Source organism: Tamandua tetradactyla, chromosome 2, assembly GCF_023851605.1.
Source record: "Tamandua tetradactyla isolate mTamTet1 chromosome 2, mTamTet1.pri, whole genome shotgun sequence".
NCBI classification, from domain to species: Eukaryota; Metazoa; Chordata; class Mammalia; order Pilosa; family Myrmecophagidae; genus Tamandua; species Tamandua tetradactyla.
Window position 1 is genome coordinate 111,536,841 of NC_135328.1, and position 144,179 is coordinate 111,681,019.

General features: G+C 37.4%; 1 long non-coding RNA gene and 2 pseudogenes across 1 annotated transcript; all 3 read right to left on the reverse strand.

The window, feature by feature from the left end:
• Positions 1 to 16,057: 16,057 nt before the first annotated feature.
• LOC143657119 (5'-AMP-activated protein kinase subunit gamma-2 pseudogene) lies at positions 16,058 to 21,750 on the reverse strand (annotated as a pseudogene).
• A 12,862-nt stretch (positions 21,751 to 34,612) lies between these two features.
• LOC143661450 (uncharacterized) lies at positions 34,613 to 112,140 on the reverse strand. The gene is made up of 5 exons (XR_013164608.1): positions 112,027 to 112,140; positions 86,417 to 86,531; positions 45,085 to 45,358; positions 44,789 to 44,865; positions 34,613 to 34,755 (listed from the first exon to the last, which is right to left on the reverse strand). It is a non-coding gene; the product is annotated as an uncharacterized LOC143661450 (long non-coding RNA).
• LOC143675113 (kelch-like protein 5 pseudogene) lies at positions 80,666 to 82,586 on the reverse strand (annotated as a pseudogene).
• Positions 112,141 to 144,179: the final 32,039 nt, after the last annotated feature.

The following is a 144,179-nucleotide window of genomic DNA, read 5'->3' on the forward strand; positions in this document are numbered from 1 at the left end:
TGAGACTAGCCAAAAACTAAAGGACAAATACTGTATTGTCCCACTGATGTGAGCCGACATTAGAGAATAAACTTGGAATATGTCATTGGTAACAGAGACCATCAGGAGATAGAAATAGGGTAAGATAATGGGTAATTGGAGCTGAAGGGACACAGACTGTGCAACAAGACTGGATACAAAAACTCAGAAATGGACAGCACAATACTACCTAATTGTAATGTAATTAGGTTAAAACACTGAATGAAGCTGCATCTGAGCTATAGGTGTTTTTCGTTTTTTTTTTATTTTATATATTTTTTATTTTTATTTTTTCTCTATATTTCTCTATATCATTTTATTTCTTTTTCTTTTGTCTTGCTATTTCTTTTTCTAAATTGATGCAAATGTACTAAGAAATGATGATCATACATCTATGTGATGATATTAAGAATTACTGATTGTATATGTAGAATGGAATGATTTCTAAATGTTGTTAGTTAATTTTTTTTAATTAATAAAAAAATGATCATGGTGATGAATATACTACTATGTGATGATATTGTGAGCCATTGATTGTACATCATGTATAGAATGTTTGTATGTTAAGAATGTTCATGTTTGCATGTTGGTTTGGCTTGTCAATTAAAAAATAAATAATAATAAATAAAACTTTTAAAAAATCATAGAATAATCTTAAATATTTTAAGGTACAAAATGTTCCCTTGGTGCTTCTGCTAACACTACATTCTCCGTGACATGATAGAATATTATGTTAAAATATTTGTGTTTGTTTCCTTATCAAAAGGAAAAAGGTAACTTAATTTACATGCATATTTATATATGTAGAGAGAGAGCCTATATCTAAATAAAATATAGCCTGATTAAGCCATATACAATTGAGGCTTCAAGGCAAGACTTGTAAAAGCTCCCGTAGAAAAGTTCTGCCTGTCTGAAAGTAGCTCTTCTTGAAATAGGGTGTTCAAATCTCATGAATCTTTCCTCTTCTCACTAGTTGAAAACCCCAAATTTAATTAAAGACCCCCATACTGAATTAAGAGGGCCTACGTTTCATCAAGGCAAGAATAAAATAGCATACATGCTAGGTTTAACATTTACCAGAGTTTCGAAGACCAGATCGTTTTATCCTTGGCGGACTGATACATTCACGTGCAGAATTCTACTGAGATAGGGTGGGGACAATGGAATCAGGTACTCGGGCTCATTGAGCTTTTAGTCTAGTGGATTAGACAAGACAACTTTCAGTGTGATGGGTCGATGAGGGTCTCAAAAGAGAAGTGCTAGTGCTATAATGCGTACCAACTATGGAAGAGAATTAGAGTACAGATTTGGAAAGAGAGAATCCCAATTATGTGAGGGAAATAGGGCATTCATCAAATTCAAAGTAATCTGTCATGTATACATTTATTTTGAAATATTTTAAATATATTATTTAAAAGAAAGATATTTTATAATTATTTCCTTTAGCTAAAAGTGACCTATACAAATATTAATCGTATTGCTTTTTATAATTTCTTTCAAGATATATTTTATTTCTACATTTATCCAATATTTAGTGTCTATTTTTCAGTGTATTATTATTATTTTGTATGTTGCATCGTGGAAGTCACATTTCATTCTTTTTCATCCCATGATTGCAGCACCATTTGTTGGATTTTTTTTGGGGGGGGTGTGGCACATGGGCTGGGACTTGCATAGTATTATTTTGACTTACTAATATCTCTTAAGAAAAGTATGACTATGACTGTGAAATATTGCAAATAGACTATTGTACCAGCTATTAATTTTCCTTTAAATAAGATATATCACATAAAGTATTTCAATCACTAATAAAATTAGTGTATATTCTTATGAAATTAATAGTACAAAGCTACTCACTGAAACAAATCAATATTGCAGCCTCTTTGAAAACTAGGTTTTCAATTTTCTTAGAATTACTACACAAGGTCACTATAAATAAAATAAAATAAAATAAAATAAAATAAAAACTTTCCCCTGTCCGTTCCTGTCCTTCTATATTTAAACATTTTTTATGTATGTATTCATTAATCCCACATGCAGTTATCAAGAGCCTACTAGAAATTCTGAAAAATTCTCTGTGACAGTACTATACAAAATCATGCAAAAGAATACCCTCAGATTCTCATATGTAATGATGCGGAGAGATGTAATGGATATTCACTATTTTAATGACTTTCCTATCATGCTGTTTTAACACTGCTCTAAGCTGTTTTTTCAAGCATTTTAATTTATTGTATTTTTTACTTATTATGTTTGCACCCTTAGGCTAGCTAATGAAGGATATCGTTTTGAAAATCTATGAAATAAATAGAATTTAAAGTGCCAACACGCTTGTCTTGTTTCTAGACTTCTTGGAAAGAAATAATCACAAGGGATCTAAAGAAACACTATTATCAGGGAGTATCTGATTCAGCATTCCACAGGTAACACTTTTTTTTTGTTTGTTTAGAGAAGTTGTGTGTTTACAGAACAATTATGCTTAAAATACAGAATTCAAAGATAACACTTTAATGTGCCAAACTGGCAAGGAATAAAAACAGTAAAACATTCTCAAGGCTGTCTCAGATCAAGTGGAAGTGGTAGAGAGTAAACAACAGTGGTAACCACTGTTCTTAAGTTCTTTAGAGATTAAATTACTTGAGCATATTGAATTGGTGAAATAGTTAGATGGCAATGTTAAACCATTTCCCACAATTTTCAATAAAGAATTTACTCCAGCTTCTTAGAGAAGATCATTTTGAGAACTCTGTTAAGTGTCACTCACACTGGTTAATAATTCATATTGACAATTAAAGAATAAATACATGACCTACAAGTATTATAAGTGACCTTTTGGTCAATGAATTTCTGGAAGCAATATAGTCTCCCTTAAAGTTTTCCAAGATTATTAATAATCTAAGAGATCAAATGAGTTTATTAAACACCATAGCTCCACATCTTAGCACTTATATATATATTAATATAGTTCTTTTTTCATAGAGAAATCTATGTAGGCCCACAAAGAAACAGAGCAAATAAATCCACAGAGATCCTATCAGTTGGTTCCTATTAGCTTACAATGATGTTTGATTTTTGAGTTTGAGGCAAAAAATCCCAAATTGTGATTAACATCACTTATTGTATTTGACCCTTCGAACTACGCTACTTATTAAGGGTATCATCTGTGTCACAGTTTCTAAGGAAGCACTAGTTTATGTTCTGGCATAATTATTAACAATGCCTTCTTTCATTATCAAAAAGTTTCCAACTTGGGAAATATATTATCATGTTCACTGTATTAACAGTATAACACAGACACAATGAATTGTTAATTCCTATAAGAAATAAATAACAGAATCATTGGGACGAATTCCAAATTATAGAGACCTTTAGGTTTATTCACTGTTCAGCCAGATACAAATTATGATCATTAAAACAAAATCCTACAAGGATTTTACCTAAATTTGGCCCTTTTGGGAAATAAAATCTTGATTCTAATCATCAACTAAGATACAATATGTTCTAGTTTGCTAGCTGCCGGAATGCAACACAACAGAGGTGGATTGGCTTTTAATAAAAGGGGATTTATTTCATTAGTTCTTCAGAGGAAAGGTAGCTAACTTTCAACTGAGGTTTTTTCCTACACGGGAAGGCACAGGATGGTCTCTGCTGGCCTTCTCTCCAGGCCTCTGGGTTCCAACAACTTTCCCTGGGGTGTTTTCTTTCTACATCTCCAAAGGCCTGGGCTGAGCTGTGATGCTGAGATGAGGTATGCTGAGCTGCTTGGGCTGTGCTACATTGAGCTCTCTCATTTAAGCACCAGCCAATTAAATCAAACATCATTCATCGCAGCAGGCACATCTCCTAGCTGACTGCAGATGTAATCAGCAACAGATGAGGTTTACATGCCACTGGCTCACGTCCACAGCAATAGATCTAGGCACCTTCACCTGGTCAAGTTGACAACTGAATTCTAACTACCACACAATGTTTTCAAGTGCCACGGAAGAGAATGAATCTTAATCATTTGTTCATTAATTAAAAATTAAAATTCATCTCTTTATAAATGTATGATCAAAGAGATTATTTCCTTTAATATATATTCATTTTTTAGGTTTTTTTTGGTGGGGGGGGCATGGGCAGGCACTGGGAATCAAACCCAGGTCTCTGGCATGGCAGGCGAGAACTCTGCCTGCTAATGGTGGCTAATGGCCCATCAAATATATATTTATTTTTAAAACCTGGATTTAGACTATCTTGTACCTATACGTGATTGTTTATACTTAGATAATTATGGAAGTTCTTATTTGATTGGGTATTTTCAAAATATCAGATGGACTCTGAGAACTTAAAGGCTTTGGGAAAGTCAGGCATATTTCAGGATGGAGGCAAGACTCTGAGAAAGATCTAGACTGATAATGATTACACAGCCCTACCAGTGTTTGGAAGATGTTCTAATGATGTCCCAGATACTGTTTTACTGATATCATTAAGACATAACCACTGCTTTACAGAGGATTGATAGCCATTGTCAATCACTCTGAGAGAGGTCAATCCAGGAACAAGGAATATAACTTGAGTGAACCTCAGAACTGAGTTAAAGAAAAAAAATTCTGCATCCTCTTGGCCTAGTTGAGGTGTTTATTTTAATGTTACAGGATACATGCACCTTGATTTTGGAGGGGAGCAATCTCTACAGTGACAGTAACTACATGGCAGAAAGCTTCTAAACTTAACCACTCAGTACTTAGCTTGCTAACTCTGAGGCCCTCTGAGAAATGGTTTAGGCTTCTTTAGTTATAACCTGCTTTATTTTGTACATTTTACTATACTGAGAACTTTTAAAAGGTTTTTCTAAAATGTAGTTTCTTATAATGTCTGAAATCAGAATGAGACTAACACCATTCTCCAGAAAGAATAGAAAAGAAGGGCACCTAACTACTTGAAAAAGCTGGACAAATTTCTTGCCAATGCTAGTCAACAAAAAAACTGCCTGACATACTGTAAGAAATAATATGGGTATGTCTGACAAGGCCTAACTTCTAAAAGCAGGCCAAAGTAGTTTCATGATATCATGATTTGGGCATTAAAAATTGAGCATGGGGACAATGCTGTTCTAGTTTGCTAGCTGCCAGAATGCAATATACCAGAAACGGAATGGCTTGTAAAGAGGGGAATTTAATAAGTTGCTAGTTTAAAGTTCTAAGGCTGAGAAAATGTCCCAATTAAAACAAGTCTATAGAAAATGTCCAATTTAAGACATCCAGGGAAAGATACCTTGGTTCAAGAAGGCTGATAAAGTTCAGGGTTTCTCTCTCAAGTGGAAGGGCACATAGTGAACACAATGAAGTTTCTCTCTCATTGGGAAGGGTACATGGCGAATTCAGCATCATCTGTTAGCTTTCTCTCCGGCTTCTGGTTTCATGATGTTCCCTGGGAGGTATTTTCCTTCTTCATTTCCAAAGGTCCCTGGCTCGTGGACTCTCTGCTTTGTGGTGCTGCAGGATTCTCTACCCTTTCTGAATCTCCTTCATTCTCCAAAATGTTTCCTCTTTTATAGGGCTCCAGAAACTTATCAAGACCCACCCAAATGGGTGGGGACATGTCGTCACCTAATCCATCTTAACAACCACTCTTGATTAAATCACATCTCTAGGGAGATGACCTGATTATAGTTTCAAACATACAATATTAATAGGGATTATTCTGCCTTTATGAAATGGGATTTTGATTAAAACATGGTTTTTCTAGAGGACATACATCCTTTAAAACCAGCACAGATGCTTCCAGGAAAGGTATATTAACAGAGATCACATTAACTCTCCTGCGTTGAAACAACTAAAAAACTACATAAACTAGAATATATAATGTTTTCCAAGATGTTGCACATAAGACAGCAAAGGACAATGATGGTTAAGAGGGAGGAAATGAATTAGATGAATCCTATATATACCTCATATTATTGTTTAGAGACTTCCGATGCCATAGACAGGGATGGTGAACCTCTCTGGTGAGGCCCAGAGGTTTCCCTAGGTGAATAAATAGAGCTGGGAATCCAAAGTGCCAAGACAACTGCAGTCTGTAGAACACAGTTCCAGAGAGAAAAGAGCTTCACAGAAAGAAAGCCCAGATCTGCCCAGAGTACTCTTGGAGTCTTCAGTTGAGGAGTGATCAGCATGTGCAAATGAGCAAACTATCTAGGGTCAAGGGTAAAAACAAAGCAAAAGTTGGGTAGGAAGAATCTCCAGAGCTCACAGAGGCTACTGGACAGACCATAATTTCAGTTCCTACAGCCAGGAGGTGGGAGGTGGGGTCAGGAGGGGGCAGGGATCTCATAAGTCACAGAGCACTGAAAAGTAATGGTGAAAAATAGTCCTAGACTAAAGGCTGCTCTGGTCCCACTTAAAGCTTAAAAGCAACACTGAAAAATATTGTCTGTTGCACCTCAGTGTTATGGAACAAATTCATGCTTTTATATTGATTATGCCATTTAGTCTTTTTTTTTAATTCGCTAAATATTTATTGAGGCTCCATTCATTATGCGACAGACATGAGAATAGGAGCTGGTAATACAATTTGGTGGAAATCGAGACAATTCAGACCATGAACTTTACACTTCAGTGTGCGAGTTGGATACATTACATACATATTTTGCTTGTTCAAAGCTTTTGTGGGCTGATGGAATCCTGGAACATGTCACTCTGCCATCTTGGTGAGCAAAATGAATTTAATTTTAATTTCTTACTTATTAGTTGGGAGTGTCCATGCCTACTGCAAATGTATGTTAGGTAAGCGGGCACTATAACCATTGTTTCAAACTAGTTAAGTTGGATTTGGTGGAGAGAGGTGCAACTCAATGGGAAAACTGAGGCCATAATGCATGAGAGAAGGATATTGTATTGCTCACAAGTCCCAGAAACTAGGGCACTATGCAGGATCAACAGGATGAGCAATCACGGGTGGCTCATCCAGCATGCGTGGGGCACAGAAGCCCAGAGGTGGGACCTGTGGGCTTGTGCTTTTATTGCAGTCCAGGGGAGGATGTTATTAGAGTCCCTGAAGGAGTCAAGGCTTGGTTAGCTTAAAGCAAACGTGTGAAAAAGCAACAGGAATGGGGTTGAAGGGTAGTGGGGTTGGTTAGCTTATTGCTAAGATTTGGGGGGAGGTGTGTGGGTCACATAGGTGGTAGCACTGATATGCGTTTGGCTCTGGGGGAGTTTATGCCCCAGGCCTGAAAAGCTCCTTATTAACCAGACCAAAGGTCATGTTGACACACATGGCTTAGTCAAAGTGAGACAGGTGCTCCAGCAGTGTACAAAACCTTTTGATAATTATGACAGCCATGGTGAATTTAGGAAAGGTATAGCTCCTATGATTACGACAGGCACACATATTTATTTGGGCTTAATTTTTTTTAACTTTTTTTATTGTATCATATAACATATATGCAAAGTGTTCTAGTTTGCGAGCTGCCGGAATGCAATATACCAGAATCAGAATGGCTTTTAAAAAGGGGAATTTAATAGGTTGCTAGTTTATAGTTCTAAGGCCAAGAAAATGTCCCAATTACAACAAGTCTGCAGAAATTTCTAATTACAGGCATCCAAGGAAAGATATCTTGGCTTAACAAGGCCGATGAAGTTCAGGGTTTCTCTCTCAAGTGAGAAGATACATGGTGAACACAGTCACAGTTTCTCTCTCAGCTGGAAAGGCACATGGTGAACACGGTCAGGGCTCCTCTCTCATCTGGAAAGGCACATGGCGAACATGGCATCATCTGCTAGCTTCTTCTCCTGGCTTCTTGTTTCCTGAAGCTCTCTGGGAGACATTTTCCTTCTTCATCTCCAAAGGTCGCTGGTTGGTGGACACTGCTTCTCATGGCTATGTTGTTCTGCTCTGCTCTCTCTGAATCTCCTTCATTCTCCAAAATGTTTCCTCTTTTACAGGACTCCAGAAACTTATCAAGATCCACCCAAATAGGTGGAAACATGTCTTTCCTAATCCAGTTTAACAACCACTCTTGATTAAATCACATTACCAGGGAGATTCTGATTACAGTTTCGAACATACAATATTGATATTGAATAGGGATTATTCTGCCTTTACGAGATGGGATTTTGATTAAAACATGGCTTTTCCAGGGTCCATACATTCTTTCAAACCAACACACAAAGAGGCCAGAAATACATTCCTATGCAATCTACAACCAGAGATATACTATTAAATAATCTACAACATGCAGAACAGTCTTTCAGAACAAAGAACTTTAACTCAAAACAACAATGGTGCCACTATTAAAAGACTTTGATCTATAGTATTTTTGAATATTTCTCTTTCTACCATTTTTAGTGATTGTTCTACTGATTACAGTATCTGATATGTACATGCACTATGTGATATATATAAGTGTGTGAAGTGTTTGTCGTATCAGAGGCCACTGGTCTCAACATTTTACCACCTCAAGTGGAATGTACAAAACTTATTACCTTTAGGTCCTTTTACATTTCCTACTTCCTGGTATATTTTTTTTTTCTTTTAACTTTTTTTATTGCATAGTATAACATATATACAAAGCAAAGAAATATAAAAGCAATAGTTTTTAAAGCACTCTTCAACAAGTAATTACAGGACAGATTCCAGAGTTTGTCATAGCCTACCATACGATCCTCTCATATTTTTCCTTCTAGCTGCTCCAGAATATAGGAGGCTAGAGGGCTTAAATACTTTTAATATTTAATTAAATATCAAATATTAAATATTAAATGAATGAATATTAGTGTTTTACTATTGATTATAGTCCATAGTTTACAATAGCTACATTTTCTCCCAAATTAAATTAAATCATTGTAATAGTGTCATGATTTGTTCTAGTTCTTAAGAGAACTTTTTATATTTGTACTGTTAATCACAGTTTTCATCCACCAGAAGATTCACTGTGTTATACATTCCCATTTTTCATCCATAGCTTTCTTTCAGGGGACATAGATGTCTCCAAACTACCCCTTTCTACCACATTCACTGCCAACTCAGCACTATTAATTATACTCACAATAATTTGCTAAGGGTTTCTTAACTTTATTGATCTTCTCAAAGAATCAACTTTTGGTATTATTGATTCTCTTGGGGTTTTTTGTTTGTTTGTTGTTGTTGTCCTCCATTTCATTTACTTCCACTCTAATCTTTGTTATTTCGTTCTTTCTGCTTGCTTTGGAATTAGCTTGCTGTTCTTTCTAATTTCTCTAGACGTTCAGTTAGGTCTTTGATTTTAGCTCATTTCTCCTTTTTAATGTAGGTATTTAGGGCTATAAATTTCCCTCTGAGCACTGCTTTCGCTGCATCCTATAAGTTTTGATATGTTTTGTTCTCGTTTTCATTCATCTCAAGATATTTACTGATTGTTTTTTTGAACTTTTTCTTTGACCCACTGATTGCTTAAGGGTGTATTGTTTAACCTCCATATATTGGTCAATTTTCCAATTATCCTGCTGTTATTGATTTCCAGTTTCATTCCGTTATGACCAGGAAAATACTTTGTATAATTTCTGCCTTTTACAGTGTATTAAGACTTGTTTTGTGCCCTAACATGTCATCTTTCCTGGCAAAGAATTTATATCCTACTATTTTGGTGTGCAATGTTCTATATATTTCTGCTAGTTCTACTTCATTCATCATATATTTAGGTCCTCTCTGTCCTTATTGATCCTCTGTTTAGGTGTTCTGGGTTTTGAAGAGAGTGGTGTGTTGAAGTTTCCAACTAATATTATAGGGGCTTTCTTACTCCTTTCAAATTTGCTGTTCGCCTCATGTAACTTGATTAGGTGCACAGATATTTATGATTGTTATTTCCTCTTGGTGAATTGCCCTTTTTATTAATATATAGTGTCCTTGTTTGTCTCTTATAACATTTTTGTATTTAAAGTCTATTTTGTCTGTTATTAGCATAACCCAGTTTGGTTTTTGTTTGTTTGTTTGTTTTTGGTATTATTTGAATAGAATATCTTTCTCCATCTTTTCACTTTCAACCTATTTGCATCTTTAGGTTTAAAATGAGTCATCTGTAAGCACCATATAGATGTCTTTTTATTAGAGAGTTTAATCCATTAACATTCAATATTATTAATGTTAAGAGTAGTCCTTAATTGAATCATTTGGCTTTTATTGATCAGATCTTTTTCTTTTCCTCTCTTTTTATCCTTTAATTTACTCTTACTGGTCATCTTCATTTCTATACCCTCCTCCAAGCCCTTTTCTCTTGTTTTGTTTTGTTTTTCCAGCCAGCAGAACTCCCTTTAGTACTTCTTGTTGGGCTGGACCCTTGTTAATGACCTCTCTCAATTTCTGTTTATCAGTGACTATTTCAAACTTTCCTTAATTTTTTAATGCTTTTTAAATTGTGAAATATAAAATATGTACCAAAATCAGTAAATTTCAAAGTACATTGTAAAAAGTAGTTGTAGAGCAGATTTCAGAACTTGGTATTGGTTACAGTGGACAATTTTAGATTTTCCCTTCTAGCTGCTCCAAGACAATGGAGACTAAAAGAAATATTGATAAAATGATTAAGCAGGCTAATTTGTTAAACCCAGTTTTCTCTGTTATAACTCCTCCTTTTCCTTTGATCTTTCTCCCAATCTTTAGGGGTATTTGGGCAATGCTCATTCTAATGTTTTTGCATTGGAAAGAGCTGTGGATAATATGGGATGGGGGATGGAATTAGTTGATGTTCTCGAGAGACTGGCCTATCTGGATTTCAGGACTTATCTGGCCAAGGAATCCATCTGGAGGTTGCAGTTTCTGGAAAGTAATCATAGTGCATGGAACTTTTTTAGAATTTCAGATAGAGCCCTAGATGTTCTTTAGGATTGGCAGGAATGGTTTGGGTTGAGGTTTGGAAAATCATGGTAAATAGTAATATCTAGCTGAAATTTTCATGACAGTGCTCTCCAGAATAGTCTCTCAACTCTATTTGAATTCTTGTAGACGCTGATACCTCATTTTTGTTATAATTCATTTCCCCCATTTGGTCAGGAAGGCATTGTTGATCCCTCAATGCCAGAGCCAGGCTCATCCCTGAGATTCATAACCCACATTACTAGGGAGACTTTCACCCCTGGATGTCAAGTTTCATGTAGGAGGAGAGGGCAATGATTCTACTTGCAGAGTTGTGATCAAAGAGAGAGAGGCCGCATCTGAACAACAAAAGAGGTCCTCTGGAAGTAACCCTTAGACATAACTGTAAGTAGGGTTAGCTTCTCCACTACATAAATAAGTTTTGCAAGAGCAAGACTCAATATCAAGGGGTTGGCCTATTCACTTGGGAGTCCACAATGTTTAGGACAGTAGCAGGGGTTTCCCCGGTGGTAAAGCATAACAATTTCATTTTTTCTTCTCCAGTCCCTAAAGGGATTTTGCCAATACTTTTTAATTATCTGCTCAACATACTCTGGAATGTCTCCAGGCATTAGATTAAGCTATTCAGAATTACAAGCCCTCATACCCATTCTGGGCTCCACATGTCTGGGTTGTTTAATTGACCTATCCACATAGATTGAGTTAGATTATGTGCTGCAGAAAATGTAGATTTGGGAAAAAATAAACCTTTGTTCCTTTGGTCTCATGGGGTAGTTGAAGTTCTAAAATACAGATAATGTCCTCTTTACGTGTTTATTCTGATTTACCTTAGGCCTGACCTGACTGGCTGTGTTCTTATCTGTAATTGAAGATTGACTGCTTTTTCAGTTTCTTTAACAATGTGGCAATTCTGACCTTCAGATTTGCAGAACTCCTGCTCTAAGTGTTAGATGTCATATAGGTACCCAAAGTTCCAGGGAAATATTAAGTTACATCTATATAGGACAGCCTCGCAAGATCTAGAAATAACAATTACAACTCCAGACTAAATGTGACTGCTATAGGAGCTCACAATCTAGGCTCCAATTTTCTTATAAGTATTTTCTAAAAGAGACCATATGATATTTGCTTTTTTGTTTCTGGCTTATTTTGTATCATATTATGTCACCCAGGTTCAGCCACCTTATTGCATGCCTCACGAATTTGTTCCTTTCTGTAGCAGCACAATGTTCAATCACATGCATACACCACAGTTTGCCATTCTACTTCTCAGTCAGTGTAACCTTCAGCCAACTCCACCCTTTGGGCATATGTCTAATGCCCAAAGTCAACAATCCATGCCTCATATTGTCCTCACTTAGTTATATAGTCAAAACACTTTCAATTTCAGACAATTTTCACTGCTCCCAAGAGAAAAATAACCCATAAACACACTCTCACTAAATAGAAAATCCACATTTCCCCTTAACTCTTGGCCTTCTCTCCCAATTACTTATCCCTAGTATTGCTGTGGTACAGTTGATGTCTTCCTATTAAACATAGACCACAGCATGCAATAGTAGTTTTACCCCTATGCCCCAGTGTTATTTATTCCTTGTACAAGATTCTACCTTTGAAGTAGTTCATGTCAGAACTTTTTTGTTTGTTTTTCTCTATTTCCTTGTTGATCTTCTTTCTGGTTGTTCTATTTATAGAAGAGAGTGATGTATTGAAATCTTCCACTATTATTGTTGAAATGTCTATAGTTCCCTTCAATTTTGCCAGTGAGTATCTCATGTATTTTGGAACTCCTTGATTGGAAGCATATGATTGTTATTTCTTCTTGGTGACTTGTCCATTTTATTAATATGTACTGTCCTTCTTTTTCTTTTATGATGACTTTACATTTAAAGTTATTTTTGTCCAATATTAGTATAGCTACTCCTGCTTTCTTTTGGTTACAACTTGCATGGAATATCTTTTTCCATCATTTCACTTTTAATGTATTTGTATCTTTGCACCAATGATGAGTCTCTTGTAAGCAGCATATAGCTGGATTATATTTTTTAATCCATTCTGCCAATCTGTATCTTTTAATTGGTAAATTTACTCTGTTAACATTCAAAATTATTACTGTAAAGGCATTTCTTGAATCTACCATGTTATCCTTTGGGTTTTCTTTGCCAGATCTATATATTCTTTTCCTTCTTTCTCTCTTTATCCATTAAGTTATTCTTGCTGTTACTCTTCAATTTTGTGCCCTCATCCAGACTTCCCTCTTCTGTCTTTTATTTTTTTCAGCTGATAGAATTCCCTTTAGTATTTCTTGTAGGGCTGGTCTCTTGTTGACAATTCTCTCAGCCTTTGTTTGTCAGTGAAAATTTTAATCTCTCTCTCACTTCTGAGGGACAATTTGGCTGGATACAGAATTCTTGGCTGGAAGTATTTCTCATTCCGGATTTTAAATATGTCCTATCACTGCCTTCTTGCTTCCATGGTGCTAGTTGAACAGTTCAAACTCAGTCTTATGTGGTTTCCCTTGTATGTTGTGAATTGCTTTTCAGTTGCTGTTTTCAGGATTTTCTGCTTATCTTCAGCATTTGACAGACTGATTTGTATGTGCCTTGGAGTAGGCCTGTTTGTATTTTCTCTATTTGTGGTTCCTTAGGCCTCTTTGATTTGCATACTTATATGTTTTATAAGGGTTGAAAAGATTTTTCCCCGTATGTCCTTATCTAATTTTCCTAGCCCTTTCTTTTTCTTTACTCCTTCTGGAACACTGATGATTCTTACATTTCCTTGAGATCCGATTCAATTTTTTCCATCTTTTTTGCCATCTGTTCTTTTGTGCATTCAGATTCAATTGTTGTGTTCTCTAGTTCACTTATTCTTTCTTCTCCTTCTTCAGATCTGCTGTTGTCTATCTGTAGTATATTTTTTATTTGTTCTACAGTATTTTTCATCTCTGTGATATCTGTTAGTTTTCTTCTTCTTTCAAATTCTTCATTATGCTATTTTAGTGTTCTCTCAATATCCTTTATGTTGTTGGCTAACCCATTGAATTTGTTTAGGAGAGTTTATGAACAACTTTGATAAGTTGTTCCAAAGTCTGTGTCTCCTCTGGTGTTTCCATTTGGTCGTTTGGCTGGGCTATATCTGTCTGCATCTTCATATGCTTTGTGGTTTTCTGCTGCTTTGACATATTTAACTATCTTGATAGGGTTATTTTGGAAGTTGATTTCCCTCAGTTGTTTAAGGTTTTATATTTGCAGGAAAGGTGTGGCCTGGTCGCAAGGCATGGAGTAGGGCAAGGCGTTAGATGGGGCACTGCACTGGTACCTAGGGCCATGGGGTACAGGGCCCAGGTACAGTGCATGTGACAGAGTGGGCAGGCTTTGGAGCACAAGGGGCAAGGTACAGCACAATGAGCACTAAGCAGGGCTGGCAGGCAGCGGTTTGTGTAGGCTGTGCAGGGTATAGAGTGTGAGTGCAAGGGGGTGGGTTAACAGGGAGCAAGAGCTCGGGGTATGTGGGTGTGGATGCCTAGGGGGACATCTTGGGGTTTGCAGGGACAGGGCTGGGGTCAGAGGGCAGTCTGAGCGTGTGTGCATGCACACTTCACTGGGTGCAGTTTTAAAGAAACTCACTTGCTCATAAGCCATTATACTTTTTTTTTTATATATTATTGGATTTGATATACTAAATTTCTAAATAAAATTTCTTATGTCTAGTTCATGTGGAATAGCAGTCTTTATTCATTTTTTACAATATCTTCTTCTGGTTTTGGTATTGGGGTAATAATGCTGATCTCATAGCATGAGTTAGGTACTTCTCATATTTTCCAGAAAAGATTGCATAGAAATTGTATTAAATCCTTCTCAAATGTTTGGTAGGAAGGTTTTCAATTATAAATTCATTTTCCTTAGCAGACAGAATGCTATTCATGTTATTGATTTCTTCATGAATGAGCTTCAGTAGTTTGAGTCATTTAAGAAATTAGTTCATTTCATCTAAGTTGCTAAATTTACTGGACTAGTTATTTATAATCTTATCCCTTTCACCTACATCCTTTATAAATTAACTTTTTGTTTTTGTGTAATTTTAGATTTACAGAAAAGTTGCAAATGTAGTAATAAAGAGCTCCCACAGTTCTTTCACCCAGTTTCCCTTAATGTTTACATCTTGCATAATAACTATGGTACATTTGTGAAAAGTAAGACATTAACATTGATACAGTTGAACTAACTACACTATAGACTTCCTTTGTATTTCACCAGTTCTTCCATGACTGTCTCTGTTCTAGAATCCCATACAAGATACCAGATTGCATTTAGTCATCCTATTTCCTTTATCTCCTTTTGAGTGTGATCATTTATCAGTCTTTCCATGGTTCCCATGAGCTTCACCACTTTGTGGGGAAAGGGGGCAAGCACTGGGAATTAAACCTAGGTCTCTGACATGGCAGGTGAGAATCCTACCAATGAGCCATCATTGCACCACCTGAGCTTCACACATTTAAATAATATTTTTCATGTATTTTGCAAAAAAATCCTTCAATTTCCATTTATATTCAGCCTTGAGAGAAGTCACATCCAATCAGTTAAAAGTCTTAAAGGAGAACTGATGAATTCAGCAGAACCTTCTTCAGAGTTCCCTCCTTGCAGTCTGTCCTATAGAATTTGGATTTGCCAATACCCATAGTCACAAAGCCAATTTCTATAACAAATCTCTAATATTTACATACATATATCCTGTTAGTTCTGTTTTTCTGGAGATACCTCATTAATGCATAGTGTTATTAGGTACATAAACACTTAGGGCTGTTATAAATTGAATCCTTTATCATAATGAAATGAGTGTTTTCATCCTGGGTAATATTTATTGGTCTAACATCTTTGTTTGATATCCATTTAAGCTTTCTTTTTATTATTGTTCTGACATAAGGCACTATGATATGAATATGCGATACACTTACCTTATGTCATATTACCTGTTACATACCAGTAAATTCTTTGAAATGAAAAATAATAAAAAATTCAGGACACGGTGCACTTTAATAACTTATAGCATTTGAAATCTTTCAGAAAAGGTCTGAAAACAGACTTAATGCAATCCTGACTGAAATTCAAGCACATAAAATCGCCTTTCTTTTTTTATATTTAGTTTCAACATCACTGGGAAAAAAACCATCACTAAATCCTCATATACATGCTTAACCATTTTACTCTCTTCTATTGTGGTTAGTACTCAGGAGGCAAAATGTGACCCAGAAACTTTGTTCAAATTTTCCTACAAAGGCTTCAACATTCACAACAGTCATTCGGCTTCAGTCTCCTTTTGTTTGGCACCTGCTGGTGTGAGTATCAGGGCTTGTAGAATATCTGACAGGGAAATACCCACAATACTGTCTACTTCATTTATTACCACAGTTGATGAATCTCAGCTCTTACTATTCTGTCCATGATGGTCTCCAGTATTTCTAACTTACTGCTCTTCACAACACCCTCAAAATACCGTGAACAGTGCTAAAGGGCTTGGGTTACTGTGATATCTAGGTTATTGCATGTTTTTTCAGCAGCAAGATCAATTACATCAAATTTGAAGTAAGTATCAGCGACTTTTCCTGACTCATCCACAACAGGCAAAGCTGATATTCATCTTTCTACAAATACATTCAAGGCTTTAGTGATAGGAGTGTCTGGATGTATAAAGGCAATGTTTGGTATGTTCCTATTCCAAGTTCATCCAAGTTCTGCTTCATGAAGGCAGGCTTTGACATATCAAACTTCTTGCATCTGGAGATATATTCACTAAAGGTTTAAATGTTTATTTACATAAAGCTCCCTCCATGTTTCAATCTTGTGTTCTTCTAATTCATAAACCTTTACCGAGGGTGATTTATAGTACCTACGTAGTATGTTTATGAAATTCTGTAATCGTTAGCATTCCTAAACAGAGGTGCTGCATGAACACCATTGGCTAACAAGGCAAAGAAGGCCTTTTAACTTGTAATGTAATATCAAAGACAACAAGCTTTGAACTGGTTGGAACAATATCATAACACTTGTGTAAGATCTCATAAATCGCATGTAAATGCCATTTTCAGAGCTTTCTTCTAATATCTCCAACATGTTGCCTTCAGCAGTTCTTAGAGCCACCACTGCTGCTTCTAAAGCCACCTGAGGAGGAGGTAGAGAAGGATCAGCATTCAGACCCCTTTTGATGATTGTTAATTTTTTATATCTTTTACTGTGCTTTTACTGTCCAACCTATCTCTTCATATGCAAAATAGGTTTTTGTTGCCATTCAACTGAAATGTAGGGTCATAAGTTTGTAAGAACATCAGGGGATTTAAGAATTACCCTCATACAAGGAACAAAATTAAAAGTTTTTGTCAACTTAGGCTTTCTCTTTAGTGGAATTAACAGAAGTGATGATTTTAGCCCTTCATAAGGAGTGTGTCCTCCCAGAAGCTTCTCCGGTCTCGACCTGGCTCTATTTCCTCAGATTTTCCTCTCTCACTTCATGCAGGACTCTCTTCCATTTTCTCAAGCTAATGAAGTATCATCACCTTAGTCAAAACTTCATCTATTCCATACATGGTCCTGTTCCATCATCCCTGGGTTATAATTTAAGTCATTTCTCAGTCCTTTTTATAAGGCTCCACAAGTATACTGGGTTTCAGGCCATAAGCAAGCTTGATAATAGGTTCTGATTCACTTTTTTTAGCAGTAGGGGCTGTAGATTTTCCAGTTCTTTAACTAGAGGATCTTATTTGAGTACACATGAATTCACTCATATTTGCAGAAATCCAATATATGCTAGTTCTAGAGATAAAATAATGAACAAAGTACAGCTTACGCCTTTAAAAATTTTATCTAATGTAAGAGAAAAACTACAAGGCAGATATTTTCAATATAGTATCTCCTTACCATAGCAAGAATAGTATAACAGAGGATGTTACAGGATTTCGTGGTCTCACATCACCTAGAACATCTGAGAGAAAGTACTACAACACTGCCATCTGAGGAACATGTCTAAGGTATCAATTGCAAATAAATTCCTAGGACAAATATATAACTAAGGAAAATAATGGAGGGGAAAGAAAAAATTTTGTTCTGTGATCTGCAACTACTTCAATATAGAGAAGTATCAAATGCTAAGTAAAGAGTTTCAAAACTTGAAATTAATGAGGTAAGCAGGGACCAGATTTTAATAAGCTTTGTATGTCGTACCAAGTAATAGAAACTTTATGCTGGAGGCAATGAAAATTAAGTCGGAGAATAGCATGATCAAATTTTTGCATCTGAAAGATCAACTTTTTATATTAAAAAATTAATAGGAGATCTAGAGATTTATTAACATAGACCTGCGTATCCTGAAGGGAGGGAGGTATAAGGGGCATAGGTGCAGTGGAGGCAGTGATGATTTCAGGAGTCACCTGAAATGGAAAGCTAGTAAGAATGAGGAGTCAACAGGAATTCTTTGGTGAATACCCATGATGGAAGGAAGGGAAAGATGAAGTCTGAGGTATTTCCTGGGCTTTTAACTTAAGCTTATGGGTATAGTGTGCTGACATTTACTGAAAAAATATAGGAACATAGGAACATAGGAAGAGAAACAAGCCAGGGATAGGTGGACAATTATTTGTTTTATTCATATTTTATTTAGAATTTATGTGGCATTGAAATGTGGTGACATCTTTAAAATGCTGAAAGAAAAAAGAGTCTGCTGAGAATTCTATACCCACCAAAACTAGATGTGAAAAATAAAGAAAGAGGGTGCATGGGTAGTTCCGTGGTAGAATGCTCACCTGCCATGCAGGAGACCTGGGTTTGATTCCCGACCATCCACTCCCCCCCCAAAAAAATATTTTTTTCAACAAAAGGTGCTGCAATAACTGGATAGTCACATGGAAAAAGAAAGAAATGTAACCCCCACCATACAGCATACAAAAAGTAAATAAGTAAAATAAAGGGAAAAGTTGAAAAAATAAAGACTGTTAGACATTGAAATAGAATGTCTAGTAAGTGGTGGCAGACAGACATGGAGACCAACTTTCAAAAGCCTAGAGAAAGGCAATCTTCTGTAGATGGGAGTCTCTGAAGTGTCTGGCCTTGACATTCCACTATACCTAGTCACGAGCTTTGTGTTGTAGCATAAGCAGTAACAGCAGCCATTTCCTGACCCCCACATCACATGAAGTAGATGTGCAAGGAACAGAGTAATCTGCTACGTAGATGGTCACCTGCAATATGTCATCTCTCTTAGTAGAACCCTTGTAACAGGAGAGGTGAGAGTAAGCTGAGGTGGAAAAATGGTTATATAGCGATCAGAGTGATAACATTTATCCAGCATTTTAACAGGGGGATAACTGTCAATTAGATTCCACTGGTTTTGGTTGGTGTTCAGTTCCTCTACATCCTTGCCAATTTTCTCTTCAGTGGTCTATCAATCACTGAAAGAGGCATGTTGAAGTTCCCAAATATAATTATTGATTTGTCTGTTTTTCCTTCCAGTTTTGTCACTTTTGCTTCATGTATTTTGAAACACTTTTGTTTGGTTCATACTCATTTAGGATTGTTATATCTTTTTGGTGAGTTGACCCTTATGTCCCTCTTTACCCCTGGTCATTTTCCTTAATATGCAGTTGATTTTATCTAACATTAATATAGCCATTCAAGCTTTCTTTTTAGTATTTGTATAGTATATCTTTCCAATACTTTTACTGTTTTTTAGTAACATATTTAATGAGATACACTTCACATACCACGTAACTCACTCATATAAAGTATCCAGTCCAGTGGATTTTAACAAATTCATAGATATATGCAACCATCAGCAAGACAATTTTCATTACTTCCGAAATAACTCCTGTACCAGGCAGTTATTGATCTCTATTCCCTTCATTCTCCCAAGCCTAAGTAACTACTAATCTGCCTCTGTCTCTACAGGTTTGCCTATTCTGGACATATCAAATAAATATAGTCATAATATATGGTCTTTTTTGATTATCTTCTTTTGACTAACATTTGTTTTTCAGGTGTTATAGCATATGTCAGAACTTCATTTCTTTTTATGGCCAAATAATATTTCAATATATGGTTATACCACTTGGTGTTTATCAATACTTCACATGATAGAATTTGGGTTGTTTCCTCCTTTGGGCTACTATGAATGATGCTGCTCTAGGTATCTAGATAAGATTTATGCCCAAATCTTATCTTTGTGTATATGATTTTGTGAAGACATTTGTTTTTGTTTTTCTTGGTACATACCTAGGAGTGAAATTGCTGGGTCATTTGGTACCTCTGTTTAACCTTTTGAGGAATTGACGACTGTTTTCCAAAGTGTTTGTACTTTTTTGACATACCCACCAGCAGCATATGTGGGTTCTGATTTCTCCACATCCTGGTCAACACTTGTCAATGTCTGACTTTTTTATGTAAACTATCCCAGTGGGTAGGAAATGTGTGTAATGGTTTTGATTTGCATTTCCTTGGTGACTAATGGTACCATCTTTTTTTGTGCTTAATGGCCATTTGCATATCTTCTTTGGTGAACTGTCTATTCAGATCCTTTACCCATTTAAAAAAATTGGATTTTTTTTTTTTATTATAGTGTTGTGAGAGTTCTATTTACTCCTATGTTTACTTCTAAGAGTTTTATAGGTTCTGGTCCTTGATCTATTTAGGTCCTTAATCCATTTCGGGTTAATTTTTTTTTTTTGGCATGAGCAGGCACCGGGAATAGAATCTGGGCCTCAGGCATGGCAGGAATTTCAGGTTAATTTTTGCCTATATAGAGAGATAAGATTCCAATGCATTATTTTTCATGTAGCTATCCAGTTGTCACACCATTTGTTGAAAAGATTATTCCTTCTCAGCTAATTCTCTTGGTATCCTTGTTGAAAATCACTTGGCCGTTAACATGTGGGTTTATTTCTGGACTCTCAGTTCTGTTCCTCTCAGTGCCACTCAGTCTTCATAACTGTTGTTTCATATTAAGTTTGCAATGAAGAAGTGTGAGACCTCCAGTTTGTTTTTTCAAGACTGTTTCAGGTATTCTAGATCTCTTGCAATTCTATGTGAATTATAGGATCAGATTGCCATCTTCTACAAAGAAGCCAGCTAGAACTCAGAAAGGGATTGTGTTGAATCTGTAGATAAATTGGAGGAGTATTTTCATGTTAACAATATCAAATCTTTCTCTATATGAACATGGATGTTTATCCATATATTTAGATCTTTAATTTCTTCTAACAATATTTTGTAGTTTTCACAGCATATATTTTTTATTTCCCTTGTTAAATTTATTGTTAATTATTTTATTCCTGTTGATATTATTATAAATGAAATTATTTTCTTAATTGTATTTTTGGATTGTTCATTGCAAATGGCAAGTAATACAATTTATTTTTTATATGGTGATCTTATATCCTGCAAACTTGCTGAGCTCATTTATTAGTTCTAATTCATTTTAATGAATTCCTTAGGAATTTCTATATATAATACATGTTGTCCATAAATAGAGGTAGTTTATTTCTTTGTTTCTAATATTGAGACCTTTTATTTTGTTTTCTTGCCTAATTGTCCAAGATGGTACAATGCCAATTACAAGTGCCAAGAGTAGACATCCTTGTATCGTTCTTGATCTTAGGGGAATTAATCCAGTCTGTTAACTTTACATATGATATTAGCTGTGAGCTTTTCACAGATACCCTTTATTAGAGTGAGGATGTTTCTTTCCATTTCTGCTATGTTGAGTGTTTTTATCATCAAGGGTATTGGATTTTGTCAAATGCTTTTTCTGCATCTATTGAGATGATTGCGCGGTTTCTGTCTTTATTTCTCTACACTTTATTACATTGCTTGGCTGTCAGTATTAACCTTGCATTCCTGGGATAAAATCTTACCTGAGCATGGTTCTATAAATCACTTTATGTGATTTTGTATTCAGCCTGTTCATACTTTGTTTGGACAGTTGCATGAATATTCATAAGAGATTTTGTTTTGCACTTGTTTTTTTTGTTTGTTTGTTTTTATTTTTGGCATGGTCAGGCTCCAGGACTTGAACCCAGGTCTCCGGCATGGCAGGCGAGAATTCTGCCATTAAGCCCCCATTGCACCACCCTGTAGTTGTTCGTTTGGTTTGTTTGTTTCGGATGTCTTTGTTTATTTTGGTATGAAGGTAATACCAGCCTCCTAGAATGAGTTGGGATGTATTCCCTCCTCTTCTCTGTTTTGGAAGAGTGTGTGAGGACTAGGTATCAATTCTATAAATGACTGGTAGACTTTAGTGATGAAGCCATCTGGGTATGGGCCTTTCTTTGTGGTAGTTTTATTAGTAGTAGAAGTACTAATTCAGTCTTCTCACTTGTTATAGGTCATTTTAGATTGTCTATTTCTTCTTATGTCAGTTTCTGTAGTTTCTGTTTTTATAGCAATTTGTTCATTTCACCTAGATTTTTAAATTTTTTGGTGTACAGTTGTTTATAGTATTCTCTAATAGTCCTTTTTATTTCTCCAAGGTCTGTAGTAACATATTCACTTTCCTTTATGATTTTAGTTTTTGAGTTCTCTTTCTTCTTTTTTTGGTTAAACTATATAAGTGTTTGTCAAATTTGTCAATCTTTTCAAAGAAACAGCTTTTGGCTTCGTTAATTTTCTTTATCTTTTTCTAAAACATTAATTTTCACAGTAACCTTTATTATTTCCATCCTTCTGCTTGCTTTAGGCTTAATTTGCTTTTCTTTCTTCCAGAGTCTTAAAGTATACTATTAGGTTCTTGATTTAAGAACTTTCTTAATTTTAATATAGGCACTTCAAGCTATCCATTTCTTTCTAAGCATTGGTTTAGCTGTATCCCATAGGTTTTGGTATATTTTGTCTTCATTTTAATCCATTACAAAGTATTTTTGAATTTCCCTTGTGATTTTTTTTTGACCCTTTGGTTATTTAGGAGTCTGATGTTTAATTTCCATATGTGAGATTTTTCCAAATGTCTTGTGTTATTTTTCATTTAATTTGATTGTTGTTGGAGAATATTCTTTGTATCATTTCTGTCCTTTCAAATTCATTAAAGTGTGCTTCCTGGCCTTGCATATGATCCATGCAGGAAAAATGTTCCGTGTGTGTACATTTGAGAAGACTGTATATTCTGCAGTTGGTGGATGGTGTCTCCTATAAATGTCTGTTAGATCTGCTTGGTTTATACTGTTGTTCCAAGTCCAACTGTTTACTAGTTGATCTTCTCCTTAGTTGTTTTTTCACTGAAAGTTGGTGTGCTGGTTTGAAAGGATGTATGGACCCTAAAAAAGCCATGTTTTAATCAAAATCCTGTTTCATAAAGGTAGAATAATCCTTATTCAATTCTGTATGTTTGAAACTGTAATCAATGTGATTTGGATGTGATTTAGTCAAGAGTGGTTGTTAAGCTGGATTAGGTGACGACATGTCTTCACCCATTTGGGTGGGTCTTGATTGGTTTACTGGAGTCCTATTAAAGAGGAAACATTTTAGAGAAAGGAGATTCGGGGAGAGCAGAGAATGCTGCAGCACCACGAAGCAGAGAGTCCACAAACCAGCAACCTTTGGAGATGAAGAAGGAAAACACCTCCCAGGAAGCTTCATGAAACCAGAAGCCAGGAAAGAAAGCTAGCAGATGATGCTGTGCCCACCATGTGCCCTTCCAGGTGAGGGAGAAACAGTGACTGTGTTCACAACATACCTTCTCGGATGAGAGAGAGACCCTGAATTTCATCGGCCTTCTTGAACCAAGGTATCTTTCCCTGGATACCTTTGATTGGACATTTCTATAGACTTGTTTTAATTGGGACATTTTCTCAGCCTTAGAACTGGAAACTAGCAACTCATTAAATTCCCATTTTTAAAAGTCATTCTGTTTCTGGTATATTGCATTCTGGCAGCTAGCAAATTAGAACAGTTGGGTATTCAAATTTCCAACTGTCATTATTGAATTGTCTGTTTCTCCCTTCGTTTCTTTCAGTTTTTGCTTCATGCTATTTGGTTCTCATTTATTAGATACATGCTTGTTTATAATTATTGTCTTTCTGATGGATTGACCTTTTTTATCATTATAAAATTGATGGGGAGGTATGAACATGCTCAACAGCCACCTCTCAGCCCTTGCTAGCCTCACCTTTACACTTTTGCTTGTTTGCCTGCAGATGTTTCAATATTTCCATTTTGCAGCTCAGTGAAAACATTAGGTCTCAACCATAAAAACTTAATACCCAGAAATAGAATGGTCTGACCACACTCTGAACCTGAAACCAGGAATAAGCAACCCCAACTGCTTGCCAGGGTGCAAACTCTGTATTGATATACTTTATACTAATATGTATTTATGTCTGCCATCTTGTTTTATTTTCCATATATCTTGTCTTTTTTATTACTGTATTCCCTGTTTACTGTTTGTTTTGCATCAAGTGAATATTTTCTAATGTAGCTTTTAAATTTATTTAATGATTTTTTTCACGCTTTTATTCAATTATTATGTAATTGGTGGTTTCTCTAGGCCTTACCATATACATCTTATTGTATCTGAAACACCTTCAGATTTATACTAACAATTCCAGAGAGATAGAGATATGTTCCCCCTCTATGTTCCTAACCCCCTTTCCCCCACATGTGGTTTATTGTCATACATATTGTACCTAAAAACTGTTACAAAGCCAACAATACATTCTTATAATTATTAATTTATATAATTTTATGTCTTTAAAGATGCTAATAAAAAAAAGAGAGCAAGTTTAGCTTTTGCTATATTAAACCTTCATATATATCACTTTCAGTTTTCTTCATTTACTCCTGTGAATTCAGGTTCCCATCTGGGTAATTTTGTTAGCTCAGCATAGCTTTGACCCTATTCACCTCCTTTGTGCTGCTATTGACAAATGGAAATTCTGAAGTTTCTATATGTTATAGTTCCAATAAGACATTAATACATATTCTATACAATTGCTTTTTAAATAAGTTACAAAAAAGATTGGAGAAGAAAAAATGCACTTTTATCACCTTCTGTAATTACATAATCACCTTTACTGGTGTTTTTCACATGCAGTGTGCTATTATTTGCTTTTAGCCTGATGAATGTCTTTCAGAATTTTTTATGAGACGAATCTGCAAGCAACAAATTTACTTAGTTTTTATTTATTTGTGAAACTTTCTATTTTGCCTTCAATTTGAAAATATATCTTTGGTGGACATAGGATTCTTGGTTGACAGTTATTTGCTTTCAGCTGTGTATATATGTTATCTCACTGCCTTCTGGCCACCATTTTTTCCTATGAAGTTAGCTGTCAGTCTTACTGCAGTTATCTTGTAAATGCTGAGTCATTTTCTCTAGCTTTTTTTAAGACTTTCTCTTAGGCTTTGGATTTTAGCACTTTTACTATGGTATGTCTATTTGTGGATTCATTTTCACTTATCCCACTTGGAGTTAATGGAGCTTCCTGGGTATGGAGATTGATGTTTTTCTTCCAATATATTTTTTTCCCACCAAGGTAATCTAATCAGTTGAAGACTTTCTAAGGAAGAAGAGAGGCTTTTTCACTGCTTCTTCAGCCAGTGAGCCTCTCTGTGGAATTTGTCCAGGCCCTTCATTGGAGCAGCCAGCTTCACAGCCTCCCCTGTGGGTTTTGGACATTTCTATTCCTATGCTTGATTGAGACACCTTTACAAATCTCATATTTACACATATCTTCTATTGGATCTGTTTCTCTAGAGAACACTGACTAATACAGCTTGGTACCAGGATTGGTTCTTAACAAACAAAATCTTAAAAATGTTTTTTTTTTTACAATTGATTTTCCACTATGATTAGACTTAGAGGCACTAATGACTCTGTTTCCAATAATCAAGATGGCATTGACAGTCCATCGGGTGAGTTGGCAAGAGAGATACATAAAATAGCACCATTAGATTCTGTTAATTGTATGCTTATAGGTGGCAAAGCTCTGGTTGAGAGTGTTTTTGACACTTTTACAGAGTACTGTGGAATTAAGTGGTATGATGATGCTGGCTGGTTGCTGTTAGATATGCTGGGTACAGTGATGAGGAAAAGGGATGAACTGAAGGCTTCAAATTTGCAACTCAAGCATCATATGAATGAAGTAAAAGTTTTCATGTTTGCCTGAAAGAACATCTTATTTCCTGTGGTCACAGACTTGAGAGCTCTGAAAACTAGATGCAAAGCCTTATTGTGTGAGTTGAAGATTTACAACATAAACTAAAATCTCAACCTTGCAGGGAGGATATCTGTTGTTACAGTAAGGACTTTGATTGGAAAAGAATGGGATCCTGAAAAGTGGGATGGTGACATATGGCTTGAAAATGATAGCAATGGGGAAATGGAATCCTTGGAATCTGCTGAGTTTTGGGTAAATAGACCTTTAATGAACTACCCTGTGGTAAGAGCATCCCAATCTCAGCCTGCCTGAACAGCTTCACACCCTCCAGTCTTCCCAGATGAGTGTGCCATCCAGCCTCCATCTAACAAGACTAACTCTTCAGTTCCTGCTAACCCTGTAACCACCTCTCCTGGAAAAACAGTCCAAATGCTCTGTCTAGAGTGAATAATCCTCTTTCCCCAAATGAAATTTCAATGGATTTGCTTTGTGTAAGTGGCTTTAAAGACACTTTTGTTTCTTTGCATGACCCACCCATCCCTACCACCCCTGTTATCTTCAAGTCCTATAACTAGACTAAAACCCCAAAAAACCCCAAAAGGTGAGGTACTAAGTGTGATCCATGAAGAGGTACACCATCCTTCAAAAGAACTGCATGAGTTTTCTAATCTATATAGACAGAAATCAGGGAAATATATGTGGGAATAGATATTAAGGATATAGGATAATGGTGGAAGGAATATAAATTTGGATCAAGCTGAATTTATTGTTATGGGCCCACTAAGCAGAGATTCTGCATTCCGTGTAGCTCAAAGGGTTATTAAGGGCATTAACAGTTTGTTTGGTTGGCTGGATGAAACATGGATCAAAAGGTGGCCAACATTACCTGAGGTTGAAATGCCAGAATGGCCCTGGTATAATGTAGATGATCCAGGGGTTTAGAGAGCTCTGAGTGTCAGAGTGGATTTAAAAAGGAAGACCTGCTCACACCAACCCAGGAATGTCCAGAGGACACATCTTTCACCAGAACTTTGAGAAATAAATTCTTGAGATTAACTGCATCATCCCTAAAGAATTCTGTAGTTGTCCTTCTCTGGAGGTCAAATATTATTGTGGGAACTGCTGTCACTGAGCTGGATCCTTAAATACAACGGGGATGATTGGATCCTGAATTAAATTACATAAACAGAGTCATGGCTCCTTAATCTAATTCCAGACTTGAGACAGTTCACAGACCTAGAGCCTCTTGAATGAGAGGAGAGCCAGGTACCTTTGGGGAAGGACCCTTTTATAATGCCCAAAATTGTCACTTCTGAGCCAGTGACCAATAACCCCCCAAATATCTGATAATTTCCTTTTCCCCAACGCACAGTCATCCTGTTAAAAGGCTGTGGGTGTCCTTGGGGAAGGCTGGGAGGAAGGTTAACAGTGTAAATTTTGGTGTTCTGACTCGTGGAGTAAAGGCTATTATGGTAGGAAAGGCCAAGTGGAAGCCACTAGAACTGCCTCTACCTAGCAAAAAATAGTGAATCAGAAGCATACCATATTCCTGGACAGATTGCAGAGACTAGTGTCACTCTTAAGGACTTGAAGGATGCAGGGGTGGTGATTCCCACCATGTCTCAATTCAACTCTCCTATTTGGTCTGTGAAGAAAACACATGGGACTTGAGGCATGTCAGTGGATTATCATAAACTTAACCAGGTGGTAACTCCAATTGTAGCTGCTATTTCAGATGTGGAATCATTGCTTGAGCAAATCAACACATCGCCTGTTACCTGATATGCAGCTACCGAGCGGGCAAATTCTTTTTTCTCAATAGCTGTCAGTAAGGATCACATGTTTGCATTCAGCTGGCAAGGCTAGCAGTGTACCTTCACTGTCCTGCCTCAGGGGTATATCAACTCCCAGTCCTATGTCACAACCTTGTCTGCAGTGACCTTGATCATTTCTCCCTCTTACAAGACATCACACTGGCCCATTATATTGACGACAGCCTGATATGACCTAGCGAGCAAGAAGCAGCCAGTACTTTAGACGTATTGGTAAGGCATTTGTGGGTCAGGGGATGGGAGATAAATCCAATAAAAATACAGGGTCCTTCCACCTCAGCAAAATTTCTAGGTGTCCAGAGGTGGGGGACCTGTCAAGATATCCCTTCTAAGGTCAAGGATAAGATGTTGTGCCTGACCCCTCCTATGACCAATAAAAAGAGATACAATGCTTAGATGGCATCTTTGGATTTTGGAGAAAACATATTTCTCATTTGGGTGTGCTACTCTGGTCCACTTACCAAGTGACCAGAAAAGCTGCTAGTTTTGAGTGGGGACCAGAACAAGAGGAGGCTCTGTGACATGTCCAGTCTGCTGTGCAAGATGCTCTGCCACTTGGGCCATATGATCAAGAGATCCAATGGTTCTGGAAGCATCAGTGACAAATAGGGATGCTGTCTGGAGACTTTGGCAGGTACCTATAAGAGAATTCCAACACAGACCCTTAGGATTTTGGAGCAAAGCCTTACTATCCACTGCAGATAACACTCCTTTTAGGAGAAACAGCTTTTTCTCCTACTACTGGGCCTTAGTAGAGACTGAACATTTAACCAAGGGCCACTTTGTTACTATGAGACCTCAGTTGCCTATCATGAGTTGGGTGTCATCTCACCCACCAAGCCATAAAGTTGGGCGTGCACAGCAGCATTCCATCATAAAATGGAAATGGTATATAAAAGATAGGGCTCAAGCAGATCCTGAAGGCACAAGTAAGTTATATGAGGAAGTGACCCAAATGCCCATGGCCCCCACTTCTGCCACATTACCTTCCCTTTCCCAGATCAGAGTTATGGCCTCTTGGAGGGTTCCTTTCAGTCAGTTGACTGAGGAATAGAATACTTAGACTTGGTTTACAAGTAGTTCTGCACAATATGCAGGGATCACCTGGAAGTGAACAGTTGCAGCCCTACAACCCCTTTCTGAGATGTCAGGAAAATGGTGAGGGGAAATCCTCCCAGTGGGTAGAACTTCAAGCCATGCACCTGATTGTTCATTTTGCTTGGAAGGAGAATTGAACAAAGGTGCATTTGTATATTGACTCATAGGTTGTTGCTAACAGTTTGCTGAACGGTCAGGAACTTGGAAGGAGCATGATTGGAAAATTAGTGACAAAGATGTCTGGAGAAGAGGTATGTGGAAAGACTTTTCTGAGTGGGCAAAGAACATGAATATTTGTTTCCTATGTGAATGTCCACCAGAACGTGACTTCAGCAGAGGAAGGTTTTAATAATCAAGTGGATAATATGATCCATCCTGTGGATACAAGTCATTCTCTTTCCTTAGCCACTCCTGCCATTGCCTAATGGGCTCATGAACAAAGGGCATGGTAGTAGGAATGGAGATTTTGTATGGGCTCAGCAACATAGACATCCACTCACCAAGGCTGTCCTGGCCTATAGCAACTTTTGAGTTTGCCCAGTCTGCCAGCAGAAGAGACCCACACTAAGTCTCTGACATGGCACCATTCCCCAAGTGATCAGCCTGCTATCTAGTGGCAGGTTGATTACATTGGATCACTTCCATCATGGAAGGGACAGTGATGTGTTCTAACTGGAATAGACGCATACTCCGGATATGGGTTTGCGTTCCCTGCATGCACTGCTTCTGCCAAAACTACCATCTATCAACTTAAGGAATGACTTATTCACCATCATGTTATTTCACACAGCATTGCTTCTAATCAGGGAACCCATTTCGTAGCAAATAAAGTGCAGGAATGGGCACATGCTCATGAAATTCTCTGGGCTTATCATGTTCCCCATCATCCAGAGACAGCTGGTTTGATAGAACGGTGGAATGGCCTTTTGCAGAACCAATTACGGTGCTAATTATGTGGCAGTACCTTGCAGGGCTGGGGCAGTGTTCTCCAGGAGGCTATGTATGCTCTGAATCAGCATCCACTCCATGATGCTGTCTCTCTAACAGCCAGGATTCATGGACCCAAGAATCAATGGGTGAAAATGGAAGTGGCACCACTCACTATTACCTCTAGTGATCCACTAGGAAAATTTTTGCTTCTTGTCCCTAAATCCTAAAACTCTGCTGGTCCACAGGTCTTAGTTCCAAAAGAAGGAGTGCTCCTACCAGGAGACACAGCTATGTTTCCATTGAACTGGAAGTTAAGACTGCCACCTGGTCACTTTGGGCTTCTCATGCCATTGAATCAACAGACACAAAAAGGGGTCACTGTTCCTTCTGGGTTGATTGATCCTATAAAGGGGAAATAGGACTGCAACTGCACAATGGAGGTAAAGAAGAGTTTTCCAGGAATACAGGAGATCATCTAGGGCATCTCTTAGTACTACCATGCCCTGTGATTAAAATCAATGGAAAACTGCAACAACCTAATCCAGGCAAGACTACCAATGGTCCAGAAACTTCAAGAATGATGGTTTGGGTCACCCCACCTGGCAAAGAACCATGGCCAGCTGAAGTGCTTAGTGAGGGTAAAGGGAACATGGAATGAGTAGTAGAAGAAGGTAATGATAAATATGATCTACAACCACATGACCAGTTACAGAAACAAAGATTGCGGTTGTATGACTATTTTCTCCCTGTTTTGTTATGAGTATGTTGCATTTGTACTTAAGCAAGTATGACATAAATTGTGTTGTTCATGTTATAGTATTTACGTCACAAGATATGAAGTTAAGAGTGAATGTTACCTAAGGACTTGCACCCTATTCTGGAGAGATGTAGTGCTTTTCTGGTTGTATGCAGGATAGTTGAGTATTCTTAGGTGAGACATATGTCTATTATTGTGTTCTATTTGAAAATTAAGTGTGCTTCAAAATGATGTGTATAGCTGTAAAGTTGACAAGGGGAGGACTTTTATTGTTAGGTTTTGTGTCAGCTTGGCCAAGTGGTGATGCCCAGGGGTCTGGTCAGGCAAGCATTGGCCTAACTGCTGCTACAAGGATATTTCGTGGCAGTCAATTGGTTGATTGCATCTGTGGTTGATCACATCTGTGATGGTATGTCTCCCACAATGAGATAATCCAGTAGGTGAGGGCTTTTAAAGAAGAAGAGAGACTTTTTCACTGCTTCTTCAGCCAGCAGTCAAATTTGTCCAGACACTTCATCAGAGCTGCCAGCTTCACAGACTGCCCTAGGGATTTTGAACTCTTCCATTCCCATGGCTGCCTGACACCTTTATAAATCTCATATTTACAGATATCTCCTGTAAGTTCTGTTTCTCTAGAGAACACTGACTAATACAGAAGTATTTGGAGCCCTGTGTTCTATGGTATGCTTCTCCCCAAGGCAAAATCTCCTAACCAAGATTTTGGTTCTGAGGGAGGGCAGGGACAGTGTCATGCCTCTGTCTGAGTTACACACCTGCATTAGTTTTAAGCTACGTATTTCATTACATTTGAACTGTATTTCTTATAGACAGCATATTGTTGTGTTGTAGTTTTTATCCATTAGGCCAATTTCTGTCTCTTCACAGTTGTGTCACACATTTTACATTTAATGCAAGCCTCCTATTTTTAGTATTTGATTTCTGTTTTTGCTCATTTTGTTTTTTATTCCTCCTTGCCTTTTTCTGCTTTCTTTATCTTACTTGAACATTTTTAATATTCCATTTTGATTTATCTGTATCAGTGATTCTCAGTCAGGGAATGAATTTGTCACTGGGGTATATTTGGCAATACCAGATACATTTATGGTTGTCACACCTGGAAGGATGCTACTGGAATCTAACGGGTAGAAACCAGAGATATACTACTAAACAATCTACAACCAGAGATATACTACTAAATTATCTACAACATGTAGAGCAGTCTTTCATAACAAAGAATTTTACAACTCAAAATATCAATGATGCCACTATTGAAAAACATTGATCTGTAATATTTTTGAGTCTTTCTCTTTTTACCATTTTTAGGGTTACTCTACTGATTGCAATATATAATATGTGTATACACTATGTAATATTTACAAGTGTGTGAAGTGTTTGTAACATCACAGTCCACTGGCCAACATTTTACCACCTCAAGTGGAATGTAGAAAACTTACCTTTAGGTCCCTTTGCATTTCTTACATCCTGGTATATTTTTCTTAAGTATTACCTCCACATTCATTAATAGCCACATTAGAGTGTGTTATAAGTTTTCTGAAATTGCAGATTTTGTTCCATCTTCATTTTCTTTCTGCATAAATTACTTCTTTTAGCTATTTTATTAAAGTAAGGCAAAAAATTCTTTCAGTTTTTCTTCTGAAAATATCATTATTTCACAATAATTCCTGAAGGACATTTGTACTGAACATCGTATCTTGAGTTGAAGCCAGACCTTTTCTTAGAGCACTTGAGAAACACTGTGTCACTTTCTCTTGGTCTCTCTGGTTCTGATGAAAGATCTGAAGTCCTTTAAATTGTTATTCTCCTGTAGACAATATGTCATTTCTGTCTAGCTTTCAAGACTTTTTCTTTGTTTTTAGTTTTCATAATTTGATTATGACGCATCTGTGTGTAGATATTCTTGGATGAACCCATTTATGGTTCACATAGTTTCTTGAATCTGTAGGTTTATGTCTTCCACCAAACTTGGAGGGTTTTCAGACACTGTGTATTGAAATATTTTTCATATTTGCTCTATTTCCCTTTTCCTCTGGTACTCAGATAACATAACAGTTCCTCTATTATTGTTACAAAAGTCTTTGAGGTTCTGTTCATTTTTGTTTAAATTAATTTTGCTCAGCTCAGATTGGGTACTTTGAATTGATCTGTCTTGATCAATTGTTATTGATTCTTTCTCTTAGCTCAATTTTAAGCTTGTTTGTTTTTTTAACATGGGCAGGCACAGGGAATTGAATCCAGGTCTCCAGCATGGCAGGCAAGAACTCTGCCTGCTAAGCTACTGTGGCCCACCCTCAATTTTGCTATTGAGCTCATTAACTAAGGTATTGTTTTGTTTTGATTTGGTTATTGTATTTTTCAAATTTAGAATCCTGATTTGATATTTCCTTACATCTTCAATTTCTTTGCTGACATTTTCTACTTTTTCATTTGTCTCAAGTGTTTGTGGTTTTTTATTGGGGCAATTTTATTTTAGTTCCTAAAAGCTTTGATAATTTAAGCATTAGTGTTTCCTCGGTGTTGGAGTTTGTTCTTTCTATTTTCTCATCTGTGTGGAGATTTTCCTGGTTCTTAGTATGAAGAGTCATTTTGGATTTTATCCTGGAGATTTTAAGAATTATGTGTTGATACTCCTTTTCCTATTTAAATCTTCTATTTTATCAGGTAGTCAACATGTTTAGATTCAGAACACATGTCCTGGTCCACTTCTGTGGGTTGAGATTCAAATGTTGATTTTGTTTTCCAAGCTTTTTCAGTGAAACTCTACCCCACTTGTAAGTTATCCAAAATGTAATCTAAAACTTGGGAAATATTCCACAATAAAATTCAGCTCTCCAAACATTTTGCTATACTGTTTTTGGTTGGTTTCACATCGGGTTACTCAGAATTCTCCCAGGACATCACACAGATATTTAGAAAATCCATTTCTCCAACTCCTCCTCTTGATCATTCTCCTCCCACAGTCTAGTCTAGTTAGAGGAGGACAGAGGAAGGAGACTGCCGTGTGTTAATGCTTGGATAGGATGATAGGCAGAACCCAACTACTGTCTCCACTGCCTTGTGCCTAATGGGGAGGGGACTGGGCATAGCTTTCTTTAGAATGTGCAGATATAACAAAAATATTTCTGTCTTGCTAGGATGAACTTTACCTTATCCTTTGTCCAGAGAAAGAGCAGACATTTCTTGGGACAATCTGGTGGTATTTCCAGATTGCAGGCCTCTTTAGAACCAGATTGAGATATATAGAGTTACAATATAACTCTACAATAACAAAAATAAACCTTAAAAAATTCACTGTAAACTCATTCCTAGACTCCTGCAGTCTCGAATTGGTTTGCCACCTTTTCTCCATCTTTCTCTTATTCCAGGAAGTTTCACAGTCATCAAAATAATTTATTTCAATATTTTTACATTACTATTAAAACTATATAAGCAAAATGCTGATGAAGAGCATCACCAAATTGTTAACCAATGATTAGCTCTGAAATGTGAGAAATGGGAAATTTTAATTACCATATTATAGTTTTTTATTTATCTTAATCTTTACAGTGAGCCGTAAAACATTTATATTTGACAAAACTAAATTTGAAAAGTAAATAAATATTTAAAATAGAATATAGTGACTCCTCAGGTCATGTAAAGGCTTTAACATTCTAAGACAATTATTTATATAGATATTTATTACTTCTTCTCAGGCCAACAATGGACTATATCTCTGTCTCAATTTCTTATTTCTCAGGAATATGTAGCTTTCTTTATACTTCGAACATCAAATATTAAGCTTTTAATTGCAAAAGGTACAGTGTTTTGCAATTAGTAGTTCAGCCAATTCAGAGATTTCACTCTAAGTTAAATACAGTGATGGTTGGGTTTATGTGTCAACTTGGCCAGGTAAAGGTGCCCAGTTGTCGAATCAAGCAAGCACTAACCTGACTGTTGCTGTGAGGACATTTCATGTGGACTTGAATCATCAGTGAGTTGATTGCCTCTATGGCTGATTGCATCTGCAGTCAACTAAGGGAGGTGTCTTCCACAGTGAAAGATACTTAATCCAATCAGCTGAAGTCTTTTAAGTGGGAGTTGATGAATTTAGCGGTTAGAAGAGGAAACTTTGGTCTCTACTTCAGCCAGCCAGCCAGCCTTTCCTGCGGAATTCATCAAAAAATCACTGGAGTTGCCAGCTTGCTGCCTCCCTTGTGGAATTTGGACTCATGCACCCCCACAGTTGCATGAGACAATTTTATGAAATCTCACATTTACAGATATTTCCTGTTGGTTCTGTTTCCCTAGAGAACCCTGTCTAATACACTAATCAAAATGGAACATTCAGTCGATAAATATATATGTATACATATAGATAGAATATGTGTGTATTATATTTCAGCCTAGTAAATATTTATTGAATTATCTTTATTGAATTTTAATGTAAATGCACATTCTAATATTTCAGATTTTCCCTTCTACCTGCCCCAAAATGATTTTTTGTCTTTTTTTATGTGAAAAATAACATATATACAAAAAAGCAATAAACTTTTTTCAAAACACCTCACAACAACTAATTGTAGAACAGATTTTACAGTTTGGTATGGGTTACAATGCCACAATTTTAGTTTTTTACTTCTAGCTGTTCTAAGATACTAGGGACTAAAAGACATATCAATATATTGATTCAGCAATCATACTCATTTGTTAAACCCTACCTTCTCTGTTTAACTTCCCATCACTTTGATCTTTTTCTCACTCTTTAGGGGTATTTGACTATGCCCATTCACACTTTTTTACAATGGAAGAGGCTGTCAAAAATATGGGATAGAGGGATGGAACTAGTTGATGTTCTGGAGAGGTTGGTCTCTGTGCATTTCAGAACTTATCTGGTCCAGGGACCCCTCTGGAGGTTTCTGGAAAGTTACTCTAATGCATGGAATCTTTGTAGAATCTTATATTACACCTAGGTGTTATTTAGGATTGGCTGGAATAGTTTTGATTGGGATTTGGCAAGTTATGATATGTAGCAGTGTCTAACTGAAGTTTCCGTAAGAGTGACCACAGAGTAGCCTCTCGATTCTATTTGAACTCTCTCAACCACTGATGCCTTATTTGTTCCACTTTTCCCTTTTGGTCAGGATGGCATTGTTGATCTCATGATGCCGGGGCCAAACTCATCCCTGGGAGTCATCTTCCATGCCGCCATGGTGACTTTCACCCCTGGATGTCATGCCCCATGTAGGGAGGACAGCAATGATTCACTTGCAGAGTTGGGCTTAGAGAGAGAGATTCCACATCTGAAAACAACAGAGGTCCTCTGGGGGTAACCCTTAGGCATACCTATAGGTAGGCTAAGCTTCTCTGCTATATACATGAGGTTTACAAGAGCAAGCCTCAAAGTCAAGGGCTTGGCCTATTGACTTGGAAGTTCATAATGTTGGAGACAGTATCAGGGGTGTCCCTGGAGGTAAAATATAATAGTTCCATATATTTTCTCCCATCCCTCAGGGAACTTTGCCAATACTGCTTGATTATGTACTCTGGGATGTATCCAGGCATTTCATTAAGCTATACATGATTTAGGGCCCTCATTCTTAGTCTAGTTTCCCTGTGTTTGGTTTGTTTAAGTGATCTATCCAGACATTTTGACATGATTATGTGCTACAGAAAATTTGGGTTCAGGACAAAATAAACCTTTCTTCCTTTAGTCTCAAAGAGCAGATGAGGTTCTAAAGTATAGAGAGTGCCTTCCTTACTCCTGTATTCTGAATTACCTTAATCCCAACCTAATCAGCTTCCTTCTTATCTCTAAATATCAGGTTTTATATATATATATAACAGCCTTTCAAAATCTAGAAATAATTACCACTCCAGACTAAATGTGACTGCTATAAGAGCTTATACTTTAGGCTCCTGTTTTCTTATAAGTGTTTTCTAAATGAGACCATACAATAGTTGCTGTTTTGTTTCTAGCTTATTTTGCCTCACCAAATGTCCCACAGGTTCGTTCACAATGTTGCGTGCCTCACATTTATTTATATTTTGAGTGTAAATGTGATCATTAACTATTTCCTATACCTTCCTTCCAAGTACATCTGTAAAAATATGCACATACAGACAAATCATATCCCTGAGCTCAAGCAAGGTCTGTCAATACTGCAATAAAGCAAATCAGATCATTTTGAGCACCTTATATTTTATTGAGATAAACAGAACACGGAAATACAATACTTAAAAATGCTGTATGGGGAGTGGTGTCATCAACATGGCAATGTAAACATCCCTTGGGAAATTCTTCTATCAGAAACAACTAATAAAAGGACATAACCCACTTGCTTGTAATTCTGAAGGATGATAAATACTAGAGAACTCTATACATGATATATCAAAGAAAGAAAAAAAACCACCAAAAAGTATAAGCCATCTGACCCAGGCCCACCAGTATGGACAATTTCCACTAATTCAGTCCTGCATAACTTAAGAATTGTACAGAGACAGTCTGGCCTGGGCTCTTCCTGTCATGGATGCTGACCTTAGAGTCACTCAAACCACTGAGTTAGAACCACACATATTTGCAGTCAAAGGACCCAAGTCCTAGAAACCCAGACTGGACCACAAGGGGCTGGCCATCATGCACATCAAAAAGACCTGGGGAAATAAAAGAGACTGTGGCATAACCTTTGGCATGACGTGCATGCACTCAGCCCTGTCTCTGATTACTAGATCACTTAAATGCAACAACTGACCTTTTTGGATTGATCCAATCTGGCTCCCCATGGTGAGATACACTAATGTGGAAGTAACCCTAATGTGGAAGTAACTGGAGGCAGAAAAGCCTCAAAGCAAAAAAAAAAAAAGGGGGGGGGGTAGAGGTAGAATGAGGGGCTGGGATGGATTGAACTGCTGTAAGGCACAATGGGTCTATAAGCTGGAAAGTGTAATAAAAAGGAGACACTGAGTGGGGGAGAGAAGTTAAATAAACCTTAAGGGAATGGGGAGAAAATTCTTCACAAAAACAAACGAGAGACTTCCAGGAAGATGGCAGAAAAGGATAGACTAAGTCCCCCCCTGCTCCAAAGAATAGAAAAGTGACAGAAAAACAGCCAGGACAGTAGTTCTAGGGTGCAAGAGGGTCTTCTATACTATATAAGGAGGTTCTGGTTGAAAAAGCTGAGAAATTTGGGGGCAGGGAACCAGGTGAGTAGGCTTCATTGGTGCGCCACTGGGGACAAAAGGCTGCACCGAGGAAAGCGCCTGCCTCCACAGCTGGTTTGGGACAGCAGCACCTTCTGCTCTGCAGCCCAGAATTCCCTTGGGGAACCTGGAAGCCAGTAAATGCACTTTTCCTACTAATACCTTGTAACTAGTGCACTGAGCCTACCATGCACCTTTCAAACGAAGGCCCAAAGCCCTCAAGAGTGCACATATAGGGAGTCAGGAATCAAGAAGCAAGCTAAGCCATGCCACTTGACTGTCCCATGCTCATGTATGCCACCCCCACCCCTGCCCCCCAGGGTCCCTGTTCCAGTTATTTAGCTGCAGGAATGCAATATACCAGAAACAGAATGGCTTTTAAGAAGTGGAATTTAATAAGTTGCTAGTTTATAGTTCTAAAGTCAAGAAAATGTCCAAGTAGAACAAGTCTATAGAAATGTCCAGTCAAAGGCATCCAGGGAAAGATACCTTGGTTCTAGAAGGCCGATGACATTCAGGGTTTCTTTCTCATCTGGAAAAAGAGTGTCTCTTACCCAAGAGAAAGGTAGGGTCCAGCTCAAGTGGAATCCCTCCTTCAAGGAATTCAGGCCCCAGGGACTGGAAAATTGAAGCCATTAAAGCCATCATATTTCCTCACCTCAGTCTCAACCATACCCCTGGCAGGGAGAGTCTGCTGAAGTTAAAAGCACCACACCACTTTACACTGATGGGAAACTGGGGGCAGATGAGTGCCACATGCTGTGCAGGATAGAAAAAGCAAAGAGTCTAGAGGTGTCATAGCAAAGTCTGTCAGCCTGCTGGGTTTCACCTTCAGGGAAAACTGATGCTTGCTACAATTTCCTCATGCCTAAAGGTCAGGGAAAATCGGACTGGAGTCTATGATATCTGAGGAGACCCTCCTCAAAAAACAATAACAACAACAACAACAAAAAAAAAACAGTCTCCAACAGGCAGGGCAAGAAATACAAAAACAAGAACTGAAAAATTTTGACCAGTTAAACAGAATGTATGCTAGAGGTCTAGAATAAGTTGAATTGAATATCAAATAATAGATAGAGAACAAAGTTATCCAGCAAGAAAATCCTAGGTAAAAAACTGAAAACTACCTTCATAATAAACTAATTAAGGAAATCAAATGCCTAGACACTGGCAAAAATAATGAGTCACACTAGGAAAATTGAAGACATGGCCCAGTCAAAGGAGCAAACCAGCACTTCAATGAGATACAGAAGTTGAAAAAACTAATTCTGGATGTTCAAACAGACATGGAAAATTGCATCATAAATCAAATCAATGAGTTGAGAGAGGATGAAAAGAAGACATTGGGAAAACAAAAAGAAAAACTCAAAAGTTTGAAAAAACAAATCACAGAACTTATGGGAAAAAAGGCACAAAAAAAGATATAAAAAAAACAATGGAAATCTACAATAGGTTTGAAGAGGCAGAAGAAAGGATTAGTGAATTAGAGGACTGAACATATGAAATTCAACACACAGAGGAAAATATAGGGAAAAGATGGAAAAATATGAGCAGGGTCTCAGGGGGTCAAATGACAACAAGAAATGCACAAATGTACATGTTGTAGCTATCCCAGGAGGAGAAGAGAAATGAAACGGAGGAGAAAGACTAATGGAGGAAATAATCACTGAAAATTTCTCATCTCTTAAGAAAGACATAAAATTACAGATCCAAGAAGTATAGCATACGCAAACAGAATAGATCCAAATAGACATACTCCGAGACATTACTAATCATATTATCAAATGTCAAAGAAAAAGAGAGAATTCTGAAAGCAGCAAGGGAAAAACAGTTCATTATATATAAGGGAAGCCCAATAAGACTAGGTGTAGATTTCTCAGCATAAACCATGGACATGAGAAGGCAGTGATATGATATAGTTAAGATTCTAAAAGAGAAAAACTGCCAACCAAGAATTGTATATCCAGCAAAATTGTCTTTTAAAAATCAGAGGGAAATTAAAATATTTTCAGACAAAAAATCACAGAATTTCTGACTAAGAGACTGGCTTTTTGCAAGAAATACTGAAGTGCACACTACAGGCAGATAGGAAAAGGCAGGAGAGAGAGAGAAGTCTGGAGAAGAGTGTAGAAATGAAGACTATCAGTAATGCTAAAAATAGAAAAAAAAATAGATGCTGCATATAAAAGCCAAAAGACAAAATGGTAAAAGAAAGTACTGCCATTGCAGTAATAATATTAAATGTTAATGGATTTAAACTCACCAATTAAAAGACTTAGACCAGCAGAATGGATTAAAAAACAGGACCTATCTATATACTGTCTACAGGAGACTCATTTTAGACCCACGGACAAAAATAGGTTGAAAGTGAAAGGTTGGGAAAAGATATTTCATGCAAACGACAATCAGAAAAGAGCAGGAGTAGCTATACTAATATCCAATAAATTAGACATCAAATGTAAAACAATTATAAGACAAAGAAGGACAATATGCATTAGTAAAGGGAACAATTCAAGAAGACATAACAATAAAAGATATTTATGCACTAAACCAGAGTTCTCCGAAGTGCATGAAGCAAATACTAACAGCACTGAAGGGAGAAAAAGACACCTCTACCATAATACCTCAAGACTTCAATTACCTGTTCTCATCAGTAGATCAAACATCTAGACAGAGGACCACTAAAGAAAGAGAATTTCAAGAATACAATAAATGAACTAGACTTAACAGATGTTTACAGAACATTACACCCCACAACAGCAGGATATGCATTTTTCTCAAGTGCTCATGGATCATACACAAGTATAGACCATTTGCTGCATCACAAAGCAAGTCTCAATGAATTTAAAAAGATTAAAATCATGCAAAACACTTTCTTGGATCATAATGCTCTTAAGTTGGAAATCAATAACAGTCAGAGGGCAGAAAATTCAAGAATATGTGGAGGCTAAACAACACACTCTTATACAACCAGTGTGTCAAAGAAGAAATTGTAAGAGAAATCAGTAAATATCTTGAGACAAATGAAAATGAAAACACAACATATCAAAATTTATGGGATGCAAAAAAGGCAGTGTTAAGAGGGAAATTCATTGTCTTAAATGCCTATATTTAAAAAAGAAGAAAGAGCAAAAATCGAGGAATTAACTCTTCACTTGGAAGAACTAGAGAAAGAACAGCAAACTAAACCCAAAGTAAACAAAAGGAAAGAAATAACAAAGAGTTTACAGCAAAAATAAATGAAATGGAGAACATGAAACCAGTTGAAAAAATCAGCAAAACCAGAAGTCAATTCTTTGTGAAAATTCATAAAATTGATGTTCCCTTAGGTAGATTGATAAAAATAAAAAGTAAAAAGACAGAGAAAGAGGATGCAAATAAAATAAAAAATCAAAGAGGAGCCATAACCACTGATCCTGCACAAATAAAGGAGATGATGAGTGGATACTGTGAGCAATTATATGCTAATAAACTAGGCAATGTGATGAAATGGACAAGGTCTGAGAAAGGCATGAACAAACAATACTGACTTGAGGAGAAATAGATGACCTCAACAAATCAATCATAAGTAAAGAGATTGAATCAGTCATCAAGAAGCTCCCCCAAAAGTCATTCAGATGGCCTTGCATGTGAATTCTACTGGCATAAAGACAGATATACTGACCAATGGACCGAATAGAGTGTTCAGAAATAAATCATCTATGGACAACTGATCTTTGATAAGTCGGTCAAGCCAATCCAACTTGGAAAGAACAGCCTCTTCAATAAATGGTGCTTGTAGAACTGGTTATCCATATGCAAAACAATGAAAAAGGATCCATATCTCACACCCTATACAAAAATTAACTCAAAATTAATCAAAGAACTAAACATGAGAGCTAAGACCATAAAACGTTTAGAAGAAAATGTAGGGAAATATCTAATAAAACTTGTAAGAGGTGGTTTCCTAGACTTTATACCTAAAGCATGAGCATTTGAGAAAAGAAATAGATAAATGGGAACTCCTCAAAATTAAACACTTTTGTGCATCAAAGAACTGTGTCAAGAAAGTAAAAAAGCAACCTATGCAAAAGGGGGCAATATTTGGTAACCACGTATCAGATAAGGGTTTAATATCCAGAATACAGAGAGAGATTCTTCAATCCAACAACTAAAAGACAAACAGCCCAATTTAAAAATGGGCAGAAGGTATGAACAGACACTTCTCAGAAGAGGGAATACAAATGGCTAAAAGGCACATTGAAAAGATGCTCAACTTCACTGGTTATTAGGGAAATCCAATCAAAACCACAATAAGGTATCATCTGATACCCACTAGAATGACCATTAAAAACAGAAAACGACCAGTGTTGGAGAGGAGGTGGAGAAAAAGGCACACTTATCCACTATTGGTGGGAATGTAAAATGGTACAACCCCTTCTGGAAGGCAGTTTGTCAGTTCCTCAGGAAACTACGTATAGAATCGCCATTTGATCCAGCAATCCCATTACTAGGTATATATTTAGAGGACCTCAGGACAAGGACACAAATGGGCATTTGCACACCATTGTTTATAGAAGCATTATTTACAATTGCCAAGAGTCGAGAATAGCCCAAATGCCCATCAACAGATAAGTGGCTAAACAATCTGTAACATATACATATGATTGCATATTACACAGCTGTAAGATAAGATAAAGTTATGAAGATGTAACAATGTGAATGAACCTTGAAGATATTATGCTGAGTGAAATTAGCCAAAAACAAAAGGGCAAATACTGTAGTTAGACCACTAATATGGAGTAACATTAATGGACGAACATTGGGAATTGAAGTTAAGAACACTGGCTATCAGGAGATAGAAGCAGGGTAGAGATTGGGCAATTGGTGCTGAAGAAATACAGACCGTACAACAGGACTGATTATAAAAATTTAGAAATTGATAGCACAACACTACCTGACTGTAGCATACTATAAGTATACTGAATGAGGCTGAATGTGAGTATGATTGAAAGAGAAGGACTGAGGGCACATATGAAACCAAAGGAAAGATAGAGGATAAAGACTGAGACAATATAATTTATGAATGCATAGAGTGGAATGATGATTAAATGGTGATTAAATGTACAAATTAAAAAAAAATTTTTTTTTTTGCAAGAGGGAGAACCAGTGTATGTCAAGGTTACAGGGTGCTGAAAATAGATGGTATAGGGGAAAAAGCACAATCAATAAAACTGGGGCCTATTGTTAACGGTAACATTGTAATATGCTTCCGCTGAATGTAACAAAGGCATTGCGCCCAAACTAAATGTCAGCAGGTGCAGGGCATAGGGTAGGGGTATGGATTCTTTGTAGAAGAAAAGGAAATGTCTTCATATAGGTTATGGTGGTGAAGGCATATCTATACACTTAGGTTGGATTGTACAATGTGTGAATAAAAGTGTTTAAAAATGAACAGGGTAAAACAAGTGTCAGAGAAAATGTGGAGAAAGAGATGTATCCATTCACTGTCAGAAGGCAAACTGGGAGGTGCAGTCCCACTGAAGGGCAGTGTGGTGGTTCCACAGGAGTGTAGGGGTGGGGTTGCCATATGATTCTGAAACCCATTGCTCAGTGTATACACGGAGGTGCTTTTGAGTGTGGGGACATGAATGGACATTTGCACACTGTTGATCTGGTGGCAGTGTTCACAATTCACAATGGATGGAGATGGCCTAAGAGTGCAACGACTGAGGAATGAAGGGGGAACTATGGTGTATACATACAGTGGATACTGAGCAGCTGCAAGAAGGAATGAAGTTGTGAGGCATGCAACTGGGTGCATGAATCGTAAGGACTACAGGTTGAATGACATGTCAGAAACAAAAGACAGATATTATCATACCTTAATCATTTGAGCTAACTATTAATATAAAAACTCAATGAACTGAAGTCAAGAACGTGGGTTATTAGGTTGGGGCCTTTTGTAAAAGGTCATGGATTATAAGCTCTTACAGCAGTCATATATATTCAGGTGTTGTAACTTTTATTTCTAAATTGTGAGATACTGAGCTGTTTGATTATAACCTGGTCATTCCTGAAAACATCGGGTATTTTACATGACACCTGAGACTCAGAGTTAGAGCTCTGAAGCTGTGAAAGTCAGCAATACCACATAGAGGAGCTTTTTAAAAAGCTGAAAAGGTGATCAGACTTCAAATAGAGATATGAATGAAGCTGATCTGGATAGGACTAAGGTAAATGAGAATACAGGGTAAAGGATGATATGGTCCATATTTTAAACTTCAACTTCTGTGTGAGACCAAACAGAGAGATGTTTATTTGGTACAAAATTTATATTTTGTGGAGTGTATTTCCTAATTTAACTTGGATGGCCAGTTTAGTTGGACACCATACGTACATGGAATCTTGAATAAGGTGTGAGATCTTTTTGGTTGTCCAAGTTAGTGTGATACCCTGATATATTTCAGAGTAATTTAGGCAGTGAATAAAGAAGTATTCACTTGGGGCACTGGGTAGAAAGGAGGAAATATTCAACTTCCCCATATGGAGAATTTCTGAAATTCTTACAAGCAGGGAGTATGACCAAATCAATACGCCGAGCCCTCGATCTTGGGGTTCGCATCTGTAAAACTTATTCCTGCAAAAGACAGGCTATCGCTGATAAGAACTAATTACAATAAGCAAACTCAGAGTCAGAATCTGGAGTATAGGTGACCAGGGGTCAGGTTGGGTGTAGGAATGGGGAATTAATACTTGAGTTGTACAGAGTCTCTGTTTAGGTTGATTGTAAAGTTTTGGTAGCAGATGGCAGTGATGGTATCCCTAGAATATTGTGAACGTCATTAACAGCTCTTAACTATCTACGTGAGTGTGGTTAAAGGGAGAAGTTTTAGGTTGCATGTATGTTACTAGAATAAAAAACTTATAAGAAATGCAGGGTGCATCTGAGCCACTCTCAACACTATAATGACTCCTTACGTATGAGAAGAATTAGAATGAGAGTCTCTATGTTTGTACCTCAGAAAAAGAACTATGTGAGCAATTGTGGACACAGTTCATGTAGCATCTGAGAAAAGGAATCTCATCCTTCCAATCTGTGGAAGAAAAAAATGTTAATCATAGTAATGACTGCAGTTGTCAACAGATTTAGCTAATCTTTAGCTTTCAGTTAAACAGTACATTAGCCAAAACACTTTCTGTTCTAGGTGAGAGAGTTCCAACAAGCTTAATTTTAGCTCATATAAATGAATATTCCAGATTGTTATTTGCTTCAGAGGGTCATGATATTTCACACAGTTCCACCAACTACCTACCTATCTAAACTCTGCCTTCCTTCATGTTGACTTCATTCTTAGGTTAGAGCTATACTCTTGAGGGGAGAGAGAGATCCTGGAAGCTGCATGCTTTCGTTGTCTTTTAAAACTTTGTTCTCATTGAGAGACTCCGTCCCTCTGAATCCATATGAATCATTGCAAGAAAACTTTGTTTCCATGTGGATCACATGCCCATGTTGAGAACAGCCACTCTTTTCAGAAAATGTGATAATCAAACCCAGTTTGGTTCAATGTGGTTCAGGAAGAACAGTTTCTGAAATCAAAGGATGCTGGTTAGACACAAAAGTAGAAATTCACTGAGATTAGTTATATATAATTACATTTAAATCATTTCCTAAAAAGAAAGCTTTTTTCCCTATCTTTATTTAGATCAAAGAAATAAATTTTGGTTTTATATTGATTGCCCCCAACAACTCCAGAAGATATGCCCTTTAACTGAATTAAGTGTCATTTTTGGAAGGCCATTTTAAACCAAAAGCAACATTTTTTATTTTGTTAACATTTGTTTTCACTTTTGAAAAATAAAACCACCCACAACATACATGCACATATGTGTTCAAAGGACTATAGGAAGAAATATTGTTCTAAGTAGGTAATAATGCATGGTATTTTTGTTATGCCTAATTAAAAAGTTATTAAAAAATAACTGTCATATTGATGATATATGATGCTGTAATGTTTTATTTAAATTATCTGATCCAATTCCCTTAAAAGCACTATGAGTAGATTACAAAGTTTAATTCAATATACAGGAATCAGACCAATTTTTAAAGAAATATGTTACTTATTAGGATGTAGAAATATCTTAAAAACTTATTGCATTTAAAAAAATCATCATTGGAATATATGGCTAATTTTGGCTAGAGTCAACGAGGATATAAGAATACCCATTACAGTCAATTAAGCAAATGTTGGAATAGCTGTTGTTTAGTTGGGCTACTAACCTCCATGCCTTAATGCCTCTTATACGTGCCTCTCAATCTTGAAGGCCTATAACTCAATATCTTCTGTGTAGGTCAGGTTGCCTTAGGGCCATATTCATGTTTATCTTTCATTCATCAAGTATTTATATCAACTTGTTAGGTTTCAAAAGCATTTGCTATTTGTTGCATTAGAGAAGGTTCTCGTAGATGGCCCTCAGTGGTTGGAGGCTTAGTCATTGTTTTTTTTCATTCACCTACTGATTTATTTTTCTACAATACATTGTAACAGCTTTACCTAGAGTTTAGGTATATTTGTTTTTCTTTTTTTTTTTTAACATGGGCAGGCACCGGGAATCGAACCTGGGTCTCCGGCATGTCAGGCAAGAACTCTGCCACTGAGCCACCATTGCCAGCCTTCGGTATGTTTTTGAAATACTGTTTTTCACTACAAATTGTAGGCAAGAAACATCTAAAATACAATATTATATATTACAGATATGACACTTACATAGTGCTAACTACATGACAGACACTGTTTGTCTTGGTTTCCTGACTGTTAAAACAAATACCATGCAATGGGTTGGTGTAACAGCAGGAATTTATTGGCTAGGAGGCTTGCTTCCTCCTGGGATTGGTGTCTTCTGGCTGGGCAGCAACCTTTGAGATTCCTTGGCTTTTTTGTTACATGGCAGTTCACATGGTGGTGTCTTCTACCTTCTCTTTTAGTTTCCTGTGGCTTCTCTGTCTCTGTCTAACGTCTTCTGCTTATGAAGATTTCATCTATGCTGGATTAAGGTCTGCCCTCATTTGGTTTGGGCACACCATAACTAAAGACATCTTCAAAAATCCTATTTACGAATAGGTTCATACCTACAGGACCAAGAGTTGGAACCTGAACATGCCTTTTGTGGGGGTGGGGGCATCATTCAATCCCCAAAAATGTTCCAAGAGCTTCATGTGTATATATTACTGTTTGCATTCCTTACAACAAACATGAAATGTAGATAATATTATCACATCCATTTTACAGAATCACAAGAAAAGATAAATAACTTGCCCAAATTTATAAAAACGTAAACGGTGAAGCAGGTTATTTGACCACAGGGAGTCTAGCTTGGGAGTCTGTGCTCTTAACCACTGTTATTTTACTTCTTAATGTGGTTGTAGGGAGAGATGGGGATGGTGGGGTCCAAATACAGGAGCTAACACTCCAGCCTTTGGGCATAATTTCATATGGCAAGAAATTATACTTACCTTATGAGTCAATCATTCCAAACAAGCAGCCGAAATGGAAATCTTTGTAAACCACTTCAAACAGAATTCCTTTGAGAGTATCCTCAGCATCCTCATAAATATATGGTCATGAATTCAGAAAATATTTTGGATCCACATTTTTAAGAATTCTAAGGTAGGTAACATTCTATAAAGATAAAAATAGATATCCTTTGCCCCTCCCTGCCTTTTTCTCATCCTCTCTCTCTCCCTTGACTCTATGTCTATCTCTGTCTCTTCCATCTCCCACCCTCTCTCTCAGTATGGCAATTTCTTTTGAAGAAGTACCTCTCAGTTTCTGTATTCTGCCAGCCCTGCTCAAAGGGATAGAGGTCACATTACTCAGAGAGACTCAACTAGAGGCTATTTCCAGTTTTATATAATTTCCCTTAAGACTGATGAAACCTGAGAAGGGGAGATTGGACACTGGTAGCAGCAACCTTCTTGACACATAAAGAGCCATTTTGGTAGAAAAAAGACTAGACGTGACAAAGAGAGGCTTGGAATTGAAAGCAACCTGATTAGTTTTTGAGTTCTTAGATCCAGACCTGTGGGAAGTAAGCTTTGTCTTGGACTCCCAATTATATTTGAAGCCATACATCCTCTTTTATATTTACGCAAGTTTAATTGGATTCCTCTCACTTGCAACTTTAGGATGCTAGGAAATAGAATCTACAGTATTGTGTGAATCAAATCCAAGGATCATGAGTCAGTGAAATTTCTAACATGAAATCCCTAGGATCCAAACATATTAGTTTGCTTTTAAGTGCGTAACAAGCAGGGACCTGTGGTTTTCAAAGTGGGCAGTTATCTCCAAGCCATAATTTTGTCAAAAGTTGTGAGTTAGTAAAGCAGTGCAGACTCCAGGAAAAAAAAATCTGCCCTGTACTTTTTTTTTCTTTATTATGCAGTTAATAGAGTTTTACTTCTTCCTTTCTAATTTAGATGCCTTTTATTTCTTTTTCTTGCCCAACTGCTCTATCTAGAATTTCTAGCATAATGTTAAACAACAGTGGTGTCAGTGGGCATCTTGCCTTGTTCCTGATCTCAGAAGGAAAGCTTTCAGCCTTTCCCCATTGAGTATGATGCTAACATATATTTGTTTATATATATCCTTTTATCATGTTGAGGAAGTTTCCTTCTATTCCTTTTATTTATATTTATTTTTTGTATCCTGTATGGTGGGGTCACATTTCATTATTTCTCCATGTGAGTATCCCCTTATTGCAGCACCATTTTTTAATGTGTTTGTTTTGTTGTTTTCTTTGTTTGGGACATGCATGGGCCTGGAATCAAACCCAGGTCTCCCACATGGCAGGTGAGCATTCTACCACTGAACTACCCTCATATCCCTCTCATTCCTATCTTTTGAAGCGCTCCACCAAGAAAGGATGCTGGATTTTGTCAAATTCCTTTTCTGCATCAATTGGTATGACCATGTGTTTTTTTTCCTTTTGATTTGTTCATATGATGCATTCCATTAATTGATTTTTTTGTGTTGATCAATCCTTGCATACCTGAAATAAAATGAATTTGGTCATGATGTATAATACTTTTAATGTGTTGTTGGATAAGATTTTCTAGAATTTTGTGGATGATTTTTGTATCTCTATTCATTATAGATAATTGGTTTGTAATTTTCTTGTTGCATCTTTTTCATGCTTTGGTTTTATGGTGATGCTTGGCTTCATAGAATTAATTAGGTAGGGTTCCCTCCCCTTCAGCGTTTTGGACAAGTTTGAGCAGGATTGGCATTAATTCTTCTTGGAATGCTTGGTAAAATTCCCCTGTAAAGACAACTGGTCCTGGGCTTTTCTCTGTTGTGAGGTTTTTGATTGTTAATTCACTCTCTTTACTTATCATTGGCTTGTTGAGGTCTTGTATTTCTTCTCAAGTCAGTATAGGCTTATAGGCTGTTTGTGTGTCTCTAGGAAATTGTCCATTTCATCCAGGTTGTCTAATTTGTTTCCATTAAATCATTCATAGTATATCATTGTGATATTTTTATATTTATGGGGTCCATGGTAATGACTCCCCCTCCATTTCTGATTTTATTTTTGCATCTTCTCTTTTTGATTTGTAAGTCTTGCTAAGAGTTTGTAGATTTTATTGATCTTCTCAAAGAGCTAACTTTTGGTTTATTGATTCTATTTTTTTTTTTTGTTCTCCATTTCATTTATTTCCACTCATCTTTGTTATTTCTTTTCTTCTGCTTGCTTTGGAGTTAATTTGCTATTCTTTCTCTATTTCTTCAGGTGTTCAATTAGGTCTTTCATTTTAGCCCTTTCTTCTTAGGGCTATACATTTCACTGTTAGCTCTGCCTTTGCTGCATCCCATAACTTTCGATATGTTGCAATGTTGGTTTTGTTTTGAGATATTTACTGATATCTCTTGCAATGTTTTCTTTGTCCCACTGATTATTTAAGTGTGTTTTTAACCTCCACATATTTGTGAATTTTCCAGTTCTTTGGCTGTTATTGATTTCCAGTTTCATTCCATTATAATCAAAGAAAGTGTTTTGTATAATTTCAGTCTTTTAAAATTAAGACCTGTTTTGTGCCCCAGCATGTGGTCTATCCTGTACACTATTCCATGAGTACTTGAGAAGAATGTATATTATGCTGTTTTGGTGTGCGGTGTTCTATATATTTCTGTTAGGTCTGTTCATTTATCATATTATTTAAACTCTCTCTTTCCTTATTGATCCTCTGTCTAAATATTATCTCTGTAGATGATAGTGGTATATTGACGTTTCTTATTATCGCAGAGACATATGTTTCTTCCTTCAGTTTTGTGAGTGTTTGGCTCATGTATTTTGGGGCACTCTTGTTAGGTACATAAATGTTTATGATTGCTATTTTAGTGAATTACCCCTTTTAGTAATATATTGTTTCCTCCTTTGTCTCTTTCAGAGTTTAAATTCTGTTTTGTCTTATATTTGTATAGCTATTCCAACTTTTTTTTTTCTTGGTTACTGCTTCCGTGGGATATCTCTTTCCATTCTTTCACTTTGTATCTTTGGGTCTAAAATAAGTCTCTGGTAAACAACATATAGATCAATCATATATTTTTAATCCATTCTACTAATTTTTATCTTTTGATTGGGGAGTTTAATACAGTAACATTCAATGTTATTATTGTAGAAGCATTCTTATTCCACTTGGCTTTTATTTGTCAGATCTATTTTTCTTCTTTTTTATCCATTTTTGTTACCCTTTACTGACAATCTTAATTTCTATACTGTCCTCCAAGCTTCCCTCTCCTGACTTTTCTTTTCAGCAGCAGAACTCATTTCAATATTTTCTGTAGAGTACGTCTCTTGTTAATGAACTGTTTTAGCTTTTGTTTATCTATGAATATTTTGAACTCTCCCTCATTTTTAAGGGCACTTGGATAAATAATTCAGACCTGGAAATTTTTATCTTTCAGTATCTTAAATATGTCATACCACACTGCCTTTTCGCCTACATGGTGTCTGATGAGATGCCAGCATTTAGCCTTATGTGGCTTCTCTCACTTTTCATTTGCTGATTTTATAATTCTCTCATTCTCTTTGGCATTTGGCAGTTTTATTACTGTATATCTTGGAGTGGTTCTATTCAGATTAATTCTATTTGGAGTATGATGGGCTTTTTGGATTTGTGTATTTATGTCTTTTATAGGAATTGGAAATTTTCAACCATTGTTTGATGAATATGTGTATAGGCTTCATTTTGTCAAACATTTCCCTGCTCAAAATTTTCTTTTTCCTCCATTATCTCTTTTATTTTGTTCAAATTCACTTGCTCTGCCTTCTAGCTTGCTAATCCTTTCTTCTGCCCCTTCAAATCTGCTGTTGTCTCAACTGTATTTTTTATTTTATCTATACATCTTTCATTTCGGTGAGTTCTATTATTTTTCTGCTTAATCTTTCAAATTTTTCTTTATGCTCATCCAGTGTCTTCTTAATATCCTTCATCTCTTTATCTGTCTTATAGAATTTGTTTAGGAGACATGTTTGGACGTCTTTGATTAGATCTTCCAAATTCTGTGTCTCCTTCCACTTCTTAAGCTGTTCCTTTGACTGGGCCATATTTTCCTATATTGTAATATGCCTTATGATTTTTTTTGGTGATATCTGGTCATCTGGTTTTCTTGATGGGTTTATTCTCAAGGTCAGTTTCTCTCTCTTCACTAGGATTTTGTAGTTGCCTGCATTTCTATTAAGGCTTTCCTTTGATGGCCAGGTAATAATGCAGGGGCTGTAGACCAGTTCCGGTGGGTCCTGGGATAGGATGTGGAAAGTCTCCAAAAAGCTCTCATTTCTTCTGCACTTTCTGGCTTGCTTAGCCAGATGCTAAGCAGTGATGCTCTTTGGCTACCTATTTCAACTTTGAAGCTGTTGAAACAGTGGTGCCTGTTGGCATCTGACTGGCAGGGGCTGAAACCATGGGGATCAATGTTTACACTTTACCGGCCAGTATCTGGCTAGTGTTAGGCTATGGCCCCCTCTGTACTTGGGGCAGAGGATTCCTACAGCCATCCTAACTACAGTTGCCCACCAGGCAAGAATCAGATCTCCTCCTGCTGCATCCTTTAAGGTTGGGGGGGTGGATGCCTGGAACCATGGAATGAATTCTAGTCTCTGACCATGGTTTCCTTGTCTCTTCATCCTGTATTCCCTGGGCATTGTACAGTCTTCCCCTGTTCCCCAGATCTCCAAATAGTTGATTTTGGCAGCTTCTGCCTTGCTTCTTACTGTTTTTGGGATAGAAGTTGGTGTTTTCATCCCCTCCCTAATACTCAATTTTGAAAGCTTCTCCTTGGGGTTCTTTTTTATTCAGCACTCCTCAGTGGCTTGTGTTTTGCCCTGGGTCTCTGTGGGCTTGGGTCCCTGTGTCTGCATATGCATGAGATTCTAACTCACTACTGTGAATGTCTTTCTAATTTGTGTTCCTGGTAGGAGGTGGGAGGAATTCGGGGTGATACCTCTGGACACTTCCCAAGCTGCATTGGAACAAAGTGAGAGGGAGGGAAGAAGACCAGTTGATCTGGAATGGACTTTTCCTCTCTGATATTTTATTCTTTGCTTGATTGAGCATTTGTGGAACTCTTCTCCAGTATCTTCCTTCTTCCAGAGTTCTAAGCAAGTGAAATTTGTCTTTGTATTTGCTTAATCTCAGGGACAGTTTGTTGCAGGAGATGTCTTACATTTCCATAGGAGTTGTCTTACATTGCCATTTTGATGATATCACTACTCTGTACTTTTCTCAAGGATGACAGTCTTTTCTCATTTAGAGGAACCAGGGATGGTTGAACTGGCTAAGAAATCTATGCTATGGCAGGAGCAAGATGCATTAATAACCTTGCCCAACAGTGTGATTTTTCACCATCTTCTTTTTTTTCCCCAAAGGTTGGAATTGCAAATTTCACCTTTCCTCTTTTCCACTGGATATTATGCATGTGTGGATGGTTAACTTTTTCATTACAGTTCTAGGTTCACGATCATGAAGAACATTCAGGACTAATGAGTACACATCCCAGAGATAAGAAATTTAGGTCTGGATGGAAAAATAGACATGATTTAGGTTATTTCATTTAGAGGAAGTAATAAGTTTTTGTATTATTTGGAATAGTTGTGTTATGTTTGGCAGGAACAGTCTTTAAAACACATACAAAGGAAGAAGGATGTGTGTGGTTTGGTAATGCTGCTGGAAGGCAATAGACCATAAATGGACTGGCTTTTATAAAGGGTATTTATTAGGTTTAAAATTTTCAGTACTAAGGTTGTGAAAATGCCTTAATTAAAGCACTCAGAGAAAAATACCTTGACTTTGAAGAAAGTCTGGTGACATCGAGAACACCTCTGTTAACTAGGAAGGCATATGGCTGGCATCTGCTGGTCCTTGCTCCTTGTTCATTGCTTTCAACTTCTGATTCCAGTGATTTTTTTCTTGAAGCATCTGTGAGTTTTCGATTAGCTTCTCTGGACTTTATCTCTTAGCTTGGCATCTCCAAATGCCTGTGTCTTGGTTTCATCTCTCTCCTCTCTGTGTCAGCTCTGAGTTGTTTCTCATAATGGGTTCCAGGAAAGAATTAAGACCCACCTTGAATGGGTGGGGGGTCACATCTCCATGAAAACAACCTAATCAAAAGAGCCCACCCACAATTGTGTGGGTCTTTTTCCATGGAAACAACCTAATTGAGAAGTTGCACCCAACAATAGGTCTGTCCCAACAAAGTTGGATTAAAAGAACATGGCTTTTTTGAGGTACATAACAGCTACAGACTAGCATACATGGTATAGGATTAATTTCCTTTGAAGAACTGTCCCAATTGCATTCCATTTGGTCCTTTTGGAACTTAAACTGTGTTCTCGTACACAATTAATAAATATTGGTAGTCACTTCTGGGTGTACTTGAGGTCAAGCCTATCATCTTGTAACAAAATTTCTGCAAGTAAAACTTTCACAAATGCATTGCTCAGGCTTTTATGCATGTGTTGTGTTTGCACAGTGCCTTACACACAGAAAGCTCTCAATAGTATTTGTTGAAGAATTAGTAAATCTGTCTTAAGATTGAAATCTAAATATATTTTAATAAATGTCCGTATCACAATTTTTCATTCATTCATCCAGCATCTGTCTTGTTTAACTCTGTAGGTACTGGACATAAAGAGATGTGTAATGTATTATGTCTGTTTTAAGGATATCTGGATATATGCAAGTCAAAGAGTAAGACCTTTAAAAACATATTGCAACACAGCATTCAGTGGATTGGTGCAAATACAGGCAGAGTGTAAGTAGGAACATGATCGTTTAGAGAGACCACCTGCTTTAGTTTCCTATTGCTGCTGTAACAAAACAATGCAAATTTATTTTCTTATAATTCTGGAGGTCAGAAGTCTAAAATAAAAGTGTTAGTAAGGCTGCATTCCTTCTGGAAGCTTCAGAAAATGGTTCTTGCCTTTTTCATATTCTGGAGGCTTATGTTCCTTGCCTTGTGGCCCTGTTCCTGTGTCACCTCAAACTCTTGCTTCCACTGTCACAACTTCTACTAACTGGGATTCTCCTACCTCCCTTTTATGACCTTTTGTGATTAGATTGTGCCTATCCAGATTACTCAAAGTAATCTCCTCATCACACCCACAAAGTCCCTTTACCATGTATGATATGTATAAAATATCTATCTATCTATCTATGCAGTTTCCAGAGATTAGACATGGACATTTTTGGTTGGTCATTATTCATCCTACCACCACACCTAACTGAATTTTAATCTAGATTCAGCTATCAATGACCTGTGAGAACTGGAGCATGACATATTATGTTATTAGACGTTAATTTTCTCAACAAAAAATGAGAGGCAGGTCAATATGATCTCCTAAGTGGAGTCCAATTCTAACATTTATGATTTACAAGTATGGCACAGAGGCCCATAGCATATGACGGGCCTCTGTGTCAACATATGACTTTCAAAATTCAAAATCTTGGTTCTTATGAATTAAGACTTCTTCAGTTTGGAAGCTTATTGGCATTCTACTGTGCTACATCAATATATTTTTCCCATTCATATATATATATGTGTGTATGTATATATCATTCTTCCCTTATAAAATAAACAAATAGAAACAAATAGGGGGTGCAAGGATAGTTCAGTGGTAGAATTCTCACTTGCCATGCCAGAGACCCAGGTTTGATTCCCGGTCCCTGCACTTCCCAAAAAGCAAATAAAAACAAAAAAAAATCAACAAATGTTGCTACAATAAAAGGATGTTCACGTGGAAAAATAATGAAATGTGACCCCACCATACAGCATAGGAATAAAAAAAGCAAATAAGAGTATGACTTCTAATCTCTCTGTTATTTTCCCCTGGTGACAGCTTTGATCATCAGTAACAACTAGAAATTTCTAAGGAATATTTTAAATAGGATCCATGAAGTTGTCTGTAACTGAAAAAGAAAACAGGCTGGATGTATTACTCTAGGTTAACTCTTATGACCAAGGACATATAATCCATTTTAGCTTATATGCTCCAATGGTTCAGTCCAGGGCAAGTCATCTAAGAATAATTAGTACAAATTCAATTTTCCCTTATTTTTTCTTTTTATCTTGTTTGATATGCTTTTAGAAATACTATATTTAGAAATGTAATAATAAAAATAGTTATTGTGTAATAATATTATTATTAATCATATTATTAAATATAATTATACAATAATATTATTGTTATCAATATATTATTAAATATAATTATTATGTAATAATAAGAATTATTATTATTATTGTGTGATAATCTTGAGGTCCAAATAGTGATGTATTATTTTCTCCCTATTACCAGAACGCGCATTGGTGTTGCATATAACACTCTTGTCAAACGAAAGCTTGCTGCCTGATGCACATGAAAGACCAACTCAGCAACTCCAGGTTTTCCAAGAGAGTAAGAAATTTATTATGGAACACTTCTCTAGTTTGCTAGCTGCTGGAATGCAATATACCAGAAACAGAATGGCTTTTTAAAAGGAGAATTTAGTAAGTTGCTAGTTTACAGTTCTAAGGCTGAGAAAATGTCCCAATTAAAGCAAGTCTATAACAATGCCCAAATTAAGGCACCAATAAGAGGTTACCTTCACTCAAGAAAGGCCGATGAAGTTCAGGGTTTCTCTCTCCACTGGAAAGGCTCATGGTGAACATGGTGTCATCTGCTAGCTTCCTCTCCAGGCCTCTTGCTTCATGAAGCTCCCCAAGGAGTTCTTCTTCTTCATCTCCAAAGGTTGCTTGCTGGTGAACTCCGTGGTTCACTCATCGTTCTGTTGTGGTTCTGCGGCTCTCTCCTTCTTCTCAAAAAGAACTCTCTCCAAAATGTCTCCTCTTTTATAGGATTCCAGTAAACTAAGCAAGACCCACATAGAATGGGTGGAGACACGTCTCCATCTAATCAAGTGTAATACCCGCAATTGATTGAGTCAGATCTCCATGGAGATAATCTAATCCAATCTATAGTGCCGAATAGGGATTAGAAGAAACCATTGCTCCCACAAGATTGATTAGGATTAAAACAAGACTCTTCTAGAGTACATAAACTCTTCAAAACCAGCACAAGCACCAAGTAAGGAGACAGGACCAGCCAGCTCAGATCTGCCTCCTGAGTTGAAGGGCAAGGGATTATTTTAGACTAATTTAGGGTAGGGTTCTGCTGAAAGACCCATCCTCAGCTGGGGTGTGTCTGCTGCTGACTGATTCCTTTTTCTGAGGAGTCGACTGTGATGGTGTCAGAACCTAGTCTTTTGGAACTCTTGCTTTTTCTTAGGATTTGATGTTTCTCCTTCCTGTTGTCTCTGCTTACCTTGGTTTTACTTATGGGGTGGTATTAGTTCTGAGATTACTTTTGGCCAGTATTTCTTTCCTCTGTGTGTGTCTCAGAGATTAGAGGTAGTTCTAACTGATTTCAACTAGCTCTACAGGGGAGAAGAAAAGAGGCAACTTATCTTTTATTAAAGTAAGTTCCTTAAAAAAGAAAGTGAACAAGCAAGGAAGGTTACATAACTGCAAATGTTAGGTACCCCAGAAAAGCCATGTTTTAATCCTGATCCACTTTGTGGGAGCAGCCATTTCTATTAATTCTGATTTAATACTGGAGGTTGGAAACCTTTGATTAGATTATCTCTTTGGAGATGTGGCACACCTAATGGTGGGTGTGATCTTTGATTAGATGTAGATTTGACTCCATTCCAGGTGGGTCTTGATTAGTGAACTGGAATCCTTTAAAAGAAGAAATGTTTTGGAGAGAGTCAGAAATGACAGAGCCAACAGAAACTTTAGAGCAGAAGCTACAGAAACAACAGAAGCCTGAGAGCTGAAAAAAACTTCACAGCAGAGCTAACAGACACGGACACGTTGAAAACAGAGACATGGATATTTGCAGATTCTCGGAGCCCAGCAGACATCATCATGAGATGTTAAGCCAGAGCCTGGAGAGAGCCAAGGGAAGCCAAGAGATAGAAGCCAGCCCCAGAGAAGCAGAGTGAGGAACCCCTACAGGAACAGAGGCTGAAAGCAATGGAACCCAGGAGCAAGGGACCAGCAGATGCCAGCCACATGACTTCGCAGCTGACAGAGGTGCTCCTGACCCATTGACCGTCTTTGGATTAAGGTATTCTTTTCTTGGATGCCTTAATTTGGACACTTTTGCTTCCTTATAACTGTAAATTTGTAATTTATTAAATTTCCATTTTTATAAGCCATTTCAGTTTGTATATTGCATTCCAGCAGCTTTCAAACTAACACAGAAGGCTTTTTTAAGAAACAAGGGCATCTGGAGGTGAAAGTAAGGGCACTGTGGGGAGGTTTCAACATTATTTTACAGATCTTTCCAGAGAATAGTTTGGAACTAAAATATTTCATATACTAATTTGACCAAAAATTCAAAATTTACATATTTGTTTCATTGCTACATTGCTGGACTGTTTTGCTTTTTTTTTTTTTAACTGGATAGAAGCTCAGAATTTCAGAGAAGATATAACAATTTAACAAAAAGTAAATTTCTGGATCCACCAAGGAACATAGTTACTGAATAATCTTAACAAAATATAATTGACCCATCAGTTAATAGGACAGGAACTCCAAAATTTCATCCCTCCTTCTCTATCCATGGTCTCTCTATTTTTCCAGTATATACACTTGATTGGGTGGAGAAACTGCTCCTTTCTCTTAGATGTTTCAGACATGATTTTCAAACAGGATAGCATTTGTGTACATCTAACTTCCTACATACATATTGTTAAGACGTTACCATCGTACAACATAAAGTTGCTTATATTAATATGTATCTCACAGTAATATTGAATCACCTGCTTGAAAAGTTACCTTTTGTAGAAGCAGAAAGATCTCACTTAAAATCCTGCTTCTTACAATTACCAGCTGTGTGACCCTGCTTCAAACACTTAACCTCTCTGGACATCAGTTTTCTTGTCTATACAATGAACAGATGGAATAGAGTAAATAAATGTAAAAGGCCTCCTAGTTTTGAAATTCAAGGACTCAATTTCCTATACTTTCAAGTTACCTACTTTGCAAGTTTAGTTATTTACAGACTCCACTTTTGTTCTCTAAGTTATCACTCTTTCCAATTTCATTCAGAAGACTATACCATTATTTCTGAAATAGCACAGTGCATTTACTTCTTCAAATTCAAATGAGAAAGAATGTGGATACATCCTTGTACCTTAGGGAGAAGACACCAAATCTTACACCTTAATCTGAAACTCAACATATTTTTTCTTTTTTTTAACACAGAGACAAGATAACTGATACAGCAGTAAAAATACCAATGATCAGTACCGTTTTGGCAGGAGAATCAGTAGACGAGTGGGGGAAAAAAAATCAAATCTCCTCTCTTTTATTTTAACAAGAAAAAGTATGTTTCACTAATCTTACATACAGTAGCACTAGACCTGTGTTTTAATTGCCACTATAACTCCAAAGTATTGGATCAAACAGGCGTTTAATGAATGTTGGGATAAAATAGATGTCAACGTATTTTCCAGGAAAAGAGCTAAAGAAAGCTACAAAATTATATAAATTGTATGAATACTATATGCATAATATATAACTTTTATGAATACTGTATGCATAAATTTAGAACTATGAAAGTCTTGAAGAGCATTCCACTCTAAATTCTTCCCTTTACCTAAGAGCAAACTGAAGCTCAAGGCAACACAAAGCAACACAAGGACACACAGATGGTTACCATCCAGCTCTCCTGTTAACCTCTTGAATCTTTTGTCTAGATTCATTATTTCCATGTCTTGCCTTTCTCAGAAATTAAAATGACATGGTAGTTAGAGAGGAAATATCTCAGCATACTGGTTTGTGTCTCTTGTGCTGTTTTCACCACATTGTTTGCTCCCCCTTATCTGCTTTTGCTCTTTCTTATCTGAGCAGTCTCACTCTCCTTATCAGAGGATTTGGAAACTGTTAGTTGACATGTAATTTACATCCACTAAAGCCTAGAGTTACATTGTATCAACCATTCCTCCCAAGCCTGCAGATAAGAACTACTAATCAGGATAAGGGTTTAGTTTATTAGCTTGTACTATTACATCTGATGACTAACTTCAAATACATTACTATACTTGCTGCTACAGATAAAAAGCAATGCTTCAATGAGGTATCTTTGGGCATCACAATTCCTTAGTCTATTTGAAACCTGGGTTAAAAATCTTTTGCCTCGCTCCTACATTAGAAATATACCCTGGAAATGATTTCTTACAGAAGCTTTCTTTTTTTTCTGATGGGAGAATAAAATGGAAAAAATTGCTTTCTCCATATCAAAATCACTTCTTTTTAATAGGGCCTTTTTTCTACTTCATTGCCATAATAATAGTGTTATTTTTCTTAAGTAAGTCTAAAATTAAACAAAGATTCTTGTAGTAAACATTATGGAACATGGTGGGATCAATTTCTAGCCTGACAGCCTGAGAAGCTCCACTAGCACACTTTTGTAGCAAAACTGGTGAAAATTATTAAACAATTATTCTAAAAGAACCAACCCTGGAAAACCTCTGGAGATGCTCCTAAGGGCAAATAGCAAATGAAGAAATACATACTCAAGAAAATTATGAAAATTCAGTAAAAAGATGAGCGTCTGCGATGTTTTACCCAAGATTGCATACTCCCTCCCCACTCCCAGTTCAGTGCATTCAGAAATTCCACTACAGACTGCTGCAGCTAAGAACAGGGCTTCCTATACTTTCAGCTGGAGGGTTACCCCAGAAGGAGCCGTACTTAAGTGTTTCTTGTCCCAGGTGCCTCAGCTGCCTGTTGCAGAGACTGTCTTAGGTAAATGCGATTGAGAAGTACGGGTTCCCTTCTTCCATCTAGCCTCCACTCACGGAACAGAAACTCTAACATGGGTATTGCATGCAGAAAATACAGATACTGGTACCGACAGTCCTTTTTCCAGCTTGTGAGACAGTGGTTCTGTTACTGACCCTCCTCAGGTCAGACTCTTGAAACAGGTCTCCTGCCTGGTGTTGTTCGCACCAACAGAATGAAACCAGATTCAAATGAAGGAAGACAGCTCTGTTCTTTACCTACAGAATGGAGGAGGGTAGACTCATGACCTAATGGCACCTTCTCCCCAAAGGGAGGTGAGCAGTCTTCTTTTATAGGGGGTTAGGGAATGCACAACCAGGTGGCTGATGCAAGCAAGTGGTAGAATTTCATCACTGGTTCTGAGCATGTGTACTGCTTGGTCATGCTACAACATACATCTGCATGTATCACATACTCAAAAAATGGCATCTAAACCCCATCCAGAGGTGGAGAATGGACTATTATAATGAACAAAGGTAATTTAAGGTCAGGGCTGGGAGATTGGTGTCCATACTCTAGAGATTTCCCACACTGTGGTGAGGCAGGAACTTGTGGCCAAAATCAAGATAGGTTCCTGCTATTTCATTGGCCGGAGGCTTTGCGGTTCACCACAAAGAGATGGGGTAGCAGCTGCTGTTCTCAACTGCTGCTTGCAGGTGTTTGATTGCTTTATCTTCCTGGAAATAAACGCAGCTTAAGCAAAGAGAGAAGTTAGATGCAAGTTTTAATTTGGGTCAGATTTCATCCTGGCCGTATTTTAGATCAGACTTCATCCTGGTGACAGTTCCTCCTCTGTCTATATCCTACTTCTCATTCTCGAGGTGCACTGAAGGGTAGCTGTAGCTACTTCCAGTTGAATGACAGTGTTGTCATGGGGCCAGCAGCAAAGCGGAGCCTTCCCCTGGCTACTTCAATGTATGTTTGGTTGTCATCAGGCTGAAGGCCAATTTGTTCATGAGCCTGAGTGATAACCATCTGCAACTTAATAGCCTTCAATCTCTTGCTGACAAAAGAAGTCAGACAGTGGAGTATGCAGGGCCTGAATATGGATAACAGCAAAATTGCTACTAGAGGTCCTAGTAATGGGAGAAAGCAGGTACCTTTGGGGAATGCTTATTTTAGTGTGTTCCAGATATTTGCTGCTGGCTTGTTCTTGACCTGACTTTTGAGCCATGTGGCATGCTCAAGGATGGTCTTAAGTCTAGTTTCAATCCAGCTTGTGGTGGTATTGCAGAAGCAAAGGCAGGTTTTAGCTAAGACACAACTCCCCTCCTTACTCTGCCAAGAGATATTCTAGGGCAATGCATTGATCTAACACCATTTTGACCAGTGAGTATAGAGATTTTTGAAGAAGCCTGAAGTCCTGTCCTGTTTCTTACGCTGTGTCAGCTATGACAATGATAATGTTCTGAGCCACTGCAGCATTATAAATGATACCTCCAGCCATGATGAGAGAGCCGATAGCTAGAGAGACCCCTAGGATAGTTAGTCCTAGTCCTCACTTGTTCCTGCGATGAGGCTCAATTTGGCCTTCTTTTATTGTAGACAGATTGGAGAATAGATGAAAAGTTTTTGGAGAGGGGATCACAGAGCCTACTGTCCACATGCTTAGGGTGATGTTAGTATCAGAGCCTAGTGTCCACTTGCTTAGGGTGATGTTAGTATCTAGACATTGAATAGCAATCCCTTGACCTTCTTTATCAAGGCTGAGAAATATAAGCCCCTTTGTGAGGCAGTTTCCTGGGGCATATACATATATTTTTGACCCTAAAGTGGGTGTGGTTTCATGGGATCCAGTGGTAGAGGTCAAGTGTAAGAGAGTTTCCCCAGAACTCATCGGTGCATCCATCTAGGTCAGACTCATCCTCACGGTCATATTTGTCAGGATCAGGTTCACAGCTGGGTAGTAGGAGGAATAATATATTTTCCCTCTCCTTAAAAAAGAGGTGAGTGCTAATATTTTATGTTGGAATGGGTTATACAGTCTGATATTTACTACATGTAGAGTTCAGTCGAAGGTCTAAGTTAGAAGTTCTAAGTAAGGAAGTAACTACTAGTCACTTTGTGTGTCGCCTCCTCCCTCCCCTTGCCCCCCCAAGCCAGCACCACATTCACCTTTGTCTTTGGGGATAGGGCAAATGTAGACAACTGGATTGGGAATAATTTATTGGCTCTAAATATGGGGTGTTTTAACCATCTAGAATCAGTAGCCAGAGATACTCTTGAAAATCTACAGTGACTTGGTCATGATGGCTCCAGCCATTGGAGAGATTATGTCCTTTAACAATATCTGATGTAATGTTAACCCATGTGTTACTGGCCCATGAGTTGATTGTCCCGAAGTTCCAGTCACTGAAAGAAGCCTAAGTAAGAAAGATTCATGGCTGAGTGTCTTGAATGCCTTTGCATTCAAACAAATCACCTGGAACGCAAACGCACAACACATACCCAAAAGAAATGAAAACAAATGTTCACAAAAAATCTTGTACTCAAATGTTTATAGCAAAATCATTTGTGATAGCCAAAAGGCTGACAGAATGCAGTGGTTAAGACCATGGATTCTGGGGCTAGGTTATCTAAGTTTGCACTCTGGGTCAGCTACAATTTACTTATCCTCTCTTACCTGGGGTTACTAATCTGTTAAATAAGGGTAATAGTACCTAAGCACAAAATGCTTAGACATATAAAGAAATTAAAAAGAGAAACAAACATAGCCTGATTCCTCATTCAATGTACCATGATGAGAGAATTTAGAAAAACATGGAGAGAAATCAGTATAATTTCAAATGTTATTTTTTCCAGTTTTTCACTTAGTCAGTATTTTCTCTGGCAATTTAGTTTGGCATAAGCAAATTTTCTAATACAGAATATATTATTATTTTCTAATAAAGAAAATTTGCAAACAGCTAATATTTTTTAAAGCATTAATTTTTATTATAACATGAATAGATGCATGTTAAAGCAGTCATAATAACTATATATAATAAGCAATCATATATCATTGTTTAATTTTTACATTGTAAGAGTGTATTTTAGTAATTACTAGATTGTAATATTTTTCTTAGTGCTGGCAATGAAGACTTTTCTCCAATTGCAGGTAGGAAATATAAATGAATAGAAATAAAAATCTTGGATACATACAGTCTCTGGGCTTAGAAGAGCCACTGCTTTTAAATAGTCATGAAAAGTCCCACAGATTTCATCTGGAATATATGTATAATAAAAAAATATAATTTTTCAACTGCTAGAAGTGCTGCAATCATTTCTTTTCTATCATCTTCCAATGGAAACAAATCTTAAAAACAACAACAAAATAATGCGAGGGACCCAGGTTCTATTCCCGGACCATGCAACACCCCCCCCAATAAATAAATAAAATAAAATAAAGGAGCTTGAAGGGAAACAATTAGAACATTTTAGGCATCTCATAGCATTTTGAGGAGCTAGAGCATCAAATGACTGTTCTATAATGGGCCTGTTAGCACAGTGTGTGTGTGTCCTATATTACTGCAGAGCCAATGCTGAACTTCTCCTAACCAAACTATTTCACTTAGAAAATAAAAGACAGTGAAACAACACACCATTCCATAACTCCAAGTTGAATTGCTCCTCAACTGATAGCTTCAATAACTTGTATTGACCCTGATCATGGTTAACATACTATAATTGTCCTCACGCACTGTCATCACAGGATAACTTATGGGTGCATCCTTGAAGGTCTTTTGTATAGTCTCTGCTCATTTTTAGCAAGAAAATATCCCCTTGATATTTACTAATCTGTTTCCTCTTTACCTGCCAAATGATTTCATGTGGGATAATCTCTCATGCAACTGTTCAAATTATGAATAATTACAGAATACATAGAGAACTTCCCTGTAGGAAACTAGAGATAGGCTGTATTAGTTAGGGTTCTCTGGAGAAACAGAATCAACAGGGAACACTTGCAAATATAAAATTTATAAAAGTGTCTCACGTGACCACAGGAACGCAGAGTCCAAAATCCACAGAGCAGGCTGTGAAGCCGAGGACTCTCCGATGGATGGTCTGGATGAACTCCACAGGAGAGGCTCACCAGCCGAAGCAGGAATGGAGCCTGTCTCCTCTGAATCCTCTTTAAAAGGCTTTGATTAGATTTAGCATCACTAATTGTAGAAGACACTCCCCTTTGGCTAATTACGAATGGAATCAGCTGTGGATGCAGCTGACGTGATCATGACCTAATCATATGAAATGTCCTCATTGCAACAGACAGGCCAGCACTTGCCCAATCAGATAAACAGGTACCACAACTTGGCTAAGTTGACACATGTCCCTGACCATGACATAGGCCAATCACTCATCCCAATTGCTTTGCTTTCCTTCAATGAATTTCCTCAGCATCTGGTTTAAAAGCTGATCACATTGCTGCATGAAACTGTCTGTCTCTGAATGATAAGAGGATAGTTAGCAAAGAAGAAATCCTCAGTCTCTATGTTTCTTCATTAAAATATGCTTGCTCTCTCTTTGTATATGGTTGCAGGGGAATAATCAGAAATTGCTATATGATCAAAAAGCAAAATCATTTTTAAAGGATTGTATTCTTCTCTCAGTAAAGGATGTCCCTGTCCCATTACAATATGACTTTATTTAGCAGGGAACCTTAGTTGGGTCTTAGCTAAAATGTTACTTTCTATGCCTTAATTTTAAAAGATTTTTAAAAAATTAACATGTTTGTAGGTGATAGTGTTAAAGATTTTAGGAGAGGACATTAAGAAGTTGGACCAAGGAGAAGTTCGGGTTTGTTGCGACTCTAAACTCTTTAAGAGAACATTACCATGGAAACAATACAACCATTCCAGAATGCTCTGCTTCAGAATACTGTAATCATGTCTCAGGTGGCATTATAATTCTGTTTTTTTCTTGGAAAGACCCTAGAATGTGGAAACCTACCAAGTTCTCTGTACCTCATCTTGACAGTGCTTGCAAATAGAAAATAAACATTTTATAGTCTTCCAGTATACTTAAAAACCTAGCAATGATGTTTTTCCCAAGTGGTTCCCTGAAGCTGCACTGTCATTCAGGGACATTTATTGTTTCCAGTGCTGTTGAGGCTGAACAGTCTGGCTTTGCAGCCTTCCATTCCCTGGATCTGCTCATGGCCTGAGTAGTTCTTCCTGCCAAATTTTAAATGAGGCTGTATCTTCTCTCCCTGGACTCCTGGCCTTTTCCCATTAGTTATGGTTTCCTGACCACACAGCTTATTCTTTGAAGTTTAAATCTTGATTTAAAAATATAATTAAGCTTTCCTTGTCTCAACATGCTAATTTGGGTCCTATCTTCCAGAGTGTACTTTCCAAGTTCTAATTCCCATGTGCTCTGTTTGTCAGTGAATTTGAATGCAAAGAAATAGTAAATATGCTGAAATTCTTGAAAATTTCAAAAGTGCAGATTTGTGTCTATTCTACTGAGAAATAAGATCAGTTAAGAAAGAAGTATTTTTTTAAGAAACATTTTTTTTTGTCAAGTTAAACTTAGATAGAACCCAATATATTAGAAAGTTAAAGTAGAGGTGAGGTTTCATGTGCTTACTCCCTCATGCAGTATGTTAGCAGATCCCTGAAGTTCCATTTAATACTACTGCAGCAAAAAAAGAAGGGATTTATGCTTGGATTTTACTGTCAGCTGTTCTGTATGTTCTAGGTGCTCTAGGAGTCACAAACTCAACTGTATATAGAGAATAAGAATTTAATATAAAGAAATGAGACCCTCTATATAGTTCCTTCCATCTTTAGTGGGCAACCTCTAGTGAGATTTAATAACTGTAGCCATGGTGAAAACTCTTGGAATTAAGTGAAAGGGCTGCTAAATATTCTGATTTTTCCAGAAAGAAACTGCAATCAGATTTATCATGTGAAATATTCTGATGTTTTAACGTTGGAAAATAATTAGTTAAAATATATTGTGCTCTTAACCAAATAGCTGTGAATTGTGAATGAGATCTAATGGCATCAATTTGTGAGTCTTCTACATTATTACAATTCATATGTCTAAAACCTTGCTTTCATTAACATCAACTTATCTTCAAATATTATTTCTAGTATATTCATAATGAACCTGAGAATATGACCACATCTTACCACTGTCATGGCCACCACCCTATTCTAACCACTACAACTCACCTGATTCCAGTTAATGCCTCCTAATTTGGTCCTGGGTTCTGCTTCTACTTTTTATCTCCCTAATCCATTCTCTACATAACAAAAAGAGAAATCTTCCAGAATGCAAATCAGATCATGTATCTTCTTTGTTCAAACTTACCCTTTACAATTAAAATAAAATCCTCATACCATTTAACCTGACAAACAGAACTCTATGAAACAGCCTCAAGTCATCTCTTAGAACTTACCTTCCTACCCAGTACCCTTTGCTCAGTTGCCACATTCTGACCTTCCTGCTGGACCTTTAATATATCTTCCTTATTGTGCTTTTGGGCTTTTGCTTTACCAGTTCCATCTCTGTGAATTCCTCATCCTATATCACAGCTCACTTCTTCATTTTATTAAGTCTCCGTGCTCTCAGTGAGATCTCCCCTTATTTCTGTATCTGAAATAAGTTGATCTTACCATTTTCCATCTCCTTGCCAGTTTTATTTTTTTTCTAACAATTATCACTGTCTGCTACTGTTTTAGGTGCATCAATTTATTTTCTATCTTCCTGAACAAATTTTAAGCTCAAAAGGACTTGAACTTTTTCCATCTTATTTATCCCTCTATAGTAGCTGTAAGATTGACAGTCACATAGTAAGCGCTCAGTCACCATTTTAGAAAATAATTAAGTGAAATAATGAGTATATCACCACTATTAACATAGCCTAGTGATATTCAAATATTCTCTGTGGCCTGGAGTTTTCACTGATCTTTCATTTTAGTCATTCTATACATGTTCCCTGATTAAACTTCCTAAAGCTATAGCCTACCATGCCATTTCTGTATTCTATTCTAATTCCTCAATAATTTTTAGGAGATCTTCCTCTGTATACTTATGAACACTTTGGGCCTATGTTAGTTGTGTTACCCAGATGAAGTGTCACCTTTGGATTAGCACTCATAAAAATTTCCACCCAATCTTTGTCTGAACTATTCTTGCTTTCAGAAATCAAACACAGGAAGCCAGTAACCATAACAGCCCAAACAACCACAGCAGAGTACTGCATGCGGAAGTAACCATAAGAACAGCCAAACAACCACAGCTGAGTACTGCAAGCAGAAGTGCTGAGTGCAGGTGGAAAGTACCAAAGTGCCAAGCACAGATATAAGGTACTAAGTGTGGAGTGCAGATGATGCCAAGTGCAGAGAGGGACCATCTGCACATGCCCAGGCCATGCCCCTGTAAAAGAATCTCAGTCACCTCACCTCCCTTCTGGGGCAAAGTGCCTTTAGGACACAAGTCTTACTTTCTCCATTCATTGGCCAAAGAATAAAGTTCTGCTTTGCTTCACTGAGTTTGATTTCATTCTGTTGATGCTGAATCACTTTCAGTTTAGCAGCAGAACTACAGCAATGTTTGAATTTGGAGAGGTTCAAAATAAACATGAGGATGCTCAGGTGTGGGTGTCAGTCAGGGATGCCTGGCCACACAACTCCTAGCCCCAAATGAGGGGACCCTGGGAAGGTAACATGCTTAAAGGTCCAGAAAACTGAAACACATAAAACTGAAAGAGCAAAAGATAAGTGGTCACAAGTACACTTTCCTTTTGCTTTGTTTAGTCTCTGGGAACCCCATAAAACTGAAAGAGCAAAAGATAAGTGGTCACAAGTACACTTTCCTTTTGCTTTGTTTAGTCTCTGGGAACCCCTGATCATTTATATTCTATACTGTTGGGGGTTGGCCTGGACCCCCCTCAATCATGGAGAACCTCACAGAGAGAGAGGGATGACTTTTCCCCTTGGCCCTTTAGCTTCTTAGACAAGTATCCAACGTCATCACTCAAGAACTCTTGTAGCTAAAAAGAAACAGTCTGAGCCCAATCTATTCCTTCTTTGGAGCTGGAGGATTCCCTGAGGGAGAAAAGATAAACTCTCCTGGTAAATAGAGTTGAGGAGGCACTTAAAAACTTGAGTCTTCCAAGACCTAGTGCCTCAGGAACCACTGGAAGCTGGCCACCCACTCCACCCCAGTTGGTCACAGGAACAACTAAAAATAATAATAATTAAGAAACCTTATCTGGGGCAAGTCATGCAGAGTTTGTGTCCCCATTAACCATCAGAGTTGTTCTCAGATAAAGACCACCTCCCCAGTATGGGGAACCAGGCATCAACCTGAAAACTAGAGGCGAGCCATTGAGTTGCATACTAAAACACTGGAAATCTTTTCAATACCATCTTTCAATTAGACTTGTTCTACAAAAGAACCAAAAATTGGAAAGAGATCCTGTATATTCAGTTCTTATGACTTTAGTACCAAAATAGAGGGTTACAAAAACAGTGTTACAGTAACCCATTTTCCTGTTTGGCACGGTGTTCAAACCTGAGAACTTCTAATAGTTAGCTTTCTCAAGGTCAAAGCCTAAAATATACCCTTGTATTTCAAACTATCTCAAAGGATTTGTTATTTCAGGTCATATAAAATTGAGGGGCTGAAAGTAGTTAGGTTAATTTAATATGTTATGAATTGCATGGAAAGTGTTTAGGAAATGTCATAAAACTAACAAGGGACTTTCCAACCAGTTGGTCAAATTTATATTAATAAAATATTGCTCACATAAATATTTGAGAACTATATGAAATTTCTAAAGACTTAATGTTCTCACTGTCCAAGCTATATCCTGATATTAATCTGCATATTAGAAAACAGTATAAAGTTTCCAGTTATATTTTTTAGTTATGTCAAAGATGGTATATGCCATACAAGCAACCTTCCTTATCAGTTACCTTATTTTACTCCAAGACTTCTCTGAAAGTGCTTATTATCAAAAGCCAGCCAACATAAAGAACTCGGAAGTTTGCCAAAAAACAAACAAACAACATGAAACAAAACAAAAACCAAAAAACCACAGAACTTGAGGGAATGAAAAGCACAACAGAAGAGATGAAAAATACAATAGAGACATACAAAAGAAGAATTGAAGAGGCAGAAGAAAGGACTAGTGAACTAGAGGACAAGACATATGAAATCTTACATGCGAAAGAACAGATAGGGAAAAGAATGGAAAAATTGGAGCAGAGTCTCAGGAAATTGAAAGGGAAAAGAATGGAAAAATTGGAGCAGAGTCTCAGGAAATTGAATTACAGCATGAAGCACATACATATACATATTATGGGTGACCCAGAAGGAGAAGAGAAAGGAAAAGAGGCAGAGAGAATAATTGAGGAAATAATCACTGTTTTGGTTTGCTAATGCCAGAATCCAGTCTACTAGAAATGGATTGGCTTTTACAAAGAGGTTTATTAAATTACAAATTTATAGTTCTAAGGCCATGAAAATGTTCAAATTAAAGCATCAACAAGAGGATACATTCATTCAAGAAGGGCCAATGGCACCCAGGATTTTTCTGTCACATGGGGAGGAACATGGTAAAGTCTCCTGGACCTTCTCTCCTGGTTTGGTTTAAAAAATGGCTCTCTCAACTTCTCTGGTGCATTTTCCTTTTCTAAGCATCTTTGGGTCCTCTCTCAGCTTCTCTAGGGGAAACTGTAGATTTCATCTATTAGCTTAGCATCTCCCAGGATACTTCCTGTCTCCAAGCATTTGTGCTTTCTCTAAAATAACTCCCCCTTAAAGGACTCCAGTGAGCAGGTTAAGACCCACCCTAAGTGAACCTAATCAAAAGGTCCCACCCAATGGCAGGTCTGCCCCCATAAGGCTGGTTTAAAAGAACATGGCTTTTCTGTGGTACATAGCATTTTATAACCAGCACTATTGCTAGAAATTTCCCTAGTTTATTTTTAATTACAGGTCCAAAAATTGCAACATACTCTAAACAGAGTAGATCCAAGTAGAGCTACTCCAAGACATGCACTAAACAGATGGTCAAATACTAAAGACTGAGAATTTTGAAAGCAGCAAGAGAAAAGTGAAGCGAAGCTTGATAAGATTAAGTTTGGGTTTCTCAGCAGGAACCCTGAAGGTGAGAGAGCAGTGGTATGATATATTTAAGATACCGAAAGAGAAAAAAATGCCAGTCAAGAATTCTATACCTGGGCAAACTGTCCTTCACAAATGAGGTAGAGTTTAAAATATTTACATAAAATATTTACAGATAAACATACACTGAAAGAGTTTGTAAACACAATTCTGCTGTGTGAGAAATACCAAAGTTAATGCTATAGGCTGCTAGGAAAGACAGCAGGTTTGGAGGAGAGTGTCTAAATTAAGATTATCAGTAGAGATAATTAAAAGGGTGGAAAAAAGAAAGAAAAAATAAAATATTGCATATAAAATTCAAAAGGCAAAATGATTGAAAAAATACAGCATTTAAAGTAATAAGATTGAATGTTACTATTACCATTAACATAACCATTAAACTCCCCAGTCAAAGGTATAGACTGGCAAAATGGATTTAAAAAAAAAAAAAAAAGCAGAATCCATCTATATGCTATTTACAAGAGACTTACTTTAGCCACAGGACAAAAACACATTGAAGGTAAAAGGTTGGGAAAAGATATTCTACACAATCTGCAACCAGAAAAGAGTGGGAACAACTATACTAATATCAGATAAATTAGATGTTTAAGTGTTTTACACTTAAAGTGAGAAAGAAGGACTCTATGTATTAATAAAAGGGACAGTTAAGATGAAATAACAATCACAAATATTTACACACCTAGCCAGAGTGCCCCCAAATATATGAGGCAAACACCATCAACACAGAAAAGAGAAACAGACACCTCTATTGTAATATTTGGAGACTTCAATACACCACTCTCATCAATGGATGGAACATCTAGACAATGGATCAATAAGGAAACAGAAATCTGGAATAATGATAAATAGACTAGACTTAACAGGCATTTATAGAACATTCCATCCCACAAGAACAGGATAGACATCCTTCTCAAGTGCTCATGGATCATTCTCCAGAACAGAACATATATTGGGTCACAAAGCCTGTCTCAAAAAATTTAAAAGATTGAAAGGATAGAAAATGTTTTCTCAGATAATAATGAATTGAAACTGAAAATCAATAACAGGCTGATCTGGAGGATAGAAAAATTCACAAATATATTCAGGCTAAACAACACACTCTTAAAACATCTAGTGGGGGCAGGCAGTGTTGCTGCAATGGCAAAGGTTCTTGCCTGCCATGCTGGAGACCTGGGTTTGATTCCTGGTGCATGCCCATGCAAAAAACAAACAAACAAACAAAAAAACCAACTAGTGAGTCAAGGAATAAATTACAAGAGAAATCAGTAAATATCTCAAGGGCAAATGAAAATGAGAACACAGCATATCAAAACTTATGGGAGCCAGTGAAGGCAGTGCTGAAAATGAAATTTATTGCACTAAATGTTGCTATTAAAGAAGAAAGAGCAAAATTGAGGAGTTAACTACTAATCCTACAGGAATGTCTCATTAAGGACTCCAACAAGGGAATTAAGACCTACCTTGAATGTGTTGGGTCCCAGTTCCATGGAAACAACCTAAACAATAGGTCCCACCCAAATTGATCTGTACCCACAGAATGGATTACAAGAATATAGTCTTTTCTGGGGCACATAAAGATTCAAGCCAGTACATTCCACCCTCTGGGTGCCCAAAAGACAAAGACGTGTTCCTTCCATATGCAAAATATACTCATTCCATCACATTATAACAAAAGCCAAAATCATTTCAGTAATAATAAATAAGTACAAAGTCTTATCAAAATCAGTTACAAGCATAGTTTTTCCTAAGGCAAAAGTGTCCTCTGACTGTGGACCTGTGAAACTCAGAGCAAGTTATCTGCTTCCAATATTCAAAGGAGGGACAGTCATAGGATAAACAGCTGACACTGGTGAGTGAGTTCCCATTACACAGGAAGAATGGAGGACCAGGAAGCCTAAGGCCCAAGTGCTAAATATGCAGATGTGAAGGGCACTGGAAAAGGGATGCTCTTTTCACCCCCAAAGGGGGTAAATGTGGATACCCCAAACCAGCCCCTCCTCCCAAAGGCTCCCAGATGATCAAGATAGATGAGGAATGCCAGGGTCAAGGGGTTCATTACCAGGCTCTTGGACATATCAACATAACCCTTGAGGAGCACCAACTTTAGAGGGTAAACCTGTCAAATTTTTAATGGAAACTGGAGCCAATTACTCAATGTTGAACACCAAACCTGGAAAACTGACCCAGTAAAAAATTTAATATAATGGAGGTATAAGGAAATGCCAATAGTAAATTATTTATAGAACCCCTAGAGTGAAAATTAAATGAACAAACTCTGTTCCATTCCCTGTTTTATGTCCCACTGTGCCCTAGCCCTGTTAAGAAGATATCTCTTACACAAACTAGGGATACAGACCCATCATGTTAATGACCAAAATGGAAAAGGAAAGAGGCTCAGTCAATCCACTCCTAACTATTCTGCTGGGAGTAAACCCTAGAGATTTGGCACAAGGGCTTGCAGAATGGGCCAAGGAAGCCAAACCAGTAATAATAAAGGTACACCTGTCCCAGTTGAAAAAAATACCTCCTAAGGCAATAAGCCTTAGCCCCTATAATCAAAAGAAAAAAAGAAAAACTCTTGCTAAGCCATGGACCCATTCAGCCCTTCACATGAGTCTGCAACATCTTGATCCTACCAGTCAAAAAAAAAAAAAAAATGGAGGGTATCAGACAGTAAGAGCATTCAATGAGGTCATTAAAGAGTTGTGGTCCAGGCAATTTGTTTCAATATAAAAGATGGCTTGCTCAGCAATGAGCCTTACTTTCCTACTTAAGCTTCTCTCTATAACTGGAACTGTGGATCAAATGTGTCCATGGGCCAATAACACATGGATTAAAATTACATCAGATATTATTGAAAGACATAGTCTCCAACTGCTGGGTGTGCCATGACCAACACTCTGGAGGTTCTCAAGAGCACCACTGAGTAGAAGGGCACCCAATAACAAGTCCACATGGCTATAACACCCCATATTTAAAGCCAAAAAACCATTCCCCAAACCTAGTTCTCTGCATCTAGCCTATCCCCATAGATAAAGGTAAATGTGGTACTGACATCCCTGGAGGGCCAAAGTATAAAGACTTTGAGAGTCACTGGGTCAAATGGTGTTAGGGCAAGAGGGAATTCTACTTTAGCTATACCTCCTTCTGTTTCTACATCAATACCAGCAGTCAGGTTGAAAGTAGCATTAAAACCATTCTTGAACATGCCAAATGGCTCAGAAGTCAAGCCAAGGGCCAGCCAGCAGCAGATAAATGGAAGATAGAGAAACATGCAATTCCCAAATTTAACTGGTTTCTCCCATCCCTAGGAATCCAAGTGGCAATTCTACTGTTACAAAAATTGGGCCCTGAATCCTCAACTGTGTATCATCCTTTGTAAGCAAGAGACTGGAGGCCATTAAGTTGAAGATGATTATGACCCAGGGTTGTGAACAATTGAGCCTTCAGTCTGGTGCCAACCAAACATATCTTAAGGTAGCCAAGGAAAGTTTCTGCTTCTCTATTGAACCCATAACACTGTTCACATTCAGCAGGAAGTAGCTATAGAACCCAGACCTCCTGCTCTCAACTCCCCTCAAGAATAAGGAGCAGTGGATAGTCAGAGGGGAAGATTGTTGCCAAGATAAAGTGTCACCCTTGGATTAGCACCCATAAAAATTTCTACCCAACTTTTGACTGACCCATGCTTGCTTTCAGAAATCAAGCACAGGGAGCCAGTAACCACAAAAGCAGTCAAAATAGCCACAGCTGAACACTGCATGCAGAAATGCAGTGGTGCCAAGTGCAGAAAGGGTCAATCTGCACATGCCCAGGTGATGCCCCCTTATCTGTTATAAAAGAATCTCACTCACCTCCCTTAGGGGAGAAGGTGTCTTTAGGACACGAGTCCACACTTCTCCATTCTTTGGGCAAATAATAGAATTCTGCTTTGCTTCATAAAATCTGTTTTCATTCTATTGGTGTGAGCAACACCAGACAGGGAACCTGTTCTGGGATCCCAGCCCAGAGAGGGTCGATAACAGTTTTAGCCTTTATCACAGTTTTAAATTAAGTAATTTCTGGTCTGTTTCCTTTACTGGACAATAAAACTCTAGAGGTTCATTGTCTAGTGAATATTTTTGCTTACATTCTTGTAAGTGCTTCAAAATTTATGAATGTGCTCACATGTGCCTTACCTAACTTGCATAGATGATATCTAAAATTCCTTTCCATGAGGGAAAATTGAGACTCAGAGAATCTAAATGACTTCACTAAATCAAGTACCTTGGAGCATAACTTTATGATTTGAAATTTCAATGTTATTTTGCCCTTTCCAATAGAAGAAAACTGCATTGAAAACAAGCCATTTTCAAATGTTTATGTTTGGCATTCAAGGACCTTAACAATTTGACTTTGAGCCACCTTACCAAATCTGCTACCATTTCCCATTACATACCAATATTTAGTTATTTCAATTAAAAAAAATAATTACTGGTAAAAAAAAATCTCACATCCTCCTTCTGACTCTTATGTGTATGTATATATATATATATATATATATATATATTTATTTATTTATAACTGTAATACCTCTCCTCCCTTTATCCTATATCTTAACCCTATCTTTTATTCAAAGCTCAGCTTGAAAACTATCACCTTCAAAATAACTTTTCTGGTATAGCAACAGATATCTACTCTGAACTACAAAAACATTTTATCTAAAAACTTCTTAAAGAAATACTAAATTTCAAACTTCCATGTGTAGTTATTCAAACAAGCACAAACCTAGATTCTATATTCATAAAACATATGCTGGACAGTGCTGAGTTCAATTTATCTTTAGTTTCTACAGAGGTAAGGGTTAAGATTCAACTTAGCTGCATATGGAAGAAAGCCAAAATAAGTGGCTTGTGCCTAAAGATGAAATATGAAAAAAAAGAAACATGGTTCCACAGTCATCAGGGATCCAGGCTTCCCCTGCTGCTACTGCAAAACCCAGAGCACAAAGCTTCCATTTGCAGATGGTCTAATTATTCAATGTGCTTCTGAACTTCCATCCATAGCATTCCTGTTACAGAAAGGAAGAAGGGAAGAAGGGGGAGGCATACCACAGCATCCATGGCAGATGGACATATCTAACATAAAATAACACAATAAGGTTGAAGCTCAATAAGTAGAATAAGATGTATCTGACATAACTGTTATAGTTATATGGATATCAGACAAAAAAGACCAGAAAGCAAAAGATATTATTATGTAGAAACAGGTTTACTATATATATACACACATATATATATTTATACAAGTATAAATGCTCTAGGAAGTTATAACAATTAAAAAACGTTATGCTCCTAATAACACAGCCTCAAAATATATACAGTATAGCAAAAATTGTCAGAATTACCTGAGAAATGCAAAATTCCACAATGATAATGTGAAATTTTAACATAACTTTCTCAGTAACTGATACATATGAGTAATAACTAATAAAATTATTGAAATTTGAACATCAGCAAGCTCGAACTAAAGGACATGATGAAATACAGTATGCAACATCTGCCAAATGCATACTTTTTTCAAACACATACACAGAACATGTATGGAAATTTAACCCGTATTCAGCCAATAAAAAAATTATCTCAAGAAATTTAAAAGAGATTATGTTCTAGGATTATAATGCAATTACATTAAAAAGTAAATACAAGAGATAGTAGGAAAAAACCTATTTGTTTGGAAATTACCAAAATAAATCTAAGTAACTTATGGAGTGAGGAAGGAACCATAATCCAATTGACCAAAATACCACATATCAATATATGTAATTCAGGTAAAGTAGCATTTAGAGATAAATCCATAGCCTTACATTGTTCTTATGAGAAAAGAAAGTGCTAAAAAATAGGTGTTAAATGTCTAATTTTAAAAGTTAGAATAAAGGCCAAAATAATAGATCCAAAGAATTTAGAGAGGTGAAGAAAACAAAAGATAAGGCATCAGTCAATGAAATAGAAATAAGATACAATAGAGGTGAAAATAAAGTCAAATGTTAGTTGTCTAAAACTCTAATGTAATGGACAAAATGATGAGATTGATCAAGAACAAAGAAGAAAAGCAAGATAAAATGAAGACATAACTATAAATATATCAAAGTTTAAAATAATATACTATAAACAAACTATGAATTTGAAAACTTCAATGAAATGGATAAATTGCTATGAATAAAACATAACTCACCATAACTGTATCAAAAAAAGTAGAAAAAAATTTTCTACTAACAAAAATGAAAATCAGTGTTAATAATCTTCCCACCAAGAATCCTTAGATGGTTTTACTGGCAAATTCAACCAAACATTTAAGAACTAATAATTCCATTCTTATGCAGTCTCCTTCAGGTAAAGAAAAATAGAACACTACACTATACATTTAATGAGTTTAGCATATCATTGATTCTATAACCTGATAATTTGAGTTTGAAAAAGAAAAATTCTTATTTATTATATATTATAATTATATAAATACTAAACATAAGAATAGCAAACTGAATCAAGAAATGTATAACAATAATAAAAACAGTTATATTATTAATACAATAATTCAGCACTACCAACTAATATTTATCCCAAGAATGAGAAATTGGTTTAAAATTAACAAATCAATCAAGGCAAAATATCATTAATGAGTTTAAAATATGTGGAAAAAGCATGTGATAAAATTTAGCATCCATTCTTGATAAAATCTCTAACAAGGAAAAAAAAATCTCTAACTAAGAATAAGAAGTGTAGCAGTAGTTGCTTGTATTCCCGTACTCCACCTGTTTCTGACTATTTAATTTCAGCTCGGCATGTACTTTAAAGCATTTGGCTGGGTATTGCTTTACTTCTCTGCCTCTGGACTTTCTCTAGAAAGCAAGAAAGCCCTTGGACTTTACACATAAAGTTCAGAAAGTCTAAGCAGTTACTCAAACAATAGTTTTGAGAATTCTCAAACAATGGTTTTGAGAGTTTTTAGAAAAATGTATGAATGGTGAAAATAATTAAAGAATATGAAATTAATAAACTGACCATCAAATAACATTCTCAGAGGAAGGCTTAATTCTGGAAGAAGCATCTCTAATAAATAGAACCTGTTTTTGTTAATAAACATTCATCACACTCTCCTTTGTCAGGTGCTGTGCTTACCATGTATGCTCTTGGAAGAACAAATGTATCAACAGTCTAGAGGGCAAGAGGCAAAAGTAGGAAACCACCAAGACAGGCAGTTAGAGCTTTTGTCAAGAGCTTATATTCCTGCAGGTTCTGAGAGCTCTTGATTGATTTAAAATAAGACAGTAACATAATCAGATAGGCTCCAGAAATGTGGGAAAATAAACAGTATATTGGCACAGGGAAATCTAGTTCCATTTTTGTACCAACAAAATTGATTCCAATATTTTGAAAAACGAGAGAAACAATTTCCATACACTTTCCTTCTTTGAGAGAATATGGATCTCACATTTATTCTTGAACTCTAGGTGGACGACAACAGAAGAGGAAGTTGTCAATCAGGATTTAACTATATTTTCTTCCTTTAATATCTGATGAAGCAAAAATAAATAACAACAAAAAACTAGATTGTTTGTTTAGCCTTAGGCATTATTAAATCAGCGTTGCTCAGTAGATCTGACTTTAGGCAAACAGACTGTTGAGTAGGGCAAACAGTACATTTTCCTTCTTCAACAGAGAAAAGAATGTTTAGACCTTCTCTCGTGCTGAGACACCTAAAATGATTTTTTTAAGTAACAAATTTCATCAGACCATTAAAAATAGGGTTACCCACCCGAAAGCACATTGTCCTTTCCTGTTGCTGGGATGGAAATGTCAGGGTGAACTAATGAAGTTAGATACAAATTATGTGTTTTAATGCAGCCCCAAGCATTGTAAGACTACCAAACAAACATGAAAAATAACTCACAATGGTTTGCAGGATCATTTCCCTGGTTTTTGAAAGATGACATGACCTATCACCTTAGAGTCTACGTTTTGATGGTGACACACTGATTAGACTCCAGTTATTGCACACTTTATTAGGTCTCCTGATGGAATTTTTTAGTCTCAAAAATTTCCTTGAGTTCAAGTATGTTACTTCTCTTCCTTTGCTGTCAGACCAATATTTTGAATTAGAGATTTCAAGGGGAGTTTTCCCAACCAAGAAATGTTTTGTTCAAAAAAACATTTATCTTATAAAATTTTTGACAGGTCTCCTGTCCTCTGTTCTAGGATTGCTTCTCCACTTTTTAATATTTGGCACACAAAAACTAAAATGAATCCTAGAACACATCAACAGATATCGTCAAGGAAAACAAGAAATGCAAAGCTTATCACTTATGAAGGCTTAGATTAAACCAGGGGTTGGCAAACTTTTTCTGTAAATGACAAGCTAGGCTGTGTGGGACATGCAGTCTTCAATTACTCAGTTTCGCTATTGTAGCATAGTTTATATGTAAACCGTTAAGCATGGCTGTTTTCCAAGAAAACTTTATCAATGGACACTGAAATCTGAATTTCATATAATTTTGGGTCATGACATATTTTTATTTGAGTTGATCATGTTCAAATTTCATAATTTTATTATTTCTCATGTTTATCAGTTACTGAGAAAAATATGTTAAAATCTCCCATTATGATTGTGGAATTATATATTTCTCATGTAATTCAGACAGTTTTTGCTACACTGTATATATTTGCAGCTGTGTTATTAGAGGCATAACATTTTTTTTTTTTTTGGTGCATGTTCTAGGAATCAAAGCCAGGTCTCCCACATGGAAGGCAAGCATTCTACCAGTGAATCACCCGAGGAGCTTAACATTTTTAAATTGTCATAACTTCCTAGAGAATTTATACTTGTAGTACTATATAGTAACCCTCTTTCTACATAGTAATGTCTGTTGCCTTCAGGTCTTTTTTTGTCTGACGTCCACGTAACTACATCTTACTCCACATACTGAGCTTCAACCTTATTGTGCTATTTTATGTCAGATATGTCCATCTGCCATGAATGCTGTGGTACACCTCCCCCTTCTTAATGGAATCAGGCTCTTACCTTTGGAGAAACTAAAGATAAATTGATCTCAGCACTGTCTAGATGAATTTATTGTACAGTAATTAGGAATATATTTTATGGACATAGAATCTAGGTTTGAGCTTGTTTGATAACATGAAGAAAGCAAATCTTTAAAATTAAACAATAGTTGAGAACAAGAATATAATAGGATATATTCCTTTTTCTACATACATTTGCATATCTTAAATTTAATGTGAAACACTGTGATGTTTTACATAATGTAAAGCGCTAATATTCTGGTATCAACTTAGCCAAGTGATGATGCCCAGTTGTCTGGTCGGCAAGCACTGGCCTGACCATTACTGCAAGGATATTTCAAGGTTGGTTGATAAACTGGAAGGCTGGTGTATTAAATCATCTGTCAGTTGATTGCATCTGTGGCTAATTACATCTGTGATCAACTAAAGCATGTCTCCCCAATGAAATAATCCAGTCAGTTGAAGGTTTTTAAGGGAGAGAAGAGACTTTCACTGCTTCTTCATCCAGCAAGCCTCTCTTGTGGTGTTTGTCCAGACACTTCATCGAGATTCTTCATTGGAAATGCCAGCTTCACTGCCTCCTTGTAGATTTTGGACTCTTCCACTCTCACAGTTGTGAGAAACACTTTTATAAATCTTATATTTAAAGATATCTCATGTTGGTTCTTTTTCTCTGGAGAACGCTAACACAAACATCATTGTTAATTTCAATTTAGTAATACAATATTGTAGTCCTTGGTGCATCTAGATATAATGGAATGGTTGTGTCAAGTTTATATCTGGCAGTTATTCTTCTGACTCTGATGTGTTTCTCTATTCATTGGACTAAACCACTTTTAGAAATAAAATCCATAATCAGAAAACATTACTATGTTTCTGAGAATACTAGCTAACATGGTATGTTATTAAAATAGTGGCTGTGGTTAAACCAGCAAGCAAACAAAAATGTTTTGTTTTTTTAATCATCAACTCATGTATGATAAAAAAAGTTACAAAGTAAAACTTTAGAAATTTTATCTGGTGTGCTTGCACTGCAGTAAAAGAAATCTAGATAATGTGAGTAAAGTGTGTTTGACTATGAATAAGTAAAATTCCCAGTTAACACTGGGTTTTGTTTGGCAGCAATGCATTTGTCCTCATATTTTTTTATCAAGAATATATATTCACAATCAGTCAGCTGTAGTTTTGACTTAACTAAGAAAATGACAGTGCTTGGTCTTGGTTAATTTACTCCTTCCTCTCTTGTTTTAACACCTTCCTTTGAAAGCAGGTTTACGAAAAATATATCCATCGATTGTAGAATTGAACTAAATTCAGAGGAGGAGGAAATCTTAATCTAGAAAACAAAGAACTAAATTAAATTTTACAGTCCCAATGCAAGACCCAGCTCTTCCTAGCACAGTGGAGAAACCTGTGTCCACACATTTGTCTGGGATCATAAGCTTCCACTGTATTAAGATAAATCTGTCTATCATACCCTTCAGCAGCATATAGTTTATCATCAAGTAAACAGCCCCTACTGCATCTCTTGGATGCTCATAGACACTACTGCAGCCCACACATCTGTTTTGGTGTCATATCTTTGCACACACCTTGGAAGTCTGGAAGTCATGTTGGATGCAGGAGCAATGTGGCCTCCAATAGCATACAGCAATCCATTTCAAGGTAGTTACTCCTACTGCATCCCTCCTTTTTGATATTTGTGTGCAGAGTGTCCATTTATTCATATGAGTATCAAAATATTCTATTGATTTGAGACAAGAACTTCCACCTCGACCACCAACTGCATACAATTTTCACTCAGTATAGACACACCTACTGTGCTCCTCCAGGTAGACATTGCGGCAACAGAATTGCACCGGCAAGCCTGAGGGTTCCAGGTTTCAACTGTATTCAGATAGCTCCAGCCATTATGCCCTCCTACTGCATACACGGGACCTTCTAATACAGCCACACCAAAGTCATGCCTAGGTGTGTACATAGGAGGCATCACACTCCAAGTTTTGTGGGGGGAGTTGTAACGCTACAGAGGTCAATGTTTTCAGCCTGTCTCTTCCTCCAACTACATACAATGTGTCATTTCACACTTCAACATCAAACTATAGCCCCTTCATTCATATTTGCTATAGGAGTCCACATATTTGTACAGAGATCATACTTTTCAATGCTTGTGGCTCCTTTTGTTGAATCCATTCATCCAACTGCAAATATACCAAGAGTTGACTTCCTGGGCTTTGTTCAAGGACTTTGTTATATGGGCCATCTCTCTGGTAATACGTGATTCTTAACTGCTTTCATAATGAGTTCCTGACATTCTATATCATCCCAAAAAAGTACATTATTTTTTTTTTGGTCTGCTGGGAACTTTGGTGCAAGTAGAGGTAGCCTAATACAAGCCAAAATTTACTGAAATCTTTCCACCTCTGTTCCAAATCATGATGGACCCAAGTAAAAAGTGCATTCAATATTGTCCCTACATTAGGGATGTTCATGTTGTCTCTGGCCAAGAGTTTTGGAATTTCAGTAGATGTTAATGGTACAGATCCTGGTTTCTAATTACTGCCATGAAATGCCTCATAGTATAATTGTGAACCACATTATGCAAATCTGTACAATCTTGTGCATCATCAAAAGCACAGATTCTGACAGTAGAATGGGTGAAGTTGTCTTCTAAAAACTTACATCATGCTTCCACAACTCGAGAAAGCTGAGGCATACAAGCTGTAGATTGCAAGCACTCAACGTTACCTTCTTTTCATTCAAGGCGGCCTGTATATACATGATGAACCAAAGACCAGAGTGAATTTTGGTTCTACACCTTCCAGTTTTGTTTCTTCTTGTCTTGCTTCCCTGATGTCATTGGTAAACTTGGTAGCCAAATAATCTGAGACAGAGAAGAACCCCAATCTGTGAGCCGGAATTCTGCGATCACCAGCAGCTTAGAATTACAGCACACAATTGTTTGTCTTAAATAGTTTTCCTTTTTTTAAAATTTTAAATGTTTGCTCAGCATGATTTAGGGCCTGAAAAAACTTCATCTGATAAACATGGCTCCAGAGAGTGGCAGGATGGTGTCTGACTACTGGTAGAAGTCGGTGTCTGACTCTGGAGGCAGCTGTGAGTCACAGCAGATGAGGCAGTCAGGTGGGAGAAGGAGGGTGGGTGGGGCGGGGTGTAGTGGAGGGTGGCAGCTAGTGGGAGAGAAGGATGCTGAGCCAATGGAGTGCCTCCACCCCTTCCTGGCAGCCTCATCCTCCCAACCCCGTGGTGCTGGAGCAGGCCTCCCCACCCCTGTCTTGCAATGACGTTTTACAGTTTTCAAAATCTGTATGAAGCACTAAATTGAATTTGAGTATCTACAAAATCATCTGACTTGTAAAGCCTGCTTTAAGTCTCCTGTGTTTTCCAGCTGGGCCATGAATACATTTCAGTACTGGAAAAATTTAATTATTTTATATCAATTTCTAGTAGGAAATATATTTCAATTCAGAATTTCAGTGTGCATGACAAACATTTATATTTACTAGCTAAAAAATTGGGGCGGGGGATACTTTGTGACCTTTGAAGAATAATAATAAGTAAAAGAGGATGCAAGTTTGCTTTGGATTACCTCTTAAAACATCTTCAATTTCTTAAAAACTACTTTTTCTTCTGTGTTTCTGTATGTGCATTTCAGTGGTAACTATTGATTTACTAGCTAGTTAGGCAGATACAAAGTTAACAGAAATAAAGGAGGAAGTTTCTCTGAAAATAAATAAAATGCTTAGACTGTTTGTGACAGTGGTTTAGTATTAGTATGCAGAGTAGTCCAGAGATACAGGGTAAAATCAATTTGATCTCCTGTCCGAAGTCCCATTTAAATTATTTTTACTTTTAACACAGCATGCATTCTTAAACTGAACTGCTTCGCCTTTCACTGGAAACTTATGATTTCTGACCCATTTCTAAACTCTACTTAATTGATCCCAAATCCAGTATCCTCTGGAAACTCTCCCACTGCTCTCACATTTTACCAACACTGGAGTTTAGCTCAGTGTGAGAAGTACTGGAACCCACTATGTCATCACCCAGAGAGGGATGGAAGGTCCCAGAACTTAGGTCAGGCATGAAATAAAAGTTGAACCTTGGAGGGTAATTAAGGATTCACTTTGGAATAATAATTCACTTTTTATACAACTTTTTTTCTCTGGTACAGGCAATGAATTCTCACACACCTTATGCTTTACACTCACTTCATTTACTAGCATCTAGCTAATGATCCCAGTTTTTCTCACTTTTACCATGGTCATTCCTTGGCTACTGCTAGAACATGCCAAGGGTTAAAGAAGAGGAAGAACTGGCAGTTTCTATGATGCAGTATTCTAAAAAGAATTATATTGCATATTATATTATTTATATTAATTAACCACAAATAGTTTTCACGAAAACAAACCCAAGGAAAAGATTATGACTATGTCCACATCATTTTCTCTTCCGTATACACTCCTGAGATTTCCTTTGTGGTTCTTTTTCACTTAAAAATGCAAAATTGTACACTTTTGAAATTTTCAGTGGGAGAATAGGCAGAACCTTGTCTTATCAGAGAAAGACTAAGATATAAACAAGAAAAGTTGACTGTAGAGACTATTTATCTGTAAAACTGCCCTGCAAGAGTCTTTATTCAAGTTCTATTTTTGAAAAGGGAAATAGATATAATACCTGTGAAAGCCATTGCTTTAGACAGAAAAATCTAAAAGAAAAACCACAAATATAGTCTAAGTTTAAATTCTATCAGAGGGGGAATTTGTGTTCACCTCTCTAAATTAATAACCCCTCTCACAGCTAACCCTCCCCATGCCCCCACTTCCCTGCAAATACAAAACAGAATTATTCTACATTTCAAGAGAATAATTGAAATTAATTAAGTTAAATAAATGTGGTTAAATAAATTTTATTTAATGTTTGTTAAAATGACATTAATTTTAGATACACCAAATTTCTGATATAATTGCATGTTGTATTCTGTTTGCATATTGCATAATATGTCAAATATTTTTGTGTAATAAATTAATATACTTATTTCCAAATTTTTAAGGAAGTTTTGTGCTGGAAACAGGAGATGTGAATTTCAGTACAGTTTGTGCTACCCACTAGCTGTTTGATCTTGGGAAATATTTGGGCTTAGGTTTGTTATCTAAAAATCAGGAAGTTGAAATGTAAGTGTTAATTTCCCATTCCCTACTCCCAAACTGGCCCCTAGTTAGCTATTTCCTAGTTTCTGACTCTATGAATTTCCTTATTCGGTGAGAGCATATCATATTTATCCTGTTGTGTCTGGCTTATTTCAGTCGACATGATGCCTTCAAGTTTCATCTATGTTGCAGGTATCAGAACTCATTCCCTTTTACAATTTGAATCATATTCCACTATATGTATATATCACATTTTATTTTTCCATTCCTCAGTTGATAGACAATTGTGTTGTTTCCATTTTGGGGGTTGTATGAATAATACTTCCTATGAACATTTGTTGATCAGCTTTTGCATAGATATATGCTTTCATTTCCCTTGGGCATATTCATGGGAGTGGAATTGCTGTATTAAAATAGGGGTGGAATTGTTGTATAATAACTTTGTGTTTAACCATTTCAGGAACAGCCACATTGTTTTCTAAAGTGTTGTATTATTTTGTGTCTCCCCAGCAGTATATGAATATTATAGTTTATCCAAATCCATGTTAATACATAGTACCTGTCTTTTGATTGAACTTATCCTAGAGAGTGTGAAGTGGTATCTCACTGTGATTTTTAGTTCTATTTCCTTGATGGATAATGGTATTGAGCAACTTTTTATATGCTTATTTACCACCTCTATATTATTTTGCTGAGGGGTCTATTCAGGTATTTTTCTCATTTTTATGTGAGTCACTTATTGTTGAGTTTTAAGTGTTTTTTTTTTTAATATTTTGGAGCCTTTTATCAATGTTTATTAAAGTATTTTCTCTGTTTCTGTGAATTGTCCTACGTGTCTTAAAACATCTGTGCCAAAGACACTGCTTTTTATTTTTGCATGGGCAGGCACCGGGAATTGAACTCGGGTCTCCGGCATGGCAGATGACAACACTGCCCGCTGAATCCCCATGGCCTGCCCGACACTGCTATTTTAAGAAACCCCAAAACTATTTTTTTTTTAATAAACTGTGCTTTTAGTTTTGCATCTAAAAAATTATCACCAAACCAAGGTTAAAGATTTTTCTCCTATATTTTCTTATACAAGTTTTTTGTTTGTTTTTTGTTTTATGAGGGGGAGGGGAAGGAGGTGTGTGAAGGATGTTAGACCTGAGTCTAGGTTCCTTTTCTTGCATGTAGACATGCAACTGTTCCAGAAGCATTTGTTGAGAAAATTATCCTTCCTCCATTGAGTCACCTTTGCTCCTTGGTTACGGATAAGTTGACTGTACTTGTTTGGTGTATGTCTGGGTTCTCTTTTCTCTCACGTTCATCTGTGTGTCTGTTCTTTCACTGAAATCATGCTGTCTTGATTACTATAGCTTCATAATAAGTCTTGAAATCCAATTTTGTCATTTTTCTTGAATATTATGTTCTTAAACATAGCGCGCTAGCTATTTTGCCTTTCCATAGAAATTTTGGAATGAATTTGTAGATATCAAAACAACTTTCTCAGAGCCTGCCCATGCAAAATAAAATAAAATAACTTTTGAGATTTTGTTTGAGATTACATTGAATCTCTCCTACAGATCAAGTTGGGAAGAATTAACATCTTAACTATAACTAGTCCTCTCTGGTTTCTTTCATCAGAGTTTGGTAGTTTTCTACATATCAGTTTAAGTTCATATTTTGTTAGATTTGTGGAGAAGTATTTCAGTTTTTTTGCTACTGTATAAATATTTTTTCATTTCAAATCCCAAGTGTTCACAAAGAATCTGCATAGACAACTTTCCAAAGAAGATGTTCAGATGGCAAATATGCATATAAAAAAAACAGTCAATATCACTGGTCATTAGTTACTGGTGGGAATTCAAAATGGTACAAACATTTTGAAAAACAGTTTGGTACTTCTTACAAAACTAAGCATAGCCTTACCATTGATTCCAGTAATTGCACTTCTGGGTATTTATGCAACCAAATTTAACACTTAGGTCCACACAAAAGTTTGCATGTGCTTGCTTAGAGCAGTTTTATGTATAGTTATCCCAAACTGGAAGAAACAAAGATAGGTTAACGTTAGAACAAACTGTGTCTAGCCATACAGTGAAATATCTTTGGTTATACAAAGAAATGATTTATCATGTGACAAAAAGACATTGATGAATCTTGAATATTGCTAAGTGAAATTATTTGGCATTGTGGAAAAGGCAAACTATAGAGATGATAAAAAGATCAGTGCTTACCAAAGGTCCCGTATTGAAAGGAAGGTTGAATATGCAAATGACAGTGATTTTTTAAAGTAGTAAAACTATTCTGTATGATTTTATAACAGTAGCTTATGTCAAGTTGTGTTTATCAAAACCCACAGAAATTCGCACTACAATGCATGCCTATTAAAAAGGATCATTTGAAAAGATGGAGGAAATCCAGGATAGAATGAAGAATGTGATAAAATAATCTGACTATCCTCCAAATGTACAAAACAACCTCATGTAGGTGGGGGGAAAAGGTGCTGCTCTGCGTCACTTTAGAAATCAGTGAAATCTGTAAGGCAAAAGAAACTGTACATACGCACGGTCCTCTAGTTGTTGAAGTTCTTCCCTATAGGGATAAGGGTTAAGAATTCTAAAACCACTATTTATGTATATTGGCGCTAACAATTAAGTGAATAGAGGATCAATCATAGGATGTTTCACATATGTTTCTCCCTGTGAGAGTGAGAGGGTACAGTCAAGCAAGGGGAGAAGGCTAGAACCATATATGTGAAAATAAATTAGAATTGGAGACATCAGTATGCAGTCATGTTTAGTGGGATATATCTGCAGATGCATACATATGGAAATATTTATAGATACATGACACAGGTTAGTATACAGACATACATGTCCTTGCTCTGTCAGTTGATAGGGATGATGAGCAGTGACACCCAATAGCAGCCAGTATATCTAGTGCCCAGATTTTGTTTTCTAATGCTATTATCCAGTGATAAGAAAGCTCCTTGAAGAAACAGGTGATTCTAAGAATGGGGGAGAAAATGTGTAAGATGATCCTGGAGTATATAGTGCCAGAAAGTAAGGAAGTATTCATGCGAAGTACAAAATACATATTCATTGTCCACATTTATTTATATAAATGACTGAAAAGTTAAGTGAATGGGGGATACTGGAGGGTCCTGGAGCCCTGTGTACTGTCATAAAATAAGTTCTTGAAAAAGAAATCCACACTAATGGGGATATACGAAAGGAAACAGGAGACAGCTGAGAATGTTCTAAGTGTCCAAATTTGGAAAACTCTGAGCAAAAGAATATATAATGTAATACTGGATTATGACCCAAAGTATAGCATAAGTACACCTGGGTCCATACTGATAAAACTAAGTTATTAAATAAATCAGTAGTGGGGGAGAAAAAAGATGTTTCCCACACAGAACAGAATTCCAAATAATTTATGTAGTGCTCGGGTCTTAAGAAAACGGAGCATAATTCCCAACTCCGTTAGTGTGGGCTGTGTGTAGTGACTTCCTTCCAAAGAGCATGACGTGGGAAGAGGGAGGGAAGAGGACCTTTACAGTGGAGAAATGTCACAAATACTGCCTCAGCAGGTGATCAAGTTTAACATCATGTTAGCCTTGTATGGTGTACCCTTGGCATGATGTGACGAGAATGGTCCTTAACTCTGCGGTCCTCCTCCCCCAAACACATTACCCTAGTCTAATCATGAGCAACATATCACACAAATCCCACTCAAGGGACATTTTACAAAATGCTGGACCAGAATTCCTCAAAACTGTCAAGGTCATCAAAACAGGGAAAATAACAACCATAGTCAAAAGAAGCCTATGGTAACGTTACTACTAAACTTAATGTGGTATCCTGGATGGTATCTTGGAACAAATAAAAGACAGGGAAAAACCGAATAAGTATGAATAAAGTATTGACTTTAATTAATAATGATGAATCTAGATCGTTTCAATAATTCTAAGAAATATGCCATACAAATCAAACTGTGTCCTGGGTATATGGGAACTTTCTAGTCTTTTTAATTTTTCTGAAAATCTAAAACTGTTCTAAATTTATATATCAAAAAGTTACATGCACATGTATATGTAAATATATAAGTGTATATATGTATATAAACATATATGTAATATTAATGATGTTTTGTAATAGCAAAAAATTTAAAAAGGAGAACACATATGCTAATCTATAGGAAAACGAACACGTTAAATGTGGCAATGAACAAATCCAAAGAACATCTGGAGTGATAAAAGCAAGCTGCAGAAATGTATATACACCTAAAATATTCTAAACTAGTTTTAGATATAGAGATAATTATAGATATGATTAAAGATGATTTAGCTGTACATATGAATATGGATTCATATGTATGGCTATGGATAGATACAGAGAAAAGTAGAAAAACATTCATGAAAATAATATATATTGCCTTAGAATAATGATTAATTGGGGGGAAGGAATGCATAAAATGTACCAGGGAGACTTTTAAAAGTCTTTTGTCTGAGTCACTGTATTTCTTTTGATAAAAAATGCCAATGCAAATGTGACAAAGCATCAGTAGTTTAAAAAGCAGAGTATATGTGCTGAATATATAATAGTTTTTAAAAACTATTCTATATTTTCCTGTATTTTAAAATAAACTTCATAGTGCAAAAAAGGAAATTTATCTAAAGAAAACAAAATACAGATAAATAATTCAAGAATAGAAGAAGAAACATCCATCTCAGCATGTGATCGTGTGAAATCTTAGGCTACATAACTATAAATTTAGATGGAGGGAAATAATATCTTCACTTTTTTTCATAGTCATAAGATTATCTAAAGAAACATATTTAGTTATGAATTCTATATTTTAAAAGTTATACTGAAATTTCAAAGATTATACAAATCCAAATGGCAAGACAGTGATAGATATGTAAATTGATTTCAAACTGCTAAGGAAAATGTGGACATTTGAGCTTGGGCAAAAGTCTATTTGAGGAGGGTTTGGCCCAAATATATTAAAGATTGTCATGTAGAAGATGATATTTTCAGTTCTTTAATTCTCTGAATTAATTTAATTCTCTAAAATTTTGAACTAGAAAAAAAGAAAGGTGGATGGAGATTTGGTGATAACAGAGAAGAGCTCAATATTAGAAGGAATGAAGAGTAAAAGGATCAAAGCTTAAGAGTTGTGTGCATATGGAAGTCTTTTTTCCAAAGAGTATTTAATTCCCATCCACTGAAAGTGTTAGTTGTGGGAGCTGACAGCTTGCACAGAAAAGAATTTCTAAACTGTTTGGGGACCGAGATAACCTGAATGTCATCTCAGATTTTTCCTAGCTGAAGGAACTGTGATTAATTTACTGGGAATGAATCATCCCCATTAAATATAAATAAAAGTAAACATCTCACAGTATCTTTTTCAAAGCAAGAAATCTGGTGCCACTTGCCTTCAGTGGCACCATTTTTTAATGTCATTTCCGAATGTTTCAACAGAAGCAGCAGACTGGAATACCAGAGATTCTCTAAATACCAGAGATTCTCCAGAGACAACCTTGGACACCCATTTATAAAAGCAGAGTTAGTTGCCAGATAAAAAATTCAGTTACTGGGCATTGCGGTTTGTTATGGGATACATGGCAACCCTAGTAAGACTTCAAAGCTATTGATTTATCACAATCTTATAAGCCAAAATGAATATCATTTCTTCCCCAGTCCAATTCCCTGAAACAAAGAGTCCATTTTTTTCAGAAGCTCAGGTACAGGTTGAAGCTGCAGCAGGTCACTGATGCTTTGTTCGCCACTGAGGACTACAGCCTTCACATCCTCCAGTGGGTGGTTAGGAAAAGATTTGCAAAATGCTCTGTGCATCACCACCATTTAAAAAACAATGACACTAGGGGCACCTGGGATGGAGTTTCTAGGACACCATTTCATGGATCATTGCTCCGGTCCCATTTACTGGTACAAGAACAGTGCTCTCATTTTCCCTCTCATCTCACTGTGGGAATCCAGCCTCTGCACCCAAAATGGACCGTTCTAGCACTAAGCATAAATGAAGTCAGGAAAGCTCCCATTTACTGTGGCTGCTCATCTACACTAGCTGGTAAACCACCCTCAAATTAAGATCATTATACTGAATATCTCTTTAGCCCTGTTGAAAATAAAAATGAGCCAAGAGGAGAGACATACATAAGGCAATGAATTGTGGAATAATCTCTTTCACCATACTTCTGAATTTCTATTAGCAAAATAGAAAATTCCTAATAGAAAAATTTTCTGTTAGACAAATTACTTTCACAAATACTCTGTCTGTTATGGTAGCCACTAACGAACATAGTTATTGGGCATCTGAAATGCAACTAATATGACTGAAGAATTGAATTTTTTTTTTTTATTTTTTTTTATTTTTAAAATAAAAAGACTTTATTTATGAAATAAGATAGCAGTTAGCAGTTTAAGAAAGCTTCAGAAGATATTACTTTTACATGGGGTACATATGTACCTCAGAAAATATTTGGCTAAGTCATAAAATTAGCATTTTTAATAATCTGTAAAGTGCTGAGAAATTTATTTCTGATGAATGCCTGCATTAGTTTTGTATTTTTTTTTAATCATCCAGGAAGTAAAACATTGATATATAAATACAGGTATATAGCATAATGGAACTCACTGATTAGTTATGTGCTTCAACAGTAGGTTCTATAGCTGTAGAATACAAACCTGTGCATTTTGCAGAAATGACATCTAAATGATATATCGTGTTGATTGGAAAGTCAGTTTTCTTGGCCTACATCCCACTGCCAGCAATGGAACACCCACGTGGACTAGCACCACAGCCTTTCAAAATGTATATTTAAAAACAGATAAAGTGTTCCAAAGACAACAGGTGTATGAAACCACACACAAGAACTGACTAAGACTTTTCTGCACATTTCCTATAACCTAAACCATACAAATGTCTAACATGGATATTAATGCTATTTAATAAGAGAAGGGAAGTAGATTTTGGCATTGATGCTTGAGTTTAAATGTTACAAGGTACTGAGCATTTTGGTTCAAAGCAAACATTATTGGTAAAATGTTACAGCTAATATACTGACTAAAACATTAACTGTTACTTTTTAGTTGAAAAATGCAGTATAAAAATACGACTTTGTTAAAATATACAGTATGTGTATTATACCACTTTGGGAAATCCAGCTTACTTCTGAAAGCAAATAACACCACCTCGACTGGTATATGTTACCTGTCTTTCTTAATTGTTATAAATTCTATTCTGGAATTAAAAAATAAAGAATATAAATAAATGCAATGAACCTGAATCAAATAAAAATGTTTTAGGAGTTGTTAATAAATTCCTACACTACCGAATAGGCTATATTTCCCCCCAAAATTCTTAATTTGCAAATTTTCTAAGTAATATGTTACAAGAATAGTTCTGAAGCTGACGTAATTAGTATTTATATATGGATTACAGCAACAAAAAGGGTGTCATATTACCCCAGAACTTCAATTTACTCAAAAATGGCATCAGTCTTCTACCTTCTTTAAAGGGTTTATATTCAGTTCTGCTTTATGGAAGAGAAGGAATGAGATGGCAGGAAAGCTACCATTATGATATTGCACATTTCTTCCCCAAATACTGTTTTCAACGGATCCTCAACCAGTGTAGATATAGCTTAAATCACTCATCTGTGCCGGTTCCATTTTCATTCCCTGCAGAGGAAGCGTCTTCATTTGCCGCGGTATTACTAGAGGTGAGATCAGACGGTGCTTGCCTGTCTGCTTCCGGAATTTCATCTCCACTGTCAAAATCAAATTGTTCTCCTTCCTCCTCTTCATTATTATTAGTGTCATATTTCACTTCATTGTCTTCTGGAGCAGGAGGAGGCAGCTCTTGCTGGTCCATACTATGGCTTCCAAAATTCCCCTCTTCGGTTTTGTTAATGGAATGGTAACCCCATCAGAGCCCTTGGCGCGCGCGGCTTCGGTGTCCCCCGAGGATCAAGAATTGAATTTTTAATTGACATGAGATGTGCTATAAGTATAAAAGATGTATTGCTTCCTGAAGACTCAGAAAACAGAATGTAGTGGTTTTCTTTAATAAATTCTGATTGATTATGTCTAAATTTTAGAGAACCTGGGATGAATAAAATATAGCACTAAAACAATTTCTTCTGTTTCCTTTTACCTCTTTAAATGTGCCCCTGGAAAATTTAAAAGTACATATGTGACTCACATAATATTTCTATTGGGCAATGCTGGTCTATAAAATTGATTTTTTTTCAATGAATAAACAAGCTGTGCTATTCAGAAAAAGGCCTTTTGAAGATAGGAAAACTGTCTTTACATGATTTGAATAAAATGTGATGATTTTTACAGTAAGGAAGTTACAGGCCGCATAGATGGAGAGAACGTAGCCCAGTCCAGTGGAAGTGAAGATAGGGTATGAGCAGAATGCTAAACTGGTACTTGTCGTTAGGAGAAACGAAAAGCATGGTGATGGCAGAATTAATGACATGTGTAAAGAGCCAGGGGAAGAGATAGCCTGGGGTATAGGTAGATGCTGAAAACAAGTGCCCTTTGACCAGAGGGTAGCTCTCCGGAAGATGGAGAATGCTGAACATTGCAGTTGGAGAGATGGCAGTTTAATAATTCAAGCTAACCTGTGGCGACGTTAGAAAACTAATAATGGATTTTAATCTAAGAATGTCGTAATCAGATCTGCTTTTTGAGTAAAGCCGAACACATACACACACACAAACACCCCTATGGCAGTATGAACAACTGGAAAAGAAGTAGAAGTGGTGATAAATCATTAATATATATGGAAGAGACACAAGCAATAGTCATTTCTAACTTTAGACTAATTCCTCCCTGGGCCATGTCTGAGCTAACTTCCTGTTTTAAGGAAACCATTTCTCCCTCTCCCCTCTTCTCTAACCTTATAGTTGAACTGCAGCTGTCTTCTTCTAACTTGGCCCAGCCACCCTGGTCAAGAGATGGGCTCTGGAACCAGATGAGCCAATCATGCAACCTCAGAAATGATTAGTCTAGGTAGGGATATGAATACGATCTGAGCCAAGCCAATCAGAGCCATTTGCCTGGATTTTCCAGACTTCTTTTCCTCTCAGACAGCACATTTGTCTGTGTGTCTATAGCTTCTGCTAGCCATTTCCTTGCCACTTGAAGAAAGCTCTTCACAAACCTGCTTTCCTTTCTCTAAAGGTTCCCTTAGCTGCCCTTCTAAGTTATGGTCCTTCATTTCTTCTCCAAATTACATCCAGTAACATTTTTTTAGTTTTTTTTTTTTTTGGTGGGGAGGAGGGGTGCACGGTCTGGGAATCAAACCCGGGCCTCCTGCATGGAAGGCGAGCATTCTACCACTAAATGACCCATGCACCCTACCTCCAGTAAATTTTTTATTTTTTATTTTTTGACATAGGCAGGCATCAGGAAATGAACCCGGGTCTTCAGCATTGCAGGCGAGAACTCTGCCTGCTGAGCCACCGTGGCCTACCCTACCTCTTGTAACTTTTTAAACTTTCATTTTTTGTGTATCTTGTGAATTTTGCTTAGTTTGAATTGGGTTCCCATTACTTGCAAATACAATCTAAATAATACAGAGGCTCTGGCCATATTTCAGGTAAGGTGGTGTGTATTAGGGTAGTAGAAGTAGAAATGGAGAGAAGCTGATAGATTAGAAAGATGTTTAGATTTAGAGAACTAAAGAATTTGGTGATTGACTGGATTTGGGGCAAGAAGCAGAGAAAAGAGTCAACGATGACTGGTTTGCCAATTGTGTGGATGGTGGTGTCATTCACTGAGGACACCCTGGGGAAGACAGACGCATGACTGAACAGGAAGATAATGAATGCCACTTTGGATATAAAGAATTACTTAACAGAGGCTGGATGAGAAGTAGTTGGCAGATTGTAAGAGGAAAACCAGGAGGATGTGGCATCATGGAAGTAAAGACAGGGCAAGGTTTTAAGACAGTAGTTAGAAAAGGAAAGTTTTACAGAACCGACAGCTTCTCTTTCCTCCCTTTACTCAATTTCAATCTCTCCTCTGCCTTTCCTCCCTTCCTTTCCCCTCCTTTCTTTCCCTTCCCTCCTATGCTCCCCACCGCTCCTCTTCACTCCTGTCCTCTCCCCTCTTCCACTCATCCCCTCTTCCTCCCTTCTCCTCCTCGCTCCCTTATTCTTCCTTGGCAAAACTTCTGAGATAATTGATTATCATAAATGTATCAATACTACAATGTCAGTAAATAAAGGTGGAAAAATAAAAAGGGAAACAAAAATACCACGAAACTAGCATAATTTAATTATTGGAATGACATTGAGTTTAAGGATCAAAGTTCCAAGAAGCAACAGCACCTTGAGAAGTAGGAAAAATTAGAAAACTCCATTGAATGATTTAATCAGTTAGTATTATTTATTGCACCATTATTAGGTGTTAGGGTGAGAGTTTTCTGAATATGTTCTGGATGACACGTTGCATTCACCAGTGTGGATCCTGTTTATAATTTTTTCTTCACAGTTATCTGCAGGCTCCAATTGCCTGTTTATCTTTCCATCAAGACCTTAAACTTTCCTTTATAAGGAAATAAGGAACAATTTTTTCACACACTATTTTACCAACTTGATAATAATCTCCTGATTGGGAACCTCTGGCCATAAAGCCATTTGGGAAATACAGGGGACAACATACTCCACTGATGGAAGCACCACGCAGAAGCAGATGACTGATACTTTAAAATATGAAATTTGGGACTAGGGCCTCAAATCAGTAAGCCCCAGATGTGACCCTGTGAAGCTCTCATCCTTAGAAATCACTGGAATATGTTTTCACAAAATGTGTTTTACCTGAAGATAGCATAAGAATAAAGAATAATGGTTAAAGAACATAGGCTACGGACTTACGTAGCCTGGATTCACCTCTCCACTCCCCATGATTTGTGAGAACTTAGAAAATTTCCTTAGCTTCTCTACACCTCAGTTTCTTCTCTCTGCAATGGAAATTATAGGAGAACTTATCTGATAGGGTTGTCATGAGCACTGATGAGATATTACATATAAAGTGCTTGGGAAAATGCCTGGCATTTAAAAAGCATTAATCCATGGTAGCTGATAAGACTGCCATTCTTTTGCCAGTCTCCAGATTTCAGGAGCAGTGAAAGTGGAAACTCTTGGGATAAATCGTTTATAAGCAGTGGAAGACAGGGACCAAACTCCCCAAATCTACCAAGCATGGAGTTAGTTGCTAGGGATAGTGCAGTGACGACAGCCACAGTCCTTGCTCTAACAGTGCATATGGGCCATTGTGGGCTACAGAGAATTAAACACTGTGATACAAAGTGGTATATATAATGGTAAGAGCATAACAGGGTGCTCTGGGAGCTTCTGGGAGGGGCCTCTAACCTAAATCTCAGTACTAGAGATGGTTTTCAAATGATAGTCACCTGAACCAAAGAATGACCAGTAAAGTAGGAATTAGTCAGGTAAAGTGCTGGGAGGGGATGATGAGGCATTTTCAAAATGCCCAGAGGGGTACTGGAGCTGGGGACTTAAAAGCCATCAGGAGTCAAGGCAGCTTCTCTCTACATTGCTCTTCTGCTCTCTGGAACCACACAGCCTCTTCTCCCTGATACTTTCTTATATCTGCTTCATTGCCCACTTTCTTCTCTTTTTCTCTGTGCATTTGCTCATCTACCTACCTTCCTACCTACCTACCTACCTATCTATCTATCTATCTATCTATCTATCTAGCTAGCTAGCTATCTATCTATCTATCTATCTCCAAACCTACTCTCCAGACTTCAGGTTTTTTCCTATTTATAAATAATTTCTACTCTCAGTTGTGCTGAGTGTTCTTTATTTATTCTAAATTCAAAACCTTAAGATGCTGCTCTGTCTGGTTTTTTGGTCCATCTTTTTTCAACTATCTGTAGATAAATTAAACCATATCTGAGCCATGCATAAGTTCATAAATTCAACCTTCAATAGGTCTGTGAGGGTGTGGGAGGTCTTAGAAGTGCACAGGGAAGGTCAAAGTCTCATAGGGCATGTCTACCAGTATGAGCTGATGGCAAATTGGCATCAGCTAATAATTTTAAAATACAACTTATTTTATTGCTATCAAGGCCCTTATGCTACCTTTTTCAACTAATTATTCTATCACTCTAGCTTTGACAGGAGAGAGGAAGTGGTCAGTTTAAAATTATACTCTTTTGAAATAATTGTAACACCTAGTCTTGCAATGACAGAAAATTCATTTGTACTTTCTAAGCTCTCAACTCTTTCCATTTCAAAACTAGTGATAACAGTATTTATCTTGACAGAAGGTAGAGAAAAATCAACATAATATAGGTAGTGTTTTTATACAGTGATTAATACTTAGCTGGTTTACAATAATAATTATTACTCCCATTTTAAAGATGGAAAAACTACAGCTCAGAGAAATAAGTTATTTCCTAAGAGCACAAGACTGAAAAGTGGCAGAAACTGAATTTGAGGGGAGCTCTCTGGCCCAAAATAGGTGCCAGGTTTGTCTCCCATGGAAAGTCATGAAATTGTTTGAATGAAAAAATAACAAATCAATCTGATCATGACATGTGAAAGGATGATAGTACGAAAAATGTGATAGTAAGAAAACCTCCAATCAGAATATTTCAGTGGACCTGGATAGCATTCATATATCTCTGAGCTAGGAAAAATAGTTTTCCAGCAGACATGGAAAGATGCAGAAGATTACACATGTAAATTTACTAAGATTTGGCAATGGATTGGATGGCAAGAATTGTGAGGAGGGAAAAATCAAAGAAATGAGGAGATAAATATCCTAGGTGATTAGGAGAATTAAGAGACAATTAGAGCAAAAACCAATGAGAAGAAGAAACAGCTTATATGAAGTATTGGAAGTATAAAGGTGAAACTCATTTTCTGAACATGTTGGCTGGGCGTTTCAGCAGGACAGTTAGTTGTCAATATGTAACTTACAGAAATCTAGAGTTTGTGGATGCTACAAACTTTGAAGCATCAATATGTTGTTGAGGGGTTGGCGGTAGTGAGGTCTTTACCAAACAAACATGATGTTTTAACTTGAATTTGACTCTATTTTGGGGATGCTTATATAGCATAGAGCTGATAGAAATGATGGAAGATAGTGATATCCAATCAATCCCCTTCTACATACTACTAATCTCTGTTAAGTCAAAACAAGGGGTGAGTTAGGTAGGTATCTGTAAAATGGGATTGCTTAAGTCATGATCATACTTTAGATTACTAAATATAAGAGTAGCAAGTTACAAGTTCCCGAATACAGAATGTTGGGAATATCTTAATTGAAGAAATAGAAGAGGCATTTAGAGATCCTGACAGAGAAGCAAAAGGAAATGACAGAGAATTAAAATAAATCAGGATATTCTAGCACCACAAAGACGAAAGCATAGAAAATTAGAAAAAAAATAGTTATTTACAATGTTAAATATTAGACTATCAATTTAAAGAAGGAAAACAATGTTATATATTTATTGCTTAGAACAATGTAAGAGATTGAAAGTACCCAGTAAATATTTGTTGAGAAGCCAAATTAAGGAATAAATGAATGCATGAGTGAAATGCTGCTAAAAAGTAATACGTGAATGACAAAATGGAAATGAAACTGGGCTTAAACCCCTGTGTACCTCTTAGTCACCGTTCAGATCCCAGCCTCTACATTAGTTTCTCAAGAGATAACATATCCTTCACTAGATTAAATAGCCCTTCTCCCCATACTGTAGCATTCTTAGATTTCACCATCTTTGCCCCTTCTACATTATATATTCCACTAGATGGAAAACTTTATTAAAATAAGAACTATATCTTACTTATCATCAAATATCTAGCATCATACCTGAACACTTTAGACTCCCAGGAAATATTTATTGAATCAATAATTAAAGAGTAAGCATGCTTTTGGCCCTATGGTAACTTAGAGCAGAGCTGATCTTGCAAATATTTCAGATAAGAAATTGTTTTATGGTTAGAAATGAGAGCTTCACTTGAATTGATACCTAAAATTCTATTGTTAAAGCAATTCTTTCTATTTAATCAAGTATTTAACCAGAAATTCCATGTTAAAGTTTACTAACTTCGCAGGACTTTTGGTTGATACTGGTCATTAACAGCTCCTCAGATATCCAGACTTTTTATTTCCTATTAAGGGTATGAAGGACAGGTTTGGATTATGAAACACAGTGAAAAAAATATATAGGGCCATTCAGTCAATAAATGTTTAATGAATATGTAGTATATTCTAAGGTCCTAACTAATCTAAGAATTGGAAATTAAAGACACCTAACTGATCTAAGAATTGGAAGTTAAAGATACATACAATAAAATATTGGCATTGGTCAAGTTGGGGGACAGATGTATAAACAGTATAATAGGGAAGTGCAGTAACAAATACATAAAACATGCTTGCTATACTTAATGGAGCAGGCAATTAACTCTGGCCCCTGGAAAGTGGTACCAAGAGGGAGAAAAAATATTAAAACTGAAGGAGGTGGTAAGATATGACAACAAACTTTTATCTACTTTAGTGACCTGCTCTGAACAGCCACTGCTTGAGAAGCTGTTTCTTGGAGCTTATCTCTAGCCCATCAAGTGTTGAGACACTTAAAGTTTTGTAATATTAACATTTATACAGAACTAAGATTATGCTGACATACTACACATCTTTCTCAGGCTTCACATATTTTGTGTTAAATTTTCTTGGATTAAGAAGTGTTTCTCAAAAAGCACCAGGAAGATGGGGGAACAGGACAGACCAAGTTTACCTCTGCAGCAGCTAGAGAAGTGACAGAAAAATGACCGTGATTCCAGGTGTAAGTGACTTGGGAAGGTCTTCTATGTTACATAGGAAGGTCCAGGTGAAAAAGCTGAGGAACTGAAGGGCAGAGAACCGGAGACCATCCAGGCAGTGCGAAGAGCTTTTAGTGCTCCTTTCCAAATGGAGGGTGGGAGCCCACAGGGGTGCACGGAAAGGGACACCAGGCCTAGGAGGTAGCTAACCACATTCCTCAAACGAGTCACACCCACACGTGTCACCCCAGCCCCCATGTTCCACAGCACACCCTCTTCACCCCATGTACTTGAGCCCTGCCCTCCAGCGGCCAAACAGACCTGTCCTGCCACTCCCTCCCCATAGACCCACGCATCCTCACCCCACCTCTACCTGCCAGGCACACATGCTAGCCCAGCCATCCCACCCCTCACCAGCATCCTGCCTCCCCCAACACTTGCAGGAGTTCATATGTGCATCCATGCCACAACTCCCCCACTTTGTGCACACACACATCTTCATCCCCCCACCCTGCACATGCGTACTCCCTTGCACCACCACATGCACACACCCATGCTCCACCCCAGCCCTACCCGTAGGCACTCACATATGCATCTATGCCACTCCCCACTGCTGCTGCATCCACACCCCCACCCTGCCCCCCATGCCCAGCACACTCAAATACCAGTGCCCAGCTCCCCTCCCATGCCCCATCCCAAGACTTGCGAACCATGCACCTGCACCCCGTCCCCACCCCTGCACAAGCACACACCTGAACCCCACCTCTGCACACGAGGGCATCACCCCCCGTGCCCCGACCTCTGCAGCCCAAACTCCGCATCCCAACCTCCACGAACCCTATGTCCACACGTGCACCTGTGCCCTGCTCACACACCCTCCCCCACGCCACACCCTCCTAGTCCTCACATCTTGCCCTCCCATGTGCCACACGCGGCAGGGCACACACCCACACTGGCTCCCAATCTGCCTCCTGCCACACCTTGCCTCCATATCCCCCACTCCTTACCCTGCCCGAGCTGCACCCTGTCCCCACAACCACTATGCTACCACCACACAACCCAGCGAATTGCACCCTATGATCCTGGGCAACAATGTAGTGCCTCCCACCCTGTCCCTAGCCCTGTTTTGTGCCCTGCCACTGCACCTCTGCATCCCACCTTCCACCCTGCATCCTACCCCACAAATACAAAACCTTAGATGACTGAGGGAAATCAACTTCCAAAGTAACCCTATCAAGATAATTACATGTCTCAAAGGAAACAGAAAATCACAAAGCATATGAAGATGCAGACAGAGATAGCCCAGTCTAATGGCCAAATTAAAAACACTGGAGGAGACACAGACTTTAGAACAAGTAATCAAAGATGTTCATACAACTCTACTAAATAAAATCAATGGTTGACTAACGACATAAAGGAGAACAGCACAAATAAAAAATATACTAGAGATGTACAACAGCAGATGTGAAGAAGCAGAAAAAAAATAAGCAAACTAGAGGACAGTACAATTGAATTCAAATGCACAAAAGAACAAATGGCAAAAAAGATGGAAATATTTGAGTTGGATCTCAGGGAAATAATGGACAGCATGAAGCACTCAAATATAAGAATCATTAGTGTCCCAGAAAAAGAAGAGAAGAGTAAAGGGCTAGGAAGATTAGTTGAGGGCATAATGGGGGGAAATTTTCCAACCCTTATAAAAGACATAAATATGCAATCAAAGAATCCCAATGAAACTCAAATAGAATAAATCCAAATAAGCCTACCCCAAGACACATACTAATCAGTCTGTCAAATGAAGAAAGACAGAAAATCCTGAAAGCAGCAAGAGAAAAGTGATCTAATGTATACAAGGGGAACCACATAAAACTGAGCTCGTACTACTCAACAGGAACCATGGAGATGAGAAGGTAATGGTAGGATATATTTAAGATTCTGAAAGAGAAAGACCTCCAGCCAAGAATTTTGTACTCAGCCAAATTGTCCTTCAAAAGTGAGGGAAAGATTAAAATTTTCAGACAAATGCTGAGAGAATTTGTCAAGAGACCTGCCCTACAAGAACTAAAGGGAGTTCTGCTGTCTAAAGAGAAAGGTCTGGAAATGGGTACAGAACTGAAGAGTACCAACAAAAGCACACTTAAGCAAGGGTAATTTAAAGAATAAAAATAATAAGATGGAAAATAATATATAGATCTGACAAATAAAAGGTTAAGATGGTAGATTCAAGAAATGCCTTTACAATAATAACTTTGAATGTTAGCACACTAAACTCACAAGTTAAAAGATATAGACTGGCAGAATAGATCAATAAATATGATCCATCTATATGCTGCTTACAAGAGACTTATCTTAGACCCAAGGATACAAATAGATTGAAAGTGAAAGGATGGTATGTATGAGTTTTTTCTTTTTCTTTTTCTGGAGAGATGTAACTGTTCTAAGGAATAACCATGGTGATGAATATACAACTATGTGATGATATTGTGAGCCACTGATTGTACACCAAAGATGGAATGCTCATATGTTAAGAATATTCATGTTTATATGCTGCTTTGTTTTGTCAATAAAAATATATTTTTTTAAAAAGTGAAAGGATGGAAAAAAATGTTCCATACAAGTTGTAACCAAAAGAAAGCAAGAGTAGCTATACTAATATTGGACAAAACAGATATTAAATATAAAGACATCATAAGAGACAAAGAAGGACACTACATATTAATAAAAGGGACAATTCACCAAGAAGAAATAACAATCTTAAATGTTTATGCTCCCAATCAAGGAACTCCAAAAGTACATGAGGCAAACATTGGCAAAACTGAAGGGAGCCATAGACATTTTAACAATAATTGTAGAAGACTTCAATACACCACTCTCCTCTATAGACAGAACAACCAGAAAGAGAGTCAACAAGGAAATAGAGAGTTTAAACAATTTGATAAGCAAATTAGAACTAAAAGACATATATACATCAAAACACCCTGAAACACCAAAATATACATTATTCTCTAGTGTTCATGGAACAGTCTCCAGGATAAATCATATGCTGGGGCACAAAACAGGCCTTTATAAATTTAAGAAGATTAAAATTATTCAAAGCACTTTCTCTAGTCATGATGGAATGAACCTGGAAATCAACGACCACTAAAGAACCAGAACTTTCACAAATATACGTGGATTAAATAACACACTCTTAAACAACCAGTGAGTCAAATAAGAAATTGTTAGAGAAATTAGTAACTATCTGGAGGTGAATAAAAATGAGAATACAACATATCAAAACTTATGGGATGCAGGAAAGGCAATGCTGAGAGGCAAATTTATTGCCCTGAATGCCTATGTTAAAAAAGAAGAAAGAGCAAAAATGGAGGATTTAACTACTCACCTGGAGGAACTTGAGAAAGAATAGCAAACTTATCCCAGAGCAAACAGAAGAAGATAAATAACAAAGATTAAAGCAGAATTAAATAAATTGGAAAACAAAAGAACAATAGAAAGAATCAATAAAACAAAAAGTTCTTTGAAAAAATCAACCAAATCAATGGATCACTAGCTAGACTGACAAAGAAAGAAAGAGAGATTGAATGCGAATAAACTAATATCTGAAATGAGAGGGAGATAGCTACCACAGACCCTGAAGATATTTTAATAAAAAAGGATAAGAGGATACTATGAACAACCTACACCAACAGAGTAGACAACTTAGATGAAATGGAAACACATGAACAAGCTATACTGACTCGAGAAGAAACAGAAGATCTCAACAAATCAATCACAACTAAAGAGATTTAACCAGTCATCAAAAATATTCCTACAAAGAAAAACCCAGGGCCAGATGGCTTCACAGGAGAATTTTATCAAATATTCTGAAAATAACTAAGACCAATCCTGCTCAAACTCTTACAAAAAACTGAGGAGAAAGAAACCCTACCTAACTCATTTATAAAGCTAACATCACTCTAATACCAAAACTGGGTAAATATGCTATTACAAAGCAAAACTATAGGCCAATCCCCCCTAAGTGAATATCAACAAAATACTAGTAGATCAAATCTAATGGCACATTGAAAGAATCAAAACCACAACCAAGTGGGGTTTATAGCAGTAATGCAAGGGTGGTTCAATATGAAAAACTCAATCAATGTAATAGAGCACACTAACAAAAGGGAAAAAAATCATATGATCATCTTAGTTGATGCTGAAAAAGCATTCAATAAAATTCAACATCCGTTTCAGATGAAAACACTTCAAAAGATAGGAATTCAAAGTAACTTCCTCAATATGATAAAAGGGTATATATGAAAAAAATATAGCCAGCATCATACTTAATGCTGAGAAACTGAAAACCTTCCCACTAAGATTTGGAACATGACAAGGATGCCCTCTGTCACCACTATTATTCAACATTGTAGTAGAAGTTCTAGTTAGCACAATAAGGCAGAAAAAAGAAATTAAAGGCATCTAAATTGGAAAGGAAGAAGTAAAACTTTCATTATTTGAAGATGACATGATACCATACATGGAAAATCCTGAGAAATCTATGACAGAGTTTCATGAGCTAATTAACAAATTCAGCAAAGTGGTGGCCTATAAGATTAATGTGAAAAATCAGTAATGTTTCTATACACAAGCAATGACCTAACTAAGGAGATAATTAAGGAAAAAAAATTCCATTCAAAATAGCAATCAAATGGGCAGGCCACGGTGGCTCAGCAGGCAAGAATGCTTGCCTGCCATGCCAGAGGACCTGGGTTCAATTCCCGGTGCCTGGCAATGTAAAAAAACAAAAAAAGAAAAATAGCAATCAAAAGAATCAAGTATTTAGGTGCAAACTTGACAGGGATTTAAAGGACCTGTACACAGAAACTATATAACATTGCTAAAAGAAATCAAGGAAAATATAAATAGGTGGAAAGATATTCCTTACTTATGGATAGGAAAGTTAAATGTAGTTGTCATTTCTCCAATGCAATACTAATCAAAATTCCAATATCTACTTTGAAGACTAGGAAAAGCTAATTATCAAATTCATTTGGAAGGGGAAGAGATGTCGAATAGCTAAAAATATCCTTAAAATGAAGAACAAAGTGGGAAGATGAACACTTCCTGTTTTTAAAGCTTATTATAAAGCCATAGTGGTCAAAACAGCATAGCTGTCACAAAGATAGAAGAATTAACCAATGGAATTGAATCGAGAGTGTGGAAATAGACTACTAAATCTACGGTCAACTGATCAACAAGGCCTCCAAATCCACTGAACTGGGACAAAACAGTCTCTCAAATAAATTGGCATGGGAGAACTGGATATCAATACCCAAAAGAATGATAAAAGATCCTTACCTTACACTCAATACAACAATTAACTCAAAGTGGATCAAAGACCTAAATATAAAAACCAGCAACATAAAACTCCTAGAAGAAAATATAGGGAAACATCTTTAAGACCTAGTAATAGAAGGTAGCTTCCTAAACTTTACACACAAAGCACAGGCAATAAAAGGAAAAATAGATAAATGGGCACTCCTCAAAATCAAATGCTTCTGCACTTCAAAAGATTTTTTCAAAAACGTGAAGAGGCAGCCAACACAATGGGAGAAAATATTTGGAAATCACATATCAAATAAAAGTTTGATATCCTATAAACATAAAGAAATCATATAACTCAACAACAAAAGAACAAACAACATAATTATAAAATGGGCTAAAGATACAAACAGAAATTTTTCTGAAGAGAAATACAGATGGCTCAAAAGCACATGAAGAGACACTCATCTTCATTGGCTATGAAGGAAATGCAGATCAAGACTACAGTGAGATATCACATCACCCCTATAAGAATGACTGCTATATAACAAACAGGAAACTATAAATGTTGGAAAGGATGTGAAGAAATTGGGACACTCATTCACTGCTGGTGAGAATGTACAATATTACCACTCCTATGGAAGACAGTTTGGTGGTTCCTTATGAAACTAAATATTGAGTTGCCCATGACCCAGCAATACCAATACTTGGTATATAGATAGAAGAATAGAAAGCAGTGACACAAACAGACATTTGCACACCGATGTTTGTAGCAGCATATTCACAGTTGCCAAAAGACGGAAGCAATACACATGCCCTTCAAGAGATGAGTGGATAAATAAAATGTGGTATATACATATAATGAAATATTATGCAGCAGTAAAATGAAGTGACGTCCTGAAGCATATGACAGCATGTCTGAACCTTGAGGACACAATGCTGAATTAAATCAGCCAGACACAAAAGGACACATACTGTGCAATTTTGCTTTTATGACCTTGGTAAAGATAAACTCAGAAGCTTATGAAACAGAATAGAGGGGTCCTAGAGATACATGGAAGCTAGAGATGGGCAAACAGTTAGCTAATGAGGTTGAACTTAAATATAAAGGAGTAGATAGAAGTAATAAGGTAGTTCATTAGTGGGTCTATAAGTAATATTGCCATATTGAAGATGAACATGATCAAAAGGGGTTGTATAGAGCCATGTATCCCACAGACTAACACTACAAATATAAATAAGTTATTGTATGAACTACTTCAAAGATATAAATCTTGTCCAAAGAGTTTATGACATTGGGGTATAGAGTGAAAACAACTATTGCATGCTCTGGTCTATGTCTAACAGGAAGACACCAACAGTACAACAGCAATAGTCAGGGGGTGGGGGTTGGGGACAAGAATTAAGGGGAGATTTGGATTTTGTACTTGGTGAGGGTGTGTTTACTGGTTATTTTTCTCCTAGGGGCAATGAAATTGTCTAAAATTGAGAGTGTTGATGATTATACCACTAAGCGAGGATAATGTGAGACATGGATTGTTCACTTTGGACATCATACATGATGCCCAATGGATGGAAGTGGCTGAAGGATACACTGAACTGTGGTATATACATATGATCTAATATTGTGCTGCCACAGAAAAGAACAACTCATAAGGCATGCTTTGTTGTGAATGAACCTGTGGGACATTACTGATGCAAAATAAGCCAGAAACAAAGGAGTGAATTTTGTATAGTCTCATTTAGAAATACTTAAAAGAAAATTGGGGCCTTGATTATAAGCTCTTATAGCAGTCACATTTAGCCCAGAGCTGTAATTGTTATTTCTAGATTTTGAGAGGCTGTACTATATACGTATAACCTGGTACTTCCCTGAAACTTTGCATATTTGTGTGTCACCTAAGGCTCAGAGTAGGAGTTCTGCAGTTTTGAAGGTCAGCATTGTCACATACCACAACTGGTAAAGAGACTGAAAAAGAGATCAAGCTTCAATTAGAGATAAGAAACAAGTTGACCGGGTCGGGTCTAAGGCAAATCAGAATACAGGTAGAAGGAGGATATTGTATTTTAGAAACTCATATACTCTATGAGACCAAAGGAAGAAATGTTTATTTAGTCCAAAACCTAAATTTTCTGTAGCATATAATCTAACCCAACCTGCTTGAATAGATTATTTAAATAACCTAAATTTAGGGAACCCAAAATGGAATGAGGGCTTATAATCCTCTATAGCTGAATGTAATGCCCAGATACATTCCAGATAATTAAAAAGTATTGGTGGGTGAAATGGTGACTCAGTGGCAGAATTCTCACCTGCCATGCCAGAGACCCAGGTTTGATTTCCAGAGCCTGCCCATGCCAAAAAAAAAAGTATTGGCAAAGTGCCTTGAGGAATGGGAGAAAATATATAAAACTATTAAACTTTACCACTGGGAAAACTCCTGATACTGTCTCAAACATCACTCTCAAGTCAGTAGGCCAAGACCTTGATCTTGAGGCTTCCTCTTGTGACATTTATGAAGCAGAAAAGCTAAGCTTACCTATAGTTATGCCTAGGAGTTAATTCCAGAGGACCTCTTTTGTTACTCAGATGTGGCCTTTCTCTCTCTCTAAGCCTAACCTTGCAAGTAAAATCATTATCCATCACCCTACATGGGACTTGACCACCAGGAGTGAAAATCTCCCTAGTAACATGGGATATGATTCAAAGGGATGAGCCTGGCTTTGGCACTGTGGAATCAACAATATTTTCCTGACCAAAAGGGGGAAAAGAATTGTAACAGATAAGGTATCAGTGGCTAAGAGAGTTCAAATAGAGTTGAGAGGCTATTGTGGAGACAACTCATGCAAACTTCAGCTAGCTATTACTAGTTATCATGGTTTGCCAAATTCCATCAAAACCATTCCTGCCAACCCTAAAAAACACCTAGGACTCTATCTGAGATTCTACAAAATTTCCATGCACTATGATAACTTTACAGAAACCTACAACCTCCAGATGGGTTCCTAGGCCACATAAGTCCTAAAACCCAAAGGGGCCAGCCTCTCCAGAACCTCAACAATTACCCCTGAAGATTGGGAGAAAGATCAAAGGAGAAGGTGGTGCTATACAGAGAAGATAGGATTTAACAAATGAGTATGATTGCTGGATCATTATATTGATATTTCATTTAGTCTCCAGTGTCTTAGAGCAGTTAGAAGAAAAAACCCTAAAATTGTGGAACTAGAAGCCATACCAAATTCTGAAATCTATTCTATAACTCATTGTTGCAAGGTGCTTTAAAATTTATTGCGTTTTTTGTATATATGATATATTTCACAATAAAAAATTTAAAAAGAAGTATTCTCAATTTTTGTTTTTTAATTTTGTGATTCATATCTTCCCTTTTCTATTCCCAATCTCTATTCTCCATACGAATATTAAAAAGTAAATGGAAAAATATAAAAATATGTTATCAGAATGTCAGTCCACTGACCCAGAGAAAAAAAATGATGCATTTCATGAAATGAAGAGGCTTTCACAACTTCTAATTTGAACTTATACTTGAATTAAGATATAATTAAATGAAATGAAAATTTAAAAATAAAGGTTAAAGTACAGTTGTGTTATGTGAGTGAAACAATTATTGTGAATAAGGAGGTATTTAGTGGACAGAAGAAAGATTTTAGTAGATAAAGAACTGAGAGAGAAGTTTTGTCCAGTTCATTCTGGTTTCTGTATTTGTCTTGTAACTAATTTCCTGGTCACTTAGTGGTTAGGGAGTTGAGAGTTTACAACAGGATCAGCTACATAATTTGCAGGGCTCTCTTTTCAAACATGAACAATTACAGGACAGCAACAGCAAAGCATTACCTCAAATGTGGGGTCCTTCTCAGCATGGGGACCTGTGACGTTGCATAGTTTCCACATGAAGCCGGACCCCATTGGCAATTCCCAATTTGGGAGGTACGCAAAAAACTTGGACCAAGAAACTCTTCTTTTTTTGAAAATGAGTTTTATTTCGAATGAACAAGTAGATAGCAAAAAAATGGTTTGAAATAAAGTTTCAGGAAGAGCCCAAAGTCCTTAACAACATATTTGTTTTACCATTACGATCTGTAAGTTTCATTTCATACATGCTATCTTAGAGTTCTTTAGAGATTTAGTCGTCAGCTTAGAATACATGTTTTTGAATGACTCATTTTAAACCAAGAGAAGTAACTAAAGCCACATCTATATAGGGCATCAAGGAAAAGGTGATAATTTTCTGGGTGATGCTGAAGAAGTAGTCTGGTTAATATGAATAACAGAAGGGCTTGGGTCTTGAAATTCATAAGCTGTTTGCTCAGTTTACCTTGTATTGCTAAAACGAGGTGCTGTGTTTGATATCAAATATCAAAGTGACCACTGTCATCCCTTTAGTGATAAGGGATCTGTGCGAGCTTTACTACTTTCAGGTATTGCTTCAGAATTAACTGTACTGACTTGGTGAACATAAAAAATATATATTTTGTGCCCTCTCCTAAGATTAATTTATTCTACTCTAAGATGAATAATGGTAGACCAGATACCTATTCAAAAGTACTAAAAACTAAGTTCTAGTATAAACTGAAGTATAGATAATATGCCACAGTTCTGGAGCAGCAACACAGGAATATTGGTGTACATAGGGAAAACTTCAAAATGTAAATCTTCAAGAGCAGTGGTTAAAAATATATAGACTATCACTAAATAATTACTTCAATTAATAAGATGAATTTTATTAAAGAAGGGTAAAGGCAGCTATTTCTTCTAGAAACCCTATACCTGATGTTGTTAGACTATAGGGAATTCTATAAAGCCCAAAGTTTATACTTATCTTAGAGAAATTTTCTGGTTGGTTACCATTCAAAACATCTTGCTAAAGGGCTCAGTTTAACCAAGTATCTTTTTATTTTCCTTTACAAGTCTTGAAAGTATAGTGTTGGGCTTCTCTCCCTTGATTAGTTTCCAAAATAGCAGTGGGAATCAAAATTATAAACTCTTACCTACTTTTTACTAAATCCATCAAAGAAAGATTATGTAGAATAGAAACCTGGTACAGTTTTTGGGTTTCTTTGAACCTTACTAACCACATATTCCTAAAGAAACAAAAAAAGCTCATTATCTACACAAGATGAGTGTGCTGAATTGAATTCTATTTTATGCCCAGACTATTTTTCTCTTCAATCAATCTCACTTGTCTACATTGCATGTAACTAAATAAGATAATAAATTTTTGATGCCAGATTCCACGATGTGGTTTACTAAAGTATATCTTTTCTTCCTCCTCCACACTCTTTCTTAGCTAAACCTAACTTTCTTGGTGCTGACCCTAAAGCGTCCAGGATCAATATATTTTTATAAAGTTAACCGATTTGGGGGGTGAAACTTTCTCTTCCAACTTTTACATGACAATGAGGGAGCTGAAAAATGTGGAGATAAAGGAAACAGATGATATCACTAATTTCCTCTTACAGCTAACATTTTTAAAGCCTTTTCACTGCTAGGCACTATTCTAAGTATCTTTATAACTTCAGTGCATCTTTTAAAATTTTCACTTTAGAAGTTGGTTTTATGTATTAATTATACCTTTTAAAATCTATGTAATGTTCTGATGGTAGAAAATAGGGATTCTTAATCAACCAGTGGTCCTCACTTGCAATTGCATTTTGAAGTCACCTCCAAGAATTTAACTTCAATACTATGCCAGTAGGCAGTCCTAGATATGATAGAATGGAATATAGTTGTTCTAAATGTCTTCCTTATCAGTCTCCTATTTTTGTTTATGCCTCATATTGTGCCAGTTTGACTTATATTACTTTTTATAAAAATGGATATCAAGCAACCACCATCCTATATTGGTAGCCTACAACCTTCAAATGTCTTTGCCTTGTGTTTTGTTTTTGCTCCTATTTTCTTAAAATGAATAAAAATAAAAAACGAAGATAACCTTTAGAAATGACTCATCTCGTGACTACAATCTGTCCACGTTGCCTTCATTCTGAAATACTGATACTGGAAATGTGAATAGTTTTCCCCAAACCATTTTGACTTCCCAAGCCACATCACCACATCACAGAGATGTCAGGCGATAGAGGGTTATGCCATCTGTCAGTCTCTGGAGTCATTGTCAAATAGTGTTGATGCAGACCCAAGAGTTTTTGGCTGGAATAAGGGGAAATTCATGGAAACAGATTTTTCTTTATTTTAGCTCCCATGTTTTCAAGCTCAAGAAGCTTCAAAGGAAATGTAAGAAAGCATGAAACCATGCAAAATAAAATGAATGCAAATTCTGGCCAAATTTCTGCACATTAAAATCAGCAAGTTATCACATGGATGGAAAAATTTTCTAAAATAAATACTATCTTCCATTTTGTTTCTGTTTCTATATCATTTCCTCCTGCCTTGAATTGACAACCTCAGAGGTACTTCCATTACCTCTGAGAAGCTCAGTGGGGCCTGGAGAAGAAGCGTGATTATGGATACTGTCAGCAATCCTTTAAACTATTCCTGGTTGGGCCATGCATAAAATCCAGAATGCCACAATGATAATTAGAGCACCACTTTATTAACATCTGACCCAGAACTCAAAACCTCTCATGTAGGGCAATTTGTGAAAAGCTGCCTTTTTAGCAAAGATTTTGAGCTTGATGCTCAATTTTCTGTTCATTGTCAGCCTCCTCGACTGCTGTACCTTCCACTCCCCAAATCTTAATCTCAAGGGAAAGGTCAGGTTTCAAAGCAAGAATTGGTGTGACTCATGACTTAATTTTAGTAGGGCAGAGTTAAAAAAGGGAAAGACCTGGTGAGGCTTGACTGAGGGGATCTGTTTACTTTATGTACATGGAAAATAGGAATTATGACAGAAAAGGATGGGATCTGGGTTGAAGTTTGAGACACTTTACCATGCCCACTTGATTTATGGTTCAAATACTAATCGATCTGTAAAGTTAGCAATTTCTCTTTTCCAGGGTCAGAAGATGAAGCTAGAAAAGGAGATGAACATATGTGTAACTGGGTTAAAAAAGGGTAAAAAGGTTCAGGCTTTAACATATGCCATTTTATATCAACTTTCAAGCCTGGCAAGGAGAGGAACTGGGGTTGTTAATATTTAGATATCTATCTAGCCAGCAAATTGACAGATAAATCTGCTAAGCAAAAAATCTCAATATGGAGTACTTTAAGTTTCAATGTTCATTTGAGGATAGATTTTGAAGGAATCAATGCTACCCCAAAATATTAATTACCCATGAGACAAACTGATTGCAAACATGGCTCCAACTTTCCAGCCCTCCCCATATCCACACCCTTTGAAATATTACTTAAAAGCAAGTCCCATCAATGGGTGGATTCTACTTCCCCACCATTTAAATCCAGACTGGATGTATGACTTACTTTGGTCAACAGAATGCAGCAGAAGCCAAATGCATCAGTTCCAAGACTAGGCTTCAAAAGATCTTTATCGCTTCCCTCCATTCTCTTGGAACATTTTCATCCTCATGAAAACAAATTCAGGCTAGCCTGCTGGAGTATGAGGGATCACATGGGAGAGAGCTGAGTTATTCCAAGGAAATCACATTAGCACAACACGGGCCATACCTAACCCACACCTGACCAGAGATGCACGAGCAAGCCCACCTGAGACCAGCCAAACCAGGCCCAGATGAGAAGGACCACCTATATGATTCATAGACTTGGGAGCAAATATATGTGTTTACTGATCTATGTCATTGTGTTGTTATTGTAGACAGCACTATTTTAACAGCAGATGGCTGCCACAGCCAGCCTGAACATTATTGGCTAGACAAAGCAAAATAGAATTATACTTAAGACAACATAAGCCATTTGTAGAACTTTGGAAAATGATCTAACCAGGAAATTTTGTGAACCCTTCTATACATACATAGATGTTTCCCACATCTCTGACATCAGTCACACTATTACTTCTGCTTTAATACCTTTCTCATCTTTATTTACATACATAAGTCATTCTTCAGGACTCAGATCAGATGTCAGCTATTCCAGGAAACAGATCCTGAACCCAAAGGCTGGTTAAATCCTTCTCTCTGGGCTCCCGAAACACCCGGGTCATGTGACTATCTTATCTCTTAAATCTGTATAGCAAGTAGAATCTCTGTGATGTCTCCATTTCTTTAGCTTACTCCACTCTACCTTCCACACTCAACAATCCTTGGAATCAATTCTAAGATTTGCAATTATTAACAAGTCACTAATCTTCTGAAATATATACGAATCTTTATCACATGTGACCACCATGTATACTTGAAAAAACTGAACACACCTTATTTACATATATATATATGCAATTATAAACTGGCATTTTTTTCTGTGAATTTTTATTAATCTTCCTCCACCTCTCACTAAACTATAAAGGTAATGAGGGCAGAGACCTTGCCTTCTTTTTCTCATTACGGCATACTCAGTGCTTAATAAATGTTCCATGCCATTTTAAGAAATTTACATGTATTATTTCATTTAATACTCACAATAGCCTGTGGGAGACAGACTTATTTTCCTTTTTAACACATAAGGAAAGTGAGGCACTAGAAACTTCACAGATATTTGTTAAACTGAACTATTTGCTCTAGCAGCGGACACACACACACAAAAAAAAGCAAGAAAAATGAATAGCTACCAATATGTGGCTGGAAATTGCTCAATCAGGTGACAAATGCCCATGGTGACCCCCGCCCCTGCCCATCATTTGGGAGCTACTGTATAAATTATATAGTCTCTTTTTTCTACCTGGTTCAGGTCTGCAGGAAACCATTCTGTGTTCCGGGGTTCTCTACTTGGTCTCACAAGAGGGCCTATCTACCCTGAGCTAGCTCGTCTGAGTCACCTAAGTAAAACTACTCTTGCTTTCCAGCTAAAACTGTGCTGATCAATTTTTTTCTGCTCTATCACATCAAGATCTCTGTTCACTGCTATATCCCAAACCTCTGGCACAATTCCTGACATGCAAAAATATGCATTAATTAATAAGTCAATTAACTGAGAAACTCCTAGGAAAAGACTTTCTTGACTATCAAAGGAGAAAGAAATAATTTTTCCTCCATATGCTTCCTGATGTGTTTTGCTCTGATACATGTAAATGTAAAAGCAAAAACCCTAATGATGCAATGAAGGTGCAACGATATATTTTTGTGTGTGGTTTTAATGTTTGTATGCATGGAATTTGTTTGTTGACCATAAATTCCAGAGAAGAGCCATTAAATCTGGTTAACCAACTTCAAAAGTTCTTTAAAAATGAGCAAATAGAACTTTATTAATTACTTATTTGTCCTGAAGGAGGGGGAAGAGGGTGGTGATAATGAAATGATACCTTAGAAAAGTGTACTGCTGAGGAAGTACAACAAGATAGAAGAGAGAGACTATCAAATGTGATATCAGAAATTACAGTATTGGAAACAGACCAAGAGTTTCTGGAACTAACGCTTGCTTTTACAAAATGTGCCATTTTTGGAAAGTCTTTTGGTCAATATTTTTTTTTTCTCCATTCTCTATGATTCACTATCAGAGTCCATTTAAAATTCCCTCCATCATGTGCAGATCACAAAGGAAATGGCATACTTCAGGAACCAATTAAACCTTAACTCACCTCCTTCTGACCATCCCTCAGCAGCTGTTCCCAGAGAAAGCTGGAGCTAGCTCAAAGGAAAGCTGCCAAAAAAAACCGCATTGGACCAGACTCACCTGGAACTCATAGACTCAATCCGAGTTTGCACTGCCAGGGGCCTTGGCATCTCTCTAAGCTGTGATTCCTTTTAGCTTGAGTGTGGTGTTCTTTACGGGGTGCTAAGGGGGAATTTCAAGCATAGATTAGACACGGTTTTTACCCTCAGGAATCTCACAATTTAATGGAGGAAATAAGATAAACACACAGTCAATTAAGAGAAAGTAGATACATATGTACACATAAAAATATTGATTTAAGTTTGGGAAAGAGAAGGACATGGAGGAAAAGGATTTAGATGGTAATCAGGAAAGTCTTGTGCAGATCAGCCTTCACGTGAGTCTTAATGGAAGGAAAGTTCAGTGTGTGCCGAAGAGAAGGGGGCAGCAGCTGTTTGACAGAAAGTTTTCTTTCTTTTCTCCTTCCCCTCCCCTGTCCTCCAAGGAGGTCCTAGACTGGGAAAAGAAACCTTCTGATCAGAGACTCTAAATCACATCTACTTGACTAACCGACTGGGTCACTGGATGGTGCCATGAGGCCTTTTAGAAATATGGGATTAGCCAACTCAGAATTTATTGTTTTCTCTGTCCCTAATTCTTTGCCCAAGTAAGTTGATGCAAAATAGTTTTTTTTCATTAGAAAAAAAACTTATACTGATACATATGACAAAAATATTTCTGTGGCCCATTGTTGAGGAAGAATACATAATTTCACACGGGGGTGTCAAAAGCCTTAATATTGTCCCCTGAAAGCCTCTATTTCTCTGGAATTTATGGGCAGCAGTGAGCTTTGATTTTTGGCTTAGGATGGTATGCAAAAGAAGTGGCAGCTTAGGCTTTATAGAAAGTTGCAGAACCCTGGGGAATCCCAGAGACCTGTACAATCCCCAGCTACCTTCCTACCCTCCTCCCATCTGGCTGGAATAGCATTATCCAACTGAACAAATAAAGCAAAATAATTGGCGTCTTTGCGCATCCAATGAATGGCTTTCTGGTTTTGAGTTTTGTTTTTAGTTTTTCAGTTTCCAATCTTTATGGGGTTACTTTTTTTCTCTCTCTCTTTTTCAATCGAATGAAAGGATTTTTTAAATTTTCCTTGGTGGGGGGAACTTGGGGAGTGGGAGACAGATGGGTATCGTTTGCAAAAGGAAACCTGATAAATCACACATATATCTTTCAGCTTTGTGGCAAATATGCCAGAATTCTTGCTTGAAGTGTGTCGTACGATACGGGCACCGAGGTGTACCAGGCGGGGCGAGGCCAGCCCACGGAGCACCGCGCAATAAATTGCCGGGGGCTGATCCAATGGCAGAACATGGGAACAGTTACACTTTGGCAGCTATTTTATTTTTCCCTTACGGAGTTTCAGACCTGTCTTGTACACTGAGATAGGTTTCATCTGGTTAAAACTTGTGCTGTATTTAAACTTCCTTCAGATTCATGGAGCTGGAAGAAGAAAAAAATAATAAACCTAGCACAGCCCATAACACACTGAAATGATGTTGGGGGTGGGAGAGGGGCAGTAATTGTGCCCAGATAATGTTGTCATACTTTGTAAAGCCTTTAATGCTGGAATTTATTTATTAATGATGCATGGGTTATTACCCACCATCTGTTTTGTGTTAGCAGTGGGCTGTTTCAGATTATGGTAATGTGTTTCTGATTTGAGTTGTGTTGAAAGCCAGAACAAGGCATCTCATGTGCAGGTCTCTTTGAGGCGTGCTGTTTTCAATTCCTCTCCACAGAAAGGCCTTTTATTTGATTTGTTATGGGGACTTTTTTCTTCTGTTGCCAAAACAGCTGCAAGCCTGGAAGGGAATAAGACACAGGGCCACATCAAACTTGTTAGCTTGTAAAAAAACCAGAATGTTCCAGGAACAAAAAAAATAAATAAATAATAGAAGGAGGTGGGAGGGTAGATGGAAGAGAAGAGAGAGAGAGAGTGAAGGAGGGAGAGTGGGAGGAAGGGAGAGGGGGAGGAAAGGAGGAACAGGGAGAAAGAAAAAAGTTTAGTGGCCTTTCATGTCAAAAGCAAATACAGAGATATTTGCTTTCATAAGTATTGCAGAACAGACAGCTAGATATTTAATATATTATGCCCGTCCACACTAAACAGAATGAATTTCTTTTGAATAGCTTTAACAGTCTTTATGCTAGTGTGAGCAATAAATAAAAATCCCCAATGAGCTGGCTACCCTCCTCCAGTCATCAAAGCAAACACCCAATAAATAAGCTTTTTTTTAAATGTACTAAACAGATTCAGATTTGTTCATGAATGAGAGAAAAGGAAATAGGTACCAGGCAAGCATTCTTTATGTGCTCTAAATATTCCCTTGGATCTAGTATTTTTTGTCTCTGTTTCTTTCTCTCACTTTGCTAAGGGCTGCAAACTATGTTTTGTAGACTACTTCTATTGAATAGAATATTATTCTGAGTTAATGAACACTTTTTTTTCACATCTGCACTGTCCAATACGGTAGCCACTAGCTTTGTGTGGTTAATGAGCATGCAACATGTGACCCGCGTGACTGAGGAATTAAATTTTTTATTTTATTTAATTTTAATTAATTTTAATTTAAAAGCCACCTGTGACTAACGGTTGCCATATTGGAGAGTACAATTCTAGAGCCAATAAGTGAAGAAGCCATCTTTTCCCTCTGATACAGGTTTATAAAAAGCATTGTATACTAGCTATGGTTGTGTTAGACTTTTAATCTGAAGAATTTGCTTGAAAGATTCTTCTGTGATATATTATTCAAGGTTCATAGGCTTTCCCCAAAAGACCACTGATAAGTTCTTTCTTAAACCAACTGAATAAATGCTTCCCTCTATTAAAATATGGATTTACCAAGAAATTTAATGTCTCATGTGACAAATAAAAAACCATGAATTGTAACCAAATCTCTCAAATAGCAACATATTTACTAATGCTAAGGATATTCAAGAACTTGTTTTAAATTTACTACCTATTCATATTAAATGAGGGCAAACTGTGGAATATACGGTGTGCTCAGAGACTCCCACAGTCAGGTGAAACCATCTTTGTGTTCAGTTTGCATACAAAGATCATGGTGTCCAGATTTTAGTTAATTACTTTTTTAGAAATTATGAGCTATGTGTTAAAACCAAGCACATTTTGAAGTTATTTTTGTTGTCAGTCTTCTTTTTCATAGCTTTTCCAATGATGCAGAGAGAGAGAGAGATGATAAGATAAAGAAAGTTATAGCAGAGATAAGATAGGTGTTCACCATTCCCCGATGACTTTTACACCTGGATGTTCTTTAGACTCTATTTTCCAGCCACCTTTGCAGTGAGAAGTACAAGATATCTAAGCAATGGGATATGGGAACCAATAATCAATACTATGTCCAGACCTGGACATTAATGTACTTTTTGCATAAATTCTCCTCCTTCCTTTGTCAGATGCAGAACACCCAGCAAAAATCTCTCGAGACCCTAGAAGATAGCCACTAGATAAAAAAAGCCTAGATTCCTGAATGACTGGCTGGAACAGAGCTGTCTCTCCCAACTAAGCATATCTGGACTGGGATGTAAAAGAAAGGAATCTTTTTTATGCTGGAAATCACTGAGATTTAGAGGATTTTTTTGGTAGGTTAACACCCTGATTCAAGATGACATCTTGGAGAAGGAACAGTCAAGACAAGCAGAACTTCCTAAAGTGTGATCTCCATGTAAATTGCTTTGTCTCTTAACTTTTCTGTTCAAAGTCTTACTTCTGTTAGTATACTCAGAGGTGTTCATACTCAGGGAAGAGGATTTACATTATTCAAGTATGAAACGTAAGGTCAATTTATTTAATATATTTATTTAAAACGCAATATAGAGATGCCATGCAGATTAAGTAAGTGAAAACATTCTTCCTAAGCAGTAGAGTCAAAATGGCAAGTCAAAATATATCTCAGTGGAATAGATCTTTAACACCATCTTCTGCATTGCCACAGAATAAATAAATAAATGAAAATGACCATCATTTTGTTCCTGAGGCTTTGACACATTTTTCCTCCTGCCATTCTCCTTTCGGACAGTTTCACTCTCAGCAGTTCTGACTTTATAACTTCTCTCCTCGTATTAATGACTCGACTTAATGGCCTGCTTGGCTTGGCATATTGTGTTCTCCATAATATCCTCTCTCAGCACTGCATGCTGAACCTGAGAGCATGCCCTGGCTTGTCCTTCCCTGACTTGAACTCCTGGCATATAGGAGTATCAGTTCAAATACTATTTCTGGATGGTCCCTACTCATGTGTAGATAAAGCAGGGATTCAAACTAAATAATAATCAGAAGATTGCTGAGCAGATGATTAAAGCAAAGAAAGGTTATTACGTCATCTTGAGATTGTCGATAGGCTAAATGTACACGTGCATTCTAGAATAGATGGCTACGGTTGGCCATCATCAACTTCTCATTCTACAATGATGTGGTCACATTAAATTTGGTTTTAGGATCCCCCCTTTTCTAGAAGCCATAGTTACCACCCTCTTACAATTTATGCTATCTTTTTATAAATTGAGTCACTTGATGAAGTTTCAGCTTGCATAGTACAATCCTATCCTATTCTGATATCACTGAGATAACATACATTAATTAGAGCTGTAAAATTTCCCCCAATACCTCAGTTGTTTTTGTTCCCAGTATATTGTAGGCAGAACCTAACATCATATCCATATATTGACTAGAGAGCCTGCTATATATATATCAATATGAAAGATTCCTTGTATTGTATAAAATGGATCCTGGGATTATTTGAGTTCCCAAAGCCATCTACTGTAGCCAAAATACAAAAAGCTATATTCCTGTAAATCCTAGATTGGTAAGTCATGGATACCCAAGAATAATGCTTCAGATCCAGTCTGAGAAACACTGCTTTAGATTAACTAATAAAATGATGTAGAAAAATTTAGAGGGGAACCATTTGTTATGCTGATACAAGATGATACCAAAATGTGTTATGATCATGAAAGAGCAGTTTGTTGGAATAAAAAGTAAATTTAAAGATCAAACATTTAAAGTCCTGGAAAGACCAACTAGTTAAAAATTTTAAATCTTATTTCTGTGTATCAAATGATAATACCCATTGAGCAGATGGAGGCAGGAAACTTTAGGTCTGTGTTCACATTTAGGGAAAAGCAATATAAGGTAGGAGGCCTGGAGTCGAACTATCTTTTAAAGGATATTGGCATATCACCAGCCTAGAAGCATATATTGCACTTCCAATTTACTGACATTTTTACACTTACAGAATAAATTACTGAAAAGCACTTTGTATCACTGTGATAATCAAATTACTATGGAATAAGTATTTAGAAAACATTTTATCGTCATTTTAAAGCTTCCTTTTTATATGATCAAAATGCTAAAAAGCCTGCAAAATCCACAATTAACTAAATATAGAAAAGAGATAGAAATATGATTTATGAATTTTAAGTTAAAAAATGTCAAAATATAAACTCCAAATTAAATTATCCCATAAGGACAGTTTTGTGTACAATCAGAATCATTTGTCTTATTTATTCAAATTATGAATATGGAATTGAAGAAACCAACTTGGGCCAATTAATATTTCATAGTCCCAGTATGGAGAAAAAGAATGGATCTAAAACTCTATAGCATTTCCAAGTTGTGGTTATCTATCCTGGATTTTGGACTGTTTGCCCTTTCCCCTTGCGTCTCTGATGCATGGGGTGGTTAATTCCTGCAGCTGTGTATGCCAGGTCCTATTAATATGGATTCCACCTGCATTCAGTCAGTGGGTGACACTGGGGGCATAAAGGAGCCATTACTTTCCATTACTTTCCTCCTTCGTGTCCTCTGCCTCTAGTGGCCTCTCTGGATATAGCTATGTATCCTCCATGCTCTTGTCTCCCACATGGCAAAATCTGCCAGTGCTCTAGACTTTTCCTGGAAAAGTTCAGGAACTCAGGTTGCCTCTAGTTAACTTACTTCACTTTATGCTCTATCATGGGGAGGTATCAGCTTTTTGCCCATTAAACTTTTTGCCTATTAAAATTGTCTCACCATCCCTAACAGGACTCCCCACCTCTTTTATCATCTACTTGGATTAATTTTCCTCTGATTTAAATTATTTCAGAATGTGGCTGTACTGAACTGGAACCATTTGTTATACTGATACAAGATGATACCAAAATGTATTATGATCATGAAAGAGCAGTTTGTTGGAATAAAAAGTAAATTTAAAGATCAAACATTTAAAGTCCTGGAAAGACCAACTAGTTAAAAATTTTAAATCTTATTTCTGTGTATCAAATGATAATACCCATTGAGCAGATGGAGGCAGGAAACTGTATTTCCAATTAGACGTAGAAGTCTTCTACTGCTTGTTAGTGCCCCTTCAGGAATAGATATAAAAACACATTGGATATGAAAGGAAACCCAGTAAAATAACAAATATTTCTGTAGGAGTAGAGACGTCAATCACCTATTTCAAGACATTGAAAGTCTAGACTATCTGCAGATGGTTTATTTACTATTTAGTATTTCTTGATCTAATATAATTTACTAGAAAATGGACAGGTCCATTCTTCATGAGTCTAAGACAGTCCAGAAAGATCTTAAAAGGACTTTGTAAAAATATCCTGTATCCCTACAACCACCTTATGCTGACTAGACAATTTAGGCTGCTGCCTGGTATGAATTTTGAGGGTAATGTAAAATAGGCTTTTCCTTTCTTTATTTTCAGAGGTTGGAAATAAAGTTCAGAATGAGTCACTTCATTCACTGCTACTAAAACAAACAACGTTGCAGAAAAGCAAATACAATAAAATAAGGGGCTGATATCTGATCTTTGATTTACTGCAGCAGATGAGAAAGAGTTTGTAATAACTTACAATGTTTCCCTTATGTAATATATCAGGGGCCACACTGTGGAAACATCAAATGAAAAATTGGCCATATTTTAATGGGCCCTCTATCTGTAATCCTCCACTGTAAATGCTTTGATAAAATCCAAGCATATACACTTCATATAGTAGCCTCCAATATCGTTGCTATCAGCATCTTCTTTGGTAGCTATATTCAGAAAAGCCTCAAGATGTATTATCTGCTTAATACTACTAATAAAACCTGTTTGCTTATTACCTACAATGGTCTTCAAGTAAATGTATCTTTTTCTAAATAATGTGAATTATTTTGCTAAATGTGTAGATTCATCATTCCCATGAATAATCCCATTTCATGTCTGATAGTCTTCAAAAATGACTGCTAATAGGATGAATCATTATCATCAACAACAAGATCCCTGCTATTTCCCTTAACATATACATGGCCTTTGGAATAACCAAAACAAATCATTAATATGTGGAAGCAACCCTGCTAAGTTGACTGTCTTCTTTCACCAACCAAAGTCTCTCTCACACTGCTATCAAGATTGAGATCATACAGTCAGGAATCAAAACATCCTCACTTCTTATTTGCCCAGCTTTATGGAATTGCCCATTGGAGCGACACATTTAATAGTCTTGGTTTTGATGAATCACATGCAGCCCAGGCCAGAAGGCCCATACCTGTACTGATTTATAATTTACTGAGTCCTAGATTTACATCAGGCAAGAAGCAGTTGCTGGTCTGTGCTAAGGAAGAACTCAATCAATTGTCAAATACAGAATCTACAGCTCAAAACAGTTTTCATCTTCTGCTCTTTATCCCCTAAGCTCACTATTGGTATTTACAGATTTGGTTGCCTAAAACCAGATGTAGTCTTGTATAATAAAATCAAAATGATGCCTGCAACATAATAGATGTTAAATAAACCTTTTTTGGATTGTTAACTTGCATCACTATCTTTGCTTTTTTCTTCTCATGCATCTTTTCTATACTTCTCTTTTCATTTTCCCTGGCACAGTTTTGCTCAGTGTGTTATACTGGATAATCATCTATTTTAGTGTTTCCTGAAAACCAGTACTGACTTTCAATAAATATTAACACTCAGTGTTCTAGTTTGCTAGCTGCCGGAATGTAATATACCAAAAATAGAACAGCTTTTAAAAGAGGGAATTTAATAAGTTGGTAGTTTACAGTTCTAAGGCAGAGATAATGTCCCAATTAAAGCAAGTCTATATAGAAATGTCCAATCAAAGACATCCATGGAAAGATACCTTGGTTCAAGAGGACCGATGAAGTTCAGGGTTTCTCTCTCAAGTGAGAAGGCACATGGCAAACACAGTCACAGTTTCTCTCTCAGCTGGAAGGGCACATGGCGAGCAAGGCATCATCTGCTAGCTTTCTCTCCTGGCTTCCTGTTTCATGAAGCTCCAAAGGTCGCTGTCTTTTGGGCTCTCTGCTTCTCGTGGTTATGTCGTTCTGCTCTGCTCTCTCCCAATCTCTCATTCTCCAAAATGTTTCCTCTTTTATAGGACTCCAGAAACTTATCAAGACCCACCCAAATGGGTGTAGACACACCTTCACCTAATCCAGTTTAAAAACCATTCTTAATTAAATCACATCTCCAGGGAGATGATATAATTACAGTTTCAAACATACAATGCTGAATAGGGATTAGAAGAAGTGGCTGCCTTTACAAAATGGGATTAGGATTAAAACATGGCTTTTCTAGGGTATATAATCATTTCAAACCAGCACACCAAGTGCCCTTCTTGAGATTTTTTTTTTCTCAAAATAAAAGTAATTTAAATAGGGCGGGCCACGTTGGCTCGGCAGCAGAGTTCTTGCCCGCCATGCCGGAGACCAGGTTCATTTCCTGGTACCTGACCATGTATAAATGAATAAATAAATAAATAAAATAAGTTAGATATCATGAAGCACAAAATATATAAAAGCAATGGAATTTTAGAGGAGAAAATTTTTTAATTTTCATTTGAAAGGCAAAAAAATTCTATTTTTCTCCTTTATTCATAAGATATCAATTTGAACATTGAGTTTCCTTGCTCATCACAAGAATTCCTGCCATAAGTTGTAGATAAGATAGAACAAATTGGCCATGTAAACCAAATGTGCTTTGCTTTATTTTAGAGCCAGAAAAGAGTACAATGTTTTAAGATCACAGATCATGCACATTACAGATCATACATTATATTAACATGCTGAACATTTTATTTTTCAATTCTATATGAACCCCTCCTCCCAGATTTTGCTGCTGCCCCTTGGTGCTGACTAATCGACAATTATGTATTGATGTCTATCTGTTCAAAGGTACCATCTTTATTCAATTATCTAACTTTCTTATACTTTATTTCTAGTGATTGCTCCATCTTCCTATAATAGCATGTAGATAAATGTGCAGTAATAAGAAACATGGGAAATATCTTTTCTGATATGATAAAGAAGAATATTCAACCTCTGACTTGCAGTTTTTGTTTGTTTGTTTGTTTTTAAGAATTTTAAAATTAGTAAGTTAAAAAGTGAGGTGTTCTTAAAAGGATGTTTTGCTAATGGTAAAGTAAATCATAAGAATTCTTGCTTTTTCCTTCATTCAATCTATTTTATTGAGCACATATTATGTACCAACCATTATTTTGGGAGATTCAGCTCTATCCGTGAACCACTTAGAAAAAATTCTTGCTAACATATAACATTCCAATTTCAGGGATAGTAAACAAACACATAAACCAAACAAATAGATACGTGTTTACATGAAAGTATATATTTATGTGTATATATTTGCATAAATGTAGGTGTGTATATATACTTGTGTATAAGTATGTGTGTGCCTGTGTTTATATTTGCAAATAGATCTCAAAGAGGATAATACAGTATGGTAAAAGAAATCAGGAGGATTGGGGGAAAGTTTGCTATATATGAAGGGAAGTCAGAGAAGGTCTCAGTGATAAAGTTGTATCTGAGCTGAAACCTACAGAAAAAGAGGGAGCAAGTGCATAAGGGGAAAGAGTATTCGAGGCGAAGTGAACAAAAATTGCAAAGGGATTAAGTAAAATGTGCCTGGAGCTTTGAGGGACTTTGAGGAGGCCCCTAAGAGTCTAGAACAGGAAAAAGGATGACTGAAGGAAGGAGAAAAAGAAAATTAGGTCAGAGAGGAAGTGAAGATGAGTCTGTACATCTTGGAGGCCTTGGGTTTGACTTTGAATTTCACTAGAGAGATTTAACAGAGGAGACATGCTCAGAGTGAGGTTCTGGGGGATCATACTGGCTGTGATATTCAGGATCAACTGAAGGTGAGGAAAGGCAGGATCAATGGAAGAAATGAGGAATCAACTGCTATAATCTAGGTAAGAAATGACTGTGGTTTAGACCAGAATGCTGTAGATAAAAAGATGGTAAAGAATGGTTGAACCCTAGTTATTTTTGAAGTAGAGACATGAGAATTTACTGACAGTATGGATATGAAGTAAGAAAGAAAGAAGAATAAAATTGATGTCAAGATTTCTGGACTAAGGAATTAGAAAAATAGGGCACCATTTGTTAAAATTGGGAATACTGCAGGGAGAGAAGATTTGAGGGTGAAAAGCAGGATCTCTTTTTGGGAAATGTTAAGTTTGAAATGTTTAAGCTACCTCCAAAAGGAAATATTTGTAGAAAATTATAAATACAATTTCCCAGAGAGTATTGGATTGGGATATACATTTCAAAAGTCTAGGATTATTAACAGTATTTAAAATGAAAGCTGGATGACATTTTCAAGGAAATGTGTATATGTAAAGGATAGAAGTCCAAGATTTGCTCCTAGTTTCATCTATATCTATTGGTCAGGGAGAAGTAGAAGAACAAGCAAAAGAAATGGAAAAGGATTAGCTAGGGAGGTAGGAGTAGGACAGCAAGAGGTGGGACCCAGGTGCCAAGTAAGTAAGTATTTAAGAAGGATAATGAGCCCCTGTGCCAAGCGCTGCTGATGTGTCTATAAAGGACTTTTGATTTAGCAACATGGAATCCATTAAGGATATTGACAAGAGATACATTGGTTATGTGGAAAGAAACAAAAAGCTTAATTGAGCGGATTTAGCAGATTTTATTTCATATCTGTATAACTGCGTCTGTACACACAATTATATGTGTATGAGATAGGCATGGGGTCATACCAAGTTGTCAGGAGGCTAATACAACCATCTGGCTGAACAGTGAATAAAGACTATGCTTTCTCTTCTGATGCAAAAACAAATCCTGAAAGGCAGTAATTCAGAAAACTTTTCAATATGAAGGCTATGCAAAACTTAGTCTCATTAGCTTTTGAAAATAACTTGACTTCTTTCTAGATGTTGCTATTCTGAATTAAAAAAATAATAAAGTTGATCTTTGCATTTATTTTAATAAAACTAATATTTTGGAAGAAGTTCAGTACTGAAACTGACCCAATATACTCTGTAATATCAGGTATTTGTTAAAATTTGTTTAAAATGATAATAATTTGAATTTTATAGCTGAGCTGTTGTCTCATTACCAGCTATTTGTTTGTTTATACTCCTACTAAAGAATAAGGGAGAGGAGTCTTTAATCTTTTATTTAAAAGCAAGCTTTCAAGGCTAATTTAGTTAGTATTATATTATTGTATAAAGTACAATAGATTTTTCTTAAGCATAATAGTTCAGTACACAGAATCAAATAGATCATTAATCAAAGCAATGGCTCTGGAAACATAAAATCCCATACTCCCCTCAAAAAAAAATCCAATATTAATATGGTATAATTAAAACATAAACCTAAGTCTGATCACTTTGAATTACAGAGTTCTTAAACAATACTGGGTAGTCTTTATCTCGTGCTTTAAAGGTAGAAATTAATTTTGAATATATCAGGCCAAGGATATATTTATAGGAATCAAATTTTTGGAAGATATATGGAATAATATTTAATTGCAAAGGTGAATGTTTTTAAGCTCTCAAGTATTTGAAATCATGTATAAAGAAAATTTCAATTGTTATCTGGTAATTCTCACAGCTTTCAGTGTCTCCATGTTTCCTTTTGCTCCAGCTTAAAAGGTATTCTACATAGCTTCCAGGTGCCCTTTCTGAGTTCAGAGTTTTCAGAACCAGCTTTACAGAAATGAAAATGCCCACTCTGATGCTGGTGAATGAACATGAACAGAGACAGGAAAAACACATGGATTGATCTGAAGTTGTATGGAATTTTAGAGAAAAAAGACGAAGGAACAAGGGGGAACTGCTTGAGCTGCCAAGTTAAAAGGTCACTCAAGTTTGTATTTCACATCTCTAGCCTTTAAAGTAAGATCAAAAGTGCTTGCTTTTGTGTGGCTGATTCTTGGGGCTGCCAAATGACCACACATGGCAGGGCGGCCTCCGTTTTATGAGTCTGCCCTACCTGCTGTTCTCCTTAGGGGTTCTAACTTCCTATTTACCCTGCCTGTCTTATCCTGGCTGCTCTGTGCAGCATGGGGAGAAAAAGGAAACTTTGATTTTGTTTTTTCAGAGGATGCCACAAAATTTGGATGACCAAATGGTAAGGCTAACAGGGTTTTTTGTGCTTCATTTACCAGAGACCCCACAGAATTTTTCAAGAAGAAGATTGTTCTGAGAAAACCATTTGTGGGGTCTCAAGAAACCTTGGATTTGAAATTCCTTTTTACTTTCCACTTTTTCTGACTGCCACCCAAGAATCCCCATTAGTCTCAGCTGGTGGAAATATCAGTCTTACTTTCTAAAGAGCAAACTAGACTGTCTTTGAAATTTGGAAGGAATAAGGCAACATAAGGAAGGAGTGAAAGAGTGAAAAGAGAGAGCTGAAAAAGTTAGGAAGCAGGGATTCCTATGATAGCATTTATACATAATGTTTCTTGTTGCAAAGCACTTTTTAGATAACCTACCTTAGTCTGCAGAAAATTTTATTTCCTCCAAACATACTTTATACCACTAGAAAATAAATAAGCACATCAACATACTCAACATTACTTATAGTCAATGAAATGCAAATTAATATAAGATGCCATTTTTCACCATCAGATTACAAATTAATTAAAAGTGTATTAGGAAGCATATCCATTCATACATATTTTGGTGGTATGTACTGAAATGTAATTTGGCAACAGTAGACCAAATTAAAAAGGCTTATACAATTTTAGAATTTTTTCCTGTAGATTTTTGCTTATACATGTATACAAAGATGTACATAAGAATGTTCCTAACATCATTTTAGCACCAACTTACAGTTTAATCTTACTGATAAGTAAGGAAATAAAAAAAAATTGTGTTTTATCTATTAAAGGTATGATATGTAGGTATTTAAATGAGTAAGGCTTATTTTTTTATCTGATATGGGAGGTCTTGGAGATATATTGTTAAATTTAGAAAGTAACATATGGAGTTTCTACTTCTCTAATGGTGGAATGAGAAGCTCTGAGGACCTGCTTCCCATGAAATCAACCATAAGTGGTGAAAACTGTTGTTTTTATAAGCATTTAAAGTGTCTGGAAGTTGTCTTTGAAGCATACAGTAAACGAAAAAACAATATTCAAGAAAATCTACTAAAACTTGGTAAGAACAGTGAGAGCCTATGGCATTTAATCCACAATCTGCTCCTCCCTTATCCCTTCCAACTAAGCATGATGAAAACTCCACTGAAAATGAGTACAGCCAAGGCCATGTAAATCCCTCCTCTCTCAGCCTCCAGTTGAGGACTTTAGGTCTCTCACAACAGGGAAGTCACCAGTATTTCTTGTCTCACCCATACATGTTGCAGAGGCTGAAATCCAGATGACTGTGGCTAAGAGATCTGGAGGTCTCTTTTCCAACTAGTCTACCCAGTCATGGCAGGCCAAGAATACGGGACCTTGATCACCTTGTGCCAGCTCACACATAAATCAGAAATTCCACGCTGAGAAAGACAAACAGAAGATCAGCGATTACTGCCATCACCCAGTACACTGCTTGTAAAGCAATGGTGTGACTCCAAGAGCAGCGGGCCACAGCTCTGGAGCTATGACTCATGAATTTTGCCCAGACAAGGAGGCAAGGCCTAAGATCTGGGACCTCTGAAGCTCTCCCCAGAGGAACTATGTGAACCAGAATTCAGGGAAATTCAAGCATATGAGCACTATTGAAAATGGTGGAGATTTTGATGGTAATCAGTTAAGAGAAGGTAGAATCTTTATGAGAGCAACATACTAAACTACAAGCCAACCAGCTTACCAGAAAGAACCAAGACACAACCAAGAAAAAAACCTCAAAGACCGGCCTCAGAAGCTACCCCTGCAAAGTGGCCTGAATATGATTGGATCAGGTTGTAGAGCAATTTTATCCCCCCAGTCATTGTCAAAAACTAAAGAACAATGCCAATAATTACTGGAGGCTAACAGCTAGATGTCATACCAGCAGAGACAGTTTAAAAGATACATCAGGGAAATAAACACTCAAATAGAGCCCTGCTAAAAACAGATGACTGTGCACATACCCAAGGCTGCACCCTCTTAGGAGAACATTAGAGGCTTCACATTGTAGGTAAAATAAACGTCATTATAATAGTCCTGCCAGTCACTAAACAAATACAAAACAAACAACAATAATAATATCTGGCAGGAGGGGTAGTATTCATACATGCTACAATATATAATAAGGAAGTCCAGCTTTCAACAAGACATTGTGGCATGTAAATAAAAAGAAAAGTGTAACCTATAAGCAGGGACAGCACAGGCCACAGAATCTCCAAATGTGAAAGGGTCCAGATGTCACATTTAATATACAAAAACTTCAAAAAATTATAAATATGTTCAAAGAACTAAACAAAATTATACTTGAAGAAGTAAAGGAAACTATTAAGGCAATGCCTAATCAAATAAGGAATATCAAATGTTAGTCAGATGGAATTCTGGAGATGAAAAGTACATTTGAAATGAAAACTTTACTTGAGTGGCTCAGTACTAGATGTGAACTGGCAGCAGAAAGCAAATTTGAACATGTTTTGTTAGGGATTATGCAATCTGAAGAATGGACAGGAATAGAATGAAGAAAAACAATCAGATCTGAGACATGTGGGACATTATTAAGCACATCACAATATACATAATGGGAGTGTACACAGTGAGAAGAGAAGAAAATTTTGAAGACGTAATGGTTGTAATCTTCCCAAATTGAATGAAAGCCTTCATTTATACATCCAAGAACTTCAATGAATTTCAAATAGTACAAAAAAAAATGGAGAGAGTCAAACACAGATACAACCTTGTAAAAATGTTTAAAGACTAAGACAGAGGAAAATGTAAGGGAGCCCAGGCTCCCTTCTAAACAGAAATGATACCCAAAGCAAGACTGCTTTGACCAAAGGTTGAGAAAGTAAACAATCTCCCCAGAGGGGGAAGAATGTAATCACAGGTGTAAAATGGTACTGATGTCTTAAACATTAATCTTAGTAAAACATCAAATCTTAAGACCCTTTGATGATTATACTAGAGGCCCAATGTCCTCATATTATATGGGATATTTTTGTTTTAAGATCATATACATATTGTCCCTCTGCACTCCTATCTCTCATGCTACCCCTCCAGACCAGCTGGCACTGGAGAACATCTCCTGGTCATAAGTCCCGATAAGTCTATACCTACTTTTGTGCCTGGCATGTTTTTCAGTCTCACAGCACCAGCCCATGTTTTGCACAAATTTGGTCTGGGCCATGACAACTGATGAGCTAGACAGGAGACTGAGACGTCCCTGGCAGCAGTAGGCAAGGATCCAGGGAAGAGAGGCTTGGTGGAGGAAATCCTGGTTTGCCCTGCATCATCCATGTAGAGAAGGGTGACTGCCCTCCTGGATGAAGGGGAATAGCCATGGGAATATGGGGATGCCCTAAAAACTCTGACAGGGTTGCTAACTGTTATACAGCATATAGAAGAACAGTTAAATCTTAGCAAAAAGAAAGAACATCAAGTAGCCGAAGCCGTAGCCTGTCCGTTTTAGGAGCCTTATGTATGTCCACAGGGGCAGAACAGGCAGCAAAAACAAGAGCCCACCATCCAGAGAAGGAATTAAAATTAGAAAGAGACACATGGCTTTCTCAAGTGGGCATGAAAGATGCCTTAACTGCACACTTGGGTCTTGTGAATGATCAATAAGAAACTTTAGCTTATAGGTATGCCTGAGGCCATGGTTAAAAATTATCCCGAGTTTGAGTCCAGAGAATACAAACTAATCTGGTCTGGGACTCAAAAGCTTGCGATCCCATAGATTCTTCATCTGAGGACGAAGAGGAGGAAAACGTATGGGAAGTAGAGGAAGAGGGACCACCCTGACAAGTATACCCAGTGCTCCAGTAAAAAATGAAAACAGCACAGGATGACCTCACAGGGTGGACCCTCAGAATTTACAACATCCTGAGCAAAAAGTCCACATTACCATGAGAGATTATAATGCTACTAAATTAGGTGATCTTGGGCAGCATTATAGGCAGAAAGCCAGGGGGTCATTACCTGATTGTCTTTTGCAATTACGGGACGCAGGAGCCAAGGGTGTAATAATAACTGGGATGGAAACGAGTAAGCTAACATCTATTACAGCACACTCATCCCTATGCCAGTGCCTATATGCCACTCTAAATCATGAAGAAACAGATTTTTTTTTAGTTTGGTTACCAGCTGCAGGCAAGACTACCTGGCCCAATGAGAGAGAGATTCCACGCACTACTCCTTATTGGCTAGGGTCTTGGGATGAGACGTGATGTTCTAGTTTGCTAGCTGCCAGAATGCAATATACCAGAAATGGAATGGCTTTTAAAAGGGAAATATAACAAGTTGCGAGTTTACAGTTCTAAGGCTGAGAAAATGTCCCAATTAAAACAAGTTTATAGAAACATCCAATCTAAGGCATCCAAGGAAAGATACCTTGGTTCAAGAAGGCAGATGAAGTTCAGGGTTTCTCTCTCAAGTGGAAGGGCACATGACAAACATGATGTCATCTGCTAGCTTCTTCTCCTGGCTTCCTGTTTCATGGAGCACCCAGGGAGGCATTTTCTTTCTTCATCTCCAAAGGTTGCTGGCTGGTGGACTCTGTTTCTCGTGGCTATGTTGCTCTGCTTTGCTCTCTCTGAATCTTCTATTCTCTAAAATGTTTCCTCTTTTATAGTATGCCAATAAACCAATCAAGACCCACCCAAATGGGTGGAGACATGTTGTTACCTAATCCAGTTTAAAAACCACTCTTGATTAAATCACACCATCCACGAGATGGTCTTATTACAGTTTCAAACATACAGTATTGAATAGGGATGATTCTGCCTTTATGAAATGGGATTTTGATTAAAACATGCTTTTTCTAGGGGGAATACATTCTTTTAAACCAGCATCCTTTCAAACCACTTCAGAATTTCGAGATATATTCTGAAAACTTTGCAGGCCCTGACAATGAAATTTCTACAGTGGGGATGAAAGACACCATCTTGTACATTGTTCCAATCATTTTTATGGACTCCTCATGTTGATTTTGAGTCCTCTAATAGGGCAGCCTATTCCAAGAGCTGTCCAGGCCATAGCAGATTTTGAGGAATTTGAGCAGCTCCAAAAAACAGGAGTGAGGGTAGCAGAAAGACATCCTGAGAGCATCACATTCCTAATCGGGGCTCATGTAAGTAAATGTGGGCTGATCGAATTGCTGTGGGGACAGAACTAGAAACCATCAATAATAAACAACCAAATACTGCTCTAGTTAAATTATGGAGGAAGTTACCCGAAGACAAAAGATTTACTAAAATAAATGCCTGAACACCTGAAGAAGATAAACTGACTAAGAAATCTCCTTTCAGAATACAAGAACACTCCTCAACTCCCATAGGGGAGGGGTCAAGACCCCCAGATATGAGCAATAACTGGGGATCTGGGGATTGAAGGCCACATGTAGAATTAACTATTTATTGGCCTCCTACTAACAAACTGAGGGGGTTAATGTTAGTGAACACTGAGGCCTATCCAAGACAAAACGTAACTATCATATCCCTGCCCACTCTCCTGTCTGTCATGTTCCCACCCACACTCCTAACACAGTACCCAGGAACACTGACACAGATGCTCTCGCTCGAGTTTGGAGCCACACTACTAAAACCCAAGAAGAGGTTGAGTGGCTTTATCAAAAGAGTGGACACCTTGGGTATCAATCCTTATGGTGTTTAGCCCAGCAGCTCCAGCTACCCATCACACACCAACAACTTATAGACATCACACAGGAGTGCCTGTCAGGCTCCCTGTATGACCATGCTGATAGCCCCACCAGATGGGACATATCAGCTGACCACAGGCTCCACTAAACTGGTGGCAAGTGGACTACGTTAGCCCTCTTCCACTCTTGAAAGACGCAAGATATGCAATCACCATGGTAGATACTTCCATGGAACTTCTGTTAGCTTTTCTGGTGGTGAAAGCTAATCAGTGAGCAAACATATGTTGCCTAGAAATGGTAAGCATCCTCTATAGGATATCTACACAAACAGACAGTTATCAGGGAATCCCTTTCACTGGAAACCCAAACATAGGCTATGGACTATGATGCAAGATGGACTTTTCATCTACCCTGTAACCCCACAGGTAAAGGCTCTTATGGTAAGAGTGAACGGCCCCTTAAAGGAACACTTGAAAGATGATAAATCCCTACAACAATGGACTAAAAGGCTATATCAGGCTCTAACCTGCCTAAACTCTACACTGCAGGCAGAAGCCCCAGCTCCTATTGAAATGCTAATAGAAGGGCCAATGTAAGTACAAAGTATGTAAATTAAAGGGTAACCACTTATAGCCCAAAAGGTGGAATAATAATGATTTATTGTAGCCTGTACCTTAGACCATACAAATGCAGGAAAATGAGGTCCTTTAGCCATAGTGCTAGCCTATGTAGCCATGCTAGCTAAGAATCTTAAACTCATGGGGAATAGGAGTCACCCAAAACAGCCACAATTTATACAAAAAATAATGCCTGCTAAAATTTTTATCACCAATGTGGGACTTCCTATTTCCACAGGAACTTTATCTATCATTACGTGGACCCTTCTTATGCTTAGACTAGTGACTGATGCCACAGTGGAGGCCTTGTAAGACTTGCAGGGGGAGAGTATCTGGCATCTAGAAACATCCCCACAATGTCCCTCTGCCTGGTGGTACCTTACTATCTACCAGTCAGACTCTTGCATGTATATTTTTAAATCAACAGGATTAACACTATTATTCCCCCTAAAAATCTTTCTTTTGTCCCATAGAATCCTAGCAAACACCTTTCTACAGTGGGCTTCAGTGGTAGCTCATGCCCACAATGAACTCAATGTTGGGTTTGCATGAACTTGCTATCTTTGGGTACTGTCGGCCTTCCCTGGACTCTAACTCCTGCTAATTGGATTATGTGGAAATCTCTGTCGACATGGCAGAACGTGACATGTTGACAAATTACCATCTTATAATGAGGCTCAAGCTTATATTTTTTCCCAGGTGAGGGAGCAAGTAAGTAAGTCCCGGCCTATCTTAGGGTATACTGTACATAATGGGAAAGGATGTCTGACAGTGGAAGCAGTAACCTTAGACCACATTGCCCTTATCTGCAAGGAATGTCTTAATAGGAACTGAAATATAGGGTGGTTACCCTCAGAAGTTTGTACTTTTACTGTTATGCTACAAGATGATAGCCTTCTCCAATGGCAAAGTGCCTCCAACAGACAGTGAGCACATGCCTCTCTGGTGGGGTGGCTAAGGACCTGTGGGCAATATTGGTGTTCCTACTACTTTACAGTTAGACAGGGCACTGTACATGGGGCAGCCATATGTCCCTACCACATTATAGATTCTTTACCACACATCCCTAGCAGTTAGTAAGTGGTAAAATCCAAATATCGAATGAAGGTACCCCATGGTGGTTTTACCCCTTAGTTATTCTTCCCCAGGGGGAGCTGCGATGGTTAGTGAAAACATGTAACAACTTCAGTTAATCATATAGCTCAAACACTTAATGTATCTAAGTTAGCAATATCATTATTAAATGATGAGATCACGCAATTACAAAAAGTCGTCTTACAAAATAGGATGGCTTTAGATATTTTAACTACAGCACAAGGTAGAGCCTGTGCCCTTATAAACATGCAGTATTGTGTATATATTCCTGATCACTCACATAGTATTTCGTCAGATTTAAATCATGTGCAAGAACATATATACTACTAAACAATTGTCTACCAACCCCCTCTCTAGTGAGTTTAATTCTCTTACTCAGCCTTGGTGGCATTTCTTAGTAGGATTATCTGCCCTATATAATGGATTATTACCAGTCCATTGTCTTTTGCAATGTTGTGGTATATTGATGCAATGTTTATCCTATAGTCAATGCAATCTGTTATGTGGGGGTACAATGTAGAGGCCCAGGGCCCACCTCCCTCCTAAATGGGAATGATACCCTGAGCACATAGCCAAAACTGCTTTGATCAAAGGTTGAGAAACTAAACAATTTTCCTGGAGAGAGAAGAATGCAATCATGGTTGTAAGAGGGCATGATGGTATCTTAGTTTTAAATGTTAATCTCAATAAAACATAAAGCGTTAAGCTCCTTTAGTGTTTATATTAGAGGATATAATGTTCTTATATTATATGGAATAACTTTGTTCTAAAACCATATACATATTGCCCCACGGTACTCCTATCCTTCATGGAGCACTATCCCTCCAGACTGGCTGCTACTGGAGAATCTCTCTTGTTCATAAGCCCCAAGAAATCTATCTCTACTTCAGTGCCTCATGTGTTTTTGGTCTCATTACAGCACAAGCCCATGTTTTGCATGAATTCAGTTTGGTTCCAAACAATGTGAAAGCAGCAGAAGCAAAAGAACTTATATGTACAAGAACCACCAATGAGATTAACATCTGACATCTCATCAAAAACAATTGAGGCCAGAAGAAAGTGAGATGATATATTCAAGCATTGAATGAAAAATTAAAGTCAACCAAGAATCCTAAATCCAGGAAAATTAGCTCTGTATAATGAGGACAAAATAAAAACATTTCTAGTTAAGAAAATATTGAGATATTTATTATTAGCAGATCCTCTTTCAATAAATACTAAAAGGATAAAAGACAGTGACCCTGTATGGGAATTTGAATCCATAGTGAAAAACAAAGACCAGTAAACATAATTACATAATTATAAAATTATAAAATGCATATTTTATAATAAATATATAATGCATATTTACTATTTCTTCTTATAACTGGATTTTACAAAGCAATTGCATGAAACAATATGTATATAACTGTATTTCTGGGCCTATAATATATAGAAATGTAATATTTTTTATAATAGTACAAGAGAGGTGGATGGGGGGCAAAGCTGTTTCAGAGAAAGGAAATAGCTAGACAAGATAGCTTGAAACCACAGGAACTAATGAAGAGGACAAGAAACAAAGTTACTATAACAAAATATAAATATATACTTGTGCTTTTTCCTTTTTTCAGCTCCTTTAAGAAATATAAAATTATATAAGGCAATAATTGTAACTGTATTGTTACATTAGAAAAATACAGAGATGTAATATGTTTAGCAGTAATAGTACAAAAAAACATGGAAGAGGAAAGAGTGCAAGGAGAGTCATTTTACTAGAATGTTACTAGAGCTAAAGATGGATATTTTCTAATAAAAAAGGGTTAGCACATGAAGAAGATAGATAGATTACAAATATATGTGCGCCTAGCAACACAGCCTCAAAATAATGATGCAAAATTAATGATATTGAGGAAAGAAGGGGACACTTTAGCAATTATAATCGGGGACTTCAATAACCCACTTTCAATAATGGAGAGAACAGCTAGGAAAAAGGTCAACAAAGAAATATAAGATAGGAACAACATTATAAACTTCCTAGACATTGAACACATATATAGAATATTCTACCCAACAATAGCAGAACACGTAATTTTCTCATATGCACATGGAATATTCTTTGGAATAGATCATATGCTAAGCCATGAGGCAATCTCAAAAACTTAAAAAGATTTAACTCATACAAAGTATGTGCTCTTATCATAATTGACTGAAATTAGCATTAACAACAAAGTATAATTTGGAAAAGAAACAAATATGCGGAAATGTTACTATGCATTCCTAAATAGCCAATGTTGAAATCAGAAGATAAATGAAATGTATGAAAAACCCACAGTTTACATCAGATTTAATTTAGCTACATCTCAAAACTTAAGGGATGTAGCTAAACCAATACTTAGAAATAAATGTATAGCTATATATGCATAAATTATATAAGAAGAAAGATCTCAAACCAATAATATAACCTTCCACCTTTAGACACTAAAGAAAGAAGAGCAAACAAAACCTAGAGAAAGTAGAAGGAAGGAAATATAAAGATCAGAGTGGAAGTTAATGAAATAGAGAATAGAAAAACAAAGAGAAAATAAATGGAACCGAAAGCTGCTTATTGGACTATAACAATAAAATTGGCAAGACTTTGGCTAGACTGACAAAGAAAAAAGTACTTGTATTACTAAAGTCAGAATGAAAGATGGGACATTAATATTGATCTTACATAAATAAAAAGGATTATAAGGGAATACTATGAAAAGAATACCTGTAAATTGGTTAGCTTAGATTAAATGGAAGAACTTTTAGAACGATATGAAGTATGGAAATTAACTCAAGAAGAAATAGAAAATATGAGTCAACCTATAACAAGAGATTGAATTGGCAGTGAAAATCTACCCATGAAGAAAAGTATAGACCCAACGAAGGGGCTGTACAAAGCCAGACTTTGGGGTGAGCGCTGGTTATAGTGAAGGGTAGAAGAGAAAAGAGAGGCTGAAAACAAGGAGACCAATTAAAGTTATTTGGGGAGGGATTTCATTTAATAAGTTCTATACACCTTTTAGTATGCCTTGACACTAACTCTTTAAGAATTACATCAGGTAAGTGATAGGGTGTTGGTGACCAAGACAGAAAAACAGGTTGTTAGCTGTGTTTATTGTCACTACCACAATTTTCATCTTGTGTTTGAGCACTCCTAGGTTTAGATGGATGCATTACAAATTGCTCAATCAAGAGTAATCTACCTGGACACTATAAATTGCTATTATCATTCAAATATTTTATTATTAATTACTGTTTTCTTGAAAATATTTTGCCTTCACAAATTTTATCTCATTGTATTTTTCTTCTACCAAGCCAAATTGTCTCAGAATAGACACCTGCCACCTAATGTTATTTTTGCTACACAAGGACAAGTAAGATAATATTCTATATCTCAAAAAATCCTCTTGCCTCTCTGTATTAGTGTGCTAAGGCTGTCGAAATGCCATACACCAGAGTGGACCAGCCTGTATGAGGGAGATTTGTTTAATTACAAATTCCAGTTCCTCAGGGGAATCACAGCTAGCTTTCATCTGGGTTTCTCTGTCACATGGGAAGTTACAAGGTGACCTCTGATGGCCTTCCCTTTACCTTCTGGGTTCAAAAGGTGTTCCCTGGGTTATTCCTTTCTGGATTTCCAACATTTGGGGCTGTGTCAGCTCTGAACTGATTTGTGCTGGGCTGTTGAGCTGCGCTCTGCTCAATTCTGACCTCTCTTTCCTTTAAGCCTCCACCTAATTAAATCAAACATCACTCATTGCAGAAGGCACTCCCCTTAGCTGACTGTACATATAATCAGCTGTATATGAACTTCACATGTTGAAGATTTAATTCACAGCATCAGAACTGGGCACCATCACCTGGCCAAATTGACATTTAAACAACTACTATACCATCTTATTCCCATTGGACAAGGAAAATGAACAGGTAGGTTTTTCTGGGATACCTTTGTCCAATATCACTTTTATTGTCCTGGAGCATAACTACCCTTCACATATTGAATGCTTCTTTTCTCTCTTTGGAGACATAAAGGATGGAAATGTCATGATTGTAATTTATCGTTTTCAAATAAGTTTGACCAAGATATGGGATTATTTTTTTCAGAGTTTCTGTAAGACATCTGTGTCCAAAAATTGGGCCAGCTTGGCATTTTTGCTCAAACAAAATCAAGAAATTCTTCTTTACTGAACTCTCCTCAAATGATATCAAAGAATTATGGTTAAATGTCATTGCTATAAAACATTTCTGTTCCTGACAAGGTTAGAAAGGGCTTAAATGGTTCACCTCTTTCAAATACACTTTGAGGTTGACTGAAATCATCTATTTCCTACCAATCTCAATGTTGGAATGTGAAAATTGGCTCTGACATATTATAAAAAAAAAGAGATCTCATAAACAGTGGTCTAAAACACTTTTGTAGTGTATGAATTATGTCCAGTGTTATTTTAAATAAACAAGTAGAAAAATATATATGCATTTCTTAAGTGCTCTCATGATTCTTTGTTCTGAAACTTTTTAGTGTCATATGCCTGATACACATCAGCCCATGAGAAAACCACTCCAATGATGCAAACCAAAGATACTAGATTCAAACTTGATAAAGCCATGTGTAGGGAAAGATTCTTGGAACTTTCTTGTTATGTTGAAAGTTCCAGTACCTGGGACAAAAATACTTATCTTCTTGTCCTAGAGATCAAAGAGCATGTAATACTTTATTGGGCAGAAGAGTCTCTAAAGTTACATTTAGAGGCCAATTATGCATGGTCAAGAGTGGACCTAACTGGCTTGCTCGCAATGTCCAAATTGTGCCGACCTTATTTTAATTCAATACATGGCTTTGCTATTAACTTGAAATAGCATATTAGCTTTCTGGCCACAGATGAGATGTCTTGCTGGGCATATTCTAGAAAGGCCAGAGAAACTGACCCCTTAACCATATGGAATAGTCCTGATAAAATTTATTCCAGGATAGAGCAAGTTTTTTCTAGAATATAATCCTTACAGACTTGAATTTTTCAAATCAGACCAAAAAGAAACAGTGCAGCCAGGCTCAATTGGAAGAGAAATGCCCTACGGTGCCAGGTTGGCAACTCAGCGTTCCCGCTCCACATCTTCTGAGGAGACTGGAGCAGGCCATTGTGTACCAAGACGGGCTTATGAGTTGAACCAAAGAACAGCACCTAGTAAGCTAGTGCATGTGCTCATTATAGGCGTGCCATGGTGTGAAATACCTTATGTACTATTTTTTTAAATGCCTACATGATGAGAAGGTACTACAGACTCTTGGTTAAATGAATGAGCTCTGTCATCAAACAGCCTGCGTTGAATCCAGTTTGGGCATTGCCACTTGTGTGATCCAAGGAAAGGTGTGGTTTTAAACAAATGGATTAAAAGAAGTGAAGAAAACCTGGCTGTGCCAAGAAAGGTAGTTGTGGAGTGCAGCATCTGTGCAGGTCAGGGCATTGCATGTTCTTCCCAGAAACCTTTGCAGCCCCATAGGTTATGTTCATTGACAGGACGATCTCCATACTAGCCAGAACCACTGAGGCGGGGCTGCCCTTTGCCCTTTGGCACTTTTTCTTCCAGCCCTTCCCTCACACCCTATTCCATCCATCATGCACCCTCCCCGTGTCATGTGCCCTCCCCCAGTCATGCACCTTCCTCTGTCATGTGCCCCCCCCATCGCCTACCCCCCTTCGTTAGGTGTCCCAGTGATGCTGTTGTCACATGGGTCTGGCTGAACAGTGCCATTGCAGTCTTTGCCTGGAAGGAGCTGGATGCTAGCAAACCACTCTTGTGGTTCATACTCCACTCCCTCCATCGAAAAGCATGCAAATTGCCCTTCATGGGTAATATACTGAGCAAGCTATGCCCCCTGCCCTGCAGCCACTGCCCTGGGCCCAGCAGTCGCCCACCTGTTCATCCCTCTGGCTGCGTTCCCCTGGTAGGTCAGGAACACCTCGCTGCCCCTGCACCCCTCCCTGGCCCTGTGCACAGGCTCTTCAACCCGGGTCGCCAGAACTTACAGTCTGGGTTCTACATCACACAGAAAAGGAACTATCCGATCTGGCTGAGCCAGTGCTCCTCTCTAGGGGTACATCCTTCTGGGTTCAGAGGGAATCCTCGGAAGAAGCTGGTGTTGTCTCCTTGAGACTCCAAGATGTTCGGCCCCTCTTCTGGAACGGTGAGGATTCCTAATTCAGGGCACAGATGGACTCTCCTGTGTTTGCCACCGGCACAGGCTGACATCCCCAGGCCAGCACCATCCAGCCACCTCCTGCATCCCTGCCTAAAGGAGGATGAAGTGAGGAGCACAAGAGACAGCAGCGAAGGGTTTGCCAAAGAGGAGGAGGACCAAACAGAAACTAAAGAGGAGGGTCAGAGAAGGGGACCCCACAGCAGGGATGATATACCATCAACATCCAAGCCCTGGTGATGATGGAGTGGTCACTTCCTTCCAGTGCAGCTCTGGGCCTCTCAAAGAAAACTTTCCTTCCCAGCCTTCAGAAGACAGCTTGTGTCAGAAAGTCCAGGAGTTTCCTGGGAGCTCAGTTGTCAAAGACTGTGCCAGCACGAGCTCACCCAGGCTGGCTGCTGGTGTCCTACCTCTTGGAAGATGTGATCCAGGTGCAGCAGGGCTCCCTGGCCCAGTCTCATCCTGCCCCCTGCATCCGGAGTGGCTGCCAGAGGCAGTGGTGGATGAAGGCCATCAGCTCAGCTCTCCAGGTTCACAGCCAGGAAAGGAGACATTGGGAGAAAATCCTGCAGCTATTCCATTAAGGAACTCCCACACCTGCCAGATGCAAATGTTTTAAAAGGAAACTGGTGATGTCACTGCCACTGTTGTGTGGTGGAGGTGAGCTGTGCCCACCTCAGAAGCTTCCTTGGACAGCCAGCGCCAAAGATACAGATCTGGAGACGAATGCTGAGCCAAGACAGGACCATAACATCTTGGAGGAGGATGAAATTGAGGGCACATCAGAGAGTTGCTGAGCTTGCCCCTTCTTTCTCTCCACCTGCTGCGGGGACTGCAGAGGCCATGACCCAAGCCACGGTGACTGCCAATTCCAGCTTGTTCCTCCACAGCGGTCGTTGACCTGACTGACACCCCTGCCAGGCTCCCAACCCTGTCTAACCCTGTTTCCCCCCATACCAACTAGTCCTGATTAAATGCCAATTCCTAACTCTCCTCTGGCTGTTCCTACACATCTCCATCTTCCTTTAGATTCAATCCCCTCACTGAGGTTCCCCTTACTGAGAACAGTGGCCCTTCGCCTTCCCTTGCAGTTCCAACACCTTTTATTTCTGACCTCCCTACACCTTCTAGCACCTTAACCTTATTCTCTAATCATACCACCCTCAGAAATGAGTCACCCACCCCTATGTGCATAGATCCCCTTCCTTTATTCCTATAGACCCCTCCCATAGTCACTTGCACCAGCACCTCTGGCTCCACTAGCCAGCCCATCCTTACTACCATGGCCACTTCCATCACCACAGCCAGCACATTTCCTCACCGGGCCTCCCAGTCTGCCTCAGATCCTAGTGAAATGGATATGGACATCAGTCCTCCTTCCCTGGCTGTCATTTTCAGGTCTCCCCCAGGCCCCGTTGTGAATTTCCTCCAATTTCCCCATGCCCATCAGCGTATTGACTGGACACCATTTGCAAAGGCACCTGGCTCTATCAGCCCACGTGTATTTACAGGCAGTGCACCCACCTCAATTTTCAACCCCCTTTTTGGCCCAGGAACTACCTCTCAGCCCACATTTGGGGCCACTCAAGGACAGCAGCAGACAGCCACTTTTCCCAGTGCTATTGTCTTCACTGGCTTCCCCATCACTGCATCTGTGGCCACCTTCCCTCCAGTTGGCAGCATTTTGGCAGACCCAGTGGCCAAGCCTGGGTCTGATCCTGGGCCTATGGACACCACACCCCCCTTGCAGGCTGTCATTCATCTCCAGTCTCCTCCTATCTCCTGGAAAAACATCTTGCCATTTCACAATGCAACACCTGGTTCTGCAAACACACTGCAGAATGTCAGCACTGCCTCAAGTCAAGTCTCCACTGGCTTGCCTTACAGCCAGCCAGTAGCCCAGCTGCAACTTACACCTTACCATTTTCCCAAGGAGCCACTCTTCACCCCACGTTCAGGGTCTCCATTGGGCAGCAGCTGGGAGTCACCAACTTTGGCCTCTCTTATTCTCTGGCAAACTTGGCCACACCAGCACAAGCTGCAGGCTTAAGTTCTCCTCCTGCCCAGCCACCCAATGGCAGCATTACATAGCCAGTGTTTGTGGGACTAACACCCCCACGTTCCAGCTTTGGAATCCCTGTCAGCACCGAAGGGGCCTATGGGAACAACACAGGTGCTGCTGCCACTGACACAAACCTGACTTCTGGCTTTGCAACTTCCATGAAGATACCCAGCACTGGGGATAGCAGCTCACTGGGTGCAATGACCAACTGAGGACCACTTGCTTTTAAGGGGCCTGCAGCCCTGGTGGCAAATTAGAAGCTGTGGGGTCAGAGTGCCTGCCCCAGGACCCAATTCATTGTCTGGAGCTCCTACTTGGGAAAGGGCCAAGTGGAAGAACCAGCACCACTTCTGTTCCACAGACACCAACTAGTCAGAGCATGCTTACTGTGAGAGCCATGGGAGGTGACAGCACCCAACATGGGCTTAGGGACCCTGGTGATCCCTCTTTCCATCAATGGACCTTGGGCCCCCCTGGCCAAAATACAGGTGGTTCATTGGGAGGAGACAGCAGCACAGCTGTGTATGGGGTCCCTTTTGTTCCCTCTATCCATAAAGGGGCCTGGGACCCATCTGGCCAAAATACAGGTGGTTCAGTGGGAGGAGACAGCAGCACAGCTATGTTAGGGGCCCTTTTGCTGCCACTTTTGGTGGAAGCAACTCTGACTCTGGCATGAGCAAGCCAGGAAGCAGCCTTGCCTTGGTGTACCCCCATCACCAACTCAGAGTTCAAAAGAGACATTTCTTTTAACCCAAGGTGCAGCATCTCAGCAGGTTGGAAACAAAAGTTCATGCCAAAAACATCGAGTATCTGGTGTCCTCATGGATGGACTTCGCACTTCTGGAAACAAACTTCCCTTCTAGTGCTGTTGGACTCAACCTGCTCACTCTCAGTGACCCAGTACTTTCTTGTGTGTGTGTGTGTGTGTTGGAGATTGGTCAGAATTCAATGCATCAGAATTCAGAAGTTGCACGGTAGAGATGAAGAGAGATTTACATGCATCATCATCAAGTGTGCCATCCGTGGCTTAAGTTTTCACACAGCAGACCCAAACTCTGGACCTTTTTCTCTTGTTTTTGAACTCGCAGTATACCCGCTTGCTGCCAACAAATGCCTCTTTCCCTATATCCATATGTGTGAATGGGCCATTATCTATCTTCCTTACATTATGTATATTTCTCTATATATTTATATATGAACATGTTCTTGCTAATGTGCTTTTGCTCATGTGTCTTTGCTCTTTGTGTCAACTGCGGAGGAAGAACTGACTTATAGGAGTGGTATTATGTTGAGTCAGACATAGCTAAATTTCCTGTGGCCAACAAAGAGGATGTGGAGGTAGCCATACTTTATGACTGCTTGTACTAACTTCTGATGTCTCTGGGATTTGAGCATTAGGGATGGCAAACCCAGGAGAAAGTGAGGCCCAGAGAAGGGAGAAACAAGGTGACTGTTTTAGTTTGCTAGCTGCTGGAATGCAACATACCAGAAACAGAATGGCTTTTAAAAAAGGGAATTTAATAAATTGCTAGTTTACAGTTCTAAGGCTAAGAAAATGTCCCAATCAAAACAAGTCTACAGAAATGTCCAATCAAAGACATCCAGGGAAAGATACCTTGGTTCAAGAGGGCCGATGAAGTTCAGGGCTTCTCTCAAGTGAGAAGGCACATGGTGAACACTGTCACAGTTTCTGTCTCAGCTGGAAGGGCACATGGCAAGCAAGGCATCATCTACTAGCTTTCTCTCATGGCTTCCTGTTTCATGAAGCTCCCCAGGAAGGATTTTCCTTCTTCATCTCCAAAGGTCACTGGCTTGTGGGCTCTCGGCTTCTCGTGGC